The following is a 133,123-nucleotide window of genomic DNA, read 5'->3' as shown; positions in this document are numbered from 1 at the left end:
TGGGGGGTGAAAGGGGATCAGTGGAGGGTGTGGGGGGGCTGCTGGGACTCCAGGGTCCTCGGGGGCAGGAGGGTGCCCATGCCAGTCCCCCCTCCCCAAGGAGTCCCCACCTTGGGGTTCCCACCTTGGGCAATGGCACAGCACCTGCGTGTAGGGGCTGGGTGCCCAGCACTGGGGTGGCTTGTGGCCCCCATGGTCCCCCCCATGCCTTCCTGAGCCTCTTAGCCTCAGCGCCTGCCATCCCATAACCCCAGGACCCCCCAAACCCATAGCTCCAACATCTGCCATCCCATAACCCCAGCACCCGCTACCCATAGCCCCAGCACCCATAACCCTGTCATTCACTGTGCCATAGCCCCACCATCCAGCACCCTGTATCTCCAGCACCCACTATCCTACAGCTCCAGCACCCATAACTCCAGCACCCACCACCCCATAGCCCCAGCACCCATAGCCCTGCCACTCACTGCGCCACAGCCTCATCATCCAGCACCCACAACCCCAACACCCACTACCCCATAACTCCAGCACCCATCACCCCATAGCTCCAGCACCCATAACTCCAGCACCCACCACCCCATAGCCCCAGCACCCACAACCCCATAACTCCAGCACCCGTCACTCCACAACCCCGGCACCCACCACCCCATAGTCCCACCACCCCACTGCCCCCCCCCCATAGCCTCCCCACCATACCCACCCGGTGCCCACCCCCTGGCCACGCAGAACCCACCTCGCTGTAGGGCGGGGGCTCCAGGCCCACCGGGATGCCCGCTCCGGGCAGGCTGGGCAGCGCAGGCATGGGGCCAAGCGGGAGGGGCACGGGAGACTGGGGGTCCCTGTAGGCGGGGGGGTGCACGGGCTCGTCGTGGCAGAGCTTGCGGCAGATGTGGAAGATCATGATGAGGAAGATGATGGAGATGCAGATGACGATGACGATGATGAACATGGTCCTGGGGACACCGAGAGGCGCGTGCCGGCGGCAGGCAGGTCCCCCCGACTCCCTGCCACCCTGGGGTGCCGGCCGCCCCCCCCCCTCCAGCACCCTCTTTCACCCAAAGGATCCCTCCCAGCCTCCCCGTCCCATTACCACCCTCCTTCCACCCTGGTGACCCCGGCCACCGCCACCCCCCCGGGGGTTTGGGGACGAACCCCGGCGTGTTGGCATCCCCGGCACCGCCGTGCCCGCGCCGGACTCTGGACCCGTGAGTGCGGGTCACCCCGCTCCCTGCCCCGCCGCACCTCCCCGGCCAGACTTCGCCCTGGGTGGGGGCGTTGGGTGGGGATGGGTGGGGGGGTGGGGGGTGTCCGGAATGGGGTGAACTGGGGCGAGTTGGGTGATGCTGGGTTTGGTGGTTGGGGTGGGACTGAGATGAGGGGTGCTGTTGTCACCCCCCCCCCCCCCTTTCCCCCTGGGGAACGACCCCAAAAGAAGGCACCGAGGGGGCTGTGTCTGCGGGGAGCGCTCCGTGATTGGGTTCTGTTCAGGTCTGTCTGTCCGTCTGTCCATCTGTCTGTCTGTCCATCCATCCTTCCGTCCATCCATCCTTCCGTCCATCCGTCCATTCTTCCACCCTCCTCCGGTCCATCCCTCCGTCCATCCCTCCCTCCTCAGGCCCTCCCTCCCTCCCTCCATTCCCCCCTCCCCCCCCCCCCCCCCATTTCAGGGCCAGGGAGCTCAGAGACCAGGGCCGGGGGGTGCTCAGCGGGGTGTCCCCATGCCCTCCCCCCCCGGGGGGGTCCCCACCCATGGGGACACCTCGGGGTGCCCCCGCCCCCCCCCCCCCCGCTGCTCCCCTCCTGGCGCCGTCCCCACCCCATCTGGCTCCCAGCTGCGGGTGCTGGTTCCCTTCCCCGCTGCTGATGTGGCAGCCCCAGCGCCGTCCCTGTCCCTGTCCCCGTGTCCCTGTCCCTGTCCCCGTGTCCCTGTCCCCATCCCTGTCCCCGTCCCCATCCCTGTCACCCCACCCCATGGTGCTGCCCCCTCCCGCTGCCCCTCATTTCCCCCTCTGTCCCCCAAACGCCCCCAGATCTTCCCATCCAGAATCCCCCTCTCCAGTTTTTGGGCTCTCAGGGTTTGGCTTTGCATGGGGGGGGGGAAGGATTTTGGGGTGCTCCCGAGCTGGTTCCTGCTGCCCCCACCCTGGGGCTCGGAGGGGCTGGGGGGGGCAGCCTGGGGGGGGGGATGCCAGGACCAGGGGGTGCCCCGTTTGCTCCCAGTGGCCCTGTGGGATGTTTTGGTGACAGCGGGAGGGGGGGGGGGGTCCTGAGCCCTGCAGGCTGGGTCTGGGGGGGGTGTCACCCACCTCCCCGCTGGGCACGGGTAGATTTTGGGGCATTTCCAGGCTTTTTGCTCCAGTTCCCAAGGGATGGGTGGTTCCCGTTGGCAGAGGGAAAGGCCACGTGTCCCCGGCCGTGGGAGCTGGAGCGGGGCCGGGGCTGTCCGGGGGGGGGTCCTGCCCCCCCCAAGCCCCCCAGCCCCAGCAGCTCTGCTCCTCCCCGCACCAAGCCACTTCCCGGTTTGGGGTGGGGGGGGTCAGGCTGTGCCCGTGGGAGCTGCTGCAGACCACGATGGAGCAGGAGCGTGGCTGGGTGGCACGGGGGGGCCCCGGGGGTTGCCAGCACCCCCAAACCCAAAATGCAGATGGGGGGGTGTCCATGGAAGGGGGGCGTGCACAGGTGCATGATGCATGTGGTGTGTGCAACGCATGTGTGCCCACAGCAGTGTGTGTGCATGCAGGTGCGAGTGAGTGTGCGGTGCACACTCTGGGTGTGGGAAGGGGGGCACAGGGTGGCACAGGGGGTGTCTTGGGGTGCATGCAGGGTGCATGGGGTGGTGCAGGGGGTGACATGGGATGCACATGGGGTGGCACAGGGGGGTGCATGGGACGCGTGCAGGGTGCACGGGGGTGGCACAGGGGGTGCTTGGGGTGGCACAGGGGTGCACGGGATGCACATGGGGTGGCACGGGGGTGCCATGGGATGCATACGGGCTGCCAGGGTGCCACAGGGAGTGCTTGGGGTGGCACAGGGGGTGCCATGGGATGTACGTGGTGTGGCACAGGGGATGCTTGGGGTGACATAGGGTGTGCCATGGGATGCACCTGGGGTGGTACAGGGGTGCCATGTCTTGCACACTCTCTGGTCGTGCCCTGCTGGAGCCGCGTCCCCAGGTCGGGCGAGGTGACGGCGGCGAGGCCGAAGGAGCGGGATCTCCTCGCAGGCGTGAAGCTGCCGGCTCAGGACCTTAAGCTCTCCAAAGCCGATCAGCCCCACACCGGCGCTGCCGTGGGGCTGGGGGCCGGGCCATGGGGCTGCCCCACGCCGTGCCCCCCAGCAGGTGAGCTGGGGGCCAAGGGGACACAGGCAGGGGCCAAGCACCCAGGTGAGTTACCCAAGGGGTGCTGGTGGGGGGGGTGCAGCCATTTGGGGGTGCAGCGTGGGGCTGACCCATAGCACGTGGGGAGCCAGGGGACAAGGGGGAAGTGGCGATGTCCCTGCTGTGACACCAAGCAGGGAGCAGAGGTGACACCCATGGGTGCTATAGCGCCCTGCCCGCCCGGTGCTGCCTTAAGCAGGATCATCCCCTTAAGGGGTTTATTGGCACCCAGGGAGCAGGGGCTTTGCTGGGGGGGCACGGGGTGGCTCTGCTGGGCTAATTGGCTCAGGGGCTTAATGAAGGCACTGCCGCCATGCGTCCTCCTGTGCCCCCTCCCGCAGGGTTGCCGGCAGGTCCCCAAACTGGGGCTGCTGTGGTGGGGGCCCTCATTTTCAACACCCCCCCATATTATAAACCCAAAGCAGAGCCCCCCAGGCTGTCTGCGGCCCCCTCCAGCCCAGGAGTGTCCTGGCAGCACTGGCTGTGGGGGGACACCCAGACAGGGCTACGGGTGCTCGCTGCCCACCCCCCCCAGTGCCCCGGTCCCTCCCCAGGGCCGCAGCGCTGCGTGTCCATGCGCTGCCGCAGATTACACAGTGCCCGGGGAGGCTGCCGGCCTTTTTTTGGGCTCCTAATTACACGCCAGCAGCAGCCAGGGTAGAATTAAAGCCAGGCGGGAGGCAGAAATAGCCAGGTGGGTCCCGGCGGCCACGTACCTGTGCCAAACCCGCGGGGCCACGCGTGTGCCCCCTGCGTGCACCGACACACAGGGCTGCACGCACACACCGAGCGTGCATGCCACATGGCGAGGGGCACACGGGGACCTCCTCCTGGTCACGCCGAGGTGTCCCGACACCCACGGGGACCGTGTCTGTGTGCCCGCTGCCACGGTGCCACCAGCTCCCATTGGCACAGCCCCATCCGTGGGGACGAGCAGCATGCCCGGGCGCTGTCCCCAGATGACCCCGTCTCAACGCTGCTGGTTCCCAGACCTAGGGAGAGGCCGTGTGGCACCGGTGCCACCCTGGCACTGCCATGGCATCGGGGACAAGCCACTGTGCCACGGAGGAGGAGCAGCAGGGCCGAGCTCGCGGCGGTCCTTGCCCTGCTCTCCCCCTGCTTGTGTTCGGGGGACTTGGCGGCGCTCGTCGAAGCTCGCAGACACACGGTTGCGGTAAGCGGCTCGGGGCCTCCCGCCGTCCCCAAAAACGTGAGAATCGGCCCTGGTGCCGCGAGGAACCTCCCGGGGCCCTGTCCCCTCCCCGGCAATGCTCACACCACCGGGTGTGCGCGCACACGCGGGGCTCGCCGGCCCCATGCACACGAGCGCACAGAAGCACACACCAACACACACGTGTGCTCGAGCTCCCCAGCTGCTGCTCCCTGGGGAACGGGATGCCACCATGGGGACCCTGTCCCCTTCCCTGTCTCTGCACCCACACAGGCCACCGTCCCCCCAGCCCCTTCCCTGCACCCCGCCTGGCCCTGCGCCCCCTTCCCCACCGTGGCCCCTCTCCCCTCCCTCTGGCCCAGCCTTTTCCCTTCCAGCTCTGCTGTTTGAAGCTATTTTTTCCACAGCTCCTGCCAAGAGCCGCTAATGAGAAACAAACGGGCTGCTCCGACCGCTGCTGCTCCCAGCCCACACACCTCCGGGCTGCCCGGGGCCGGGGCTCCGTCGTGCTCCCGTGGGCATCACCGCTGCTGGGCTGCCATGGGCACCACTGCGGCCATGAGGGATGGTTCCTGGCATCCATCCTGCCCAAGTGCCACTGTCCTTGGCATCTGTCCTGCCCAAATGCCACCATCCCTGGCATCTCCATCCTGCCCATGTGCTACCATCTGTGGCATCCCCATCTTGTCCAAGTGCCACCATCCCTGGCATCTGTCCTGTCCAAGTGTCACCACCCCTGGGATCTCCGTCCTTCTCGTTCAGCACCATCCTCTCCATCCTGCCCATCTGGCACCGCACCCGGGCCTCTCCATCCTGCCCACAGCAGCTCCATCCTTCTCATCTGGCCCCATCCCTGGGCACCTTGGTCCTCGTCCAGGCATCATCCCTGGGATGGTGTCTTCATCCTGCCCACCCAGCACCAGCACTGAGCACCTCTAACCTGCCCATCTGGCACCATCTCTGGGTGCTTCCATCTCCATCCAAACACCATCCCTGTGCTGCATCATCCTGCCTGTGTGCCACCATCCCTGGGCATCTCCACCCTTCTCATCCAGCACCATCCCTGGGCACCCCAAGCCTGTCCATCCAGCACCACCCCGGGCATCTCAATCCTCATCCAGGCACCACCTCCGGGCATCTCCATCCTTCTCACTCAGCACCACCCATGGCAGCTCCATCCCACCCCCGCGCCACCACCCCTGGGATCCCCATCCCAAGGACATTCCCCCCAGGCCGGGGTCCCCGCAGCCTCCTCCTCGGCTGGATCTGGCCCCTGGGGAAGCTGCTGGGGCTGGAGCAGTGCCAGGCCGGCCAGCAGTGACGTGGAAACCCAGGCGAGCGGAGGGAGCAAGGCGCGAGGGAGTCCCGCGCTGTCCCCCGCCGGGCCCCCCCCCCGGCCACTGCTTGCTCCAGCCGGGGCCGCAGCCAAGCCTCTGCTGTTCCAGTTGGCCACGGCTCGGCCCCGAGTTATCTGCAGCTCCGCGGCGGTCACATTTTCCACTGCTCCGTGTTTGTGTTTGAAAGGCGGCTGGGAGGAGGGGAGGAGAAGGGAGAGCATGAGAAAAGAGAGATTCCCCGTGGGCCTGGCTGTGGGCAGGGGGTGGGTGGGAAGGTGCATTTATGGCAGGGAGATGGAGCAGGGTTTGCACCTGGGGCAGGAGCATTAATCAAGGACGGAGCAGGAACGAGGGATGAGAGAGGTACCCAGGATGGGAGCACAATTTGGGTATGGGGGCATTGCTCAGAGATGGAAGCATCACCAAGGGCTGGGAGCATGACCTGGGGATGGGAGCATGGCGTGGGGATGGGAGCACAATTTGGGGGTGGGAGCATCGCTCAGAGACAGGAGGATGACCCAGGGATGGGAGTGGTACCCAGGGATGGAGTGATGCCACAGGATGGAGCTGCACCCCAGAGTTTGGAGTGGTACCCAGGGATGGAGGGGTAGTGGGGATGGAGCAGTACCAAGGATGGAGCAGAACCAGGGATGGGAGCGGTACCCAGGGACAGGAGCACAACCCAGGGATGAGAGAGGTACCCAGGGATGGGGAAGGTACCCACGGACAGGAGCACAACCCCGGGACAGGAGCACAGCCCCGGGATGGAGCCATGCCCGGGGATGGGCCCATGACTCAGAGGCAGCGCAGGCGTCGCTGCAGCCCCAGCCCTTCTGCTCCCCTCTGCTGCAGCACGGGCTGAGGCTCCTGGGCACCAGCAGCCAAAACAGCCTGGGGCGGTGGCTCCCCTCGAAGTCCCCTCTTTACTCCCAGCCCCTCCGGACCCCAGGGGATGCGGGTGCCCCCTGTTTGGGGCTCACCCCACAGCGGGGCCGAGGCGGTTCCTCGAGTGAGTGAGCGCCGGCCAGGCGCATGCCGTGCGCGCCGGAGGGGACGTCACCGGGGCCGGATCCTCGCCCTGCTTCCTCGAAGGAGCCGGCTGCTGCGTGCCAGGGTGACGCTGGCGGCTCAGGGCTGACCTGGTTTCTCTCCTCCAGCCCTTCCTCACTCGCTCGCGTCCCTCTGGCCGGCCTGGCCCCGGTGCAGAGTGCTGAGAGCGCGCCGACGGCTTCCTGTGTGGGCGGAGGAATTTGGCACCCGGCCGCCGGGGATGGTAGCCGGCTGATGCGCAACGCCCGGCCGTGCGGCCCACCCGGCACCAGGGGAGCAGCTGCAGCACAGCAGAGAGGGGTCTTGGGGCCCTGTCCCCCCGCCAGGATGGGGATGTCGGAGCGGGGATGGAGGTGGCAGGAGGTGGCCTGCGTGGGGCATGTGGTGTGCACGGCCCTGAGTGTGCACATGTGTGGCACGGGCGTGGGGCTGGTGCTGCCTGGAACACTCGTGCATGCACGGGGGTTGCATGCGTGTGTGGGTGCTATGTGCAGGGGTTGCATGCACAGGGGCTACATGTGCAGGGTTTGCATGTGCAGGGGTTTGCATGTGCAAGGATTGCTCACACAGCAGTTGCGTGTGCAGGGTTTGCATGTGCAGGGGCTGCATGTGCAGGGTTGAATGCTCAGAAGCTGAATGTAGAACCTGCATGCACGCAGATGCAGCCTCCTCTATCCCCTTCCCTCAGCCCTGGTGTGGCTCTGAGCTAAACGTCCGGCTTCACTGGGGGTCACAAACATAGCCCCCCTGACCCCCAGACTTGTGTCCCTTTGGGATGTCTCCTTGTCACCGGAGGGGGTGCGCTGAGGGATTGGGGTGCTTGCTGTGACCCTATGGTACCGGAGCATCCTGGTCCCTGAGGGACAGGGAACAGGGACCCTTCTCCTCCCCTGCAGCTCCGGGGACTCCCAGAGAAGCCCCAGCACTTTGCCAGCACCCCAGGAGCTGCTCCTCTCCACTCAGCCCAACCGATCAGAATTTCAATGCCTCATGTGCTCTGTGGCCTGCGGGTGACTGGTTTGGGGTCCAAGGAGCTGAGGGGGGGGCAGGAGGTGCTCAAGTCCCTAGTAGCTATCAGAGAATCCACACCACACCTCCAGAACCAGCAGCGAGGGCTGAGCATCTGATCCTGGTGGGTCTGGACCATCCTCATCCCCGTCCCCATCCCCATCGCCCTCATCCTGGCCAGAGCTGGAGCAGGAACGCACGGGGAGCTCGGCGAGCACCCAGCCAGCTGCTGGCAGCTCTCCGGGGATGGGAGCCAGAACATGCTCCAGCTGGAAGCACCCCGAGGTGCTGCCACGGGCAGGGCTGGGCAATGGGGGGCCAGGGGATGTGTGGATGGGGCCTGGCTGCAGCAAGGGGGTGACGGAGGGAGGGATTCAGGGAGGGACGGAGAGACAGAAGGGATGGAGGGATGAAGGGAGGGCTGGAGGAAGGGAAGAAGGGATGGATAAATAAGGAGCAGATAAGCAGTGGGGTGCTTGGATGGTTTGTTGGATGGAGAGACGATGGGAAAAGGGATCGATGGGTGCAGGGATGCGCTGCTGGAAGGGACACGCAGATGGAGAGAGGCGTGGCTGCATCTTGGCCAAGGGGGACATTTAGCAGCACCAGCAACAAACCCTACAAGCAGTATGCTCAGGTCTCTCCACAAAACCCCTTTATTCCCTCTCTGCCCCCCAAGCCCCATCCCCTCCTGCCTCAGGGACCATGCCCGTGGGGTGCCCCCAGCAGCGGTGCCGTGCCCCCAGCCTCGGGGCGGGCACCCTGGGTGTCCCCACGTGCCCGGGCCTGTGGTCGCTGCCGTCCCCACGGAAGCATGGCCCCCCCGTGCCGTGCCCGCGGGCAGGGGTGGGAGAGGCTCCTCCGGCTCGCCCCAACCTGCCGAGGTGCAGCCACGGGGCTCCGCAGCACCTGCAGAGCCGGCACCGGCTGCGCAGCTCCTCCTGCCCCGCAGAGCCAGGGGCTCCCTCCTGGCCTGCGCCAGGGGATGGAGCATGGGGCTGGGTCTGCCCCAGCACGGCGGGGAGGGCACGGTGCTGCCTGCGGTGTGGGCACGGTGCTGCCCATGGTATGGGCTTGGTGCTGCCTGCGGGGTATGGGATCCATTCTGCCCATGATATGGGCACGGTGCTGCCCATTGTATGGGCGCTGTGCTTCCTGTGGTGTGGGCACAGTGCTGCTCGTGATATGGGCACCGTGCTGCCCATGGTATGGGTACGGTGGTGTCCATGGGGTGTGGGCATGGTGCTGCCTGTGGAATATGGACACCGTGCTGCCTGCAGTTTGGGCACGGTGCTGCCCACAGTATGGGCACAGTGCTGCCTGCGGTATGGGCATAGTGCCACTCATGGTATAGGTATGGTGCTGCCCATAGGGTACGGGCATGGTGCTGCTCATGGTATAGGCACAGTGCTGCCCGCAGTATGGTCCCAATCCTGCCCGTGGTATAGCCCTGATGCTGCCCATGGTTTAGCCCCAGTGCTGCTCATGGTATGGGCACCATGCTTCCCACAGTATGGCCATGGTGCTGCCCATGGTATGGGCTCCGTGCTGCCCATGGCACAGCCCCGGTGCTGCCCACACACAGCCTCGATGCTGCCCAATGCACAACCACAGTGCTGCTCACAGCATAGCCCCCGTGCTGCCCACACGTTAGCCCCAACACTGCCCATGACATAGCCCCGACCCTGCCCATGGTATAGCCATGGTGCTGCCCACAGTATAGTCCCCATGCTGCTTACTGTATAGCCTCTATGCTGCCCGCTGTATAGACCCCACGCTGCCCACAGTACAGCCCAATGTTGCCCATGGTATAGCCCCCATGCTACCCACAGTATAGCCCCCATACTGCTCACCCTATAGCCTCTATGCTGCCCACAGTATAGCCCTGATCCTGCCCACGGTTGTAGCCCCCATACTGCCCACTGTATAGTCCCTATACTGCCCGCAGTATAACCCAATGCTGCCCACAGTATAGCTCCCATACTGTCCACGGTCCAACCCCCATACTGCCCACATTATAGCCCGATGCTACCCACAGTATAGCCCCCATGCTGCCCCCTGTATAACTCAGTGCTGCCCACAGTATAGCCCCCATACTACCGTAGCATGGCCACCATGCTGTCCACAGTATAGCCCCTATACTGCCCACAGTCCAGCCCACATATTGCCCAATGTATAGCCCCCCATACTGCCCACAGTATAGCCCCCATACTGCACGCATTATAGCCCCCATACTGCCCACAGTATAGCCCCCATACTGCACGCATTATAGCCCCCATTGCTGCCCACAGTCCCCATGCTGCTCAATCTATAGCCCCCATGTTCCCCCTGTATAGCCCCCCATACTGCCCACCATTATAACCCCCCCCACACACACACCCGTTACAGCCCCGCTGCCGCCCCCGCGGGGCCGTGCCCACCCCTGCACTCGGTGCAGGTGGCTGCTGCCCCCCAGGCGCTGCCAGGGAGGGGGCAGCACCGGGGGGGGGGCCAAACCGGGGTGGTGGTGGTGGGGGAGATGGACCCAGCCCCTTCCCTTACCCCCTCCTTATCCCCCCCCCGGCCCCCCCGCAGCCTCCCCCTCCCCCTGCCGACGTGGAGGCCATGCTGGGGACGTGTCAGTGCGGGGGGGGGGCAAGGAGGGGGGAGGAGAAAGGAAGAGAGGGGCAAAGATGGAGGGCAAAGATGGGGGGGGCAAAGAATGGGGAGGGGCAAGGAAGGGTGGGGGCAAAGAAAGGGGGGTAAAGAAGGAGGGGAGCAAGAAGGGGGGGCAAAAAAGGGCATTGCCTGTGCCTGCCCCCATTTTTTTTTGGGAGGGGGGATGCCCAGCGTGGAGGCCCCGGAGACTGGAGGGATGCTCGAGGCCCCGTGGGATGTCCCCGGCCCTGTCCCACGTGGGGACACAGCAGCTTCCCCCGGCTTACGGTGATGGGGGGGGGGCCGGGGGGGCTGCATGGAGGGCATCCCCTGGCCCCCGCCGTGCCTCAGTTTCCCTCACCCCGCTGCAGGCATGTGGCGTGGGCAGGGAGGGGCCGGCGGCCGTGTTTTTTTTTTTGAGGGGGGAAGAGCAGGCGGCGGGGTGTGGGGGGAAGGACTTTTTATGTTTTTGCCCTGTTTTCATCCCTTTGAAATCCTTTTGTCGCATGGCCCCGCCCCCTCCAGCACAGGCCCCGCCCACCATTGAGGCCCCTCCCCTCCCCCCTTCCCCCCCTTTCCAAGGAGCCCCCCCCCGGATTTCCACGATGGCCAGATCCTGCTGCCAAAGCGGCAGGCTTGGCCCCGGCGGCTGGGGACGGGACGTGGCGGGGATGGGGGGGGCACAGGAGGGGTGTGGGGGGGCCCACCGGAAGGTGGGGGGACACCGTGGGAATAGGGGACGTGGAAGGGATGGGGGGGCTCCACGAGGGTGGGGGGATGCCGTGGGAATTGGGGACCCCATGGGAGTGGGGGGGGGGGGGGGCCAAGGGATGGGGGGGGCACTGTGCGAATAGGGGGACCCCATAGGGATAGGGGGTGCTGTGGGGTCAGGGGGACATGGAAAATAATGGGGGGACCCCATGGGGATGGGGGGGGTGCTGTGGGGACAGGGGGACCCCATAGGGCTGGGACCACGGTGTGGGATGGGGGACATGGAAAGGATGGGGATGGGGGGGCAGCAGCCCGAGAGGGAAGAGTTAACCCCCCCCTCGTCCTTGCTGGTCCCCCAGGCAGGGAACTGGGATGAACTGGAGGGAACGGGGAGGGAAGGCTGGGGCGAAGGTGCTGACGTGGGGCTGGGAGCGGGTGGGAAGCAGGCGGGGTGGGGGGGAGGAGGAGGAGGAGGAAGAGCAGAGGCTGGGCTCGGGCATTGCGGAGCTGGAGCAGAGCCCCAGCTGCACGGCTGCTGGGGTGGAGAGGCCGGGCTGGGGGGGCTGGGCGGGGGGCACCGGCCCAGCTCCCCCCACCAAGGCCCCAGGCTGAGCCCTGCTTTCCTTGGTGGTGGATGCGTCCTCCCCCTGCAGCGGGGCCTCCCTCCTGCCCCAGCCTCCCAGCCCCATGGAGATGGGGCCCCCCACTTTGGGGTCCCCTTGCCCAGGGACCCCCATACCCCAGCACCTCCCTGGAGCCCCCGGTTGGGGCTGGAGGGGGGGTGAGGGTTTGGGGGTGCCTGGGGGAAGGGGGCCCCCCCTGGTGTTGTCCTCCCCCCCGAAGGGCCACCCACTGTCACCCTCACGCACCCCGCCTGGCCTCCAGTCGTCTGTCCTCCCACCCACCCAGCCTGCATGACTGGGGGACCCCAGACCCTAAATCTGAACCGAATCACTCCGAAGTTGGGGAACCACCAAACCCCAACCCCAGCAGCCCCAGCCCAAACACCCAGCATCAACAGCCTTAACCCAACTGTCCAAACCCCCAGCCACCCCATCCACCAGTAACCCCAACCCCCAGCCACCCCAGCCACCAGTAAACCCAACCACCAGCAACCCCAACCCCCAGTAACCCCATCCACCAGTAACTCCCAGTAACCCCAACCACCAGCAAACCCAATCACCAACTCAACAGCTCCAACCCAACAACCCCAACCACCAAATACCCCAAAACTCCAACCCAACAACCCCAACCCAATAATCCCATCCCAATTACCCCAACCCAACAACCTCAACCACCAAACACCCAACAACCCCAAGCAACAACCCCAAGCCAACAACCCCAAACCAACAGCCCCGACCTGACCCCAAGCTCCAGCCCTTCTGGATGAGCCCTGACCACCCGCTGCCAGCCCCCTGGTGGGATTTCCCCTTTCTCCATTTATCCCCACCCAGTTCCACCAAGCTCCCCACTCAGCTTCCCACTCCCCCGCTGGGACTGAGCCACCCCAAAACCAGGAGGGCTCGGTGCTGGATGTGCCCAGCGTCCTTTGGAAACGGGGACTGTCACCCCCTGCTGGATGGGGGGGGGGGTGGGGAGACACCCTGCAGCTCTGTCCCCGTACAAACTCACAGCCCTGCAATATCCCCTGGGGGGATATTGGGGTTTGGGGCTTCAGCAGCCCCCGGGGTCCCCCCGCACATTGGGGCTGAGGAAGGGTGCGGGGTGGGCGCCGGCAGCCCCACGCCCCGGCCACGTGGCACCGGGGGCCACCGTCCCAGCCAGGCCCCGGGCGCCCGCCCAGCCCGTGGCGGATGAGGTCACTCGGAGAAATCCCAGCCAGGCTCCGGTGCCGGCCGGCAGCGCGAGGAGCCCTTGCCTTCGTCCCTATTCCCATCCCCATCCTCATCCCATCCCCATCCCCATCCTCATCCCATCTCCATCCCCGTCCCCGTCCCCAGGGGGATGAATCCAGCAGCCCCTCGGAATGCTCTTGCAGGAAGAATGGGGTGGGGACCCCTCCAAAGGGAGCTGGGGGGCCATGGGGAGGGAGGCAGGATGGGTGCTGGGGGTACCCCTGTGTTCCTCCTGCCCCCGTGGTCCAGCTGGGATGGGGCTGGGGAGCAGCGCCCCGGCCCCAGGGCTGCGTGGGGCCACAGCTGGGAGCAGCAAATTCTTCAATGAAATTGAAAGGAGAAAAGGGGGGGAGAAAAAAAGGAAAAAAAAAAAAAAGGCGAGAGAGAAGAAAAGAGAACTGGCAACGGAAAATGTTCGGCGTGTACCTCGGCCCTCAGACTTTCCATCTCGGGCTCTGCAAGCTGAGACGGCGGGGGCCCGGGCTGGGCTGCTGCTGCTCGCCTGGGGGCTGTGCGGCCCCGTGCTGGGGGTGCCCCCACCCCGGGGGGGCCCTCACCCTGGGGATGTCCCCACGGGCTGCTCCCCGCCTTGGGGTGTTCCCATCCTTGGGATGCTTCCACTTTTGGGATGCTTCCCCCCTTGGGATGCTTCCCTCTTGGGATTCTAACCCCTTTGGGATGCTTCCCCTCTTTGGGATGCTCCCCAATTTGGGTTGCTCCCCCCTTTGGGATGCTCCCACCATTGGGATGCTCCCACCCTTGGGATGCCCCCTTCCCAAATCCCAAATCCCAAATCCCAAATCCCAAATCCCCCCCATCACCCCATGCCACGTCCCACGGCGGGGGACACAGATTGGGGCCACCTCCCCTGATCCACCATCACCGTCCCATCCACCTGCACCCCCCCCAAGCTGGGGGTCCCTGGCAGGACACGAGCATCCTATCCCGGCCCCCCGCTCCCCTCTCCGGGGCGAGGAGCCGCGTCTCGCTGGCAGCCCGGAGCCCAATTAAGCAATTGCCCTGGCTGCTTTGAACGGGAGCTGGAAATAGCCGGCGCAGTCGCTGCCCGTGATTACGGGGTTTTGCCCTGCCTGCCACAATTGAGGGTGCCGAGGGACCAGGAATAGCCAGGGCGGTGCCAGGCTGCGGGCTGTGGCCGTGCCGGGGAAACTGAGGCACCCAGACCCCCACCCTCCCCGTGGGGGGGAGCCGTGCCACGGTGGGATCAGGGGAAAGACCCCCCCCCCCAAGCATCTCTTCAGGTGCTTTTTGGGGACTCTCGGGTCCCACAGCAAGAGGCGTGACCCCCCAAAGGGTGCCACACCTGTGTGCCACAGCCCCTGGGGGACACCCGGTGCCCTCCCCGCCTCCCCTGATGGATGCAAGGACCTGGGGGCACCCAAGGGTGCGGCCGGCTGGGGCGGGGAGGGGGCACGGGATGGGGAGCGGGGCGGCTGGGTGGGTGGGGGGCGGCGGGGGCCAGGAGCGCTGCGGGGCCGCGGAGTGAGGGGGGGAGGAAAGAAAAAAGGGAGTTAATCCGATCCATGTGTCTGCGCTGTCGAGGGGAGTTAACTCACACCAGATGCCTGCGTCTGCTCCAGCTCCTTTCGGCGCAGGCAAACAAACCCCACCGCCCTCCTCCCCGCCAGCGCCCCCGGCCCCATCAGCTGTGTTTTTCGCTAGGTCCTACCCCAAAACGCAGCGCCGACCCTCCGACCCCCCGCCCGTGCCCCCCTCTGCTGGGTGACACCGCGGCCACTGAGGTTTTGGGGGTGGAAAAGTGACTTTTGGGGGTGTCTGCCTCCCTTCTCGCAGACAGGAGCCGCAGGCCCAGTTGGCACCAGTGCAACCAGTCTGGAAAGGGTCAGGGCTGGGGCTGGCGGGAGGGGGCTGCGACCCCCCCCGCCAGGGCCAGCCCCCGCTCCCAGCTGTCCCCAAGGCGAAGGTCCCAGGCGGGTGTCACCGTCCCGTGCAGGACGTCCCGCAGCTGGGAGCCACAGCAGGCCTCCGCCTGCAACTCCCATCCTGCTTCCTAGGATCCTAATGGCTTTTCCAGGCTTTTATTATTATTATTCTAATTTTTTTTTTCAAAAAGCGGGATTTCTGCCCTTTCCCTCCCCCAGCCCCCAGCCCCTGCACCAAACCCTGCATTCCTGGGGCGGGCGGCCCGGGGCTGATGAGGTGGCACCGTCCCCCCCCTCCTCCCCTCCCGCTCTACATGCATATAAAAAACGATGACATTCTTTTCTTTTCTGTCATGCTGCAAAAATTAAAGACACATCTTCAGCCTGGAGCCCGGCCAGGGGTTTTTCGAGTCGCCGAGGCATGATTGGAGGAGCCTTCGCCTGCAACGTGTCTCGGATGCATAGATACAGGCTTGAACGCCGGCCAGCTGCTCCGCGCGCGCGCCCGGGTGTGCAGCTCGCGCAGATAACTCCTGCTGCTGGCTTTTTTTTTTTTTTTTTTTCTTTGCATTTAATTGCAGCCTGGAAAAAAAGACCTGGAGAGGTCACCGGCGCAGGGTGGTTTTTTTTTTTTTTTTTTTTGCTCGCCAGTTCGACGTGTCTCTTCCCCCCCCCCCCTCCTCCTCCCAGCCCCGCTCGCCTTCGTTGCGTTGTGGAATTGTGGAATTGCTTTCGTGCCCCCTGCAAGAAAAGTCACCGAGGGACTCGCTCGGAAGCGGGTGTCCCCAGCGGGTGGCTTGGCTTGCAACGAGCCACCCAAAACTCAACGGCCCAGCAGCTTGCAAACCCACACCCAAACAGAGAAGCTGGTGGGACAGCCTCCCCCAAAAACAAAACACCAGCCCCCAGCCCCATTTCCCCTAAAAACACCTCCAGCAAAAAAGGGGTGCCCCCCGCCCTGTGCCACATTGCTTGGGGCGCTCGCTCGGGTCTCCTTCCCCCTCTGTCCCGGAGACCCAGGCGGCTGCCCCGGCCCTGGTGAAGCCGTATATTTTTTGGCGTGTAATTATAACCTCCCCAAATTGCACGGTATATTGTGGATTATTGTCAGCGAGCATTTTCTTTTTCCAACCAACGTGGCTCTTCAAATGTGGAAACAGCCATGGAGGCGTGCCAGAGGGGAGGAAGAAAGGGGAGAGGGAAAGAAAGGAGAGAAAGAATAGGCGAAAAGAAAGTAAAAGATGGAAATAAAGCAAAAAAAACCACCAAGTTTGGGGCGCCCTGCTGAGTTTCTTGGGGGGGGGTCGGTGTTCCCCTGTGCCGCACAGGGCTCATGGCATGGGTGCTGCTGGTGCAGCCCGTGCTGCTCGGCCTGTGGGGCTTGGTGGGCGCTGGACACTGAGGATCCTCATGGGGACAGCCCTGGGGTGTGGGTGGGGGGCACGGTGTGGGGGCGCAGCCAGGAGTGGGAGCTTGCACCCCAAATTCCCCACCCCAGCATCCGGCGTCGCACCGGGACTGCGTGGCACTGGGGTTCCCAAGGCAGCCACCTCGCCGTCCCGACCCTATCCAGCCACATCCTCACCCCGTAACTTTGGGACACCCCCAAAAAAACAACCCCAAAACCCAAAAAACCCACCCCAATTCCCCCCAAACCCCCTCCCCGACACTCCCCATCCCCACATCCCAACCATGCTGGGGTCCCCATCCCAGCGCCCCGCTTTGGGGTGCCGTGTATGCGTGTGCGAGGAGGGGGGGGAAAAGGGGGGGGTGCGGGTGCCCCCGACACGCAGGGCCCCGCTGATTGGCCGAGGGGCTGTCCAAAATTCCCCGTGCGCTCCCGCGCAGGCTGCGATGGGTCCCACCTCTCCCCGCCGCCGCACCGTATATAAGGGGAGGCGAAGGAGTGAGAAAGGCAGTAGGAAGTTTCTGCTGGGGTCTGGATTGGAGCTACAGAGTGAGACCGGCCCTGAATGACCCGAACCTAAGACAAAGAGGCCCAAAGAGTCTACATGTCTAATATTTAGACATGTTCAGCTTTGTGGATTCTCGGTTACTGCTGTTGATAGCAGCGACTGTACTACTCACCCGCGGGCAAGGAGAAGAGGACAGTAAGTAGCCGCGGGGTCTCGCGCCCTCCACGCCGGCGGGGACGGGTGGGCTTTGACGCCTCGGCCTCAGGACGGGGCGAAAAGCGGTTTGCATCCTGCAAAAAAAAAATATTAAAAATAATTAAATAGTATCTGGAGATAGAAAAGAGAGGGCTGGGTCGGCAAAAGGAAAGGCGAAGGGACGCAGAGGGGAGCGGGGCGCCGTGGGGTGCCGGGGCGGCCGGCCAAGAGGGAGGGAGAGGAGGGTGGAGGGAGAAGGGGCGGAGGAGACGGGAAAGGGGGGAAAAGAGCGAGGGGGGAGAGCAAGGGGAGGGGGGGGGGCCCGGCCGCCGGCTCTGCAAAAGCCATCAGGAAAGAATTAGAAAAGTCTCAGATGATTCATAAGGAAAATGTTTCTGCAGCCCGTAAAGTCGGGGCTGTCTAGACAGCACTTTGTGGGCTGGGGGATGCCACGCTGCTGTCCCCCTCCCCAAAGCCCTGCCCCTGCTGGGGACACCTCGGCGGGGCTGGGGGTGCGGGGTGGGCCGGGGGGCATGGCTGGGGTCACCCCACCCCCCCTCCGGCGTGTTCCCCCTGCACCCCGCTGGCGTGCCTTCGCCTGCCTGCGCCTGCCACCTGCAGGCATGGGGACACGGGGGACCCTGGGACAGCGCCAGGCCTGGGGCACAGCAGCCACGGCCCTTCGCATTTTTCCCGATTTTGTCATTTTTTGGGGGGTTTGGGTAGTTTTTTTTTTCTTTTTTTTTTTCTTTTTTTTTTCTTTTCTTTTGGGTCCTTTTCTTCCTGCATTTTGCATCGCGTTTTGCAAGGCGCCTTTTGCGTTTGGCAACGTCCATTTTGCAACGCGCGTTTTGCATTTTTTGGTTTTCTTTTTTGTTTTTGGTGGAGGGGGAGCGTTTTGCATTTTTTTAAACATTTGCTGCATTTTTACCCTTTCCTCTTGGTCACCAGCGGGGTGGAGCAGGGGGGAGAATCCCTGGCACGGGGCAACCCCGCATCCCCTCCCCGGCCCCCCCCAGCCCCGCTGCGAGGCCGCCCCAAGCCCTGGCACCCCACCCTGCGCGCCGCAGCCCCCCTCTGCCTGCAGCCTCTGGACGCTGCTCATTCTGGCCTGATCCAGCCCCATCCTGGCTCTGATTTCAGCCCAGATGTGGGGGCCAGCCCGCCAGCCTCGCCTCGCCCCCCCGCTTTGCACCGAGCCTTTCTCCAGGCATCGCCTGCACGAAGCCCCCCGAGCCCCCCGGTATTTTCCTTGGCCCCCGCGGGCCAGGACGCAGCAACTGGCTGGGGGTTTTGTTTAAATTCCAGAGTAAGTGGGAAGAGTTTATTGTGGCGGTGCTTTTCCTGTGTCACCGAGACGGGCTGATGAGAACCAGATGAAGGGAGCGAAGCTGCAGAAGCAGGAGGCGGAGAGGGGGGGGATCCCGGGGAGGGGGGAGCGCGGACCCGTGCCCCTGACGCCCCCGCACCCTGCCCCGTTCTCCCAGTCCAGACTGGAAGCTGCGTACAGGATGGGCTCACGTACAACGACAAGGATGTGTGGAAACCCGAGCCCTGCCAGATCTGCGTCTGCGACAGCGGCAACATCCTCTGCGACGAGGTGATCTGCGAGGACACCTCCGACTGCCCCAACGCCGAGATCCCCTTCGGAGAGTGCTGCCCCATCTGTCCCGACACCGACGGTACCGTGCCCCCCTCAGCCCCCCCGGGGATGGGCGCTGGGTGGGTGCTCAGCCCCACTAAATGCCCTCCTTTCTCCCGCAGCCTCCCCAGTCTACCCAGAAAGCACTGGAGTAGAGGTAATCACCCCCACCCCCTTAAAAAAAAAAACATATCCTTGATGTTCCCCCATTTTTTGGACGAACCCAACCGCCCCTCTCGCCTCTCCCCCACAGGGTCCTAAGGGAGACACCGGCCCCAAAGGAGACAGGGTGGGTACCGCCGCCAGCACCCCACTCCCTGGGCACCCCCTGCCTGGGGCGCCCCGCTGGAGCTCAACCTCTTGTTCCCCCCCCCCAGGGACTCCCCGGCCCCCCTGGCAGAGATGGCATCCCTGGACAGCCTGGCCTCCCGGGACCCCCAGGCCCTCCAGGCCCTCCAGGCCTCGGCGGAGTGAGTATGGGGGGGGTCCCCCCAGCTGTGAACCCCTCCCTGTATACTCTAGGGATGCTTGTGTCCCGCTCAGCCCCTTCTCTTCCTTCCCCCCCCCCGCAGAACTTCGCTCCTCAAATGTCCTACGGCTATGACGAGAAGGCCGGTGGCATGGCTGTGCCCGGCCCCATGGTGAGCACTGGGATGGCACGCGGCACCCATGGGTGGGGAGGGGTCATGTGTGGGGGGAAAGCTGGGTGAAATGAGGGGATGGGGAGGGTGAGATGTGGTGGTGGTGCCCAGGGTGCTGCCAAGGGGTGGGGGGTGTTGGGGGTGGGACTGGGGAGATGGGGAGAGCAAAGAGTAGGGAAGGGGACAGGGATGGGGATGGGGGGTGATGGGGACTGGGATGGGGTGGGGATGGGGGCTAGGATGGGGATGGGGTGTGATGGGGATTGGGATGGGGATGGGGTGGCAATGGGGACTGGGATAGGGTGGGGATGTGGATAGCAAGAGGTGGTGAAAGGGACTGGGATGGGGTGGCAACAGGGACAGCAAGAGGTGATCATGAGGACAGAGATGGGGATGGGTGCCAATGGGGACTGGTGTGGGGTGGTGGTTGGGATAGGGATGGTTTGGCAGTGTGGACTTCAATGGGGTAGCAATGAGGGCATCAGTGGGGTAGCAATGGGGACATCAATGTTATAGTGATGGGACAGAGATTGGGTGGTGATGGGGACATCAGTGAGGTAGCAATGGGTACATAAATAGGGCGGCTATAGGGCAGGGATGGAGAAATCAGTTAGTTAGCAATGGGACAGGGATGGAGTGACAATGGGGACATCAATAGGGTAGCAATGGGGACGTCAATATGGCAGCAACAGGGACATCAGTAGGGCAGCAATGGGACAGGGATGGGGTGGTTATGGAGACATGCACTGCTGTTGGGGGACAGAGATGGGTGGCAGTGGGGACATAAATGGGGTAGCAATGGGACAGGGGTGGGGTGGTGATGGGGACATCAATGGGGTAGCAATGGGGACATAAATAGGGTAGTGACAGGGATGGGGTGGTGGTGGGGACAGGAATGGGGTGGTGATGGGGTCAGGGATAGGGTGGCAAGAGTGACATCAGTGGGACAGGGATGGGGATAGGGATGGGGACAGGGATGGGGACGGGGTGCCTGGCACCCACTCAGCACCTCTTCCCTTTCTCCCTTGCAGGGTCCAGCTGGTCCCCGCGGTCTCCCTGGCCCTCCTGGCGCTCCCGTGAGTATCTCATCCTCCTCATCCTCTTCCCCCTCCTCCTTCTCCCCCCCACCAGCTCCTTTCTGGGGACGAACAGCCCCAAGGGCCCTCCTGGCTTGGGGCCCTGCGGTGGCGGTGGGGGGACAGGGTGGGTGAGGAAGCAGCATCCACGTGGATGCGTCAGGGAACACACAACGATACGAGCCCATATGGGGGAGGGTCCAACACTGCCGGTGGGGTCTTCAGTCCCATCTTTCGCCTTTTCTAACCCATTTTTTCCTTTTTTTTTTTTTTTCCTTTTCCCCACAAAACCTTAGGGTCCTCAAGGTTTCCAAGGTCCCCCCGGTGAACCCGGAGAGCCCGGTGCATCTGTAAGTCTGGCTGATGTGCTGCAGCAGCACGTCCCGCGGGGCTGGGGGGCTGAGGCACCCCCGTGTGTCCCCCCCCCAGCATGGCCAGGAGCCACGGGAGGGGGCAACGGGGTGCCCTGCACCCACAGCACCCTCACCCCCACCTCACCTCTCTCCTAGGGTCCCATGGGCCCCCGTGGTCCAGCCGGCCCCCCTGGCAAGAACGGCGATGATGTAAGTGGCATGGGGATAGGGTCACCCCCCCACACTCCGAGTTTGGGGCCTGGTGGCACTGCCACCCCCCCAGGGCTTGATGCCTGCCCTGGGGACGTGCCACCTACCAGGCGTCCTTCTCCATAGGGTGAAGCTGGCAAGCCTGGCCGTCCCGGGGAACGCGGCCCCCCTGGCCCCCAGGTGAGCTGCTCCCACAGGGAGACCCCATGCAGGGTGGCAAAGCCGAGGCCGTGCCACTTCCCTGGGGACAAGGGCATGGGGACACCCCCATGCCCCCCCGAGCATCTCCGTCACCCCCCCTCCTTTTCCCCTAGGGTGCCCGTGGTCTGCCAGGAACCGCCGGCCTGCCGGGCATGAAGGGACACAGAGTGAGTCCTTCCCCCACCAGACACCAGATTTAGGGAGCTGCGGGTGACCCAAATTTGGGGTGAAACCCGAGGGACCCCAGCCCCGAGGCTGGGGATGAGGCTGGGGACGAGTGTCCTGGACAGCTTCGTCCCCAAGGGGCTGGGGACATGGCGAGGTCCCCTCCTGACCCCACTCTTCTCTCTCCTGCTCCCCAGGGCTTCAGCGGTCTGGATGGTGCCAAGGGTGAGCCTGGTCCTGCTGGACCCAAGGTGAGGAGGCTGGGGAGGGCCAGCCCTGCTCGGGGTCTTGCTTCTCCCCTTTTGCTGCAGAAAACCCATTTTTATGCCTTTTTCTTTTCCTAGGGTGAACCTGGCAGCCCCGGTGAGAATGGTGCTCCTGGGCAGATGGTGAGTGCTGGATGGGAAATACAGGGGGGGGGCCACACACACAGAGACTTCACCAGCAAAGGAGGCTGGGGTGGGGGGCACGGCGCATCCCCAGGGATGCAGAGCCAGGGATGCCTGGGGGGGGGGGCTTCCCCTTGCTGCGGGCATGGGGAGCTGGGGGGGGGACGCACAGAGAGGTTACAGGAGGGGAAGGCGGCTGCATTCCCGATAAAAACATCTCCTCTTGTTTTCCCCAGGGTCCTCGAGGGCTTCCCGGCGAGAGAGGCCGCCCCGGTCCCTCCGGCCCTGCTGTGAGTACGCGCTCGGGGCAGGGCTGAGCACCCCTCCTGCCCTCCTGCTGGTGGGCAACGCTCAAGGGTCCCTCTGTCCCGCAGGGTGCTCGCGGTAACGACGGTGCTCCCGGTGCTGCTGGTCCTCCTGTGAGTAACCCCAATCCCCCCCCGACCCCGAGAACCCCCGTGGAGGGGTCCTGCATGGGAGATCTCCTCCTAAATCTGCTGTTGGCGAATTCTGGCTGGGCTCCAGGGCTCTGGAAAAGCCAGATGTGAGGTGTGTGATTGCTTCTGATGCATGCCCCTTCTCCCATCTAGGGTCCAACTGGTCCCGCTGGCCCCCCCGGCTTCCCTGGTGCTGCTGGTGCTAAGGTAGGACCTATATATGATCCTATAGGTGGGGCCCCCAGCTCCTGGCTGGGAGATGCTGGGGGAAATGGGGCAGGGAAATGGAGAACTGAGCGTCAAGCGGGCTTCACGTGGCCTGAACAGTGCCCAGAGGTGGCCAGGGCCAAGGTGGATGGTGCCAAGGTGGTCGGTGCCAAGGTGGCCAGTGCCAAGGTGGCCAATGCCAAGGTGGCCCATGTCAAGGTGGCCAATGCCACGGTGGCCAATGCCAATGTGTCCAGTGCCGAGGTGGCTGCTCTTCCCATCATCGGGACAGAGGTGGCCCTTTGCCACATCTCCGACGCTTCTCCAGGCTGCGGGGTGTTGCTTTCATGAGAAACTAGGCCAAGGATGGAGAAGAAAATCGTCCGCTTCTGGGTTTTCATAGCAGTCCCCACGCTCATGGCTCTTCCTCTCTCCTCTTCCTCCCCAGGGTGAAACCGGTCCCCAAGGTGCTCGTGGCAGTGAAGGTCCTCAGGGTGCCCGTGGTGAGCCCGGTCCCCCCGGCCCCGCTGGCGCTGCTGGTCCTGCTGTAAGTGGCCCCTGACAGCACGCTGCCCTTTGGCCTCACGTCCCCCTGGCCCTGGCGTAACCCTCCTCTTCCTCTTTCTCTCTGGCAGGGCAACCCCGGTGCTGATGGTCAACCTGGTGCCAAGGGTGCAACCGTGAGTGTCCCACCCCAGCCTCACTGCCTGGCTCAGGGACCTCCCTGCAGCACCCTCACCACCTCTTCTGCCTCTCCTAGGGCGCCCCTGGCATCGCTGGCGCTCCTGGCTTCCCCGGTGCCCGCGGTCCCTCCGGACCCCAGGGTCCCAGCGGTGCCCCCGGTCCCAAGGGTAACAGCGTGAGTATCCCCCCGCTGTCTGCATCCTCTTCTGCCCCTTGCCAGGAGCTTGGCCCTTTGCTCTGGGGCTGGATCCTTGTCCCTTTGCTCCTGGGGGACGGCTCCAGGGCTGCATCCATCCTTTGACTCCATCACATCGCTGTCCCTCCTCTTCTGCATCCCTCCTTGCCAGCCCTGCTGGCAGCCCCCTGGGAGGCACTGAGCATCTCTCCCCCTGCAGAGGGTCGGGGCAGGATCAGGCTCACGGTTCCTTTTGCTCATCGAACTGGTGCTAACCATCTTTCTTTCCTTTTTCTTCCACCTCCAGGGCGAACCCGGTGCCCCAGGCAACAAGGGAGACACTGGTGCCAAAGGCGAACCCGTAAGTGCCCCCCCCAGCAGCGCCAGGACTCGGCGCCTCCGTGGCTGGCTGCACCCTGCAGGCGCTCACCCCTCTGCCTCCTTCCCCAGGGTCCTGCTGGCGTCCAGGGCCCCCCCGGCCCCGCTGGTGAGGAAGGCAAGAGAGGAGCCCGCGGTGAGCCCGGCCCCGCTGGGCTTCCCGGTCCTGCTGGCGAAAGAGTGAGTAGGAGCCATCCCCGGCATGTCCCCATCGTGTCCCCGTCCCCATCCCCGTCCTCTCCCCGTCTCTGCACACCTCATCCAGTGTCTGAGCCTGGGGGGCTCTCCACAGGGGGTCTGGTGCTGTCCCCAGCGGCGCCCAGCCCATTTTGAGACTCTCCTGAGACCCCTGGTGGAGCATCTCACGAGCCACCAGGGCTGCTCCCGCTGCAGGCTCAGCCGCAAATCGTCACCCCCTTCCCTGAGCCCCCGCACCCCCCAACGACCACCCTGACCCCTCTCCCGTCCCTCGCAGGGTGCTCCCGGCAGCCGCGGCTTCCCCGGCGCTGACGGCATCGCTGGTCCCAAGGTAGGTGCCCCCCCTCTCCTTCCTGCACAGGGACCGGCGCCGTGTCCCCAGCGGGGTGGTGGGGACATGGTGCACTTGTCACCCCCCCACACCCCAATTCGGGTCACGCGGTGGCAAAGCCGGTGCTGTGCCACCGCCTCGCCCCGTAGCACGGCTCCTGTCCCTGTCCCCGCTGATGCCCTGCAGCCAGGGTGACTGCTGTCCCCTCCCTCCAGGGTCCCCCCGGCGAGCGCGGCTCCCCCGGCCCCGTTGGCCCCAAGGGCTCTCCTGGTGAAGCTGGCCGCCCCGGTGAACCCGGTCTCCCCGGTGCCAAGGTGAGCGTGGAAGGGGCACGGCGTGGAGGGGTTGGGGACAGCCTGGTGGCCCCCTTCCAGGGTCACTGGGCTATGGAGGAGGCTGCTCTCCAGGACACTCGCTTGCTGGAGCATCTCCCACGGCCAGCAGCGACCTGGTGCCTGACATCCTAACCCCCCCTTGCTCCTTTCTAGGGTCTGACTGGGAGCCCTGGCAGCCCCGGTCCCGATGGCAAGACTGGTCCCCCTGTAAGTAGCACCCACCACCCACCCCGCTCCCCCCTTTGCTCCCCATGCCCTTTGCTAACGGGGTCTTTGCTCCCCCCACCATAGGGCCCCGCTGGTCAAGACGGCCGCCCCGGCCCCCCAGGCCCACCCGGAGCCAGAGGCCAAGCTGGCGTGATGGGTTTCCCTGGTCCCAAAGGTGCTGCGGTGAGTATGGACGGGAGCTGCATCCCTCGTGGGGCTGCTTGAGCCCGGGGTGCCTGCCCCATGGACACAGGGGTGCTCCACGAGGGCTCCCCACCCAGGACCGTGGCTGCGGGTGGGCACGAGGAGCAGGCACCCAGGGAGGGGTGGCTCAGGGGACATGTCCTCCCTGTCCCCATGGGGTTTGTGCATCCTGCGGGCTTGATCCCGTGGGTGCTGTGTTCTCAGCGTGGGTCTCATCCTGCTCTTTTGCTTTTAGGGTGAGCCCGGCAAACCCGGTGAGAGAGGTGCTCCCGGCCCCCCTGGCGCTGTTGTGAGTATCCCCAGGGGCTGGGGATGCGTGGGGCTGGGGTCGTGTGGGGCTGGGGATGGCTCCAACGGGGGAACTTGCCACAAGCCGTGGTGGCTGGGAGTCGGGGCTGGCAGCTGCCAGTGCCCCTGGAGCGGGGACAGCGGGAAGGTGACGTGGCTGTGGGCAGCTCGCTGTAGCTCCTCTGCTCCTTGGAAGGATGCTATGGCCAAATCCAGCTCCAAACATCAGCCAGGGTGCAGAGCACGACAGGTTCATCTCTCTAAAATCACCTGGAGGTGGCGGGCGAGCTCTGAGCACCCTCTTTCTTCCCTCCCCTCCGCAGGGTGCTGCTGGCAAAGACGGTGAAGCTGGTGCCCAAGGTCCCCCCGGCCCTACTGTGAGTACTGGGGTGCCCAATGCCACCCAGGGCAGGGCTTGGCTGCTGGAGCGGGAGCTCTGGAGCACCCCGCCTGGCCTCACGCTTCTCCCCTCTCCCCCAGGGTCCCGCTGGAGAAAGAGGTGAACAAGGTCCTGCTGGTGCCCCCGGCTTCCAGGTGAGGGGGTCTCCTCCCCCTAAAAGGGGACGAATGCCATGTGGCGGTGGCGGTGCCACCTCCCTCCCTTGGTGGCTCACCTCACCACGTCTCACCTCCTCCTCTTCCTCTTCCTCCACAGGGTCTGCCAGGCCCTGCTGGCCCCCCTGGTGAGGCTGGCAAGCCCGGTGAGCAGGTGAGTGCGGGCAACACCATGCCCCCTCCCCCCTCATTCCCCCTGTCCCCAAGGCCACCTTGCGTGTCCCCATCCCCGTGCTAACTCCTGCAACCTCTGCCTCCATCACAGGGTGTCCCCGGAGATGCTGGTGCCCCCGGTCCTGCTGGTGCCAGGGTGAGTTGACCCCCGCTCGTCCCCCAGATATTTTTTGGCCCCCCAGTGCCCTGCTGATGGGCTCAGCTCCTTTTCTTCCCCTCCTGCAGGGTGAGAGAGGTTTCCCTGGTGAACGCGGTGTCCAAGGCCCCCCTGGTCCCCAGGGTCCTCGTGGTGCTAATGGTGCTCCCGGTAACGATGGTGCTAAGGTAGGTGCGAGGTCTCTGCCCTGCAGGACATCTCCAAGGAGGAATTTTCTCCACCAAAGGAGTGCCGATTTCTCACTAATTCCTCTTTTCCATCTCTTTTGCCCAGGGTGATGCTGGTGCTCCCGGTGCCCCTGGAAACCAAGGGCCCCCCGGTCTGCAAGGGATGCCCGGAGAACGTGGTGCTGCCGGCCTGCCAGGCGCCAAGGGTGACAGAGTACGTGTCCCTGAGATCCCGACATGTCCCCTCCATCCTCTGCTTGCAGCCTCTTCCCCTCCTGCAGCCGCTCGCCCCCCCAGCTGCTGGGGCTCCCCCGAGCAAAGCCAGAGCCACGGGGATGGGATGCTTGGGGATGCTTGTGTCCCTTGGGGACAGCCCCTTGCTGCGAGCTGGGAGCTGAGCCCTGCTCTTCTGCATGGCCAGGGAGGAGGAGAAGGATGATCCCAGCCCCTCTGGGGATGATAAAGACCCTGGGGTGCAGAGCAGTGGGGTGCAGAGCAATGGGGTGCCCCCCCTGGGTTGGAGCTCCTCAGGTAACCCCGCTGTGTCTTCTCCTCCCAGGGCGACCCCGGTCCCAAAGGTGCTGATGGCGCTCCTGGCAAAGACGGTCTCCGAGGCTTGACTGGCCCCATTGGCCCCCCTGGCCCCGCTGGTGCTCCTGGTGACAAGGTAGGGACGTCTCTTGGCTGGACCCTGCACCGGGGAGGTGGCCCCACGCTCCCTGTGCCACCTCCTCGCCACGGCTTTAACCTCGGGGTCTTTCCTTGTGTCCCTCTGCCAGGGTGAAGCTGGTCCTCCCGGTCCTGCTGGTCCCACTGGTGCCCGTGGTGCTCCTGTAAGTGTCCCGGCACCCTGAGGGATGGCCTGCCATCAAGTGGCCACCCCTTGCCATCAAGTGGCCACCCCTTGCTGGTGGTGGCCGTCCCCTGCCCGGCGTGACAGCAGCTCTCTTGCATTCTCCCCTAGGGTGACCGCGGCGAGCCCGGCCCCCCCGGTCCTGCTGGATTTGCTGGCCCTCCCGTAAGTGCTTCTTCCTCCCCCGTGGGCCTGATCCTGCACCACCACTGCTGCCGTGAGCAGGGATGATGCTGTGCCCCAACCCCCCGGCTCACTGCGCTGCGCTCTCCCGCAGGGTGCCGATGGCCAGCCTGGTGCTAAAGGTGAAACTGGTGATGCTGGAGCCAAGGGTGACGCTGGCCCCCCCGGCCCTGCTGGCCCCACTGGTGCTCCTGGCCCTGCCGTAAGTCGTGCCCCCCCACCCCATGTCCCCCTTGGATCCGGCCCTGCATTGTGGCTCACCCTCCTCTTCCTCCTCTTCCTCAGGGTGCTGTTGGTGCTCCCGGTCCCAAAGGTGCTCGTGGTAGTGCTGGACCCCCTGTAAGTACCAGCCTGGCTCTTGTATGGGGGGGACGGGGCTGCGCGGCCCCCAGGGGATGGGATTGGGTGTGTGGACCCATGGGTGGCTCAGCCCTTCCTTCCTCTTGCTCCCCAAAACGTGCGTGAGTGCCGCTCCGCACACCAAAGCCCTTTGGGAAGATGGTGCCTGAAGAAGGGGGGGGGGTCATCTTATAGGGGATAGAATGGATGGAAAAAGGGGGGGGTTACTTTCACTCCCCCCAAACCAGCAGCCACTCCTCACCCCTGGGCATGAGGACTCTCCTCCTGGCCACCGGCCCCGGGGCTCCCCGTGGTGGCCCTCAGCCAGGGGATGGTCCCCTGGCCCCGGACCCCACGGGAGGTGCCAGGATGCAGCCCCAAGACTGACTCCAGCATCTCTCCCTTGCAGGGTGCTACTGGTTTCCCTGGTGCTGCTGGAAGAGTTGGACCCCCCGGCCCCTCCGTGAGTACTGTGTCCCTGCCCGTGTCTCCTCCCCGAAGGGGTGAGACGTGTGGTGGGAGGGGGGGGGGCAGGAGGGTGCTGGCACCGTGGGGATGCCAGGCACGGGTCCAGCCAGCTCCACGCGGCTGCCTTGGCCCACTTGGCACTGGGACGCCCCTGGCCGCCCTTCAGCCAGCGGCGGCAGTGGTGGGGGGGGGCCCGGTCTGAGGCCTGATGGTATTGCCCCCCCTCCTACCCAGGGTAACATCGGCCTCCCCGGCCCCCCCGGCCCCAGCGGCAAGGAAGGTGGCAAAGGACCCCGCGGTGAGACCGGCCCCGCTGGCCGCCCCGGTGAGCCTGGACCTGCCGGCCCCCCTGGACCCCCCGGTGAAAAAGGCTCCCCCGGCGCTGATGGCCCCATCGTAAGTCACCCCCCCAAGCGGTGTGACCCCTTCACGGATACCAGGCAGCATCACACCCGACGTCCCTTGGTTGTCCCCTCCATCGGGAGGGAGGTGACGGCCGCTGCCACCCCCCTGAGGTGCTGTTTGTCCCACCCAGGGCGCTCCTGGCACCCCCGGACCCCAAGGTATCGCTGGCCAACGTGGTGTTGTCGGCCTCCCCGGACAGAGAGGCGAGAGAGGCTTCCCTGGGCTGCCCGGCCCCTCTGTGAGTACCCCCCCGTGGGACCCCCACCCCAGTCCCCAGCTCACCGGTGTGGCCCCCCGAGGTGGGGACATGCTCGCGGTGTCCGATGCATCCCTGTGTGCTCGACCTTCCGCAGGGCGAACCCGGCAAGCAAGGTCCCTCTGGTTCTCCTGGCGAGCGCGGTCCTCCCGGCCCCATGGGCCCTCCCGGCCTGGCTGGCCCCCCTGGTGAAGCTGGACGTGAGGTGAGCATCAGTGTCGTGCTGGGGGGTGAAGGGGGGGGGCGTGGGTTTGCTGCGCTGAGTACGTGCCGGCTCATGGCACCCATGGGTGCTGAGGTCAGCGTCGGTGCCACCCAGGACCTCGTTAGCGCCTGCCTGCCCTAACGAGGGGTCTCTGCTCTTCCACAGGGTGCTCCCGGTGCTGAAGGTGCCCCCGGTCGTGATGGTGCTGCTGGTCCCAAGGTGAGTGACCACGGCTGGGGTGCTGGGACGGGGTGATGGGGCTGCGCTTGCCCATGCTGAGCTCTCATCTTCCTCCTCTTCCTTCTCCTCCTCGTAGGGTGACCGTGGTGAGACCGGCCCCGCTGGCCCCCCTGGTGCTCCTGGTGCCCCCGGCGCCCCCGGCCCTGTCGGTCCTGCTGGCAAGAACGGAGATCGCGGTGAGACCGTAAGTGATGCTCAGCCCAAAGAGACCCCCAGCCATGTTCCCCACCCCGGGCTCTGACCCCCCCGGTGCAGCAGGGTCTGGCCGCTCGGTCCCGTTACGGAGCAAGGGCTCCTCTTGCAAGTCCATGGCAGGGCAGAATCCGGCCCTGGGCTCGGCTCCCACCGCTAGAGGGAGATAGCCGGGGAAGAGATCACAGGCATCCTGCTCAGGGTGATGCTCCTCCACCAAAGGTGGGGAACGCTCTGACCTGTCCCCTTCTCTCCCATCCCAGGGCCCCGCTGGTCCCGCTGGCCCCCCTGGTCCTGCTGGTGCTCGTGGTCCTGCTGTAAGTTGATGTCCTCCTGCATCCTCCTTCGTGCTTCTGCATCCCCTTGGATGCGGGGGCAGTGGCTGGCCTGGCCCCCACTCAGCCCATCTTCTCCTCCTTCAACAGGGTCCCCAAGGTCCCCGTGGTGACAAAGGTGAAACTGGTGAGCAGGGTGACAGAGGCATGAAGGGTCACAGAGGCTTCTCCGGTCTCCAGGGCCCACCTGGTCCTCCTGTAAGTACCACGGGGTGATGGTGGCCGTGGGTGCTGCCCCACGTCCCAGAGCAGAATGAGGTGCCAACAGGCCCTTTCCTTGTCTCTCGCTTTGCACAGGGTGCTCCTGGTGAACAAGGTCCTTCTGGTGCTTCTGGTCCCGCTGGTCCACGAGTAAGTCCCCTCCTGAGCCATGACCCCCAGCCAGGGTTGGAGCATCCTCCTGGGGGCTGCACGGGGACATGGTCCCCGATGTGATGCTGGGGACACCTCCATGCTCATGGCCTCTCCGCTCCCGTAGGGTCCTCCTGGCTCCGCTGGTGCCGCCGGCAAAGATGGTCTCAATGGGCTTCCCGGCCCCATCGGTCCCCCCGGCCCCCGCGGTCGCACCGGCGACGTCGGCCCTGTTGTATGTATCCACCCTGCTGCTGCTCGCCCAGAACTGCCTGCCTTCGTCTCATGCTCACCATCCTCCTCCTCCCGCAGGGTCCCCCCGGCCCACCTGGCCCCCCTGGTCCTCCCGGTCCCCCCAGCGGCGGCTTCGACTTCAGCTTCCTGCCCCAGCCACCCCAGGAGAAGGCCCACGACGGCGGACGCTACTACCGAGCCGACGACGCCAATGTGATGCGTGACCGTGACCTGGAGGTGGACACCACCCTCAAGAGCCTGAGCCAGCAGATCGAGAACATCCGCAGCCCTGAGGGCACCCGCAAGAACCCAGCCCGGACCTGCCGCGACCTCAAGATGTGCCACGGCGACTGGAAGAGCGGTCAGTGTCCCGCGTCGCCCCGGGGTGCTCTCACCGCTGTACTTCCTACCTGCTCCTCACCTCTGTCCTCCGTCTCTCATGGCTGCTCTCACCTCCAGCTCTCATGGGTCATCCTCACCTTCCTCACCTCCATCCCCTGCACCCTCTCCCTGCTCCCCTCCATCCCCTGCACCCTCTCCCTGCTCCCCTCCATCCCCTGCACCCTCTCCCTGCTCCCCTCCATCCCCTGCAGCCTCCACCTCTCCATCCTCCACCTCTCAAGGCTGCTCCTCACCTCCATCCTCTGCCCCTCACCTCCATTCCTCGCCTCCATCCTTCCACCTACGGTGGCTGCTCCGCGCTTACCCTCCCTCGCCCCCCCTGACCCCGTCCCTTCCCCACAGGCGAGTACTGGATCGACCCCAACCAAGGCTGCAACCTGGACGCCATCAAGGTCTACTGCAACATGGAGACGGGCGAGACCTGCGTCTACCCAACCCAGGCCACCATTGCCCAGAAGAACTGGTACCTCAGCAAGAATCCCAAGGAGAAGAAGCACGTCTGGTTCGGCGAGACAATGAGCGACGGCTTCCAGGTGAGATGGGGGGCGCCAGGGGGGACACAAAGACACCCACATGGGGTGGGGATGATGAGCATTGTGATGCCTAACGCCTCTTCCCCGGCAGTTCGAGTACGGCGGCGAGGGCTCCAACCCGGCCGACGTGGCCATCCAGCTGACCTTCCTCCGCCTGATGTCCACCGAGGCTGCCCAGAACATCACCTACCACTGCAAGAACAGCGTCGCCTACATGGACCAGGACACGGGCAACCTGAAGAAGGCCCTGCTCCTCCAGGGCGCCAACGAAATCGAGATCAGGGCCGAGGGCAACAGCCGCTTCACCTACGGCGTCACCGAGGACGGCTGCACGGTGAGCAGGGATGGGGGATTTGGGGAGGATTTAGGGGGATTTGGAGGGATTTCAGGGGGATTCGGGGGGATTTGGGGGTCCTGACTGCCCCTTCCTGCAGAGTCACACTGGCGCCTGGGGCAAGACAGTCATCGAGTACAAGACGACAAAGACATCCCGCCTGCCCATCATCGACTTGGCCCCCATGGACGTTGGCGCTCCGGACCAGGAATTCGGCATCGACATCGGCCCCGTCTGCTTCTTGTAAACCGGACCCCCACCCCACGCGTAACAGGAGAGAGTAATAATAATAATAATAATAATAAAAAAAAAAAAAACAGCCAAAAAGGAGAAAATTTCACATGGACTTGAATTCGTGTCGGTTTCTATTCCAGCGTCTCTAAAATTATTTGCGTTTCCATAAAAAAAAAAAAAACTAAAAAAAAACACCAAAAAAAGCATTAAACCAAAAAAAAAATAAAAAAAATAAATGACTTTTCAAACAAAATAACCAGGAAGTGGGTTCGCTTGCTTGCCCTCCTCTCCTCCTCGGCGTCGGTCTGCCCTAAGCCCCGCGGACGGCACCGCTCGGGCTCTCCGACAGCGCCGAGCCTGTGATGCTCACACCCCGCGGGGCCGCCCGTGCCGAGCCCCGGAGCCGGGGAGCACCCGAATGCAAACTCGGGCCGACCTTTCTCCACTGGGCTCTTTGCTACTTGCATTTCATTTTTTTCTCCTTTTTTTTTTCCTGAAAGGAAGATGTTTAACTCTTGGTTATAATCTGCTTCTTGTCATTGTTGGTTTTTTCCCTCTCTCTTCCCCCCTCCTTGTTTTTTTCTTTTTTTTTCCTTTTTTTTTTTTTTTTTGTTTGTTCAGGCAGCAAAAATAACACAATCCCGAGCAACCCACGGGGACCTGGGAGCCCGGAGCCGCCACCATCCCGCTTTTTGCAGCCAAGCCCCGGTTCCGCAGGGGGGAGCTCCCCGAGTCCACCCCGACAGCCAAAGCCCTGGAGCGGAGCAAACCGGACCCATCAGTGCATATTCTCCTTTTCTGGAAGGCTACCTCACAGCTGTGGTTTTGGTTAATATTTTTTAAATTTTTTTTCAAGTAGTTTTAGTAATTTTTTTAATTTTTTTCAGCCGTGCCGGGACTTTCCTGCCAGGTTCAGATCAAAGGTGCTAAGTTTTGTCTATTTTTTTTTCCCTCTCCATTTTTGCTGTTCTCTCTTTTTTTTTTTTTTTTTTTTCCCCTCCGTTCGAGGTCCCCTTGGAGTTCTGGGGTTTCCCCCCCCAGGACTTTTGTCCTGATTTTTGCTCTTTTATTTCGGTCCCATTTCAGAGGCTCAAGTGGCACAAAGCCACCGAGCCGGGGACTGCGTGGTGCTACAGACACGGGGCTGCCCGAATGGATGCAAGTCTTGCGTTGATTTTTGAATTTCCCTCTATTTTTATTTTTTTTTTTTAATTCCCCCTCATCCTTTTGCTGCCCGGGTCGACTTGTGAATTTTCTAAAGGTGCTATTTAACCCCACACCCCCACGCATCCTGACAGCGAGGCACGGAGGCAAATGCAAGGTCGAGCCAAAAAGCCTTGGAAGGGAAAGGAAAGCACGGGGAAAGCAGCCCTGGCTCCCGGGCTTCGCAGGTGGACTCCATCTCTGCTCTCATCTTCCAGCAGCTCTTTCTCCATCCATCCATCCACACATCCATCCATCCATCCATCCATCCATCATCATCTCCCCCTGCTTCTCTGCCCCCCGCACCCCCCAGCCTCTCTCCTCCTCTCTTGCCGCACGGAGGGGCCGAACCCACCCCGACTGCCGGCCCATCTCCCGGCGAGGCGGATGCTCCAGGAGTCTGTACCTAGTTTGTATATGTATAATAATTTGAGATGTTTTTAATTATTTTGACTGCTGAAATAAAGCATGTGAAATGATCCGACAAACCTGTGCTGCTCGCGCCCTCGTCTCTCCCGCGCCGCCGGGGATGCTCTGTGATGGGGTTTGGGGATGGGGTTGGGGACGGGAGCCCCTCGCCGTGTCCTCGCCGCTCTCCTCCTGCCACGCTTCTGCGCTCCCGTCCTCATCGCCCGCCCCTGAGCAGCCCCCGCCACCCCCCCACTCTTCCTCCTCCTCCTCCCTGCTCAGCCCAACAGGCTGGGAGAGGGGTGGGGGGACAGTGGGAGCCACCCCCAGAGAGCAGGGGGCTGGGACAGGTTTGGGGTGCACCCGTGGCCAAGGGGACTTTGTGCTGTGCCCCCCCTTCAGGATGGGAGGAAGGGAGAGGCGAGGGGGAGCGCAGAGAAAGCTGGGGGCTGCTGGCACAAGGTGGGGTCCCACAGCTCAAGGTGCCCCCACCCCACACACCCAGGAGTGCTCAGCAGAGCTGGGGGGGGGGGGGGCACAAGGACACAAAGATGCTGTGAGTGGGGATGGGAAATGGGCGCAGGGGCTCTGTGCTCACTGTGGGGTGCAGGCAATGTGCCGTGGGGTGCAGGAAACGCGCCATGGGATGTGAGCACGCTGTAGGGTGCAGGCAATGTGCCGTGGGGTGCAGGAAACGCGCCATGGGGCGCAGGAAAGAGGTGACCCCATTTGCAACAGGAGCTGGGTGCACGCTCCAGCTTGCAACAGGAGCTGGCCACCCACAAGCTGTGCATGCACAGGGTGCCACGCGCCTCTGGGGGAAGAACTGGGGGGGGTGGGGGGGGGGCACCCCCAGTCCGGGTGCAAGTGAGAGCAGCACGCGCCGCAGCCTGAACACCGCCTTCCTCCCTGCCTGCCCCAGCCCATCAATGGCTCCTCTTGTTCCACCGTGGGGCCCCCGTGTTTTCCTAACCCCCACCCTGGCGCCTGCCCCGGCCGCCGTGAATGAGGCTCTGTCTTCAGACAGGGCTGCAGGGCCAGGGCACCCATCAGGGGGGTGGGCAGGGGGGGTGGGCAAAAGCGGCTGGCGGGTGCTGAGCAGGATGCGTGCCGAGAAGGATGCCTGGGGGAGAGCGGTGGAAGAAGCAAGCAGAGAGCGGCGAGGGCTCCGGGGTGCTGCAGGTGAGCTGGGGGATGTCGGGGTGCTACAACAAGGCCACGGGGCTGCAGCCACCCAGTGGGGTCCCTGTGCCCCCAAACTGGCTTTCTGTGAGCCCCCCATCCTGCTTGTGGGGTCACTGTGCGCCCTGGGGTGCAAGGCTTGGGGAGGGGGGAGCATGGATGGAGGGTGGGGAGTGGGTGCCCCCTGTGAGCACATGGGGCAAAGCAGCTGAGGAGGGGGCAGAGGGGAGCAGGGACCCCCAACCCCATGGTCAGCAACCAGGGCCCCAGCCCCACAGCACCCAGTGTGTTCCCCCTCCAGCCCTGGGGGGCAGCCAGTGCAGAGAACCAGTAAACCCAGTGCAGCAGCACCACTGGGATCTGCTCTGGCTGGGACAGGGCAAAAAGGTCACGACAAAATAGCTCTTTTAGCTAAAACTTCATTAAAATAGCTTTAAAATAGCTATTCTAGATAAAAAGTGGGGGGAGATGACAGTGGGAACAAACCAGGGGCCACCCCCAGCCCTGCAGAGCAGCTGTGCAGCGATGCACAGGGCTGCACCCCACAAATCCCACTGCCCACCCCCCAGACCAGCCAGGTTTGGCTGCTCACATGGGGAAATAAAGCAGAGAAACCACACCTCTTTGCTAAAGAACCACTTTACCAGGTAAATGCCACCCCACAGCAGAACAGAGCTCAAAGCAAGCTTGTCCCGTGGAGGTGACAGCAACACAGCCACCAGTTACCTGGAAATGGGGAGAAAAGGGGTCATTCCTCCCTAAAAAAAAGAAGGGTGCTGGTCCCATGGCCTCCATTTAAGGGTTTTAGCCGCTCCCTGAGCCAGCTGTGGCAGATCAGGTTGGATGGGATGTGGGTAGGACCTGCTCTGCCCCCCCAGCACACCTGGAAGGTGATCACCACCCCAAATAGTTGCAGATCCCCCTCAAAAATACTCCATGCATAGCCAGGTGATCCCATGTAAAGTCACCCCAAAGCCCTGCACCACCCCTAAAGTGCCACCCCTAAAGTGCCACCCTGGTGCCACCCTCGTGCCACCGCTCACCGCTGCTGCGGGATGAGGGGGGTGCGCGCCCCGTCCCCGCGTCCCGGCATGGGGTTGATGCGCTGCCCCGTGCGGACGTTGAACATGGGCAAGGTGGAGAGCGGCCGCGGGACGTCCCGGCTGCTGGCCATGCTCCTCAGCTCCTCCGTGTCGCCGTGGATGGTGCTGTGGTGCACCAGCTGGATGCTGGGGGGGGAAGGGGAGTGGGGTGCAGAGACGCCCGCGCCCCTTTGGGGAACGGGGTTTTGGGGGGGGTTCTCCTCTCCCGATGTGAGCCCCGGGGGAGGTTGGTGAAGTAAAGCGGCTCCTGGTGCTCCAGCCTCTGTCTGTGTGGGGTTATTGGGGGGGGGAGGAGTGGGGGCTCCTTTGGGGTGGGGGGACCTTGAGGATCCAGCACCCCCATCAGCTGGCAGCGGCTGCTGCTCCCCGTCACCTCCCTGTCCCTGTCCCCCCACCCCCGGTCACAACCTGAGCCCCCCCCCGAGCAAACCCACAGCTGGGGCACAGGGACTTACTCAGATGTCTCCAAGTCCCGTTTTTGCCTACAAAATGGAGCAGAAATGGGAAAAAAAGCAGATGGTGAGAAGTGTTGCCACCACCCCCGGGTTGTCCCCAGGCCACGAGAGCTGGGGAAGGGGACACCAAAACGGGGTGCCCATGCCCCGTCTGGGGGGGGACCCCTGTGCTCTCCCATTGGGTTAGGGGTGTAGGGCTGTGCCCCCCCTGCCCGACTCACACTCCCTCCCTGCGGCAGCACATGAGGTGGCCCAGGAGCAGGCAGAGCAGCGCGGCCACCGCCAGCGGCACCAGCAGCGTCAGCAGGAAGCTGGGCAGGAGGTCCTGGGCGGGCGACTCGGTGGGGGGCTGGAAATCACCCCCGTCCTCCAGCACCCCGGGACCCCACACCGGCCCCGGCGTCGTGGGGGTGGGCAGGACCTCCAGCTGGAATTTAGGGGGGGTGGTTAAGGGGCAGAGTTGGGGGACATCGCTGGGGTGGTGGGGACACAGGCATGGGGGTCTCACCAGGGTGAGGTTGCACCAGCGGATGGCGAAGTGGGGTGCGAAGGTGTCGTAGCAGGAGGCGAGGGGCTGCTGGCCCAGGTGGCAGAGGAAGCGGCTCTGCGGCGAGGCGGCGGCGGTCAGGCACGGCGAGAAGGCGGTGTGGGAGCCCACCTTCACGTACACCCTGCGATTTGGGGGGGGCTGCCTGGAGGGGATCTCCAAAACCCCTGCATGGATGCTTGGGGGGAGTAGGGGAGAGCTTCCCAAATGCAACCCCAGGCCAGGCAGCTGGGTGACGGCCCCCATACCCCTCCTTGCGTCCCTCGATGGGCAGGGGCACGCGGCCACCGCGGTCCAGGGCGGAGGTGACGTTGATGATGCTGAGGTCGCTCTGCTCCCAGACGCCAGCCGCTGCCTGCCCAAAAAGCTCCCGTGCAGGGGCTGGCAGCAGCTCCTCCACGTTCCTGTTCCCCACCAGGAACTCGCCCTGGTACGGCGGCTCCCCCCCTGTGGGACACACACGAGACACCCGTGGGGACCACCCTTTGTGGGGGCTCAGAGGCAGAGCGTTTTGGGGGGCGCACAGCCCTCACCTGGAGCGGGGACGACGGCGAGGACAAGCCGCTGTGCCACCATCTCGAAGGTGAGCCGGTTGTACGCCAGCACCTGCAGGAGGAGGAGATGCCCCAGCCTCAGGGATGCCAATTCCAGCCCCGTGGCGCACACCCCAGCACCCCGTGCTGCCCCCTTGCACGGGGCCGTGCACTTTGCACAGGGACAGGCACTTACCTTGACAATGTGCGTGCCCACCTCAGCGGCCGTGGGGCAGCCGTAGAGGAAGCCGGGCTGGTGGGCGCTGCGCTGGGCGAAGCGCAGCCACCGCGGCAGGTCGGGGTGGTCCAGGAGGTGGGCATGGAAGGTGATGGGGGTGGCTGCCGGGCGCCAGGACACACGGACAGGGGGACATGGAACACACGTGTGTCATCAGGTGGGATCCCTGCCCCGCAAGCCCTTCCCAACAGAGCGCTCCCCATGAAGAAACTGGGTCCAAGGAGTGTCCTGATCCCCTTCTGGGGCTGAACGACCCCAAATGGAGGTGCCCCCCTCCCCAACCCAGCAGTGCTTGAGGGCAAGAGGTCCCTGAATAGATGTGGGGGAATGGATGGACAGACGGATGGATGGATGCTAGGAGGGAGGGAGATTTGGGTCATGGCTGTCAGGGGCAGGAGTAAGCCACTGCCCCCCATTAGCTGGGTTTTCACACAGATAGGGGACAGTTCTACCCCCCCCCCCCCAGCCCAGCCCCCACAGGACCCCCTTGTCCTCACTCCCTTTGGCCTGACCCTCACCATCATCATCATCCTCGGCCTCGTCGAGGAAGGCATCCTGGAACAGCTCCCGCTCCAGCTCGTGGACGAAGATGGCTCCGGTCTCGAGGGAGACGTGGTGGTCGGGGAGGGTGGCCTGGGTGCCCCCCAGGACCAGGGCTGCGGCCAGGCACGGGGCTGGAGCCGGGGCAGGGGACATGGCTCCTCCCTGCCTCAGTTTCCCCATTGCCCAGCGCCCCCATGGCACCCACAGTCCCCCCCAGGACACGCGTCCCTGTGGTGCCAGGTGCTCCGGGGACAGCAGGGCCTGCTATTTCTGGGAGGTGTTGGGGACAGGGAAGGGGACAGGAATGGGGACAGGGACAGCACCTTCCTCTTGCCCTATACCCCCCCCCCCCGAGAGCCCCCCCCTCGGTCCCCAGCCCGCCTGGCACCAGGGACAGGAAGGATTTATTTAGCTCTGCCCCCCCATCCCCTCCCATTCCCTCCCATTCCCTCCCCATTCCCTGCCCCATTCTGGGGGTCCCCCCCATGCCCTCCCTGCTGGGGCCCCCCCAGCCCAGCCGTGTCCCCACGGTGGGTGACGGGGCTGCCACTCGCCTGCCAGCACCCAGACCCGCAGCAGCTCGGGCGCCTCCATCTTCGCCGGGAGCGGGGCCAGCGCCTGAGTGACAGCGGCAGCGGGGCTGGCCTGCCCAGGGGGGCCCAGCTGGGGGGCATGGGGACACGGCGGGGACCCTGCCACGGCCACCTCCTGCCAGCCTGGCCTCGTGCCACCGAGCCCCTTTTGCCCCTGGGGAGCAGCGGGGACACCAAGGGGTCCCCCGGCTGGGTGGTGGGACCCTGCTGCGCCCTCTGCTCTGGGTGGGTTCGACCTGGTGCCACCGCTCGTGGGTGTTGGGATGGCAGCTGGGGCACAATGGGACATGATGGGGCACAATGGGACATGATGGGACACAACGGGACACGATGGGGCACAACAGGACACAGTGGGGTACAGGGGGACACGATGGGGCACAGCAGGACACAATGGGGCATGATGGTGCACGGCAGGACACAGCAGGGCACCGGAGGGGACAATGGGGCACGATGGGGCTCAGTGGGACATAAAGGGGCATGGTGGGGCATAGCAGGGCACAAGAGGGCATGGTGAGGCACAGGAGGACACAATGGGACACAACTGGTCATAGCTGGGCACAACAGGGCATGATGGGCACGAAGGGACACAACAGGACATGGTGGGACACAACGGGACACAATGGGACACAACAGGACATGAAGGGACACGACAGGACACAATGGGACAAGACAGGACATGGTGGGACACCACAGGACACGATGTGACATGACAGCACACGACGGGACACAAAGGTGCACAACTGGGCACGACAGCACGGTGTGGCACATGGGGTGTGGGGACATTTGGGGACAGCTGACCCCCCTGCCAGCGTGGCACGTGGCTGGCCAGCACCGGTACCCCACACACACATGTCCGTGGGGTGCACGCGTGTGGATGCGCATGTGTGTGCACAAGTGGGGCGCAGAACCAAGGCCCCCCAGCCCTCGGCAGGATGCGGGGGGGGGGGTGCTGGGAGACCGCAGGGCTGGTGAGGGGGGGGAAGGAGCTGGGGGGGGACAGACAGGCTTCGCAGCGGAAGGGGAAGGGGGGGGCCGTGGGGGCCGTCGCGCAGTGCCGCGTCACGCCACGTCACGTCTCGTCACGCACAAAGGGCCGGCACGCTGCGTCGGGCGGCAGCGCAGCAGCTGCAGGGTCCTGGCGCCCCCACCTTCACCGGCGTGGGGCCCCCCCCACGGGCCTGTCATTGGGAGGGGGACACAAGTAGGGGTGTCCCTACCCTGTCCCACCCCCCCAGTCCACATTAGTGTGTGGCTCTTTTGGGGCGCTCGTCCCACAGGCACCCCAAAATGATGCCATGCTGTGCGCCCTGGTCCCCATGGTGCCCATACTGCCGGGAAGAGAGGAGACCCCAAATAACCCCCCCCCCGAATATTCCCCCTCCTGCCCCCCCCCAGTGGAGGTGTGGGGCAGATGGGCAGCACCCTGGGGAGGGCACGGGTTTGTGGGGGCAGAAATTAAATGGGGACCCTGTAGGGACACACTGGGACACCCTGGGGAGCTGTGGGTGTGGGGGTGTGGGGACCAAAGGGATGGGAGCAGGGGACGTGTGGACAAAAATGGGGGGGCACAGGGGAGGGAGCAGGGGTACACGGGGACAGAGCCAGGAGGGGTGCAGGGATGGAATGGGGGGACATGGGCATGAAAGTAGGGGGACATGGAGCAAGGAATCGGGGACATGGGGGACGTGGGGGACGTGGGTACAAAACCAAGGGGACATAGCTGGGGACAAGGCTACAAAACTGGGGGGATATGGGGATAGGAGGGGGGGGATGTGGGGATGGATAAAGGGGATGAGGGGACAAACGTGGGGGGCACGTGGCCAGGACTGAGGGGACACAGGGACCATCCTGGGGGCCATGGGGATGGAACTGGGGGGGCAGAGGGGCAGAAACAGCGTGGCCACGGGGTCAGGGCTGAGGGTCCCCAGGGATGAAATCAGGGGGCCCTGGGGACACATGTGGGGTGGGGACAGACCCGAGGGGGGCCGTGGGGACAGAGCTGGGGTGGGGGAACATTGCACAAGGCCGGGGGGGGAGACAATGATGGGGGGACACGGACACGACACATCCCCAGCCGCGCGGAGGGGACGTGTGGGGACAGCTGGGGGCTGCAGGGGACCACGGCGGTGCCGCCAGGCCTGGTGCCACCGGTGGGCGGGGGGGGGGGGGGGGGGGGGACACGGGGATGGGATCGGGGTGACGGCGGCGGCGAGGCCGAAGCACGGTGGTGAGGAAGAGGAAGAGCAAGAGTGCGTCGCTAAGACCCAGAGGGCTCTGCGGGCAGCGGGGCGGGCGGATCGCAGGCAGCAGCGGCTCCATCACCAGCGCAGCAGCGGAGAAAAAGGGGAAGAGGAGGAGAAGGGAGGAAGGAAGGAGGGCCGGGGCGGAGGGGGGGGGCGCGCTGGGCCCCCCCAGGCTGGCGATGGCCTGACCAGGTCCCCGGTGGCCCCCCGGCAGCGGCCCCCTCCCCGCGCCCCAGCAGCCGGTGGGCGATGCGGCGCGGCGGTGGTGGCGGCGGCAACGACGGGGCAGGATGCTGAGGACGGAGGCAGCGAGCGGGGCGGCAGCCCCGGGCAGCAGCGGGGGGGCCCCAGGCGGCGGAGCGGGCAGCGGGGGGCTGAGGAGCGCGTCCCCCCACCGCAACGCCTACGAGGCCACCATCCAGGCCCTGAAACCCACAAAGGATGCCGAGGGCGAGGACGGCAAGAAAGCCCGTGGCAAGAAGTATGGCTCCAACGTCCACCGCATCAAGAACATGTTCCTGCAGATGGGGACGGCGCCGGGCCCTGAGGGCGCCTGCGACTTGGCCAAGGGCAAGGAGAAGCCCGTCCGCCTTTCCTTGCCCCGGGCCAGCAGCCTGAATGAGAGCATGGAGCAGGGCAACCTCCTCAAGCTGGGCACCAGCGTTTCAGAGCGGGTGAGCCGCTTCGACTCCAAGCCCGACAAGCCCTTCTCCAAGCTGCAGGAGACCCGCAAGATCTTCGAGCGGAGCCCGCAGGAGAAGGAGGCCACCACCAAGCTCCTGCTGCGCAAGGAGCGGGCCGGCTTCCAGGACCGCAAGCTGGACGTGGTAGTGAAGTTCAACGGCAGCACTGAGTCCTTGGACAAGCTCGACACCGAGGCCGTGTCGCCCACCGTCAGCCAGCTCAGCGCCGTCTTCGAGAAGGCCGACCTCCGCAACAACCTCCACAAGACGCCGGGGCGTGCAGGGCCGCTCAACTCCAAGCTGGTGAGCAAACGGTCCCGCGTCTTCCTGCAGGGAACGGAGGCTGGCAAGGCCGAGAGCCGGACGGGAGATAGCCCCGCTGCCCCAGCACGGCCACGGCCGGCCGAGGAGGAGAAGGCAGCGGGCAAGGCTGGGAGGCCGGCGGAGAAGGATGGGAGCATCCCACGGGTGCAGGAGGTCTGCAAGATCAAGCCGGTGGAGGTGGAGGAGAGCGGTGAGTCGGAGGCCGAGGTGGAAGCCGGCGAGCCAGTGCCAGTGCCTGAACCGGCCAAGGGGGCCGAAGGGCCAGCGCCCCCCGAGCCACGCCTGGAAGGGGGCGAGGAGCCTCCCTACGCCGAGGAGGGCATCAAGGGTGAGCGGGCGGACGAGGGCGACCTGTACGACGAGTCCAAGAAGGAGGACTTCTCCGAGGCGGACCTGGTGGACATAAGTGCCTACAGCGGGCTCGGGGAGGACTCGGGGGGCAGCGGGCTGGATGAGGATGAGGAGGCTGATGGGCTCTACGAGCCCGAATCCAGCTGCGTGGAGATCCCCGGGCTGTCCGAGGAAGAGGAGCCTGTCCCCAACCGCAAGATCCAGTTCAGCACGGCCCCCATCCAGGTGAGCCCGGCCGCGGGGTTTTGGGGGTACCCGGGCAGAGCTGGGAGGAGAAACTGGGAGTTTTGGGGTGCCCCCTCCAGCCTCCAACGAGGCTTGAGGACATGGAGGCGGTGATGGGCAACCTCCTGCCCCACTGCTCATGGCCAAGCTTGGCCCACCACCATGCAGCGCTGGGGAGGAGCTGGTGGCCCAGCCTGGAGAAGGGCAGAGGGGCTCTGATGCGCCCTTGCACCCCAAAGGGACCCCTTTGGGGAGCACCCGGTGGCTGGGTGCAGCTGGTGGGGTTGCAGCCCCAGTATGGCCACACGGGGAGGGGATGGGGATGCGGCGTGGGGTGGGTACCCCGGCTGTGGGACCCTGGGGATGGTGCTACATTGCAGGGGAGTGACATCGGAACCTAACGCGGTGGCATGTTTGCACCATGTGCCCCAGGAAGGGCTGGGAGCCACTCAGTATTTTGGGTGGGGATGCCCAAAACATCCGGCTGGGCCCTGGGTGCTGCCGGGTGCCCCCAGGGCCATGCCACCACTCCTCTGCATAGGTCCCCAGGGTCCCTCAGTGCCGGGACCCCTCCCAGAGCCAGGGTTCTGTGGGGGAGGATGTTTGCCCCCCCCTTCCCCCCCCCTCAGGCCCAGCGCGGGACCATTTCGGGAAGTGGAGGAAGGGGAAGTGTCTCAGCAGCATGGGCAGGCGGGGGCCAGCCACGAGAGCTGCCCGCCCCCCCACACACCCCGGCAGCCTGGGGACGCAGGGACAGCTCTGGGATTTGGGGTCCCCATCTCGTGCCACGGTCTCTGGCCGGTGCTGGCGGTGGTACAGCGGGGAGAAGGGGCCGTGCCGCTATTTCGGGGCTTTCTCTCATGCTCCCATCCCCTCAGCTGGAGGAACAGAAATTGCTTTGTGCCGAGCGGGGTTATTTTTAGCGGCACGGCCTATATTCTGGCTCTGAGTCAGCGGCGGGTGGGTGGCCCCACCTGGGACGGGGGACAGGGACCATGGTGGTCCGGTGTGGGGACAGGGTCCCGTGGTGGCCGCGCACTGGCTGGGCGCACACCGGGGGTTCGGCGCCATGGGGACCGGCCGGCCCAGCTCCAGGAAGGGATTTCCCCCGTGGATGCGCAGTCGAGCTTTTTGGGGTGCTCTGCACCCCCAGGTGCTGCATTCAGGCTCCGGTGTTTGCCCCCTGCCCTGTCTCTCCGTGAGGTCCTGTGGGCATGGGTGGGCAGGGCACCCACATGTCCTACACCCTGAGCATCCTGAGTCCCCTGTGGCCAGGAGGCACTGGGGACCCCAGCACCAGCACCCACCCTGCACCCAGGGATGGGGGTACCCGATGCCAGCCCCCTCCCCAGGCCATTTGCTGACCCTGTCTGCTTCTCCCTTGGGAATTGCTCTGGGTCCCCTGTGCATCCCAAACACCCCGAGGACCTTGGCACAGAGCCGGGTAGCACAGCGGGATGTCCATGCCTGGACCCCCCTGGGGACCACATACAGGGGGACAGAGGCAGGTCCCCAGTTTGTCCCCAGCACCCCTGCATGCCACCCAGGAGGGTCCTGTCCATCTCAGTGTCACCGGGCTTTGTGCGATGGCCCTTGACACTCATCCCTAAATACCCTTTGTTGCAAGGCTTTAGCGGTGTGGTGTTAGCCCTAATCCACCGCGGCCCCTCCGGGGACATCTGCTGCGCTCAGCACCAGGACCCCCACGCCTGGGTGACCCCCCCCCGGGGAGCCCCTGGCTGGGGAAGAGGGGAGGATGAGGGGAGGAGTGGGGGAACGAGTCAGGTCTGCTTCCCTGAATCGTGCAGCTCCGAGCGGCCACTGCTGGTGCACCCCATCTGCCTGTCCGTCCATCATCTGTCCATCCATCCAGTTATCTGCCTGCCTATCCAGCCATCCCTTGGTCCATCTGTCTGTCCGTCCATCCACCTATCTATCTGCCATTTCATCCACCCATCTGTCCGTCCATATATCTGTCCATCCCTCCATCCATCCATCCATCCGTCCATCTATCCGTCCATCCCTCCCTCCCTCCATCCATCCATCCATCCATCCATCTGTCCCTCCATCCATCTATCCGTCCATCCTTCTATCTGTCCATCCATCCACACATCCATCTATCCGCCCACCCACCAACCCTCTCCTCTCTCCCTCCCTTGGTCCATCTCTCTGTCCACCAGTCCATCTGTTCATCTGCCATTTCATCCCTCCATCCATCCCTCCCTCCATCCATCTGTCTGTCCGTCCATCCCTCCATCCATTCCCTCCCTCCCCCCTTCCTCCATCTGTCCGTCCATCCGTCCATCCCTCCTTCCCCAGGACAAAAGGCATGGAGTCACCTCTACTCCCAAGGCCACCCCAAGCCCCCCTCTGTGCTTCCTCAGACTCTTCCTCATCCTGCGGCGCGACGTGGGGCTGGGGGATTTTCCAGTGCCTCGTAGGATCAGTAACCCCCCTCTGCATGCCCCTGCCCCGCCGCCCGTCTCCCTCCCACACCAGGTCTTCAGCACTTACTCCAACGAGGACTACGACCGCCGCAATGAAGACGTCGACCCCATGGCCGCATCGGCTGAGTACGAGCTGGAGAAGAGGGTGGAGCGCCTCGACCTCTTCCCTGTGGAGCTGGAGAAAGGTGGGTCCTGGCCTCATCCTGCTCCGCAGCACCTTGGGGACGGATCCGAGGTGACCCCATTGGCGTCGGGCGTTTGTAGCCGCCGCTGCCGCCCCCAGGACACGGCTCTCTGTCTCCGCAGACTCCGAAGGGCTGGGGATCAGCATCATCGGCATGGGCGCGGGGGCCGACATGGGCCTGGAGAAGCTGGGCATCTTCGTCAAGACGGTGACAGAAGGGGGGGCGGCCCACCGGGATGGCAGGTACGGAGTGCCCGGCCCCAAATCCCCCCCCCAGGACTCCTGCTGCTGCACCCCTGTGGGCTTTGGGGGGTGATGGAGGGGCCAGTCCGGGAGCTGGGAGACGCTGGGAAGGTGGGCAGGGGGTGGCAGCACAGTGACGGTCCCCTTGTCCCCAGGATCCAGGTGAATGACCTGATCGTGGAGGTGGATGGCACCAGCCTGGTGGGGGTGACGCAGAGCTTCGCCGCCTCCGTGCTCAGGAACACCAAGGGCCGCGTCCGGTAGGGCCCAGGGCTGGGGACACACAGGGGCACGCTGCCCCCACAGCAACCCCTGCCCCAAAATACCCCCTGATCCCTACTGTCCCCATGGCCACAGCCTGCCCTATGCCACTTTGCCTCCCCAAATCCCCACCATGAGCATAATGCACCCCCAAATCCACCACTCCCAGGAGCATCCTAGCAAGGATGCCCCCCACCTGAGCCTCCCCTGGCTGTGCCACTTGGGTGCCCCCCATCTGAGGCCCCCTGCCACCTGAGCCCCCCCCCCCCATCCCCAGCTGAGCCCCCCGCTGTCCCTGCAGGTTCCTCATCGGGCGGGAGAAGCCGGGCGAGCAGAGCGAGGTGGCGCAGCTGATCCAGCAGACGCTGGAGCAGGAGCGGTGGCAGCGGGAGATGATAGAGCAGCGCTACACCCAATACACCGAGGACGACGAGGAGGTGAGGGAGGGGACAGCACCCCCCAGGAGGGGACAAATGCAGCCTCTGCCCGATTCAGTGACTCGGTTTCCCCAAGTGGGAGTCCCGGGGGGGAGCTGCCGTGTGCCAACCTTGCTTCCTGCCCACCGCAGACGGGGGAATACGCCACGGACGAGGAGGAGGAGATGAGCCCCATGTTCCCCAGTGGCGAGATGGCCATCGAGGTGTTCGAGCTGGCTGAGAACGAGGACACGCTCTCGCCGGTGGAGATGGACCCCGAGAAGCTGGTGCACAAGTTCAAGGAGGTAGAGAGGGCTGGAGGGAGAGGGGGGGATGTGAGTGCACATGGGGACAGTGCGGGGATGTCCCACCATGTCCCCACACCCCACGAACGCCTGGCTCCTCTCGCAGCTCCAGATCAAGCACGCCGTCACCGAGGCTGAGATCCAGCAGCTGAAGAGGAAGGTGAGCAGGTCCCTGGTGTGCCCTCCATCTCCCCAGATCCCCTGCATCTCCTGACCCCTTCCCAGATCCCCACGTCTGCCCCCCAGCCCACCCAGAGGTTCTGTGCCATGCCATCCTGTGCCGTGTCATGCCGTGCCATACCTGCTCTTTGGCCACACCATGCCATGCCATCCCGTGCTGCGCTGAGCCATCCTGTGCGGTGCCGTGCGGTGCCGTGCCCTGACCCTGTTGTCCCCCAGCTGCAGTGCCTCGAGCAGGAGAAGGCTCGGTGGCGGGCCGAGAAGGCCCAGCTGGAGCAGAGCGTGGAGGAGAACAAGGAGCGCATGGAGAAGCTGGAGGGGTACTGGATGGAGGCGCAGAACCTGTGCCAGGCCGTGGACGAGCACCTCAAGGAGACGCAGGCCCAGTACCAGACCCTGGAGCGCAAGTACAGCAAGGCCAAGAGGCTCATCAAGGAGTACCAGCAAAAGTGAGGGCAGGGCCCTGCGCACGGAGCCTTCCCCGGGGCACCGACTCCTTCCCGGGCACCCCTGGTTCCTGGGCATGAACCATCCCCTGGGCACGGTCTCATTCTCAGGGCACCAACTCATCCCTTGTCCCTGCAGACAAATGACCCCGTCCCCTGGGCACGACCCCGTCCCTTGGGCACGGCCCCGTCCCCTGGGCACCAATTCCATCCTGGGCATCCCTTGTCCCCAGGCACAGACCATTCCCTGGGCATGGACTCATCCTGAGGGCACCAACTCATCCCTTGTCCCTGCTGACAAACCATCCCCTAAGCATGTCCCTGTCCCCTCGGCATGACCCTATCCCCCAGGCACGACCCCATCCCCTGGGTACCAATTCCATCCTGGGCACCCCTTGTCCCCAGGCATGGACCATCCTCAGGGAGACCCCTGGGCACCACCACTCCACGGGGCACGATTTCTCCTCAATGCCCAAATCCCAGGGACCCCCTCACCTGGCCCATCTCCCCCACCGACAGGGGGGCACAGCCCCCGTCCCCGGTGCCATGCACCCACACGTTTGTCCCCCCGCAGGGAGATCGAGTTCCTAAAGAAGGAGACGGCACAGCGGCGGGTGCTGGAGGAGTCGGAGCTGGCCCACAAGGAGGAGATGGAGAAGCTGCAGGAGAAGGTGGGCACCGGGCGCCGGGATGCGGGCTGCCCCTGAGCCACGGGGCCCCGCGGGCATGGCCGGATCCGGCCATGGCCCCGCCGCCGCCTGGCCCCGCTCCGCCGCCGCTCTCGCCACTGCGTCGCTCCCGGGATGGATCGCAGCAGATCTGCTCTCGCTCCGGCCGCCGGATCCCACACCGGGCGGCAGCGGAGCCGCCTGGGTGCCGGCTCCCTCCGGACTGTGCGCCCCGGCCACTGGATCCCACGCCGGGTGGGATCTGCCCCGGGATCTGCCCTGGGATCTGCTCCCGCCGGATTCTGCTCCCACCGCCGCGCCCTGCCCCGGATCGCAGGGGATCTGCTTGGGGTGCTGGTGTGCGCCCGATCCTCCTTCTGGCACTGGATCCCACGCCGGATTGCAGTAGATCTGCCTGGGTTTCGGGTCGTGCTGGATCCTGCCGCAGGGTCCGACAATTCCGTAACGGAGCAAAAGAGATCGTCTTGGGCGCTGGATCCCGGGCTGCTTGTGCGGGATCCCCCAGGGGTTCCCGGTAGATCTGCGCAAGACATTGGGTCGCGCTTGATCCTCAGTTGGGAGCCGGATCCCATGCTGGTCATGCAGGATCCCACTGCCGGTCACACTGGATTCCATGCTGGCTTACACTGGATCCCCCCCAGCGGGTCGGGCCAGAGCTGTGCTGGGTCATAGCAGATCCCCCGCGGGGTCGCCAGATCCCCCGGGAGCCCGGAGCGCCCAGGAGGCTGCCGTGGGTCGCAGCGTGGGGCCGGGACCCGCCAGGCTGGGGGGCACCAGGCCCCCCCCCCCAGGCACCGAGCAGAGCCCCCCACGTGCCCCCACCCCCCCTTACACCCCAGTCACCGCCAGATGTCCCACAGCCACCCCCCCACACCTGCCTGCAGCCCCCAGCCCCACACTGTCCCTCCATCACCCTGACCCCCCCTAGGTCCCCTGTGTCCCCCCCCCCCTCCATGTCCCCATCCTTGCCCCCCTGCCCTGTGTCTCCCCCACCTCAACACCCCCATGTCCTGTCCCGTCCCCCCCAGTGCTGTCCCCCCATCCCCGTGTCCCCAACCCTGTCCTCCCCCCTCCCACGTTCCCCCCCCACACTTTCCCCGTGTCCCCAGCCTCCTGTCCCCGTGTCCCCAGCTCTGTGCCCCTGTCCCCGTGCCCCCCGCCCCCCCGCTGAGACCTCTCCCCTTTGCTGTTTTTCAGATCTCCGAACTGGAGGCCAAGCTGCAGACTTTGAAAAATTCCAACCCGACTTAACCACCCTCAAACCGCAGCGATTTTTTTTTTTGGGGGGGGGGGCCGGGGGCTTTGCCCCTCTCCCCCCAGCCCCGTCCCCTCCCTCCCCACCCCTTCCCCACTTGGGGGGGGGAGGTGAGACCCTGCCAAGGCCTCCTGGTGCCCCCCCCATCTCCCCTTGGGGTACAGACAGTAGGGGGGGGGCCGACCAGGGGGATTTTTTTGGGGGGGGTGCGGACATCCCACGTTCGTATCTGTTTCCAGTGTGAGTCTCGTGGTAACGTGATGGACAGATGGGGGGGGCATGGTCCCCCCCCAGGCCTCCCCCTCCCCAGGCGCGCCCTTCTTTCGACGTGACCCCCCCTTGGACACAGAGCTGGCACCCTGGTTGGACATTGGTGTGTGTGTGTGTGTGTGGGGGGGCAATCAGAAATGCCCCCCCCCCCCCCAAATGTGAGCCATACTGGAGAGCAAAGAGGGGGCACTCTGGAAGGCCCCCCCCCCCCCGACCCCAGCTCCTCCTCTTGGGACTCAGCTGGAGCGCCAGCGAGGCGGGGGGGGGGCGCTTGCCTTTGGTGCACGGCGCTGTTGGGCCCCCCCACGGACTCAACCCAGCGTTCGGTGCTGGGACCCCTTGGCCCTTCGACATGGGGGGGGAGGACACCCCCACTGCCCCCCCATCACCCCCCCAGTGCCACCACCGCGGGGACGCTCCCGGCCTTTGCCAAGCTCAGCCTTTGCCAACCTCTGCAGTGGGCATGGTGGGGGGCGGGGGCACAGCTGGGGGTACCCCCCCAGCACCACCACCGACCTCCCCCAGCCCGGGGCTTTCGCCTTCCCTGGGCGGGGGGGGGCAATGCCAGGAGGCGGGGAGCCCCCCCCCCTCATTTGTAAATACACCCCCCTCCCCCCCATAAATCACAGTATTTCTCTGGGGCACCCCCCCACCGGCCAACCCCAGCCGGGCGCGCCCCCCCCCCCCCCCCCCCCCCCCCCTTTCTCAGCCCTTTTTTTTTTTTTGTTTCTATTTGCCCCCCCCTCGAAGTACTGAGTCTCCGACAGTAACTGGATGTGGGGGCAACTGGGAGCCAGAGCTGGTTATACTGGGAGGGGGAGGCGGGGGGCACGATGGGGTGATGGGGGAGGGGGGGGTCCGACTGGATTGGAGCCACTTTGGGGGGGGGGGGGGGGAGTATTTAAAGGGGGGGGGGCGGGGAGCAGAGCCCCGGGGGGGTGCTGGGGTTATTTAATCTCACACGTATACCTGTGGGTGTATATACTATATATATATGTACGTATGTATGTACTGGTCCTCGTTTTGTAACGCAACGTCCTCGCATCCCACCCCGCCGATAAACGCACCTCATTGTCCCCCCCCCCGCGCATCATTGCCCCCCGCCAGCTGGGGGCACTGGGGGGACTGGGAGTGGCGGGGGGGGGGGCACTGGGAGGGGTGGGGGGTATTGTGGGGAGCACTGGGGGCACTGGGAGAAGGCGGGGTACTGGGAGGGATGAGGGCACTGGGAGGACTGGGGGGTCACTGGGAGTGGTGGGGGGTACTGGGAGGGATGGGGGCACTGGGATTGATGGAGACACTGGGAGGACAGGGAGTGGTGGGAGGCACTGGGAGAACTGGGAGAGGTGGGGGTACTGGGAGGGATGGGGGCACTGGGATTGATGGAGACACTGGGAGGACAGGGAGTGGTGGGAGGCACTGGGAGAACTGGGAGTGGTGGGGGTACTGGGAGGACTGGGAGGGGTGGGGGGTACTGGGAATGGTGGGGGGTACTGGGAGGGATGGGAGGGGTGGGGGGTGCTGGGAATGGTGGGGGGTACTGGGAGGGATGGGGGCACTGGGAGGGACGGGGGCACTGGGAGGGGTGGAAGCACTGGGAGTGGTGGGAGGCACTGGGAGGACTGGGAAGGGTGCGGGCACTGGGATGGATGGGAACACTAGGAGGGGTAGAGGCACTGGGAGGACTGGGAACACTGGGGGCACTGGGAGGGGTGGAGGCACTGGGAGGGATGGGAGGCACTGGGAGGGGTGGGGGCACTGGGAGGACTGGGAGTGGTGGGGGGCACTGGGGGCACTGGGAGGGCTGGAGGCACTGGGAGCACTGGGAGCACTGGGAGGGGCGGGGCACTGGGGGCCTTTCGCATTCCCAGGGGTAAGGGAGGACGGGAGGGAGGGGTGGGGGGCGGGGGGGGGGGGCTGCGTGTGCGCGCGTGCCCGGGCCGTGCGCGTGCCCGCGGGCGGGCCCCCGGGCGCTGTCCGTTCAGCACCACGCGCTGCGCACCGGCTGAACCGGGCTGAACCGAGCCGGGCCGGGCCGGGCCGATCCGAGCTGAACCGAGCCGGGCCGGGCCGGGCCGAACCGATCCGAACCGAGCCGGGTCGGACCGGGCGGGGCGGGGCGGGGCGGGGCGGCGGATCCCAACCCCCCCCTCCCCTCCCCCAGCCGCTTCCGGGTTCCTGTCCCCCCCCGCTCCCCCCCCCTCCCCATCCCCCCCCCCCCCCCGGCCCCCGACCCGGCTCGGCCCGGCCCGGTTCGGTTCCCCAGCGCCCCTGGCCCGGTCCGGCTCGGCCCGGCTCGGCCGCGGGCCCGGCGGCGGGAGGCGCCCAGGATGCCCGAGGAGCGCGGGTGAGTGGGGGGGGGGGGGGGGGGCAAGGGGGGGGGGGCCAGGGCGGAACCCCCGGGAGGGAACATCCCGGGACAGCCCCCCCGGTACCACCCCATCCCCGGTGCAGCCCCCCTGGGACTGCCCCCCCGGGACAGCATCCCCGGGGCAGCATCCCGGGTACCGCCCAATCCCCGGTACAGCCCCCCCCGGGACAACCCCCCGGGATAGCATCCCCGGTACAGCCCCCCCGGTACCACCCCATCCCCGGTACAGCCCCCCTGGTGCAGCCTCCATCCCCAGTACAGCCACCCCCCCGCCCCCCCAGGTAGAGCCCCGCCCGGGACAGCTCCCCCCGGTACAGACCCCCCGGCACCACCACACCCCGGGTACAGCCCCCCCAGTATCACCCCCCCCCCCCCGACTGGCCTCCCTGGGGGCAGGGAGGGGCATCGGGGGGTGGTGGTGGGGTATCTGGGCTGGGATCTACCCCCCCCTCACCCCCCCAGTGGAGCCACCAAAGCATGAGCAGCCCCCCCACACCGAGAGACCCCCAAACATCGGGGGGGATTTAACCCCTTCCTGACCGCCCTGTAACAACTGGCCTCAGTACCTCCCCCCCCCAAAATGCTCCCCCCCCCCCCCGGTCCCTGACTGCCCCCTGCGCCCCCAGCCCTGCCCCACCATGTCGGTCTCCAAGCTGCAGGACGCGGAGGATGAGGTTTTCGGTGAGTCCCTGGGGGGGCTGGGGGGGGCAGCACCCGGGGGGGGTGCTGACCTTGCTGCCCCCCCTCTGCACCCTCTTGGTGTTCTGGTGGTGATGGGGTCACCTTTTTTGGGGGGGGGTCACCTGTGGGGTTGGACACGGGGACAGCAGGGACATGTGGGGGGCGTGCAGGGACGTGCTTGTGGGCAGGGGGGGGCACGGGGACGGGGGGACACAGGGACACAGGGACGTGTATAGGGCACACAGACACATGGGCCTGGGGACACGCACAGGACCACCTGGATGAGGACATGGGGACACGCATGGGGCACACGGCATGGGGACAACCAGGGGACACTGCCCTGAGCCACCCACCCCCGGGGTCGGGGCACAGCGGAGCGGGTGGTGGCACTTGGCCCCTCGGATGTGGGGTGGCCCCATGCAGGCTGTGTCCCCAAGCGGGGCCAGGCCTGGGTGACGGGGACGCTCTGTCCCCAGGGACACCCCGCAGCTCCGCTCCCTGCTCCGGGCACCTCTGAACACTTCTCTCTGTCCCTCTGTCCCCGTCCCACCCCGCTGGGGTGCCCCCTGTCCCCGTGTCCCCAACGCTCCCCTCTCCCCCTGCCCTCTCCTCCGGGGTCCTGCCGGTCCCGCGCTTCCCCTGCCCTGTCCCCGTGTCCCGTTGTCCCTCTGTCCCCTCTCTGTCCCCGGGCTGGCCTTCTCTTCCTGACCACCCGTCTGTCTGTCCCTGTCCGTCTGTCCCTCTGCTGCTCTGCCACCCCCCCCTTCTGTCCTTCCCCATCCCTCCCTCCTGAATCCCCCTGTCCCTCCCCACCCATCTGTTCACCCACCTGTCTTGTCCCTACCTGTCCGTCCGTCTGTCCATCCCCATATTCCCTGATCCTACACGTCCATCTGTCCCTCCCTCCCTCTCTCCCATCTTCTTGTACCCGTCTGTCTGTCTGTCCATCCATCCATCCCCTTCTTCCTTTCCCTACCTCTCCATCTGTCCCTACCTGTCTGTCTGTCCATCTCCATCTTCCTTTCCCTACCCCTCCCTCTGTCCCTATCTCCTGTCTGGCTGTTCATCCATCCCTATCTTCCTTTCCCTACCCCTACCCGTCCCTATCCCCTGTCCGTCCGTCTTTCCGTCCGTCTCCCTCCCACCTCCTCACCCCTACCCATCCCTTTGTCCACCGCTCTCCCTGTCCGTGTCCATCCCTCCATCCCCATCCCCTTTCCCCTACCTATCCCTATCCGTGCCCCCGACCCATCCCATCTCCCCATCTATCTCCCCATCCGTCTGTCCGTCCGTCTGTCCGTCCGTCTGTCTCTCTCTGCCCCGGTCTCTCTTTCACCCCCAGATTTTACCGCTGTGGTTCCAGAGACGCCGCGCCTGGACAGCAGCTTGCAGAAGGCTCGAGCCCGGCTCCTAGCCAAGGGCCGCCGGCACCGACCCTCCCGCTCCCGCCTGCGAGACAGCGCCAGCTCCACCGAGGGCGAGGAGGGGCTCGACGCGGCGGTGAGACCCCCGGGGAGAGCACCCGGGGGGGGGGGGGGGGGGCGAGGGGATGGGGGGCACACCAGACCCCCTGGGAGGAATTTGGGGAAGGGGTGGAGGGGGAGGAACAAGCAGGGGACAACCCCGGCGGGGGGATTTGGACAGCCCCCAGAGGGCGAGGACGAGGGGGGGCACAGGGATTTGACACCCCCGTGCCATGTGCCCCCCCCACCTCCGCCCCCCTCCCCAGGGAGCCGAGGGCAGCCCTGTGGCCCCCGGCTGCTCGCCCCCTGCCACGCCGCCGCTCTTGGCCCCTTCGCCCTTCTCCCGTGGCGCCGAGTTCTCCTTCGAGGCGGGGGCGGTGAGGAGGGCGCTGGGGGAGTCCCCCCCGGCCCCCTCGCCCCCCCTCAGCCGCTACCGGCCCCTCACCAACACCTCGTCCCAGGAGGGGCTGGCGGGCACCCCCTCGCCCAAATCCTGCCACAGCTCTGACAGCTCGCCCGGCTTCGCCCGCCGTGACGCACGGCCCCAGCGGCACAGCGAAGGTGAGCCCCCCCCCTTCAAATCCCCCCCCCAAAGGCAACCCCAGGCAGGGGGTGCTGGGTGACACCCCCATCCTCATCCCACAGACGACAGCAGAGACATGAGCCCCCCCGAGCCAGCCAGCCCCACCGTGGGGCTGGATAAGAAGACGCGGAGGAAGTTCTTGGATTTGGGGTGAGCCCCAGTCCTGGGGGGGCAGTGGGTGGGGAGGGGTGGACGCAGGACAGACAGGTGGACAGGGGAGTGAGGGGCAAGGGAAAGGTGGGGGGATAGATGGAGAGGGGCCTGGAGGGACAGGAAGGTGAAGGGGTCTCTGTAGAGACTGGCGGATGGACAGAGAGTTCTGTGAAGATGATGGGTGGATGAGGCTGAAGATGGGAGGGTTTTCTGGAGGTGGATGGATGATGGGATGGACAGATGGACAGACGGATGGATGGATGGATGGAAGGAGAGCTCCCTGAAGATGGATGGATGGATGGATGGATGGATGGGAGGGTTCCCTGAAGATGGATGGATGGATGCTGGGATGGATGGAAGGACGGTTTCCTGAAGACAGATGGAAGAAGGGTTTCCTGAAGATGGATGGATGGATGCTGGGATGGGATGGATGGATGGATGGGATAGATGGATGGAGGGTTCCCTGAAGAAGGATGGAAGGAGGGTTCCCTGCATATGGATGGATGGAGACAGAGGGAGTGAGGGCTGGGGGGCTGGGGGGGAGCACGGCCACCAGGGCACCCATCTCTCCACCCCACTCCCCCCGCACAGGGTGACCCTCCGCCGGGCGTCCTCCAGCAAGAGCCGCAAGGAGAAGGGCAGCAACCGCCTGTCCATGGGCAGCAGGTGGGGGTCCCCTCCCTGGCATGGGGGGCTGCTGGGCCCCCTGCAGCGGGCGGGGGCAGCCCCGGGGTCCTAACACATGGCTCTGTCCCCAGGGAGGCATCGGAGGGCCCCGGCCGCCCCTCGGGGTCCCCCTTCCTGCCCTTCTCCTGGTTCTCAGACAGTGCCAGGGGCTCGGCCTCCCCCGGCTCCGCGTCGCCCGCTGGCTCCCCCCGGCACGAGGGGCTCAGCCCCGCCAAATCCGCCTCCCAGGTCAGTGCCCGGGGGTCTCCAACCCCCCTGTTGGGGCAGATGGGCATGGGGGGGAGCACGGGAGTCCTATAGGGCCAGGATGCTGTAGGGAAGGTCAGTGCTTCTATGGGTGAGGTCACTATAGGGGAAGAGGTCAAAGCCCTTTTGGGTTTGGGTAGCTACAGGGACAAAGCCCCATAGGGTCAAGATAACTATAGGGGAGGGGGTCAAATCTATAGGGTTGTGTGGCTACAGACAAGGGGATCAAAGCCCCATAAGGGGCTTTCTATGATTTTCTATCATAATGATAGAAGAGTGGCTCAAAGCCCTACAGAATCAAGAAAGTTATGGGGGGAGTCAAAGCTTCATAAAGTCAAGCTAACTCTAGGGGAGGGGATCAAAACCCTGTAGAGTCAAAACAGTTTTGGGGGGAGGATGAGAGACCCATAGGGTTGGGTAGCTGTAGGGAGGGGGATCAAAGCCCAGTAGGGTCAAGATAGCTATTAGGGTGTCAAAGCCCTATAGGGTCTGGTAGCCACCTAGGGTGTCAGAGCCCTGTGGGGAGGACAAGAAGGGGGCCGGGGGGGCTGCAGGCTGCTCTGGGGGCACCAGCCCTCGCTCCTCCCGCTGCCACAGGACTCGACGCTGAGCGACGACTCCCCGCCGCCCAGCTCCAGCCCGCGCCTGCCCGGCCCTGCCGCCACCAAGTGCTCCTACCCCTACCACACGCTGTCGCAGTCCTCGGATGAGGTGAGACCCCCAGGGTGCAGGGTGGGGGGCATGAGGTTGGCGTCGTGCGTCCCTCGCTAACGCCTGTCTCCTGCCCCCAGTTCCTGGACGAGCCCCTCGGTGCTGCCGCGGGCTGGACGTGCCAGCAGGTTGGGCAGTGGCTGGAGAGCCTCAACCTGGAGCAGTACGTGGAAGAGTTCTCGGCCCACGGTGTCGATGGCCCCCGGCTCCTGCACCTCGATGGCGCCAAGCTCAAGGTAGGGGGGGACTGGGGGTGACAATCTCTGTCCCTGGGTGGGGGCCTGCTGGGGCGCAGGGGGTTCTAGGTGCCCCCGTGGGCTCAGGCACAGGGCAAAGAGGGTCTAGGTATCCCAACAGGGTGCTCCAAGGGGCAGGAACTTTGTGTGTTCTAGGTACCCTAACTGCCATGCCAGAGGATAACAGGCTCTAGGTAACCCAACAGGAGGCTCAATGGGGCAGGAGGTCTGGGCGGGTTCTAGATCCCCCAATGGGGAACGTTTGGTTGGGTTCCAAGTACCCCATTGGACAGCTCTGCGGGGTAGGAGGTCTAGCTGGGTTCTAGATCCCCCAATAGGGCACATTTGGTTGGGTTCCAAGTACCCCAACAGGCTGCACCGTGGGGTAGGAGGTCTGGGTGGGTTCTAGGTATTGCAATGGCTCCATCAAAGGACAACAGGCTCTAGGTAACCCAACAGGCCACTCCATGGGACAGATGTGAGTAGGTTCTACATCTACCAATGTGCTCATCAAGGGACAACAGGTTCTACTTACCCCAATACACTGCTCCACAGGGCAGGGGGAGACTCCAGGTAGCCCAACACACTGAGTTCTAGGTCCCCATGGGGCTGGTGCATAGCCTGGGGGGGGTTCAGGCACCCCAAGACCTGGGGTGTGGGCCCCCTGGCAGCAGCCGGTGTGCCGGCAGGCGCTGGGGGTGGGCAGCTCTCAGGACCGCGCCGTGCTCAAGAGGAAGCTGAAGGAGCTGAGCCTGGCCGTGGAGAAGGAGCGCAAGGCCCAGGAGAAGGCAGAGAAGCAGCGGGAGAAGCAGAAGAAGAAGGACCAGGAGCAGCGGCGGAGCTAGGGGGGGGCTGGGAGCGCCCCCACATCCCCCTCCCCTGCCCACTGCCCTCCCTGGGGGGTGCCTGGCCCCGGACACGCGGCGGTGGCGAAGGGACCGCAGTGCCAGGCTGAGACGGGCACGGAGCAGCACACGTGTCCCCCCTCTGCGTGTCCCCCCCCCACCTGCACCCCATGGGCACAGACTGGGCCCCCCCCCCCAGGCCCCTATTCCGGATGCAAACAGCACATTGGACCCCCCCTCCAAACCTCATACCCCCTCCCCAACCCTGGCTGCCCCCCACCCCAAGGGGTCCAACGTGTGTGGGGGGTCACAGCTGCCCCCCCAAATCCACCCCGGTATGGTGCAGCACCAGCTGAGGACAGTGCATGGCCTGACCCCCCCGGACACACGCACCCCCAGTCAGGGTGCAGTAAGCGAATGCTGACCCCCACCCCTCCCACCCCCAGCCCCCCCAGGTAAAAGCCTCCTAGCACGGGGGCACCCCAGGAAATAAAAGGGTATCAAGGGCCAGTGCAAACCAGTGCGAGCCTGACTGGGATGTGGGGGACCAGGCGGGGAGGGGTTGGCTGTGCTGGTGGGGGGACACGGACATGGAACATGGCTCCAGCCCCCAAACCTGTCTCTTGCTCCCTAAGTGCCACCACCGTCCCCAAGTCCCCGGGTGCCACCAGGCAGCAGCCTCTTCCCAAGCCCAAGGGGTAAACTGAGGCACGGAGCAGGAAAAGGGACTGCCATGGAGGGGGGAACATGAAGTGGGGGGGGTCCCAGGGCCCCAAAAAGCCACCACAGGCGCTCAGTCAACATCCGATTTACTGACAGCGTGGGGAGGAGGAGGGGGGACAGATTCCCGAGCAGGTCAGAGCATGCCTGGGGGGGGAAAACCCTATGGGGGGGTGGGCAACCCTATGTGGGGGGGGGGGCAACCCTATGGGGTGCACGGGGTGTGGGGGGGTACACACGGGGGTGAGGACAGCTCAGTAGTGCAATGCCAGGGACGGCACAGGGAGCTGGGGGGGGCTCTGACCCGCTCCCCCCACCCTGTAATGGCTGGGGGGGGGGGGGCAGCAAAGTGCTACTGGTCATACTGGGAGGGTGGGGGGCAGTCCCTCGCTGCCCCCATGGGGTTGTGCCCTCCCTGGGATGGGGGTGCTGGGGGTGGCCAACCCCCAGCCCCATACCTAAGTGCCACCAAGGCTGGGGGGGGTCCCAGCAGAGCCCCCCCCCCCGCCTAGGGCACTCGGTAGGTGGAGGTGTTCTTGGGCTCGGTGCTGGGCACGCACCAGTCCCCGGCCTCCTGGCTGGCCTGGTAGTGCCGCCACGCCGACTTGTTGTACACCGGCAGCCGCTCCACCGAGTCCGTGGACAGAGCCTGTGGGGACAGCCGGGGGATGGGGAACGGCCCCGAGCCACCCCCCGAAACCCTGGGACCCCCCCCCCGTTCCCTCCCGGGAGAAGGGGACGGGGAAGGACCCCACCTTTAGGTAGATGACGGCGTCGGTGCCGAAGCCCTCCATGGAGAAGAGCTGCAGGTCCCCCTGGAAGTACTTGGCGTAGAGGCGGGAGATGGGCAGCCCGTAGCCAAAGCCGGCCTGGGGTTTGGGGGGGTTATGGGGTCGGCACCCCAGGGAGCCCCCAAATCTCCCCACGCCACCCCAAGTAGCGCTACGCGCACCCACCAGTGTCCATGTGGCACCTCCGGGCACTACCATGCCACCCAAAAACATCCCCGTGCCAACCCCAAGTGTCCCCATGTCACCCCCAAGCACCTCCAAATGTCTCCATGCTATTCCAGGTACCCGAAAATGTCCCCATGTCAACCCCAAGTGTCCCCATGTCACCCCCAAGCACTTTCAAATGTCCCCGTGCCATTCTAGGCACCCCAAAATTTCCCCATGTTAACCCCAAATGTCCCCATGCCGCCTAAAGCACCCCAAAACATCCCCGTGCTCCTCCAGGTACCCAAAAATGTCCTCACACCAACCCATACCCCACCATACCACCCCCAAAATATCCCTATACCAACCCGAAATGTCCCCATGTTACAGCCGAGCACCCCAAAGTGCCCCCCTACCAACCTAAACCTGCTCATTCCACCCCAGGCACCCCCTAAATGTCCCTGTGCTAACCCTGAGCACCCCTACGTGTCCCCACACCAACCCCAAGCCCCCCACACCACCCCCAAACATCCCCACACCACCTCTAAATGTCCCCATCCCCCCAAACCCCCTCCAACACCCCCCAAGTGCCCCCAAATGCCCCCGTGCTGCCTCCAAGCACCCCCAAACATCCCCACGCCACCCCAACCCCCCCCGCGCCACCCCCAAACGTCCCGACACCACCCCAAATGTCACCATGTTACTTGCAACCCCCCCATGCTGCCCCTACACCCCCCACGCCCCCCCAGACTCCCTCCAACAACCCCCCAGGCACCCCCAAATGCCCCCGTGTCACCCCCCAAGCACCCCCAAACAACCCCACACTACCCCCAAACGTCCCCAAAACCACCCCAAACCCCCCCGCACCCCCTCCCAGCACCGCACCGGGACCCCGCGGCACGTACCAGGGGGGCACCTACCAGGGGGGCCCCCCCGGTGCCCAGCTGCGGGGTGGGAGCGGTGGAGTACATGTAGCTGAAGAGCCGCTCGATCTTGCGCAGGGGGACGCCCATGCCGCGGTCACTCATCTGCAGGGGGGGACAGGGGGGTGTCAGGGGGTGGCAGACGCCCCCCCATGTCCCCCGGGGGGGCCGGTCACCCACCTTGATGGAGAGGTCCTCCTGGCCCAGGGCCACCATCACCCTGATGGCCGGTAGCCGCGGGCTGTTCTCGTGGCTCTCCACGGTGGCTCGCATGGCGTTCTGGGGGCGAGGAGTTTTAGGGACCCCACAAAATGTCCCCCCCACCCTCCCCAGTCATTGGGGTCCGCAGCGTTACCTTGAAGAGCTCGAAGAGCATGTGGTAGAGATGCGAGGGGACGTAGACGATGCTGATGGGCTGCTGGGGGCTGCTCGCTGCGGGGCACAGCGCCGTCGGTGGCCTCCCCAGCCCCGAACGAGCCTCCCGACATCCTCCCTCCCCCTCCCCCGACCCCATAGCGGGGACCCCCCCCCGAGCCTCACCGTTCACCTCCTCGATCTCGAGGTCGGGCGAGGCCATGTAGTACTTGTCGCACAGCAGCTTGGCCATGTTGTAGGCATCTGCAAGGGGGGGGGCGAGGAGGAAGGGTCAGCGTGCCCGGCACCAAGGCTTTGGGGCCCCCCTTTTCCCCACCCCCCAAAATATTTTGCACTTTTAGGGACCCCACAATCTGCTGGGGTGACCCCAAAACACAGAGGCACCCCTTGGCTGAGGCTTGCCCAGCTCATGACGCAGATGGCTCCCGGACTGGAAGCTCCCGGAGCAAGGAGAAGATCAGGAGGACTTTAAAGGACTGAACCCTCCCCCCCCCCCCCAAATCCCCTCCCTGATGCCGTGCCCCCCCTGTCGGGGTGGGAGCCGACCCCCCCGGCCCCACAGACCTCTCACCACGTTGGCCACGCTGCAGTGAGGGTCGATGCTCCCGATGTGCTTGGGGTGCGCCGGGTTGGTGCTGCCGTCAAAGAGCAGCGCTGGGGAGGTGCGGAGGGGGGGGTGTTAGCACTGGGGACCCCCATACAACCCCACCAAGACCCCCAGATCGGTGCCCCCCCACCCCCAGCTGTGCCCAAGGCCGGGTTTTGGGTCCCTCACGACCCCTTGTGGTGGGTGACATGGGGACAGGGATGGGCGCAGGGGCAGGGCGGGCACACAGGGGACAGGGACGTGTGCAGGGGGGGGATGTGGGGCAGCCGAGGTGTGCAGGCACTGGGGATGATGGGGACACCTTGGGCTGGTGGGGACACCCGGGGACAATAGGGACACCCAGAGCAGGAGCAGGATGCTCGGGACTGCTGGGGACACCAGGGACAAGGTGATGCTGAGGACACAAGCAGGATGCCCAGGGTTGGTGGGGACGCTCGGGGCAGGGGTCGCACCGGGGGTGACAGGGGACACCCAGCGCTGGCAGCGTGCCCAGGACAGGACAGGGACACCCAGAGCTGATGGGGACAATGGGGGCAGGAGCAGGACACTTGGGACTGATGGTGGGATGATTGGGACTGATTATGGGATGCTCGGGACCGCCGATGGGATGCTCAACGCAGGGTGAGACCGGCGGCGCTCGGGGCACCGAGGGGACCCCGGGGGTGGCGGTGGGGACCCGGGGGTGGCAGTGGGGACCCGGAGGGTGGCGGTGGGGACCCGGCAGGACCCTCACTGTGCTGGTTGATGAGCATGCGGATGGAGATGCGGCTCAGGTAGAAGCGGTCGAGGAAGTACTGGATGTTCTGGTTGGACACGGGGTCGTCCCCGTAGGCGTCCTTGTACTCGATGACGCCCTGCGCCATGGTGGGCACCACGTCGTTGTGCCGGTTGCGGATGGTGACCAGGGCGTCGGTGAACCTGCCGGGGACAGGGAGGGGGGGACAGGGCTGGGGCACCCGGTCCGGGCACAGCCATGATCCAGGCCGGGTTTTCCCAGGGATGGGAGGCACCAGGGAAAACCCGACGTGGAATCCGGTGGCGGCCCCGGAGGCAGCTGTGCCAGAGGTGACAAGGGGAGGGGACACCGGGGCTGTCACCCCACACTTACTGCCCCAGGGTGGCCTGGTCCTCGGGGTCCCTGTCGTGGAACTCCATGATGTCCAGCAGGCTCTGCACGTACCTGGGGAAGGAACCGGTCACCCCCCAGCACCCCCCCAAATTGAGGGCACCGGGGTTCCCCACTGCAGGGTGAGGGGCTCAGCACCCCCCCGGAGCGCACGCTGCCCCACGAAGCCACCCTGGGTGGTGGGGGGGGGCATGCTTGTCCCATAGCATGGTGGCCCTGGGGATGGTGGGGACACAGCCCTGGGGTGGTTGTGAGGGTCGTAGCGATGTGTCCCCCCCACTACGCATGTGCTTTGGGAGAGGGGCCGGGCCTGATCCTGCCACCCCCCCACCCCAAAGCTCGCAGGGCTGGCACGGGGACGCCGGGGACGCAAACAGCTCGTCACGTGGCCGCGCTGGGAGAAGGTTCAAGCTGCCACCAGCTGGCAGGGGGACGTGGTCCTTAAAGGGACACCCAGAGCCTGCCCCGCACCCCCAGGGACATGCCACCCCCCCCCCCCGCCACGGCCACCAGGGCTGGCTTGGCCCTTTCAGGGGGCAGGAGGCTGCGGCGGGACTGGGGACCCCCCCGCCCCGTGCTGGCAGCAGGTGGCGTGTCCCCAAGCTGGCCAGCAGCCCTTGTCACCAAAGGGCGAGAGCTGAGTGCTGCCCCGTGGGACGCCCGTGTCCTGTCCTCGTCCCCGTGCCACCCCCCTGCCCCCCCCCAGCAGCGCCCTCTGAATCTGCTGGGGACGAGAGCTGGTGGCACCGGGACCAGTGTTGGCACTCAGGCAGGTGGTGGCACCGGGATCCCTCCGGGTGACAGCAGTGGGAGCTTGGGGACAGTGGTGGGACCTGGGGTGACAATGGTGGGAGCCTGGGGACAATGGTGGGACCTGTGGTGGGACCCATGGTGACAATGGTGGGACCCACGGTGGCACTCAGGCAGGTGGTGGCAGTGGGATCCCTCTGGGTGACAGCGGTGGGACCTCGGTGACATTGGTGGGACCTGGGGTGACAATGGTGGGAGCTCAGGGACAACAGTGGGACCCACGGTGACAACAGTAGGACCCGTGGTGACAATGGCAGGAGCTAGGGGATAATGGTGGGACCTTTGGCGGTAGCAGTGGTGGGACCCATGGTGACAACGGTGGGACCCACAGTGGCAGTGCTGGGACCTGTGGTGGCACCCAGGCAGGTGATGGCAGTGGGACCCCTCTGGGTGACGATGGTGGGACCTTGGTGACAATGCTTGGAGCTTGGTGACAATGATTGGAGCTTGGTGACAATAGTAGGACCCATGGTGGCACCCACGCTAGCAGCAGTAGGACCCGTGGTGGCACCCCCGGTGACGGCGGTGGGACGCCCACCAGCACGGTGACAGCGGGGGGACCTCCCCGCGATGCCAGCAGGCTGGGTGGTGGCAGGGGGTGGCAGGGGGGGTGGCGTCCCCCCCCCCCCGGGGGTGTCCCCGCTCACCAGCTCTGCACCAGCTGCACGGAGGGGGTGCGCAGGACGCGGTCGGGCAGCAGGTTGATCTCCTTCATGATGTTGGAGAGGCGGACGGGCAGCTCCTGCCGCAGGAAGGCGAAGGAGGTCTTCTCGCAGGCATTGCTGGAGCCTGGGGGGGGCGGGCAGGGGGGTGAGCCCCAGTGGACCCCCCCCAACAAGCCCCACGGTGGGCTTCACCCCCTCCGTCAGCAGGAACTGGGGGGACTGGAGCAGGGCCCTGATTTTATTTCAAGGAAGACCCTAAAGGGGTTGAGGGCACCGGGACGGGGCAGGGCTCAGCAGGCTGGGCGACCAGTACGGACCAGTATGACCAGTATAGAGCAGGCTGGGGCTGGAAGCGCCTTGTCCCGTGTCTGGGAGGGTTCGCCCAGTGGTGGCACTAGTGTCCCCAGGTGGCTGTGTCCCCAGCCAGGAGGTGGCACAAAGCCTGGTGGGGACACAGAGGGGTCCATGAAGGGGGGGGGAAAACATCCTGGGGAAAGGGGGGGGGACCATGGGATGGGGCTGAAGCCCAGGGGGACCTGGGGGGGGGCCAAAGCAGAACCAGAGGACCCCAGGGTGCAGCCACCAGCTACAGGAGGGACGAGGCGGGGGGGACGCAAATAAATATAGCCCTGACATTAACCGTGCGGGGGGGGGCAGAGGGTGACAGAGACAGAGAGACAGGTGGGGCCACCCTGCTTCCCTGGGGAGCATCACGGGGGGGGGGACACCATGGCATCCCCTGGGGAGCTGGGGATGGCGGGAGGGGATCCCCCAGGGCCTGGTGTGTACCCGGGGGGGGGGTGGGGGGGGCAGGACAAGGAAGGGCTGGAATAGTGGGGGGGGGCTTTAACTAAGGGGGGTTGGGGGGGGTCACAGGGGGCAGGACCCCCCCCCAGGTGGGGGCACATCAGGACAGCATTTTCCCAGCCCAGCTTTTTACCCGGGGGGGTATTTCCCAGGAGGGGGGGGGGGTAATTCTTACTATCCTAGATGAGGGTGCACGCAGGGACACCCCCCAAAAATAACAACCGGACACCCTAGCACCGGGAGGAGAGGGGGAGAGGGCACGTTTTCCCGTACCCTAACACTACGGGGGTCCCTCTCCAGGGGCAGCCCCCCCGGCCCGGCTATCTCCTACCCTAGGGGGGTGCTCCCCGGGGGGGGGGGGCGGTAACTAAGGGGTGGGCGGTTACTACGGGAGGTGGGGGGAGGCGGGAGGCGGGACACCGGGTGTTTACCGGGGAGGGGAGAACAGAGCCGGCTATTTTCGGGGGGGGGGGGTTCCGGTACTGCCCGGTCCGGGGGTACACGGGGGGGGGGGGGGGGCAACAACGGAGAGAGGGGGACAAAAGGGGGGAAGGGGGGGGCACCCGCCGGGGGGGTATTTACCGAAGTCCAGGAACTGCTTCATGGAGAGCGGCGAGGGCGAGAACTTGCTGAAGTGCTCGATGTAGGTGGGCACCCCGGCCAGGGCCGCCCGCTTCCGCAGGCACCGCAGCAGCCGCATGGCGCCCCCCCCGCCGCCCCCGGCCCCGGCCCCGCCGCGCCCCCACCCTGCGGCCCCGCGCCCGCGCCCCCCCTTTCCCGCGCCACGCCCCCGCGCCACGCCCCCCTGCCCCGCCCACCGGTCACGGCCCGCCCGCCGCCAATCAGCGCCCGCCGTCCCGCCGGACCCGCCCCCTCCGCGGGGTTAGGCGCGCCACGCCCGCTGGCCACGCCCCCCCCATGGTCGTTAACCCCTTCGCGGCCGCAGCCGTACCGGGTTTAACCCCTTGGGTGCCGGCGTGCATCATGCTACCCTGTGCAGCGCTCTGAGCCCCCTGCCCACGCATAACCCCAACCGGGGGGAGCCCCCCCCTCCATAACCCCAACCGGGAGGAGCCCCCCTTCCCCCAGTAACCCCAGCTGGGGGGACTTCTGTCGCGTTAAGGGGTGCAGGCCGATCAACCGTTACGGGTCCGGTCGGATCCAGGGCACTGAACTACCACGGGCACGGATTCAGCAGCAACGTATAACCGCCCTCCCTCCAGTCGCGGTCAGTGAGAACTCTCACGGCTGGGAACGCTGCGGTTAAGTGCAATTTATTACAGCAACAGGTACACGGGTGCTCTGCGCTGCCGGCGATAAGTTGCTGTTTGCAGAAGCAAGCTAGCACGCATGAAATACCCGGGTGCACGGCCTGGAAACTAACGCGTTAAAAGGCTCAAAGACTCTATTGTAGAGGTTTCTAAGTATCCGTGCAGACCCCCAGTATAACCAAGCGTTCAACTCGCACCCAAAGGCGTCCCAATGGGGGTGGAAGACAGGCTCAGTCCGTTGACCGATCCCAGGAGTCAGGAGGTCCTTGTGATTGTATATTCCCTCGTGGTGGTATTGCCCCTGACAATGGTATCTTCCCTAACCTCCCATCTCTCTTAGGCCAATTTATATTCTGTCTTTTAGGTGGAGCTCGAGTGACTCTAGCCAAGCACATCTTAGTTATGATTGGTGAGAAGTTGCCCCGTCTCTGTTTCAAGGAATAGGCTCTGAGAAACTCAGAGCGTGTGCTCAGGGAGGGAGGGTTCCACCATGGGAGGTGGGCAGCATTTGGGATGGAAGTGCGTTTTGGTCCTAGTTGCGACAGGCAATTACACCACAAGGTGTACCCAAAGGCTCCCTTTGGGAGGACTTTTCGATGGGAGAAAGCGGCACCGTACGTGTTTGTCTAGGGTCCTACTTCGGGTTCGGCTCAGTGTTGGGTTCAGGGTTACGTTTAGGGTTGTTTGGAAAGAGAGAAGGCGCAGAGCCCTGTCGGGTGTGGGGTTGCGTAAAGGCTCCCCAGGGCAGTTCAGGTGTGCGGCGTTATTGCTTACTGTAATTAGGACCAAAGCACACTTCCATCCCAAATGCTGCTCATCTCCAAGGTGCGACCACCGCTCCCTTATTTCCAGGCTGTGCACCCGGGTATTTCATGCGTGCTAGCTTGCTTCTGCAGACAGCAACTTATCGCCGGCAGCGCAAAGCACCCGTGTACCTGTTGCTGTAATAAATTGCACTTAACCGCAGCGTTCCCAGCCGTGAGAGTTCTCACTGACCGCGACTGGAGGGAGGGCGGTTATACGTTGCTGCTGAATCCGTGCCCGTGGTAGTTCAGTGCCCTGGATCCGACCGGACCCGTAACGGTTGATCGGCTGCACCCCTTAACGCGACAGAAGTCCCCCCAGCAACCTCCAACCAGCTCAAGCCCCCCCATAACCCCAACCGGGGGGAGCCCCCCCATAACCCCAACCGGGGGGAGCCCCCCCAATAACCCTGACCCAGCAGCATCCACCCCATAACCCCAAGGGGGGGGGATTTCCCCCCCCCCCCCCAATAACTGCAACCAGGGAAGAACCCCCCTCCCCCTAACCCCAAAGCAGGGGAATCCCCTCCAATAACCCCAAAGGGGGGGGGGGGGGAAATGCCCCAAATAACCCAAACAGGGGGAAAGCCCCCCCCCAAATAATCCCAACCTGGGAGGAGCCTCACCCCCCTATAACACCCATCTGGGGCAGTGCCACCCCTCCCCCCCCCCACTTCACTGGGGCCATTTTCCCCCTGGGCCTACTTTTTCCCCATCCCCTACACTTTTTCCCCAGAAGACCCCTGCCCCAATGGGTGCACTCTTCCCGCCCCCAATTCCCCTGAAGAGCATCTTCCCCCCCCCCCCCCCCCCCAACCCTTTTCCCACCACCCCAGCCTTCTGTCTGTCCCCCCCCCAATAGGACCCATGGGACAGACACGAGGTTACAAATCCCAGAGCGAGGCTTTATTGGGCCCCAGCAAGGGGGGGGCATTTATGGGCTGGGAGGGGGTCACAGAGCCCCCCCAGACCCCAGTACCGACCCCGCTCTGGGGCTCAACACAAATGCACACAAGAGACACGGAATAACTTAACCCCAGCTGCGTCTGTCGGGGGGGGGGGGGGGGGGGGGGGGGGGGGGGCACAGGACAGAGAAGCCCCCCTGGAGGCTACAGCTGGGGGGGGGGGGACACCACCTCCCCAGCAGGAAAATGCAGGGGGGGAAGGTGCAGAATGAGCCCCCCCTGTACTGCTTGAAGCAGAGGAAGAAGGCACGAGCCCCCAGCCCCGCATAGCACAAAGCTGGAGGGGGCCCCACGCCCAGAGCAAAGGGAGGGGGGAGAACTGGGCGGGGGGGGGGGGGGGCGTGGGCAAGTGTGTCCCGGCGTGCAAGGACATACCCCCACCTGGGGGACCCACGGGGGGAGGAGGAGGAGTGTCTGCACAGGACCCCAGGGGCAGAAGGCACTCAGTGGGGTGAGGACGCAGTGGGGAGGGGGGGGGGGTTCGCCAAGGGGGGGCACTGCCCCCCCCCCTCCCCCAAGCGTGCAAGGTGAGCGTGCGAAGCCAGCGCCGGGAGGCGGGCAGGGAGCGAGGTGCTTGTGCAAAGTAAACCCAAGAAGTCCTGGTGCTCCCTGGGGACTTGGGGGGGGGGGAAGGGGGTGCACTGTGGGGTGGGGGGGGCACGGGGAGGGGGGGGGTCAGTAGTACTTGTCTGGCTCCTGCCAGTTCGTCACCCAGTGTTTCTTGCGGCGGTGGTGGGGGGGGGCCAGGAGGCCGGGGGGGCGGCAGCGCTGCTCCTGCCGGATCCTCACCGCGTGGTACTTGGGCATCACCCGGTAGTAGCGAGTCCGCTGGAAGAAGTCGCACTGGGGGGGGGGGGGCAGGGGGGGGGAATAAAAAAAAAAAATTAAATAAATTAGGGGGGGAAAGGGGGTCAGCGCGGGGCTGGAAGAGGGAGCGGAGACGGTGGAGAGAGGCTGCGGAGGCAGCGCAGAGCAGAGCCCCCAGCCTCTGGGGCAGGAAGGGGGGGGGGGCAGGTCCGGAGGGGCTGCGGGGAGCCCCCCCCCACGCCCTGTAGGGAGGAGCGGAGAGACTGGAGAAGAGGAAGAAGAGGAAGAAGAGGAGGACGGCCGCAGCCACCCCGGGGGCGCGGGGGCATTACCGGGCGGGTGGCGCGGGTGCTGGGGGGGGGGGGCAGCGGGGTGGCTCCCCCCCCCCCGCTAGTAGTCATCCGTCAGCCGCTCCGTTTCAGACGGCTGGATCCGCATCTCCGCCTTCTGGCCCTTGGCTTCGTACATGGCCCGCGTGCTGGCCCGACGGAAGAAACCGCACTGCGGGGAGGAGGCGACACGGCTCAGGGGACCCGGGGGACCTGCAGACCCGGGGGGGAGGCACACCCAGGTAGCCCCCCCCCCACAAAGGACGAGGAGGTGCCGTGGCACCGGGCGATTTCGGCTCCCCAAGTATTCGGCACCAGGAGAAGCTCGCACGGGTCCGTCCCGCGAGCGTCCCGTGGTGGAGAACCACGAGACGAAGCCACGGGGTCAATGCACGGCTCTTGCACACCCCCCACCCCCTCCTCCTCATGGAGGGGGGGGAGGGGGGGAGTCCCGGGTGCCCCCCCCTCACCTTCCACAGCAGCACGATGATCAGCCCCAGCAGCAGCAGCCCGGCCGCCACGGCCACCAGCACCAGCCACAGCGCGATCTCGGCCGGCTGCTCCTCCGTCAGCTCCGAGTCGACGTCCACGGAGAACTGGGAGAGCCCCCGAGAGCCTCGGTTGGGGTGGGGGGAAGCTCCCAGTGCTCCCAGTTCCCCCCCCCCCCCCCCCTTCCCCAGCCCATCCCCGGCGAGGACTCACCCGCACCGTGTGGTTCTTCATGCTGATGGTGGGGACGTGGGTGCGGAGGAAGAGCGTGGCCGTGCCGTCCACTTTCACCCGGTCAAAGTTGCTGTAATCCTGGGGGCGCACGGACCGGAGGTGGGGGGGGGGGCGGGGATTGGGGCAGGGGACGGTGCCAGGGGCTGAGACCCCGAGGACCCGGTGCTGGGGGGGGTGAGGGGGGGGGGGGGGGCAGCCCGGCCCCGCTGCCCGCACTGACCTCAATGAAGGTGCTGTTCCACACCCGGGCACGGACACGGAAGGTGGTGGGGCGCTGGGTGTCGAGGAGGGGGCACTCGAACCAGACGCAGCGAGCGGTGCCCTGGGAGCAGCTCTGGGAGGGGGAGAGGGGCGCTCAGCGGGGTGCGCAGCGCCAGAGACCCCAGTCCGGTACGTGTGAGGTGTGCGTGACTACGGCGGGGTGCATGCTGTGCACGCGCAGTTTGGGGTCACCGCATGCACACACGCGCCGTTTGGGGTCACCACACGTGCGCAGTTCGGGGTCACCGCAGGCACATGTGCTCAGTTCGGGGTCACTGTGTGCAGAGTTTGGGGTCACCGCGTGCACATGCACGCACTTTGGGGTCACCACACGCACGCACGCAGTTTAGGGTCACCGCATGTGCACACCGGGCTGCATCCAGAGCACGCCCCCCCCCCCCCCCCCCTTCCTCTGCGCCCACAGCCCCCGCTCACCAGCAGCACCTCCGACTTGGCCTTCTTGGCGGTGGCCAGCGTGAGGGGGGGCTCCGCGGGCTCGGCCGCCCCCAGCTCCCGTCTCTGCCGCGTCGGGGTCCTGTCCTCCAGCAGCTGGAGAGGAACCAAAAAACCCCACGACCCCCCCCCACATCAGAGCCCCCCCCCAGGCGTCTCCAGCCGGGCGAGGGGCCGAGCGGCAGCACCAGGCCACTCACCGTGAGGTTGAGGGGGTTGACGACCCCCCCGGGGGGCCGGCAGGTGCCGTTGCCGTCGATGAGGATCTCGGTGGGGTACAGGAGCCACTTCCCGTTGGGGACCTCGTAGGGCCACTCGAAACCCAGCAGGATGGTGCCCAGGGCGCCCAGCGCCTCGCCCTTGGTGGACACCTGCGGGGAGCGTGGGTGGCACCGGGCGACGGAGCTGTCCCAGCCAACCCCCCCCCCCCCCCCAAAATGTGTCCTCCCCCCCCCCTCCAAATCTCACCTGGAAGTCGAAGGCGAGGGCGCTGCCCACGTCCTGCTCGCTGCGCATGGCCGACTCGCCCACCACCACCCCGCTGAAGTGCGACTGGGCGTGCGAGGGGGCTCTGGAGACACGGTGGGGGGGGGGGACATGGGGGTGTGAGGGAGTGCCCCGGGGCACGGCTGGGATGGGGGGGGTGGGGAGAACAAGGGGGGGGCTGCGCTCACACGGTCAGCGAGGACTGGATGCTGTAATCCACCAGCAGCTTGGCCAGCACGGGCTGCAGGTCCTCCTGGGTGCTCTGCCTGCCGACACCACGCCGGGGTCAGCGGCGGTGTGGGGAGCCCCCCCCCCAGGTGCCCAGCTTTGGGGCTCCCCATCCTGCCCAAGGAGCCCCCCCCCCTGCTGCATCAAGGAGCTCCCCCCCAAACCCTTCCCAGAGCAGCAATGCTGATGGATGCGATGCCACGACACCGGTGCCACGGGTGCGTTTCCACCGAGCGCAGGAGAAGCCCCCCCCCATCCCTCCCAGCACCTTTTTCCCCCCACCCCAGGGACGCTCACGTGGACAGGTCGAGCCAGATCAGCACCTCCCGCGTGTCCAGCGCCATGCTGTTGACCTCGAAGGTGATGAGCAGCTCCAACTGCAACACCCGGGGCCGTGGAGCAGCTGGGAAGGACCCTCCCGAGACCCCAGCCCAGGCTCGGAGGGGTTTTGGGGGGGGGCATTGACACACACACACACACACACACACACACACACTCACCCTCTGGTTCTTCTTGAAGGGGTTGCCCAGCTCGCACAGCACCGTCTCCTCCACGGAGGTGCAGGCACCACTCTGCAGAAGAAGAGAACACGAGAAAAGGCTTGGGACCCCCCCGCCCCCCCCCAGACCCTTGAGCCTCCCTCCCGGGGATGGGAGGACGCCCCCGTACCGGGCGGACGGAGGAGAAGAGCAGGTTGGGGGGCACGGTGATGTTGAGCTGGGCTTCGTGGGCGTCCTCGCCGTTGGAGTCGGTGCTGGGCGCGTTGGTGATGTTCACGCCCAGGTGGAGCTTGCGCAGGTCCCGGCTGTACTGCAGCACCTGCGTGCCGTTCAGCCTGCGCAGAGACCGGACCCGCTCGGCACGGGGGGGGGCCACCAACCCCCCCCCCCCCCCCCCAAAAACGCCCCAGGTGGGACGGGGAACCCAGCACGGTCCAGGATAGGGACGCCGCGGCCAAGAGGTGGCTCAGCGTGGGCAGGAGAGGTGCTGGGGACCCCGGTGTTCACCTGGGCAGGAACTGATTCTGCTCGTTGATGAAGCCGCTCCGCATCTGGAGGTTGCTGTAGCACTTGTTGTCGGAGCCGCACTCCTTCTGGAACTCGATCTGAGGGGCAGGGGTGTCCCCACACGTCACGCCCCGTGCCCCCTCCCGTCCCCGCAGCCCGGTGGGCGCGGGCAGCCCACCTTGGTCTCATTCTCGTGGGACTGGTCCTGGTTGAGGACGGGGAAGGCGTCGAGGGAGTGGGGACCCAGCTGGAAGCTCCTGGGCTTCTCCACCAGCGAGTAGTTCATGGAGAGCACGATGGGGTGCAGCTTGTCCCGGATGTTCTCCTGTGAGGGGGGGGGGGGCAGCAATCGCAGCGAAGCCCCGCCATGCGCAGGCACAGCCTGCTCGCGAGACCCTACAACCCCACAGCCACCAACATTTCCACCTCTCCTCCCCTCCGCACCCCGGCGTCCCCTCATCCCGTCTGCTCCTCGTCCCCTGGCTCCAGTGATGCACGCAGAGCAGCTTGCGGCGCACTGCCATGCACACGCGTGTGTACGTGCACACTCACCAGCAGCAGGAGTTCCTTGGATTCGCAGTGGGTCTCGGGCATGGGGAAGACACCGCGGTAGGTGGCCGAGTGCGTCCCCAAAAACCTCACCCTGGGGGGGTGCCGCTCCTTGTCCGCCTCCAGGACGTACTCCAGGGCTGCGAGGGGAGCAGAGCCGTGGGTGCCGCACGCTCGCGTGCCCCATTGCACACACACAATGCCTCCAGCACAACCCCTGGGCGCATGCACAGCACATGCACACCCCCCCCACGTATCAGCACACGTGTTTTAGTGCGTGCAAAACACACCCAAAACACCTCCCCAAAACACACGTGCACACCCCCCTGCATGCACGTTCCCCTCCGGGCACCCTTTCTGCACGCACCCTCGCACAAACGCACGTGCACGTGCCCCCAGCGCACCCCCCCCGTGCACTCACTGATCTTCTCGTTGTACTTGGGGTTGCCAGCGCTCTGGTTGTAGGCGAAGCAGACGGTCACTGTGATGCTGGGGGGGGGGGGATAAGGGGTGGGTGAGCGGAGCCCCCGGCACCGTGCCGCGACCCCGGTGCCCGCCGTGCCGGGTCTCACCAGGAGCTGGGCGTGCAGCGGGCGGGATCCACCTTGCTGGGGGTGACGGTGAAGGTTTTGTCCAGGATGTTGAGCACGGGGCGAGCCCTGGGGTGGAGGCAGGGGGCTGCCTGAGCATCCCAACCCGGTCGCTCCCGTACCCGTCCCGCTGTCCCCGGAGATGCACTGTCCCCGGTCCCCGCGCCCCTACCTGAGCAGGGCCACCCTCTCCGCCAAGCTGCCCACCAGGAGGTCGGGGTAGGAGTTGCCGTCCACATCCAGGCCCCCGCTGAGCGAGTACCCAAAGGTCTGCATGCTGGCGGGGCCCAGGTCCGAGCCGCTGACCACCTGGGGAAGGGGGGGGGCACCGGCACCCCATCAACCCCACGGATTTGGGGTTCGAGCCCCTGCGTCCCAGGCTGGAGGACAGGATGCTCAGAGGCAGCCCTGAGCCCCCTTCCATTTTTGGGGGGGGTGGGGTGGGGGGGTCCGCACCTGGCTGGGTTTGGCCAGCAGCCCTCCTGCACTGCTGTGGTAGATGTAGACCTTGCCCGCCCCCCTCGAACGGAGCCCCCACGGCGATGTCTGTGGGTGGCAGAGAGGGGTCAGCCCCACCGACGTGGGGTAGGGGCTGCCACAAAGCGCCTTGACACGTCCGAGCTCCCCTCTTTAATTCCCCCCCCATGCCCAATTCCCACCCAGCCCCTCCAGAAGCTCCCCTCTCCCCCCCCAAAACAAGGTGCCCCCCATCCCCTTCTGCTCACCCCCAACCTCCCTGACCACCCCCCGAAGTGGGATCTCCCCTTACCAGAGGACCCCCGCACGCCCCCAGAAGCAGCCCCACTGCCCCCCCAGCCCGGTGGCCCCCCGTCCCCTCACCCTGGAAGCCGTCCTGGTTGATGTCCCCGATGCTGGCGATGGCGAAGCCGAAGGCGGAGTAGCTGGGGCCGGTGAGCACCAGGCTGGGGTCGGGCTGGAAGCCCCCCACCTCGTTCATGTACACGTAGACGGCTCCCCCCACCTCCTGCTTCCGCTGGAAGTAGTAGGGGGCTCCCACCACCAGGTCCTGCCACCTGTGGGGACAAGGGGACTGTGACACGGGCCGGTGCCCCCCCCCATACCCCAACACCCCCCCCAAGGGAAGGGGAGCCCCCCCTAAAATTGTTCAGAAGCCCCAGAAAGATGACTCTCCCCAAAAAGACCCCAAAGCAGGCGGGAAGAACCCCAGAGCCCAAAGCAGCATCCCCCCCATGCTGTGAGCCACAGAAATGCCTCTGAGCCTTGGGGGGGCTGCCCCAAGACAGACCCCAAACCCCCCCCCAGGTCTCACCCATCGTTATTGAGGTCTGCCAGGGCCACGGCGCTGCCGAAGTAGGAGCCGACCTGGTGGCCGCGGAGCACGCTGCTCTTCTCCAGGGTGTTCTGGGGGCTGGTGCTCAGCAGGTACACGGCGCCCGTGTGCTGGTACCGGGGGGCACCCGCCACCACCGTCACCGCGTCCTCCTGCAGCACGCCGCTGCCCACCTCCGCCGTGTACCCTGCGGCCAAGCCCCGCCGTGAGCCCGCGGCGCATCCCCAAAATCCCAGACCCCATGCCCCCCCCACCCCGTGATGCCCTCCAGCCCCCTCACGCCATCCCTGGGGTCTCCAAGCCCCCCTAAACCCCACAGTGCTTTAGGAACCTCCACAATTCCCCCCTCCTCCAGGCCCCAAACCCTCTCCAGCCCCAGGAGGAACTGGGGGGGGCCCCGCACCGCGCTGCCCCCCACCTATGTAGGTGTTGCCGTTCTTCTCGTTGGGGTAGGAGAAGTCGTGCAGGTCCCACGTCTCCCGCTTCAGCATGTAGTTGGTACCTGCAACGGGGGGGGGGGGGGGGGGGGGGGGAAGGTATCAGGGGGCACCCACTCCCCTTGCGCACCCACAAGCAAGCACGTGCATGGCCATACGCGTGCAAATGCACGCAGAGATGCTTCCGTGCAGCATTGCAGAGGCATGCACACGCGATGCACGGGGCACGTTGCACAAGCATGCAAACACACGCGGCTTAGTGCACACGTGCACTTTTGTACAACGAGCGTGTGCACGCTCAGACACACGTGTCCATGCTCCCCCGTGCAGGGATGCCACGTGGGAATACGGTCCCGGGGAAGCAGGAGGTCCTTGCACACCCCCAGCCCCAGACGCACCTTGCCAGTTGTAGGCGCCGGGTGCCCCGAAATAAATGATGTTGGAGGTGAAGCCGGCACTGGTGCCCATCTGGCACATGCCGGTCTCCTCCGCGTCCACGTTGGAGTTGCACATCTCGTTGTGGTACGTCTGCCACTCGTCGGTCAGGTCGAGGCGCAGGTCGTTGCCCCGCACGTAGCACCGGCCCACCATGCGCCGCTGGTCCTCGCTGCCCGACCACAGCACCCTGGTGTAGCGGTGGGCGCAAGCCTGCCGGGACACCCCTAAAAATGAGGTGGGGGGGGGGCGGGGGGATTCCTCCCCAGGGCGTAACCGCAGGGCTGGGGGGTCCTCCCCAGGGTGTGACTGCGGGGCTGGGGGGCCCTGCCTTGATATAGGGCCGTATATATGGACAGCGCCCTGCTTCTGGTGCGCCATTGCAGCAGGATGGGGGGGGGGGGGGGCACGCACCCAGCTGCTGCCCCCCACCCGGGGGGAGAGCATCAGCCTGGCGCACCCCAGGGGGACAGTGGTCTGCGTGCTGTCACCCAAGCCAGGGGGACAGCGGGGAGGTGACAGCGGGGAGGTGATGAGGAGCCCCTGCAGTGGGGCTCTGCAGCCTCTCCTGTGCCAGCAGGGGGGGGTGAACACGGTTTGGGATGCAGGAATCACCCCCCCACACATATGTACTACAACTCCCAGCATGCACTGCCACAGCAATCAGCCTGCCCCCAAGCCCCCCCCTGCACTGCATGCTGGGAGCTGTAGTCCCAGCCCCACGCGAGCCACCCCCCAGCATCCCGATGCACCCCGATATACCCACCCAGGCACAGGGCGCCCCAGCACCCCACCAGCTCCCGGGGGCTCCCAGCTCTTGCTCTCCCCCCACGCTCACCCTAAAACCATCCCATGGCTGTACTCCCATTTCCCACTGCCGGGTGGGGGGTGGCAACTGGGTTCACGTGTGCAGGAAAATGGGGTGCACATGCCGGGGCGGGGGGGGGGGGGAAATGGGGTGGGCGTGCACTCACCAGCACCCTCCCAGCTGGCTGCCGCTGGCTGGCCACCGTCACCCCCAGCCACATGTCCTCGATGATGTACTTGTCCGGCTCACCTGGCCGAGGAAGACGCAGCGTGAGAAGGGGGGGAGGGAACCCCCCGCCCCGAGGCAGGGGAGGCTGGCGGGGGTGTCACGGGGTGGTTTTGGGGTGCTCGGGGTGCTCACGCACTCTTCAGCTCGATGTCGAGCCTCTGGCAGTCGCTGGTGGAGGCGGAGAGGGGGCAGGCGTAGACGGCGCCTGTCCTCGTGCCGTTCTGCGGGTCCTCATCTCGGGGCGCCCCGACCAGCAACCTGGGGGGCAGAGCAGGGGCTGGGGGGGCTGGCAGTGGTAACGGGGGGGGGGAACACCCAGCACACCCCAAATTGAGCAGGGCGCACCGAAGACCCCAAAGGGCATGGGAAACAAAGGGACGCAGGAACGCAGGACGCCCTCCTTGCACCCCCATACTCCAATCCGAGCCCCCCCAGCATATGGGGGAACAGCCTGCGCCCCCCCCCCCCCAGCCTGGCAGGCAGCCCCCTGCCCGTGCCGGGGAAGCCAAGCGGGGGCCCCACGTGGGTAAACAGCCGCAGCCCTCCCCAGCCAACCTTTGAGCCGCCAGGGCTGCGGCACCGCAGCTGTGTCCCATCCGACAGCCTCGCCGCCCCCCCGAGCCGTGCCAGCCCAGGAATGCTGCGATAAACATGGCCCGGCCGGGGAGGGGGGATAGAGCTGGTGGGGGGGGGGGGACACCAGCACACACGACCCCCCCACCCCCCAAGCCCAGCCCTGCTTGCATGAGCCTGGGCTCGTCCCACCCCATGTGGGGGTCCCGGGGCACGCTTTTGGGGTGACTCAGGCCCCCGCGGGTCACTGAGTCACTGCGGTGCCACACCGGGGGGGGGGGGCACACTGGCATGCCAGGGTGAATGCGTGTTTAATAAAAATGCAGAATAAAATGGCCCCCAGCACCCACCTGAAGCACCCCTCCATGCTGCGCCCCCCAGCCCAAGCAGCCCCCAAAACCCACCCAAACCCCACGGTGCCCAGGTAGGGGGGCGCGGGGGTACCGGGGGGCTTCGGGGACAACGGGAGGATGCGGGGGCTGCGGAAAGGCCAGGCCTTTCCGCCGGGAAGTCCCGAGGACAATGGCGAGGAGGAGGCACGGCCACGGGTGCCAGGGCAGGAAACGGCGTCCCCGAGCCCGGGGGGGGGGGGGGGGGGGGACACGCATGGGGGGACAGCGGTGCCCAGGTAGCCGGCGCATCCCGGCTGTCCCACAGAGGCATTCATGCACCGAGCCGGCCCGTTCTCAGCAACCCCACCATCCCATGGCCATCCCGAGCAGCTGCTGTGGGGATTTTTTTTTTTTTGGGGGGGGACAAACACAGAAAGAGAGAGGAGCACGGCCCCAAGCTGGCACCGCGGCACCGTGCCGGCAGCGCGGGCGCGTCCGGGCAGCGCTCGCTGACTCAAAGCCCAGGCGCAGGAGGAATGCGGGGCCCCAGGCAGCCCCAGCCCCGGCACGCCGGGACGGGCACCGAGCCAGCGGGATGCTGCGAGGGGAGGGGGATAAAGGCGGGGGGGGGGTGAAAAGCTGCTCAGCCGCAGGAGAACCCCCCAAAAAGGGATGGAAATGGGGCCGGGGGTCAGCGCCCCCCGGGACGCCCGCGTCCCCTGGGGACCCGGCGGGTGCAGTGGTGTTTTGTCCCGGGTGGCACAAAGGAGCTCGGCGCCCCAATTCCTGCCCACCCCCTTATTTTGGGAAGGGGGGGGGGGGGGGAAACACTACAAGAGGGCACCGCTGCTCTCCGCTCACCTCCAAGGAAGTGACTCAGGGCTGTGACTCAGGGAGCCCAGGAGGCTCCTGCCAGCACCATGCCCCTCCTGGGGGTGCTGCTGACACCCCCCCGGGGGGGGGGGCATGGGGGGGCAAAGCACCAGCCCCCTGCCTCCAGCCCAGGCTCGCCTGCAGCCACCCACCCGCCAGGGAAATGCTCAGAGCTGGGGGGGGGCTCTTAGGATGCTGAGGGCTTCGGAGCCCCCCCGGGGGGGGGGGGGGGGGGGGGGGGGCACAGGGCTGGTTGTGGCAGCAGTCCAAGCAAAAAGGGGGGGGTCCCAGCCCAGGCGGGGGCCGGGATGGGGCTCAGCCAAGGCCTCGTGCTTGTCCTTTCCAGCCGATGGAGCAAGCTCGGGGATGGCCAAAGAGCAGCAAGGGGGGAGGCTGGGAAGGGAGGCAGGAATGCGGGAGGCCGTGCCCCCTCCTAATCCGCCCTGGTAAATGAAGGGGGGGCCCTCTGGACCCCACACAACAGCACCAACACCCTGGAGGGGGGATAGGAGCAGTGTGGGGGCTGCAGCGCGGGGAGATGGGGCAAGCTGCGAGCTCGGCTCAGCCCCAAAGAGCTCAGCTCCCCCTTGACCCCCCCTCAAAGCCGGATCGATGCTATATACCCCGCTATAGCCCCCCCCCCAAAGACTAGCTACTCCGGGCCAGCCCCAACCCCCCCCCCTTCACCACCCCATACCCACCTCCGGTGCTGTTACATTAGCATCAGGAAGGTGGGGGGGGGGGGCTTTTACAATCCCCCTGTGCCCCCCCAGACAGCCCTGGTCAGCCAAATCCGCTGATGCAGGCGGCGCAGAGGAGGCGGGCGAGGGGGGGGGGGGGCAGCGGCTCCAGCAGCATCCCCAGGAGCCAGGATGGCTCCAGCCCCTGCCAAGGCGCCGCAGCCCCCAGCGCCCCGGCAGCTCCCGACAGGCCCCGGCTGGTGGTGGTGGTGGGGGGGGGTGATGGGGAGTGTGGGGGGGTTGAGCTTGGTTCTGGCAAGGAGCGGAAAGACACGCGAGCACATTTCCTGAATTAGCAGAAGTCCCCGGAGGGAGGTTTTGGGGTTGGGGGGGCGGGAAGGAGGAAAAGTGAAGAATTCACCCTGCTGCCAGCCGGGAGCTTCTGCTCGCGGCTCTGCCCCAATCCCTGCTCCCCCGGGAGGGAAACTGAGGCAGAGGGGTGGGCAGATGTAGGTGCTGCTGCATCCCCCCCCCCCCGTGCCTCGATTTCCCTGCATTGCTCAGGAACCCCTGAGCCTGGCACCGCCGTGAGCAGGATCCCAGCGCCCGCGGGAGCGGCCGGGCTCAGCCCTCGGGGCCCGAAGGAGCTGTGTGCTCTCTGATAACGCCGCCGCTTCCAGCCAGCCTTCACCTGGCCCCAGGAGGAGCGAGCAAACAAACCTCGGCCGGGCTACGGGGCCGGGAAAGAAAAAAAAAAAACACGTCCCAGCCACCTCCGTGGGCACGGGGACACCGGGTCCTGCCGGCCACCACCCCGCAGGGAAGGGTCCCCGAAGGACACCCAGCTCCGCAGGGGGGTCTGCTGAAGGTGACGATGGCAGCGGGGTGAGGACGGGCAGCGGAGCACCCCGAAACCTCTCCGGGAGCCCCGTGGCAGGGAGGAGCGGGGCAGGAAGCGTCCCCTTCCTGTCCCCACCCTGCACGCACCTGCACTTTGGAGCCGGCGGCAAGCAAAGGGCACGGCCGAGGCACCAACGCCCCGGTGATACCCGGCACCGGGGGGCTGGGGATGGGGTGTCCCCCCCCCCCCGGCAGGGCTGCAGCCCCGACCGCAGACACCCCGGGAGGAAGCTGGTGGCTGTCACCGGGCTGCAGGAGGGCAGGGAGCGGTGGCAACGCCTGCCTCGGTCCCACCACATCCGCACCAAGCAAAGGTTGGATCCTGCTGGGTGCAAGCCGGGGGGGGGGGGGGGGGGGCAGGCGGCACCCCCCTGAGCAGGAGCAGGGCTGGGGGCGGCTCTCAGGATTCGGGTATTTCGCTCAAGACTCAGGTTCCTCCCCAAAACCTGCCCGCACTCGCCCCAGCCGCCCGCAGGTGAACACCGCGGGGAAGCGGAGTCGCGCTCGGCATCCCGCAGCCCCCTCCTCGCTCCCAAGGGGGTGGCAAAGCCCCCCCAGGGCTGCAAAGCCCCCCAGGATTTCACACCCCAAACCTCGGGGGGGACCACAAAACCGGGCTCCAGACCCCATACGAGGGACCCCGTCGGGGACAAAGTGACAGTCACCATCACCGCACGGGCCCCTCTGCCCCCACGTCCCCTCCACCTCACCATTGGGGACCCCCCAAGGACCACCAGCTCCTGCACCCCTGTCCCGCTCCCCAGGGACAGCGACGGAGCCATCCCACGGCGGGTGAGTGGCCGAAATGCATCCGTGGTATGCAGAGCACGCACCCCAGCTGGTCTGCCACTGGTGTCCCCCCCCCCGTCCCCCCCCAAAAAAAAAAAAACAGGCACAGGGAGCCCCTGGGTGTTACCCCATGGGTGCCCCCAGGCGAGGAAAACCCAGCCCGTGCTGGCTGCCTGCCCCGAGTGCCTGCAGCAAGGTAGCCGCCAGCAGGAGGGATTTGGGGACAGGGTCTGGGGGTTTGGGGATGGATTTAGGGTTTGTTTGGGGACAGATGTAGGGTTTGTTTGGGGAGCATTGGAAAAAGGGGGGGTGCTGAGGGCTGAGCTGAGGGAATTGCAGCCCGCGGGTTCCTGCAGTGCGATGGGACCTGGCATTGCTCCGTATGGGATGGGGGGTGGAGGGGGGTCAGGGAGGGGGCCGCAGGTAGGGCTGAGGAGGGGACAGTCCCTGCCCCGTGGCACCGGGCTGCTGGGACGCGGCCACACCAGGTGCTCAGCACCAGGGTGCTGCTGCTCCAGGTGGGACCGGGACATCCCCACCCTAACAAAGGGGCACGGAGCCACAGGGGAGGTTTGTGCCCCCCCCCCCCTTGCCCTGATCTCAAGGCTCTGCCCCCCCCAACACACCTGAACCCTCCTCCAGACACCCTAAATCCCCCCTCCAAACCACCCCAGGACCCCAAAATCTCTGCACATCCCTCACCCTCCCCACCCCCCCTTAGCACCTAGGACACCCCCCCTCCCAGGGGGCCCCCCAGGACCCCCTCAGGGCCTCCCCCAGGTGCACCCCAGGACCCCTCCACCCTCCCACACCCCCCAGTACCGTGCTGCCCCCCCCCCCCACGCACAGGTACCGCTCCTGCCGCTCGCTCTGCCGGTGCAGCGCCACGGAGAAGCCGAAGAAGCCGCTGCGGGCGGCGCCCTCCTTGAGCACCGGGAAGGCGGTGTCGAGGTTGAAGGCGGCGGCGCGGAGCAGGGCGCCCAGCACCAGCACCCCCAGCACCCCGGGGTGCCGCGCCATGGCGGCCGCCCCCCCCCCCCCAGGAACCGGCCCCGGGACTCGAACCCGGAGCCCCCGGACCCCGACCCCCCGCTCCCGGTCGCGCCGGTGCCGGTGCGCTGCGGGCGCGCGGGGCGGGGCAGGGCGAGGGCGTAGCCAGGAGGGGCGCGCGCGCGCGCCCTTCCGGGCACTCCCCTTAAAGGGGCCGCACGCCCCCGCACGCCCCCCACCCCTCCTCCTCCCGGCACCTGCGGAGGGAGGGGGCGGGCGGCGCATGCGCGAGGGTGGGGCGCGCGGGCACGGGGCGGGGAGCGGGGGGGGTGGGAGGGGGAGGAGGGCGCACACCTGGGTGTGCACCCGGGAGTGCAAGGGGCAGCTTTACCGGCATGCACCTGGGCGCGCACATGCTGGCGCAAGCAGTCCCCCATACCAGAATGCACCTGGGCGTGCACCCGCGTGTGCAAGTGACCACCTATACCAGCATGCGCCTGGGTATGCACACGTGTGCAAGCAGCCAGCCATACCGGAATGCAAATGGGTGTGCACACACATGCGCAAGCGCTCAGCCATAGCAGAATGCACCTGGGCATGCACACACGTGTGCAAGCACACAGCTGTACCAGCATGCACTTGGGTGTGCAAGCAGCCAGCCATACAAGCACACACCTGGGTGTGTGCGCATGCCTGTGCAAGCACCCACTTGCGTGTGCACAGCCCATGTAATGACACACCGACGTGCACACACGCCCGTTCAAGCACACAGCTCGATGCGTGCACACACCCCTGCAATCACACACCTGTGCATGCACACACTTGTGCAATCACACGCCTCTGCACGGCACAGGCCTGTGCATGCACACACACACTCCTGCACATGCACACGCCTCGGCGCACCCCCCCTGGTGCAATCACACAACTGCATGCGCACACTGCAGCCCCGTGCACACCTGTGCCCTGCGTGCACACGCAGGGACTTGCACACAGGGGCACGCGCAGCACAAAGAGGCAGGGCTGGGTGCACCCCCCCCCCCCCGTGCCCACCCATGCGGGGTGCCCCCCCCCCCCCCCCCCCCCCCCCCCGGGACAAGGCTCCCCAGGCTGAGCCCTCCAAGTCGGGACCTGCCTGGGATGGGACCCGCGCCCCCCCCCCCCAGGATAAGCCCCCTCCAGGCAGGGCCAGGACCACCAACGCTGGGACCCCCCTTGGCGTGGGGACCCCCCCCCTCCCCCCAAATCCCCAGCCTGGCCACAGGGCAGGAGCAGCAGTAAATTATGGGGTGGCGATGCCTCCCCCCCCCCCCCCCACCCCCGCAGGGTCCTACTGCTGCTGCATCCTGGGGGCTCCGCCGCGGCTGCAGGGGTGGGGGGAAACTGAGGCAGGAGGGGTTGGGGCTCAGCGTCCGCTGGGAGGTCCGAGGGGCTTTGGGGGGGGGTGGAGGGGGTCGAGAAAATCCCCGGCCTCCCACGGCGGCTCCCGGCTGCCCAGGAACGCCGGGAATGTGCCGGCTCCGTGCCCGGTGCCGGCTCCCCTCCCGCGGGCTCCCTGCCCGGTACCGGCTCCTGGGAGCCTCCCACCCATGGGGGCTGCGGCACCGGCTGGGGGGGAGGGGGGGGGGGGGCACCCGAGGGACCTTCCCTGCTCCCGCAGCCTCAATGCGGGGGTCTTGGGGGTGGGGGGGGGGGGGGAGGGGGCGCGGCCCAGTCTTGTCCCCCCAGCCCCGAGGAGGACAGAAGCGGAGGCCGCCTTGGGCCCCGAGGCTTGTTTGTGCCGACGGAGGCCAAATTCCTGCCTGGGAATTGCTCAACAACCCCCCCATCCCCCCCCCCCCCCCCTTACCCCGAGCCCTTCCCGGGGGCGTCGTGTGCTCGGGATGGATGGACGGGCCGGACAGACGGACAGACCAGACAGGACACACGGACAACAACCCCCCCCCCCCCACCACCCCAGCCGAGGGCAGGAGGTCAAGCCTGAGCCTCCACGGTGCGCCCGTGGCGTCACCCCGGCGAGGCGAGGTGCCGGCGGTGGCCGTGTCCCCTCCCGGTGTCCCCGAGCAGGCCGAGGTCACCGGGGGGGGGGGGGAGGGGGGGCCTGGCACCGCTCCCACCCGTGCCAGGAAACCCGTCCCTTCGGCCGGCAACGGGGTGCAGGATGTCCTGTCCCCCCCCCCCCCCCCCCACGCCCCGTGCCCCTCTTGTCACCCGCTCCCCGGTGTCACCGGAAAGTGTGACGGCACCGGGGACCGGCTGGCACCGTGGCACTGCCCTGCCAGCACCGGGACCTGGCACCGTGTCCCCCACCCCGTCCCCCCTCCCCTGTCCCCTGTCCCCCACCCCCTGCCCCTTGTCCCCGATCCCTGCCTTTGGGTCATTTTGGGGTGAGGCGGACCCAAAGGAGGGATGTTTGCACCCAAAGGGAGGTGTGAGCACCCAGGGAAGGGTGCTGGCACCCAAAGGGGGGATGCTTACACCTGGGGGGGGGGGGGGTATTATCCCCCAGGGAAGGTATTATGGCCACTGAGGAGGGCGTTGAGTCTCGGGGGGGTGTCAGCACCCAAAGGGGGGAGTGAGCACCCAAAGGGGGGTGTCAGAACGCAAAGGGGGGTGTCAGCACCCAAGGGGGAGGTGTCAGCACCCAAGGGGGGTGTCAGCACCCAAAGGCGGGGTGTGAGCACCCAAAATGCCGCTAGATGGAGCCGTCCGACCAAGGATGCTGCTGGGGCGGGGGCAGCGCGGGTCGGCCCGCTCTGGAGCCCCCCCCCCCCCCCCCCGCCGCTCCCCGTCCCCGCCGCTGGGACAGGAGGGGGGGACACCAGGGGACCCCCGGCGGCACCGCTGGGCTCGGGGGGGGGGGGGGGCGGGGGGGTCGTTTCAATCGGGGCACCTTGGGGACCCTCCCTAGCTTGTGGGGGGTACAGGGGACAATATGGGGGGGGGTTGGCTTCGAGGCCAGCCCTGCCTGGTGTGTGCCCCCCCCTCCCCCCCGTGCACCCACTTTTGCAGAGACCCCCGGTACCCCAATTAAGCCACTTCTAAGCCGCTTCCAATTAAGCCACCCACTTCTGCCAGGTTTGGGCACCCAAACTGGACCTCCCCCCTCCACCCCCGCCCCCCCCCCCCCCCCCCCCCGTGCTATCCACGAGCTCCCCAGTTTGGGGCTTCGACAGGAGCCAGCCTGGCCGAGCAGCCTTCGGCAGCCGCAGGCACCAGTGTCTCCCAGTCCCAAACTGGTTCGGGACTGAACAGACCTGCTCCCTGTTTGCACCGTGCTCCCGAGCTGCCTTCGCCGCTCGGCGTGCAGCTCTCCGAGCAGGTCTCCGACCGGCTTTTCCTGCCTCAGGACCCATTTCGGGGCAGAAACCAGCCCCGGTGACCGGCCGGCTGGTGGGACAGCCGGGCTGGGGACCTGGGGATGTCCCAGCGGCTCCCCCGGGACCTTGGGAACCTCCCCAGGGAGGCCCTCGCGCAGCTCCGAGCAGGACGGACGGCAGGGCCGGGCTTGTCCCAGACATTTCTGTCCCCTCGGAATTAATTCCTCAATCTCAAATTACAGTTCCCATGCGGGGAGGTGAGCCCGTGCCTCCAGACACAGCTTTGGGGTCACGCTTGTGCTTCCCATCACGGCCGGCTGCTTCCCCCTGGAGCTGATCTCTGCTCCTGTTGTACTCTAGTTTGTGCTATTTCTAGTCTATTCTTCTCCGCTTTACTTCTATTCTACTGTTTTACTTCTATTCTACATCACTTCTACATCACTTCTATTCTATTCTATTCTATTCTATTCTATCCTATCCTATCCTATCCTGTTCTATCCTGTTCTATCCTATCCTATTCTAAATTCTAATTATTTTCAAATCCTATTCTATTCTTCTTCTTTTCAAATCTTATTCTATTCTTCTTTTCAAATTCTATTTTATTCTATGAATTCTACTTCTATTCTTAACCCATCCCATCCCAATTATTCCGTCCCGTCCCATTCCCAATTTCTATAATTTCACCAATTTTCTCATTCTCCCCCCCACCCCGCTCCCCATCCCGGTGCCCGACTCGGTGGCGGCGGGGCCGGGACTCGAACCCGCGGCCCCCGGACCGCGCAGTGCCCGCGGGGGCCGCCTGGTGGCGCCATTGGACCGCGCTGCGCGGCGGCGGGGGGGGCACCCGGGGGCTGGGGGGGGGCAGTGCCTGTGGGGGGGGGCCCCCGGTGGGGGTTGGGGTGGCAAATTTTTCATTTAACAACACAAAAGCCCCAGTCAGGCTTAAGAATCTGCTCCCCCCCCCCCCCCCCCCCCCCCAAGCCCCCCAGCCACTTTTCTTAGGGTCAGGAACCTGCCAGGAGAGGTAGAGACCCCCCACCAAAATAAAAGACCCCCAATCCCATCCCCCCTCTATTCCCCTTCCTGCTGGGGGGCTGGGGGGGCTGGGGGTAGCCCTGTGGGTGGACAAGGGTGGCAGGGCCTCGCCTGGGGGGCCTGGGCTGGGTGACGCTGCGGGGGGGCTTTTAGGGCAGCAGGGGGGTCAGGACCCTGAGTGGGACTGGGAGGGGGGCGCGGAGCCTGCGGGTGGGCAGCCCTGGGATGGGGACTTGGCACCGAGGTCCCCCTGGTGCAGGAGAGGCAGGGGGTGGAGAGCAAGTTTTGGGGTCCGGGGGGCTGTGCCCTGGGGAGGGGGCTGTACTGGGAGACACTGGGAGCTGCTGGGGGAAGGTGGGAGCTGGGGAGGAGGTCTTGCCCTCCTGGCACCTAACCCTGCAGCCCCCCAGCCCCAAACATGAATCCATCATACTCCCTAACCCCAAGCCTTCCTACACCATGTGCCCCAGCAAGATGCCCCGCACTCTCTGTCCAACCCCCCCTTAGCTCCAAGCACCCCCAGGACCACGACCCCCTTGCAACCCCCCCCCCCTGCACCGCCCGGTGCCCTGGGGGCCCTGCCCGCCTCCCTCCTTCCTCCCCTGCTCCTGCAGCTGGGAGCCTGCGATCTTTATTTATTCCTTCTCCCTCTTTCACCCACTCTTTGTTGTTTCTTGAGAGAGGGAAAAAAAAAAAAAAAAGAGAAGGGAAAAAAAAAAAAAAAAACAGGAGGCAGGAGCCTGTTTTGCCTCCCAGGCAATATTTCTGGAGCCAATAGGAATGCGCACCCACCCTGCCCTGCTCCATAATTAAAGGCTTTAAGCAGGCGGCCGGGGCTGGAGGTTTGGGCACAGTCGCTCGCTTGCTCCTCGCCAGAAGCCGTGCGGAGGGAGCCGGCTCTGGGCACGCCAGGCCTGACGCGCGGGCAGCCGGGGGTCCCCAGCCGGGCGGGCAGCCCCCCCGCTCCAGCGATGAGCGGCTCCTTTGACAAGAAGCTCTCCAGCATCCTCACCGACCTGTCGGGCTCGCTGAGCTGCCATGCCGCCTCCAAGGACTCCCCCACTTTGCCCGAGTCCTCCGTCACCGACCTGGGCTACTACACCGGCCAGCACGACTACTACCCGGGCCAGTCCTACAGCCAGCCCGTCGGCCACTACCCCTACCACCAGTTCAACCTCAACGGCATCGGGGCTGCCGGCACCTACTCGCCCAAATCCGACTACTCCTACAGCCCTTCCTACCGCCAGTACGGCCACTTCAGGGACCAGCAGCTCCCAGCCCAGGATGCAGGTAGGATGCCTGGGAAATGGGGGTCGTATCCTTCCCCTCTGCTTGGGAGTTTGGCGAGGTTGTGCCCTCCCCCCCCCCGCTACTAAAAAAATAAAAATAAAGTGTTCATAAGCTGGGGACGGGGCGGCCGCGGGGCTGCGCCAGGGGTTCCCGGTGCGTTGTTCCCACCGGAGGACGGGGAGGTTTTGGGGATGGTGCTCAGCCCCCTCCGGTGCTGCAGAGCGGGGCGACCCCGGGTTGGGGAGGGGATGGGGGGGCTGCACTGGGACCCTTTCTCCAGCCCCGTCCTCACCTCTGCGCTCTGTGCCCAGTGTCGGTGAAGGAGGAGCCGGAGCCCGAGGTGCGGATGGTCAACGGGAAACCCAAGAAGATCCGCAAGCCCCGCACCATCTACTCCAGCTACCAGCTGGCGGCTCTGCAACGCCGCTTCCAGAAAGCCCAGTACCTGGCGCTGCCCGAGCGCGCCGAGCTGGCCGCCCAGCTGGGGCTCACCCAGACCCAGGTAAGGGCTGAGCCCCCCCCCCCCAAAAAAAAAAATCCCAGCCACAGCCAGAGGGGAGAGGCGGGAGGGGGAGACGGAGTTGCACCCCCCCCCCCTTTTTGCAACCCCCAAGTCGGTGTGGGTTCGGTGCGGCTCTGGATGAAGCTGTCCCTTTGGGATGTGGTGAGAGATGGGGGGGTCTGGGGGATGCCAGGGATGGGTGCTCCCCCTTTGCAGGGTGCAGGGATCCTCGCTGCTGGGTTTCGCCGCAGGGAGCAGATCTGTGGTGCCGAGGGGACGGGGGAGAGGAGGGAAGGAGCGGGGAGAAGGAACGGATCCCGGCCATGCCCCTATCCGCAGTTTCAGGGTTTATCCCCTGGCTCCGCAGCCAGCCCCAGCTCAGACCCTGCTCTGCCCAGTCACCCAGGAGGGGCCGAATCCTGCCCCAGTCCTTGGAAGTGTCCTGGGTCAGCACCCGGCTTCCCAGAATGTGAAATCCCAGGCAGGACGGGGTGCTCGGGATGGGACACTCAGGACAGGGCGCTTGAGTTGGGTGCTTGAGTTGGGTGCTGCGGATGGGGTGCTCAGGACCCCACATCCTGGCTCATTCGCTCCAAATCCAGCCGGGTCCAGCCCCTGCCAGCCCCTGCTCCTCCTGCCCGGGCTTTCCACAGCTCCGCTTTTGTCTGTCCTCCTGGCACCCCAGCTCCCAGCTCCTGTGGGAGACTGGAATTGGGGACAGGAGCACCCAAAGGCGCTGTCCGGGGGCTGCCAGTTTTGTTTACACCCAACAAGAAGGGACGGGCAAGATGTGCTTCTTCCCCACGCTGCCTCCCAGCTTTGGGGCCAAACCCTCGCTTTTGAGGCTTGTCAGGCGCAGGCACAACCCCTACCCGCTGTCCTTGCTGGTGTGACAGGCTGCCACCGCCGCCACCGCAGCACGGCCACCCCTTCCCGTGTCCCGTCCCGTCCCTGTCCCGGTGCCCTCCCTGCCTGCGGGCTGGCGCCGGCGCCCTTGTGCCGCCCTTGGCGCGGCGCTCCCCAGCGCGGCCTTCCTCCTCCTCCCTTGGGCGATGAAGCAATCGGGGACACTCGGCAAAGGGCTGACGGAGCGCGTCACCCGCTCCCAGAGGGACATCCTGTTTGGGTGACAACCACCGCCCCCCCCACCCCTTCCCCGGGGCCCAAGGGCGCCCAGCGCCGCGGCCTCACCCAGCGCCGGGGACGCTCCCGACGCGCGACGTGCCGGGCCGGTGTCCCGTGATGCATGGCGTGACGGGCGGCCCGCGACGCCCACGTCCCGGGTGGCTTGCCACCATGCACCGAGTGTCCAGGGTCCCCACGACACCTGCATCATAGGTGGCTTCCCATGGGGTGTCCGGGGTCCCCATGACACCCGCACCAAAGGTGGCTTTGTCTATGGTGCCTGGTGTGTGGGCTCTACGTAATATCCTTGTCATCGGTGACTTCCTGTGGTGCACGGTGTGTCTGGGGTCCCTGAGACACCCACAGCATAGGTGGCTTCCCATGGGGTGTCTGGGGTCCCCACGACACCCATATCACAGGTGGCTTCCCGTAGTATGTCTGGGGTCCCTATAGCACCCATATCACGGGTGGCTTCCCACGGCGTGTCCGGTGTCCCTGTAGCACCCATATCACAGGTGGCTCCCCACGGCACCTGCTGCGTGCTGGCTCCCCACGGCCCCCCTACCACAGGTGGCTTCCCACGATGTGCCGCGTGTCCGGGTTCCCCACAACCCCCCCAAGCCCCGGGGTGCCTTCCCGCAACCCCACTGCAAGCCGACGCAGGGCACTCACCCCTGTCCCTCCCTGCCAGGTGAAGATCTGGTTCCAGAACCGCCGCTCCAAGTTCAAGAAGCTCTACAAGAACGGCGAGGTGCCGCTGGAGCACAGCCCCAACAACAGCGACTCCATGGCCTGCAACTCTCCCCCTTCCCCGGCCGTCTGGGACAGTAACTCGCACGGCAGCGCGCCGGGCCGGACCCCGCTCCCACAGCCGCTCCCCTACAGCTCTTCGCCCGGCTTCCTGGAGGAGCACAACCCCTGGTACCACCCGCAGACCCTCAGCGGACCCCACTTACCCCACCAGCCGCCGCCGGCCGCCACGATGCATCACACCTCCCCGGGGCCGCCCCCCAACCCTGGCGCAGTCTACTAAGAGTGCGGCGTGGGAAAGGGAACAAGAGACAGTGGCAGGACTCCTTTTCCTTCCTTTTTTTTCCCCCCACTTTTTTTTTCTTCCTTTTTTTTTTTTTAAAAAAAAAAAAAGTGTTTTCAGGACACACATGTACACACACCCCTATATATACACTTATATATCCTATACTCTCATCTCAGGAACAACAGGACCGCAAAGGGTTAAACTCGTTAGCTCCACGCCAAGGGAAAGCAAGGAAAAGGGGGCGAATCCTTCTCATGCATTTTTCTTTTTCCATCACCCCCTGACAGCAACGGCCCCCCGGAAGCCGCGTTTTTCCCCACCGGCCATGGTGCCCCCCCTGGGGCGAGCTGTTTTGGGGGCGACTGCTCCGTGCCGGGGTCCCCGAGGAACACCCGGAGCCCTGCTTGGGATGGAAACACGGGGACCAAAGCCATGGTGAGGAGGAGGAAGAGGCGAGACGGCTGCGGGGTGCCCGTCGGAGTCGAGGGCATGGGACGCGTTTCGCCTTCGCAGCACCCAAAATCCAGTGCCGAGCGGGGACCGGCACCGGTCTGCGGGACCGTGGGTGTCCCATGGGTGCCAGCCGGCACCCCCAGCCCGGCCAGGGCTGCGGAGCCACGGCAGCTTCACGGGGATCACCCAGGACAATGCTCAGACAACGAGGTGGTTATTTAAAAATTTAAAAAAATAAAAATAAAAATGGGGGGGGGGAATATTTTAATATTTAAACTGTTCAGGAATGGCTTAAGTTATTTTTTAAAGAGAAAAATGTGCTAGTGTCTGTTTTCTAACAGTGCCTCCATCTGTCATTTAAGCTAACGGCAAAGCAGAATGCCTATTTTTTAAATAAGTCGACAACACATTTAAAAAAAAACAAAAAAACTCTTTACTATTTTTTAAGAGAGTGATGCTATTTTTTTAAAAGCAGAAAGTGCAGTTTTAAGAAGTGTTCATATGTGTTGTACAGTCCCGAGGATCTTATTTATGTTGCCTTATATAAATAGGGGTGTATGGGGGAAAAAAGAGAGTGTACATAAGGTTCGTTTGTATAAAGTTGATCAAAACCAAGCTGTTTCGTTCTGTTTTTTTTTTTGTTTGTTTGTTTGCGTTTTTTTTTTTAAGACCAACCTGGCTGGTGATTGCTCCCTCCAAGGACAGGGGCTTCCTCCGAGCCCCCTTTGCTGCTTTCTTAGCAAACAGAAGCTGATCTGCGAATGTTAATAAAAGTACTTTGAATTTTAAGGCTGTCCCAACGCTATTTTTGGGGTAGGTTTGCCAGCGAGCGGGGAGGACCCCAGCCACAGAGGAGTTTTCTGGGACAGGGAATTTCACGTTCAGCCCCACGTCCCGTGTTCTGGGGACAGCTGGGGGCGGCTGGGGACCTGGCGTGACAGTGGCAAGGTGACGGGAATGTCCACTTCTGGCTCCCCTGACCACCTCTTTGTGGGAAGGGAACTTTTTTTGGGGAAAAAAAAATTGTATTCCTGCTCTGCAGAGCTGCCTCCAAAATGCCGTGGAGCCACGCCGCTTCCCTTCCACTGCGCTTACTGGGAACCGGTAGGCTCTGAGCCGTGCAAACTGGGAGGGCAGCTGGGCTGTCCCGGTGTCCCCTTTGGGGTCACTGCGTGAGCAGGGGCTGGCGGGGACCCCTGCCTGCTGCCGTGCCGCTGTGGGACAGCCGTGCCCGGTGCCGTGCCGGCACCACCAGCCCCTTGAGCCCCCGTGCACCTGCCCTGGTCCCCGGTGGCCATGGATGGGGTCCCCCAAAGCCCCCACCCAGCCCCCTTGGTCTGGTCCCTCTGCACTGCGGGCATGGCCGGGACGCAGCCAGCTTCCAGCGCACCCACAGCAGTCCCCACGTCCCCCTTGAAATGATCGAGGACACGCAGGGGCTGTCCCCGCACCTTGCACCAGCGGGGACTTCCCCGAGCGGGCTGCACCCGCGAGGTCCCCAACTCATCCCCATCACCTCGTCCCCGCCTTGTCCACCCCAGCCGTGGCTGCAGAGGGACCTCGGGTGTCCCCAAACGGGCGTCTGCGTGTCCAGGCTGGCTGCGAAGGGTTAAGGGGAGCTGCCAGCCCCTGGTCCCCGAGCGCTTGGGGTTGGGGTTGGGGTTGGAGGCTGCGTGCAAACCCGACCCACAGCCGGCAGGCGGGCAGACACGCTGGAGACACTGCGTTTTATTAGGGGTAGGCTGCCAGCAAGAGCAAGGAGGCGGCGGGCGGGTTGGGAGAGGAGGAAACCGAGCGGCGTTGCCTGGAGTGAGAAGCATGTCATGAGCTGGCCCTTTTTTTTTTTTTTTTTTTAATTTAGGGAAAAAGAAAAAAAAAAGAAAAGAAAGAAGATTACATATTCGTGGATTATATAAAGGCTGGGCGCATCTCTGCCCGCGGACAGGCGCTAATCCTGCTCCCCTCCGGCGGCACTGCCTGCAAACCGGGCTCCTCTAGCCAGCCCCGACACCCTGGGGATGGGCGCCTGGCAGGAATTTGGCTCACAGAGGCTGTGCTCATGCAGCCCCTCGTCCCTCCTGCCCTGCCCCGACACCCCAGCTGCGCAGCAGGTCCTGCATGGGGCCGGGGGTGCCCGTGCCGTGGGTGCCAGGAGCTGGAGCCCCCTTTGCACCTGCCCGATGGAGCCAGGCACGGCGCCTCCTGGCTGCTTTCCCCCCTTTTCCTCCCCACAGACAAGGGGGGGGCACCACCAGCATCAACTGCAGCTCCACCAGCCCTGAGCCCAGAGGTGGACAAGACTCCCAGATCCTCCCAAAAGCAGCCACAGGACCTGGATGTCCCTCTCCAGGGACAAGCCCTCTCCTCCTGCCCCTGCATCCTCCCAAAAGCAGAAGAGCGTAGGCAGGTCATTGCCCCCTGCCCCCCCCCCCCCCCCCCCACTCCTCCCAGCATTTATCACCCAGTTTGGGAATAAAGTGACCCTCCTTTACCCCAGAAACCCCCAAACTGCTTATCCCAGTTATCCTCCACCACCACCACAGGGGATGGAGAGCAGCACCGGAGGGTACCGGGATGGGGATGCTGGACAGCCCCAACCCCACAGAGGGCATTTTGCCACTGGCCACGGGCACAATGAAGGCTCAGAGCTGGTTCCCAGCCCCCGTGGGTCCAAGCTGTCGGGAGCAGGGCTGGGTGCCCGCCGGTGTCCCCACACAGCTCTGCCCCATGACCGCGCGCACAAGCCCCGGCGCGCAGCCCTCCCAGCGCGGCGCGCGTTTCCTGCCCCGTTGCAACACGCCGCTTCCAGCCGCTTGCGTCACGCCGCTGCCAGCACAAAGAGCGGGGGCAGCCACCCGCCCACGGCCCGGCCTGGCATCCGCGATGTCTTCATCGCCTCCCTGGCTCTTGGCTAACCCGGCACGCGGCAGCTGGAGCGCCGAGGAGGGACACGAGGCAACCGCGGCATCGCCGCTGGCTGGGGCTTGGCCACCGTCGTTGGACCTGGAAAATAGGAGAGAAATGGTCCCGGGTGGCTTCAAGGACATCTCGGTTGCCTTTGTACCCTGGGTGAAGCACCAGCAGAGCCAGCATCACCCTGCGCAGGTGGGGTTGGGGACAGAAAGGGGACACGAAGCTGCCCGAACATCCCCTGGGAATCTGAAGGGGGCAGGTTGGACACCCAGCCTGGGCTGGTGGAGGGAAGAGGGACCCAAACAAGCCCAGAGACATCCCCATTCCCCAGGGAAGGGAATCTGGAGGGGATTTCTCCCGGTCAGTGGCTTGATTCCTTCCAGAGCGGGATGTTCTCGGGCTCTTGGCCTTTTCAGAGCCTTCCCAAGCCAAGGATGCTCCTGGCTGATGAGAGGAGCGAAGACCAGCTTTAGTGATGCTGTGCCGGAAACGCTGCCCCTCTCCTGGTGCACAGCAGACAGCAGGATCGTGGTCCTGTCCGAGTGCAGAGGAAAGGGCAGAAAAGCCCCCAAGCCCCCCCTCCTTGGGTTGCAGACCCCATCCCTTTCTCTGCAGGAGCATCCCGAGCAGAACCAGGGCACAAACACCTTTTTTTGCACTGAAGGGGACAAACCGCCACTGTTTCACACATAACAAAAGCCGCCTGCACCCATGGGTGCCCTGAGCGGGCTGCGACCCCCCCCAGGTGCCAGCGCAGCGGGGGGGGTGGCGGCGCTGCTATGATCGAGGCTCGGTGCAAGGCAGCCGCGAGCACCGGGCGGGCAGGATCCCGGGAGCCAGCGCCTGCTGCAAGACAGGACCTGCGAGCGGCTCTGGCTGCAGGTCCTTGGCAGCACATCCGTCAGGAAAGCTGAGCGGGAGCCGTGGCCGCTGCCGCCCGCGTTCCCCCAGCCCGGGAACGGATATCAAAGAGGGGAAGCGGCAGCGCACGTCGTGGCACGGGTGCAGACCTCTCGGCCGGCCCGTACACGTCCCTGCAGGCCAGATCCTTCCCTTCCTGGGCACAGAAAGGTGCTGAGTTTCCTCCAACCCCACTGCCATCAGGGGGTTCCCCCCAAGTGCAAACGGCTGGTGCTCGGCGCCCAGCACCCCGAGCTGCCAGTGCAGCCAGTGCCATGTTTCAGCCCCTTCCCATAGCCAGAAAATAGCACTCAAAGCAAAGTCACAGAGCTCCTGCCCGGGGACAATCCCACCCTGTGAGGGGCTGGGTCTTCCCCAGTCTCTGTACGAGAAATTGTAACCCCCCTGGGGACACTGTCCCCCCATGCACGAGGCACCGTGCATCGGGGCTTGGTCCCAGCCATGGGGCTGGTTGCACCGCAGGCTCCACGTCCCCCCAGTGCCACCCTTGCAGGGTGCTGGTGGCCATCCCAGGGCACAGCTTGGGGACAACTGCACCCACGCTGGGGTTTGGAGCCCTGCGTCCCCGCGGGATCACCAGCACGTGGCTGCCAGCAGCCCAAATCCCCAGCACAGGAATCGATCTCGGTACCTGGTGCTGCCCCAGGAGCCTCGGGGCACGCTGTCCCCGCGCTCAGGTCCCATCCCGACCTGCCCATCTCCCAGCTATCGGCCGATCACTCACAAACCCAGCTCCTCAGGTGGGAGCCAAGCGTTTTGGAAAAAATCTGGCCCCAAGCACTGCTGAATGCATGGAGCAAACACAGCCATGCACAGAATTTTGCCGTCCCCAACCTTGCCACCCCTGAACTGAAATGCTGCAGTGAAGGGAGCGGGACGAAGGGTCGGGAAGCACAGGTCCTCGAGGCAGGTAGCAATGCTTTCAGCGGGGAAATAAAATGTGGGGGTATCGGGCACCCAGCCCATTTGTGCCATGCAGCAAACCCAGGTACGGACGGGCTGCAGCCCCAGATCTCTGCTGGGCAGAGCCCCGCTGCGGGTCCTGTCCCATCCACAGCCGACACAGGTGGGGATGCAGCAGGTGGTCCTGCAGCACAAGCACCAAGCAGGACTGGGGAAAGCGGAAAATAACCATAAAATGTTTTCTAGCCAGGTCCTGGCCTCTGAAAAGGATAAAGGGAGAGGTGAGTCTCCGGAAAACCTGCAGCTGAAAAAGATCCCCCGCTCCCAAAGTGTCGGGGCCAGGAGGAGCAGGGCAGTAACCCCAGGGTCCCCAACCTGCCCTGCGCCCCCCACCCTCCTTCTCCCACCCCTATTAAGGGAGACATCTTCAACAGCTGCAAATTGCCCGTAATTACCCCAAGGAGGCAGCGAGAAGCCCCTCACTTAGGGGCCCCCAATTACTATAATTGCGCCTCCATTTCGGAGGAGCAGGGCTGAAAATAGCGGCAGGTCCCACGCAGATGTGGAGCTGGGCAGGAGGAGCCCCAGACCCCTGCTTGGGTGCCCCCACCCCGTGGGGCTACTTCACCTGCAGACGGGAGCCTCTGAGGACAGGGATCGAAGTGTCCCGCCCCCCTAAAGCAGGGAACCCCCCCAAATGTAGCAGCAGGTACTGAGGAGCAGTCTTTACTTTACAATTGTACAGCCCATTTATAACGGGGGGCACATACAGTAACGGACAGTGTTTATAAATAAAGCCAGGCTTTGTTTTTTTTGGGGGGGTCTGGGGACTCCCCACCTTTCCAGCCCCTCTCAGGGCCCCCCCCCGGTGTCCATGAACAGAGGGACCCGGGGCTGTGGCCAAGTCCTGTCCCGCCAGGACGGGCGCACCGGGGCTTTGTGCCGGAGCCGTCTCGCTTCAGACCGCGATGGGGCGGGTGGTCCTCAGTTCCCTGCAGACAGCGGTCACCTTCCTCCTCCTCGTCTTCTTCATCCTCCATTCGCTGGGGTCCCCCAGGGCATTGCTGGGCTCCCCGGCCCCTCGGGGGAGGGTGGCGGCACGTCCCCCCCCAATGCTGGCCCTCCCGGAGCCGGTGGGTGCTGGAGCCATGGCGGCATCACATCATGGGACCCCGGGGCATCGTGTCCTGCGGGTGCGGCTGGTACCAGGCGCCGAAGCTGCTGATGTAGTTGCTGGGGGCCAGGGGGGGCCCCTTGCCCGGCACGGGGATGTCCCAGAGCGGGGGCATGTTGGGGGAGCAGGGGGAGAGCGAGGAGGTGTGGAGATGCTCCCCATCGGGCACGCTCGAGCCCTGCTTCATGATCTTCTTGTACTTGGAGCGCTTGTTCTGGAACCAGATCTTCACCTGCGGGCGAGAGCGGGGTGAGCAAGGGATGCAGGGAGCACAGCGTCGTCCCCCCATAGGCCCCTAGCACCGATATTTTGCAGACCCCTCTGCAGTCCTTGTCTCCCCCACCTAGGACACCACCTGCCCTTTCCCAGGGGCACAGCTGGCCCAGCACGGGGGTCTTATGGGATGAGCCCAACCCTTTAAAAGCCACTAGAGAATCCACTATGGGGAGCCGGAGGAGAACGTGGCTATAAAACCAGGGTAACGTGTGATAAACGGAGAGCAACCCACGAGTCTCCAGCTGTGCACGTCCGCCTGTGTCCCCACGTGTCCCCCCGGCTCGGGCTGTGCCCCCACCAACCCAGCGCGGGTGCTGGGGCTGGGCCGGGGTGCGGCGCGGTGGGGCCCTGCCGCGCGGCGGCTGGGGTGGTGGCCCCGCTCATTCCTCCCCGCGGTCCCCCCCGCGCTGCCGGCAGGTTCCCACTTGCCTCCTCTTCCCCGGCTTTATGAGCTCGCTTTGCCCCTGGCTCCGGGCTGCACCGCTGCCGCCTGCCTGTCTCTCCCCATCGCCTTCAAAAACCCACTCGCCCCGTCCCGCGGCGCGGGGCCGCCCAGCGCCGGGCACGGCTGGGCCGGCAGCCAGGCTCCGGGGCTGGGAAAGTCCCGGTGCCTCTGGGAGGTGCGAGCAGGGGCGCCCCGGACCCGAGCCGCGGGGCCTGCCGGCGCCGGCTGCCCGCCGCGGCACGGCTCGGCTCGGCACGGCTCCAAGCGCGCAGCCTTAATCCGGAGTCGCTCCCGGAGTGGAGACGGGGGACGAGCCACGTGCGTGGCGCATCCCCCCCCGCCGTGCCGTGACAGTGCTGGCAGCAAGGTTTTAGGGACGCCGTGGCTGTACCTGGGTCTGGGTGAGCCCCAGCTGGGCGGCCAGCTCGGCGCGCTCGGGCAGCGCCAGGTACTGGGTCTGCTGGAAGCGCTGGTTGAGGGCCTGCAGCTGCAGGCTGGAGTAGATGGTGCGGGGCTTGCGGAGCTTCTTCCCCTTGCCGTTGATGCGCAGCTCCCCGTTGGCGACGGCTGGGGGCTTGTCGTGCTCTTGGGGGAGGAGAGGAGCAGAGGGTTACACCACCACGGGAGGACAACAGAGCACCCCTCCCGCCCTGACCCCGGGGGCTGCACCGGGTCTTGCTTTTTTGGATATATTTTTGGGGAGGGGATGAGCAGCGGGAACTGCTTCTGCCCTGCTGCTTCATTTAAGCCCCCACGTAAAGCAAAGGGGAACCAGGAGGCACAGCGGTGTCCGGTCATGGCCCCAAAAGCGGGCAGGCCGCAGGGCCATGCAACCACCGGGGGGGCCGGCAGGGCCCTGCAAGGTGATGGGGAGCAGAGGTGATGGGGGGCAGAAGCTGTGCTGTGGGTGTGCTGCTCCCCCCCCAGGCAGCCCCTGGCCACAAGGTCTGTCCTGCCCACCCCTGCTGTGGCTTTGAGCATCCTTGGGGCTTTTGGGGATGTGGGGCTTGGTGGGGACCAAAACATGCCAGGCATGGAGACGGGGGACACTTAGGTGACACCGGGGACACCGTGGTCCCTGGGCTCAGTGGGACACCGGGCAAGCACAGGGCAACAGGTGTGTCTGCACAGCCCCGTACGCCCCATACACAGCCCCACTCCCACAGGGGAGGGGCGGGGGGGTGGACAGGGCCAGGGTCCCGGGGGCTGAGCCATGCTCACGACCCCCCCACGGTGAACCCGGGGGCCACTTCTTTCTGGGGTGGCTCAGCGGGCAGCGTCCTGCAGCAGCTTTGGGGGAAACCAGACCAGAGCGGGGCTGCGATGTGGCAGGGGGCTGCAGAGGGGAGAAGCTGGAAGGGGGGGGTTGCAGAATCGGTGCAGTGGGGGGGGGGGGGGCTGAGACAGGACAGCACAGGACTCGAGCAGCGGGGACTCAGCGCCCACCCCCCGGGGGGGGTCCTGCAACCACCCAGGCGGGGCTAGCAGCGGGGGGGGGGCATCACCCCCAGCCCCCTTTGGGTCTCCCCCTGGGGGGGGGGGGGGGGGGGGATCCCCTCCCACCTCTCCGAGCCCCCACATCCACGCTGCCCACTGGTGGCTGCGCGCTCCCGGTGCGCTTCCGACGGCGGCGGCTGCGCTCCCGGCGGCTCCGCGCTGGCTCGGCGGGGCCAGGACCGGGACGGGGACAGCGACCGGGACCGGGAAGGGGGTCGGGACAGGGAGGGGGATGCCAGGATCGGGTGCGCAGCGCCGAGCACCCCGCGGCCGCCTTACCTGCGTCCTGCAGCCTGGCGCCGTGGGCCAGCCCGGCCGGGGGATGCTGGGCGCCGGCGGGCGGGTAGGGCAGGTAGGGGCCGCCGTGGGGCGGCGGGGGGGCCCCGCCGGTGTAAGGGTAGGACCCGGGCCGACCGTAGGAAGCGAAGGGCGGCGGGTCGTGCTGGGGGTGGCCGGCGGGGTGGAGGCCGTGCAGCGGGTAGTGCGGCGGCGAGGGGTGGCCGAGCTCCAGGAAAGAAGCTTTGGAAGGGTCGGAGCCCAGCAAACTCTCGGCTACGGAGCTCATGGTCATGGTGAACCGAGCCGAGCCGAGCCGGGCTCAGCCGGGCCGGGCCGGGGCGGGCAGCCCCCGGAGCCCGCAGCACCGCTCCGAGCCCCGCGGCCCCCCCCGACGGGCTCCGCGCTGCCGCACCGCGGCCCCGCGCCCGGGGGATCCCCTGCCCGCCCCGCCCCGCCGAGCCCCGCCCCGTGACGTCACGGCCCCCCCCGGGGGGGGGGGCAGCCCCCTGGATGCCCCCTACCCCATCCCCTCGGGGGTACCCCCTCGGAGCCCCCCCTGAACCCGGGGTCCCCCCAACCCGGCTGCGCGGCACCCAGTGAGGAGAGGGGAGCTCGGGGGGGGGGGCGGAGGCACCGTGGTCCCCCCCCCATTGTCCTGGCTGAGACCCCCGGGAGGGTCTTGTCATCAGCGTGCAGCAGTCTGCAGCGGGGGGCACTGATTTTTTGGGGAGCCCCCTCCTTTGAGGGCACAGGAGGTGGATGGCAGCCCCCCAGGGGGGGTGCACAGCCCCTTGGTGGGGCAGCAGGGCAGCCCTGGGCCCACAGGGGACTAAGTGGAAAAGGAGCAGCTGGGGACATGGGGACACAGCAGGGCACAAGAGAAGGACGGATGGACACGGGACAGCTGGAAGGACAGACACCGGGCCGAGGGACGGACACAAGGCCCTGCATCTCCGTGTCTGCCAGCTGCTGGGGTGGGCACCCAGGGTGGGAGCCCCCAGCCCTGGCAGATGGGGGCCCCTTCCCATGGCGCCGCAGCGCCTGGACCCCGCGGGGCTCCGCTCCCGGCTGCAGGCACCGACCTGCCTGGCCGCTCCCTGCCGCTGCCCCGGGGAGCCCTGACCCCAGCAGGGTGCACGGAGTCTCCACGGGGCCACCAGCCGAGGGGGGGCACAACCCCCAGCACCGTCACCTCCACCACTGGGGACACCCCCGGTGCTTGGCGGCGAGGGTTTGCACCTCCCGAAATCCCAGGTCTCACATCAAGCCCTGGATGGGGGTCTGGGTCCCTCCCCGCCACCCCCGGCTGCACCGTGGTGATGGGTTTGGGGACACTGCGGGTGATGCAGCGGGGAGCCAGGTGGCCCACGCTGGCCACCAGTGTGCCAAATCTCAGCAGCTGCCCCGTGCGGGGTTTGCCTGGGAGGGGCGGCCCCGGGGGAGCGGGGTGACAGCGGCCGGGGATGCTGGCAGGGAGGGTCCCCCATCCCCACCCTCCCATTAGACCATCTTCAAAACATGTTTCCATCTCGCCATCGTGCCGAGGCTGAGTCACTCAGTGCATGGGCCGGCAGCTCTGATATAAATAGCCGAGCTCCTCACTAGCCCTCGGACACACTGGGACTGCTCTCCCATCCCAGACTCCAAATAAAACAACTCTGACCTGCGGCCGATCCTCTGATGGCCTCCTGCCATCTCTCCCCATCCCAAACATCTCCTTAAAGGCTCACAACCCCACAGGGATCAGGGCCAGTACGGACAGACCCACAGAGCAGCCCCTCAGTGCCGGGCAGGCTCTGGGGTCCCTGCACCTCTCCATCCCAGCGCGGAGCTGGACCAAGTGCCCAAGGGAGATCCTGGCTCAAAATCCCCCCAAAATCTCAATTTTGGCTCGGAGAGAGGCTGCTCTGACGTCTCTGCCCAGGCCACCAAACTCCGGGGGCAAACGTGGAAAATCCTCCAACCCCACCCAAGCAAAAGCGGGGGGAAAGCAGCATTAAAAAAATAAAATAAAATAAAAAGGAGAAATCCAGATGTTCGCCAGCCCTGCCCGGCCGAGTCATCCCTGGGAGCCTGGCGTGGCCGGCACCGGGGGCAAAGTGTGGCGGCCGCGAGTATCAAAGCGAGCCTCCGCCGATCTGCGTCTGTCCCGGCTCCGCACTTTCCCTGCTGGGGTGACTCAGCTCTCCCGGGGACGGGTGCCGGCTTGCCGGGGTGTGCTACCGGCAGCTCCGCTCCCCGAGCATTCACTCCCCCCCGGTGCTCCGCACCCCGGTGCCGAGGACGGGAGGGAGATGGAAGTGGAGGATGCGTCCTCCCCGCTGCGGAGGCTGTGCGTGGTGGCCGGGTGGCTCCCAAGGCTGGATGGGGGCACCAGGGGGGTCTGAAGGCTCAGGGCACCTGGACCCCTTCCCACCCTTCTGCTTTGGTGTTTCCTAAGATGTTTTAGGGACAGGTTTGGTCCCCTGGCATTTCTAGGTGGCACAAGGGGACCACAAGAGCCTCGCACCCCAGTGTGGCTGCACCCTGGCAGGTCCCAGGGAATTCTCTGCACTGGGTGCTGGTGTCCCCCTGTGTGTTTTGGGGCAATATATGGCTTCTGGTGGAAGGAGAGCCAAATCCCCACCTTGGGCAAATGCAAGTTTCACCAGTGATGCCACGAGGGATGCTGCGCTGGGGTCCCAAACCACTGTGCCTGGTGGAGGGTGGATGGGTCCCCTCAGCCAGGGGGGACCATGGGGCAGCACCAAGGCTGAGGTGACCCCGGTGCAGCCCATCTCCTCCTCCCTGGCAGCACCCAGCCTCCGCACCAGCCTCGCACAGGAAGTTTCGGGTTGGGCATCTGAAGGTGTCGATTGGAGCACCCCTGAGCCCCAGCTGCCAGCCCCATGGTCTCCACCCGGGGTGGGCGCGCAGGCAGCGCTTTCTGCACCACGATCCCCTGGGAGATGGGGTAAGCAACCAGCCCCAACCCTCCAGGCTGTGACAAACGTCCCCGCCACCCCGCAGCCGGGTCTGGCTCCCAGCAGCTCCCGCAGCTTGAGGGCAGGAGCTGGTGGCACCCAGGCACCTGCCCACGGGGCAGCGCCGGGCGCACGTCCCCGGGTTAGACCCAGCCCCGGCGCTGGGCTCCACACGGGCTGGAAGGCGCAGCACATGCTGTTTTAGCAGGGTTTGGGGTTTGAGGGTAACCCGCTGCCAAAACAAATACATCGAGTCAACTTGTATTAAATTAAAAAAATAAATCAAGGCCGTGCTCGGAGACAATTAAAAGTCTTGGTCTCGGGGCTGGAAGGTGCTGACACACGCCGAGCCCCACGCGATGGGGGGGGGGGGGGGTTTGCGGCCACGTCCCCCTGCAGGTCCCTCTGCTGTTTCCCTGCCCGGTGAGGGGGCTTTGCTGTCCCCGCGGGACACGGGACGAGCCCAGCTTCGTCGTGGCTGCTGCTGCGAAGCTGAAACGTCGGAGGCTCCGGGATTTTACCTGCCGGCTCGCCGCCACTGGCTGATGAAAGCAGGAAGGATTAAAGGGGTGCAGGGAGGGAGAAGGGTGCGCGGGGAGGGGGGTGGGGGTGGGGGGGCAGGAAAGCATGTGCCAGGTAACAAACCTCCAAGATCGCCCGAGATAAAGGGAGATCCCAACAGCTGTAATTACGCGCTGGAGAGATAGAGCGGCGCGGGGAAAGCCTGAAGCCAAGTACAGGAATTGTGGGTTAATGGCAGCCCAAGGAGAAGTTAATAACAAGCCGAACAAAGTGGGAGCAGACAGCCTGGCGTCTGCCCTCCCACACGCCACCGCTGCCGCGCTAACGAACAAGCGCGCTATCTCCAGCCCCGCGCCGAGCCCTCCATAACCGAGGGGGAGCGCGGGGAGACAGGGGATGGGCTGCTCGCGCTGCCTTTCCTGGGGGTTTTCATCTTTTTTTTTTTAGGGGGAGATGCAACGGGCACCTTATGAGGGGGTGAGGGGGGTGAAGGGTGTTTGTGATGCAAGGTGCAGATGATGAGGGGGGAAGGATGATTCCCCAGGGCCTGATCCTGCCCCACAGGGCAGCACTGACACGAGTGGGAGCAGGATTTGGACCTGGGCAGCGTGAGACATCCCCAAAGCAGCCGTGAGCTGCTCCACGTGCAGGGAATCGTGGAGTGAGCGATGTGAGATGGGAACGCCTGGCAGGAGACGATCCGAACACGTCCCCCTGGCCCCCGGAGGTGACAGTGACGTGGCTGTCACACCGGGGCTGGGACCTGCTTTGACCGGGCAGCTTCAGAGGGACACGAGGGAAGAGAAAGTTCACATTCAACACTTTTGTTTCCCCTTTTTACCTTTGCAGGGAAATCTCCAAAGGGCGGAGGCTTTGAAGCAGCTTTTCTGCAGAGAAAGAAAGAAACGAAAAGATGCTGAGAAATTGCTTGTCCCAAATTTTGCAGCCCTCAGCCACTGGTCATGAAAACTTCCATTGCTCCTCCTAACCAGAACAGATCACACGCAGAAATGCTACAGAAATGCCCAGGATGCTGAAAACAAGTCTTTTTTTTTTTTTTTTTTTTCCTAAAATCTTTGTAAAGCCCTCCCCAGCCTCTCTCCAGGAACAGGAGAGGATGGAAGCGCCCCAGCCCCAGCCTGGCTTTTCAGTGCTGGTTGAAATAACATTGCCCAGCATCGTGGCTGTGCTCGGTGTGAATAAGAACAGCCGAGACCTCCGCTGCAGCCAGGATTTGTGCCCTGCTCCGTCACTGCTTAGAGCTGGGATGAAATCATATATATGTTAAAAACTCTGAAAACGAGTAATCCTCCCCTCCCTCCCACCCTTAATAAAGTAAAGGCAATGTTTTGGGTTTGAACCGAAAACGTTTTCCAGGACCTGGCTCCGGTCTGGGTTTGATTTTCGTAGGGATCGCTGGCTGGAAATCAAAATTCAAAAAGGACCAGGCGATGTAAATCAGCAGCAATGCTCCAAGGGGCATGCTGTGCCACTGATTTACATCGCCTCAGCCCTTGGGCCCTCCCGAGACAGACAAACGAGGGAGCAAACACCCGGGGAAGTTTCCCTCCATGGCACCCGGTCGGAGCAAGCAAAGCTGGCGCCGGCTTTGCTCCCCCATCAATGCACAAAGGGCTGAAAATCTCCACCGGCGTCGCGCCACGGGGTCACGGGAGCTGTTCCTGCCTGGCACCAAACCCAAAAGGGTCTCTCCCTGTTCCCGCTGTTCCTCGGTGAGTTTATGAAGTGCCTGGGATTAATTGTGGGAGCAATTTTCTGCTGTTGAAATTCCCCATGTCACTGTTACCCCTCTTGCGCCCTGGCGTGTGAAGCCAGTTTGGGGGATAATTATGCCCCATCTGGAAACCTTTGGGGAAGGTGTGAACCTGCTATGCAGAAATATGACATATTTAATCAATTATTCCATTCATTAGCCCCAGCCTCAGTGCCTTGCCCTGCTAATTTGACAAGAGCACCAGTTAAAGAGGCTTTTTAACCCTCATTCATTTCACATCACCCTACAAGCAGCGAGCTGCAGAGCGCTGGAGTCAGTGCATGGCTGGAAAGGGGATGGTGAAAACGATATTTTCATTGCAATGTGTTTCTTTTTTTCCCCTTTTTTCCCCCAAACAGAAGAGTTAAAGATTTGCTCACACCACGCTCCTAAAATCGCACTGCTTGATGCTCTTCCCCATCCCTGCCTTTGCTGGAGTGGTGCAGGATGCCTCTTTCTGGGTGGAGCAGATAAAAAAGGATAACTGGAATTTATTGTGTTGCAAGCAGTGCATTTAAATGAGAAATATTGATTTAGATATTTTTTAGATGGCTGTTTGGAGAGGTGATTTCCCTCTAAGGGTGAGCCTAAAAGCAAGCCCAATTAAGATCTGGCCCAGCCTTTCTACAATATTTCCAGGGGACTCTTCCTTGCAGAAATGGACTTTTCCTTCCCCATCTCTGGCTCCTCGTTTGGGACAGTATCATTTTCCCCTTTGTGAGACCCATTAAGGGTTTGTACCTTTAACAGCCTAACGAGGCAACTAGTAATGGCTCGATGCAGCCCTTAAACAAAGAGATAATCAAGTGCTGGCCTCTCCATGGAGAACTTGATCCAATAAACCCTGATTAATTTGTTTTAAAATAATCTCTTGCAGGCACAGGTCTCTAAAGCAGACACTTTATGAACGTTGCATTTAGTGCTGCAAGGGGCAGCACCTCCTCTACCACCTCACCAGCATCTGGACTGGCACACTGGGATGCGGAGGGGGATTTAATGCGATGCTTTTGGAGACATGGGGATGCCCTGACATGTACTGCTTCTGCTCCTAGCCATGCCCATGGGCACCCGACCATCCCCTCGTCCTCCTCTTGCGGAGGCCAGAGGTCCCGGTGTGGATGCGGATCCCATGGGGTGACACCATCCTGTTCCCCTTGGGAAATGCCCCGCACTGGGGCAAAGGAGCCCAAACCCTCGTGTCCCCCCCGAGTATCCCGCTCCAGCCCGCTGGCTGCAGCCTATGTTGACATGTTTCTCTGGAAAGGGACTTAGCCAAGGATGGAATTTAAAACCACAGATGTTGTTGTTGTTATTCATTTTCTTTCTCTCTTTCTTTCTTTCTTTCTTTCTTTCTTTCTTTCTTTCTTTCTTTCTTTTTCTTTTTTTTTTTTTTTTTTTGGTTTGTTTTTCTAATGTCCTTGCTGGAGATTTGAAAGCAGTGGCTGAGACGTCCTCTGGCAGCGCGGGGCTGGATCCCTGCGGGTGCCCCACAGCAGAGCCACCGCTGGTGTCACACGCACCAGCGCCACACAGACACCTAAAGGTGGCTCTGGGTGCCAGGTGCAGACCTGCTGATGCTGGGACAGTCGCAGGAGGATGCTCCGAGGATAAGTGGGAGGAAAAATCCTAGAGGTGAAGTGGGAGGAAGAGCTGAGCTTCTGGGAAGAAGAACCACTGTGGACACTTATTTGCACTGAAAAGATGTGAGTTTTCACTTTGAAAGCAAGCTACAAGCAAAAAAAATCAATAAGTGGAATAAAAGCCTTCCATTTTCTCAAAGCGAAGCATTTTGTTGGGGCAGAAGGGCTGGGGGCGGCACCCCACCTGTGGGGTGGTTTTGTCCTGGATTTAAAAGCATCAGGCAGGAGCGGCTGCGCTTCCCCTGAAACCTGGCCCCTGCCCGGGATGCTTGGGAGCAATGCAGGAACCTGGGGGGGGGATCAGGTGCTGTGATGGAACCAAGACCCACTGCGTTTGCAGGCAGACACATGCATGGGATGGGAAGAGCGTGGACGACCTTGCATCCTCTACATCTGTTGCGCGGTGCTGGCTGTGCCATGGGACATGCCAAGGGCTTTGTGTTTTGGGGAAGAATTTGCTGAACATTTAAAGAGCCGACAGGAAGGGCTCAAGCTTGCGGCTGAGCATGCTCGGTCCTCATCGGGGAGCACTTTGCAGGGCTGATGACAGAAAATTGCTTTGTTGCCCAGGTTGTGGGGACCGAGCAGCAGGAACCCTGTGGTGCTCCCTCCAACTGCCAAAGAGGACACCTGGGCAGGTGGGGGAGCCGAGCCCTCCCCCTGCACCTTCCCCCTCTGCCAAAAATAAACGAGTGATTTCCCCGTTCCCCTTCCCAGGATCTGGATTTATCAGAAAGTGCTTTTGGAGCAGCCGCGTGCCGGACCCGGATCCAGGCGCGGTTTGTGGCCACGGGGGATGCTCGCTGCTCGGCCAAGCCAGGAACCACGCCAGAGCCCCGCGGCTAAAAGGTCCACGAGCAGGTGAACAGAAGAAGGGGGAAGACTGCTGTGACGTTCTACTGATGGAACAGAAACTTTTCAGCAAACACTTGGAGAGAAAAATATATATTCTGCTGACATTTCCCATATTTGGCGAAAACCCAAGCCTTCCACCAAAACCCCAAGCACACGCACGCACCAAGTCCCTTGGTGCTTTAACTAAAAGCAGTGCTCCAAAGTGTCCTTTTCTTTTTGGTGGTTAAGGCTCTGAAAAAAAATTATTTCAGGAATTTTTAAGAGGGAAAAGAGCAATAAATCGGCAAAGCTTCAACATCTCCGGAGCAATGGGTGTTTTCCAAGCCATCCCAGAGACTTGATCCTGTGGGTTTGTTGCTGGAAGGTGCCAGAGACAGTGGCCGTGTGAGTCCTCGGGGGAATGAATGTCTCCAGCCCATCCCTCAGTATGGAGCACAGTGTTAGGGAGAAGCTCCCAGGGTCAGACCCATTGCATCCTCCATATTCCAGCTCTATGTTTTAGCACTGATGAGAAACACCGCGTTAACAGCCTTCTCCTCCTTTGCTGCCCACAAGGAGCTTCATCGGGAGCAGACTTGGGCCAAGCCTCAGACAAAACCATCAGCAGCATCCTCCGCTTACCCCCAAAAGAGGCAGCAGCACAGCGGATCCCTGAGCCCAGAACCCAGGCAGGGTTCGGAGCCCATCCTTCCCTCTCTGCCCCGTGACACTGTGGCTCCGAAGGGGACCCATGGAGGCTCCGCATTGTGTGGTCGCTCCTTGGCCCCAGCTGGGACGCGTGGGTTTGGAGAGGCATTGAGAGCATTATAATCAGTGACCCCCACATTCTTGCTAATTAACAGAGAGAAAATTAGTGGTAAAAGAAATTGTTCCTCTCATATTGCTGTTTGCAGTTTGTTTGGGTTTTGGCTTGTTTTGGTGTGTTGTTTTTTTTTCGTTGTTGTTGTTGCTGTTCTCTGAGTGTACCATCTAGAAAGAATTATTTAAGCCTCCGGGGCCAAATTCCCAGGCTCGACTTCAGCAAAACCATCAGTGTGAGTTTTTGCCTGAAGAGGGGAGTTGGGGTCTTGCCCAGCAGCAGGGAAGGGCCCAATCCTCCCCTCTGGTTCACAGCAGGCTGAGCCCGCGGCGCTCGCTGGTGGAGCGGTGCCAAGAGATGCTCAGCTGAGCTGGGAAGCTCCAGCCTGCAGCAGAGGGCTTGGTTCCTGCAAAGGGCTGCAAGGGAAGGACATGTGGCTTTGGAAGGTGACCTGACAGTGCCACGAACATCAGACATCTTATGGGGCATGCAGAGTGGCTCTGGTAGGGACGGCTAGCTCACGCTTAGGGCTAGCAGCCACCTGGTAGCATCATCCTGCTGCACAGGACCAACCCTGCTTCTCAGTCGCCATGCAGCACCTGGGCTCTCCTCATCTGTCCCCCGACAGCCGTGTCCCCAGGGCCTGGAGGCACAGCCACTCGTCCCAGGCTCATGGACACTGCTGCTGAGCCAGCTGGGGTGGTGTCACCTAGAGTGTCCCCACGCCACCGTCCTCCTCCCCAGCACACTTGCAGGTGGTCATTAGAGGAGCTGACAGTCCCCGCAGCACGCGCGGGGTATTTACATCGCTGGGGAAGCTGAACTCAGGGGAGAGAGAGAGGGAGAAAAAAATGGTGATGGTAAATGTATAATTAAAGTCCTATTAAGAGGCGCCTAGGAGTCGCAGAGGGAGCAGGGTGGATGGGATCGCTGCCTCCCCAACGGCTCTCGGGTGCAAAAGTCCCCCTGGGCACAGCCAGGAGGGGCTGTGGGGAGCTGCCCCGGGGGGACGTGGCATTGCTGGGGTCTCTGTGGTGCTGAGTCAGGCTCCAGCGTGGGAAGACCATCCTGTCTCATGCCATGCCATGCCATGCCATGCCATGCCATCCTGTCCCATCCCATCCCCTGCAGCCCAGCTCTAGGTCCTGCAGGGACACCCTCTGGCACCCCAGCATCCAAAACCCTCTGGGACTGGGCTGGAGCAAGGGGCCACCGAGCTCGGATGAGCAGAGGAGCCAGGCTTTGGGGCAGTGCCTGGCTGGAGCTGGGCAGCTAGGAAGAGCTGTTGGAGCAGACGTGTGCTTTAACGGGCAAGAAGAGGGAGCTGCTGCTGCCTGATCTTTTAGCACTATCACGGGCTCCGGGTTTCACCATCTGCAATGCCCCGGCTACTCCCTTGCCATCTCACAGCTCTTTCTGTCTCACACCCCCACCCTTGCTTCATCATCCTTGTCTTCCTCAGAGACCTGCCCACATCCCTGCACCAAATCTTCAGGTTCCCTCATTCCCTGTCCCCTCGCAGGCTCCATGCCCAGGACACAGCCTGGTTTTGTGACCCCGCTCAGCAATTCACCTGCACCGCAGGTGAATTCCCCTCCTCTTCAAAGCATCCCCACCACAGAGGTGACACAACCCCCCCCCAGCCCCGCCATAAACTCTCCCGACGCTGCCCAAAACTGCCACCATCACCCAGGGCTCTCCCTGGGTGCTCCTATTCAAAGGCGAGAGCGAGCAGGTTTGTGGCCAGCACTTGGTCGAAAAACCTCCTTGCACAGGTGGCTTTCCCATCCCAAGCCGCCCACCTCGCCTGCCCTTGCTCTTTGCAGCTCCCCTATTAGTCGTGCTTCACCGGGCACTGAATGGGGACTGGAATTCCTTAATCCACCTGCGACCTGCCGAGGAGCTTTCCCACCCCAGCCCTGTAACCTAATCCCCCCCAGCACAAAGCCGGGGCGGCAGCGCCCAATGAACCAGCAGCTGAAGTCTCACCAGCTGCCACATCACCTTGAGCTCAGCACTGAGCAGTAAAAGGCACAGAAAGAGGGTTTGGAAGTGTTTTTTTTTCTTTTTTTTTTTTTTTTGGTTCATCCCACCGCATCTGGGAGATGATGGAGCAGGGACCACACTCTGCATTCAGTCTTTGGCCGGTGCTGGATGTGGTCTCGTGGCCGGGTGGCCTCCATCCCACAGCTGATGGAGCTGACTTCACCTACACGTTGGGACAAGGGATGCGAGGAAGGGATGCGGGGCTGCCCTGCTGCCCGTGGGGACCCTGCCGTGAGGCACAGAGACCAAGAACCAGCCCCGCAGGTGGTGCTGGGCAGCCTGCGGGACAGAGAAGGATCAGCCGTGTGGAGGGCGATGCAGCTGGATTTACCCCCATGTGCAGAAAATGAGTCTGGAAATCCTTGATGACTCCAGTCTTGCACCCCCTGAGCCAGCCCAAATCCTTTGTGTCAGAAGATTTTACATGAAATATGTATTTTCTGTAAAAATATACCAATGTATACAAAAAATAAAAATAAAAACATGCCAAAATATACCAAAAAATATACAATTAACCTGCAAACAACAGCTAGCTTTCCTAGTTTTGCTCTGGTCCTTCCTGCCTGATCTGTAGCCATCCTCCTGGAACCTCTGGGAATAGGTAGGAAAAATCTAGATTTGCTAAAGGAGAAATTGTGAATCTTAACACGAGTATTGGGTGCTCCAAGTAGCATTTCAGGTGGGAAGCACCTCTTCCTCCAGCCCACAGGAGCTCCATTGTGAAATCACGTGAAATAGTGGCACCATGACCTGAGTGTTCACTCGTCCAGCCCAGCCATCGCATTGCCATGGGGAAATCGGGATAATAGTCCCAAATTTTGGTAATTTGGGGCAGGAAAGCATCACCCCCTCCACAGCAGAGGATGAGGATGCTGCATCCTGGGCAGGGGGTGCTTTGTAGGTGTGTGCACGCATGCACAGACGTGGGGATTTCTCCGGGGTGTGTGTGTCTGTGCACACAGGAGCCTGGTGGTGGCTTTGTGCTTCCCGTCCCCTCGATGTCCCTGTCCCGGCTGCGGACGGAGCTGCACGCCGGGGTGGCCAGGGCGGCCGGCTGAGCTCAGCTCCAGCTGCGGCGATGGGAAGACAAGGCCAGCAGCAAGCGCCCACTTTCCATTTACTCCGACTTTCCGCCCCTGCATCCCCCCGCATCATCCCCATGAGTAATAGGGAGCGGCCGTTCCCGTCTGGGCCAGCGGGGACGGGGCCACTCGGGGCCACCCTAGGCCTGGGAAGGCAGCTGGCAGGCAGTGAGAAGGAGGAGGAGGATGATGAGGAAGGAGACTCTGGGCTTTCCTGTTCCTCTTGGCTGCCCAGCGTTGTTTGGGGTCCCGTCCTGACATCCCTGGGAGCCAGCCAGCTCTGTTAGTCACGCAGGGAGGCGTGGAGGCTGGAAAGACCTGCAGCCCCGCTGCCAGAGAGGGCAGAGCGGGCAGGGCTGCTTGGCCAAGCGCAGTCACACTCTTCCCTGCAGAGGAGACGCGAGGAGGCACCCAGGACTCGAGACCTCCGGACCTCCAGGCACAAATTGGAGGCTCCATCCCTCAGCTCCCATCTCCTGGAAGGGTCCTTGGTAGCCTCTGCTCCATCCTCTCGGGCCACATCCTACCCTTCCTGTGGTGTGGCAGTGGCAACTCTCCCGGCACCGATCGGTGCGTGGCATCCCACCCTCAGGGCTCCTCTCGGTGGCTGCAACCTTCAGGGCACACTGGGTGAAGTTTTGTGGCCGGCAGAGCGTGGGCACTTTTGTGACAAAGGCTGCTTTCCAAACACACAGTTCTGAGAGTTCAAAAGGCTGTGGGTGGGGAGGAACAAAAGCCCTAAAACCAGGAAGAAAAATAATACCAAGCACCTGGAGGCAGCGGGGACCGGGGGACTTCAGGAGGGTGGGCAGAGCCATCGGCAGGCTCTGCTCCTGCCTCCCTCCCCAGCCCGGACCACCACGGTCCCCCCTCTCTAGGCTCTTGCCCCCTCTCACCGACCATCCTCCGGGGTTTATTTCACCTGCTGCATTTCTACAAGCTCCAGCTTAAGACTCCCATAAATCTTTCCCCAGGTGCACAGCAAATCCCCTTGCTGCTCAGGGCCGCTCTTTCAAACCATGCCGTAGTTTCACTTCCTTGTGCACTGTGTCCTCAGTGCAATGGCTGATTAATTAATTAGCACTCCCATTCAGGCCGGCTGGCTGCCTTGGGGAGCCGTGCCATGATGTTCTTGCATCCTCCTCCTCTTCCTTATTTTAGGGGAGACAGAGAAGCCTCATCACATGGGGAAATGGAGGCACAGAGGCGCAGGCTCGAGGTCAGTAACTTCTGTGCATGCAGGGCACCGTGACGCGAAGCCCGGTGGGCTCTCAGCACCCTTTCTCCTGCCCTTCCAGGGGAACAAGCCCAAGCCTCAGATGGGTTTCACACCTGGCATTCTCACCTGAGCACTTCTAAAGCCCTTCGTGTAACAGGGCTCAGCTAGGCGGGCAGCTGATATAACGTGGGCAGCGCTGGTAACGAAGGGAGCAAGGAATGGCACGGGTGTTCCCCGGCAGGTTACGCGCTGTCACGCATTCCTGCGCCGGCTGGGTCAAAGCCAGCTTGACTTGATCATGCCTACAGTTCCTCACCGCAGTGAGATCAGGGCTCCCAGACTCTGGGAGCAGCCCTGGTAGAGATTCACAGAAACTGGGATGGGCACTGGAGGGTCTCAGCTTCCCTCTGCACCTGCTGCATGGACCAGAGCATCCTCTTGAGATGCATCCCTTAAAATGCAACCCCACCAGGCTTACAAGAGACAGTTTGGCCATTACCTGAGCAATTCTGTGGGTAAGCAGAGTCTTCAGGGACGGAAACACATGTAAGTGCAAGCGCTGTGCATAAAGTACGTGTACCTTGGTGCTGTCACCTCTCTGCCGGTGGTGGGATGCTTCGTGGCGCTGCAGCCAGCGTGCTGCTGGAGGCAAAAGCAATGCCCTGGAATCGAGGCGATTTGCAGTATCTCGCTAGGGTCCCCCAGCAGCTCCCCCCACCCGGGCAGCACCCCCAGCCCCGCTCGCATCCCCAGGAGAGGCGGCCAGACTGCAGGTAACGTTGCCATCTAGTGGCTTCCCCTCCCCGAGCCGAGGGAAGGCACTTTGGGGAAGATTTGGGAAGAGGATGACGGGGTGAAGCAGCAGCACGGATGCTCCGGTCCCAGCTGGTACCCGGTAAAACCGACACGGTGCCCACACCTGGGGGCACATGCTGTACCCACACATGCGACGGGCGAGCTTCAGCCTCTCCGCTCCAGGCAGCAGCATCCTGCCCTGCTCCCCTGCGGCTCCCACCCACAGCCGGGTCCGTGCCCGTGCAGCCTGTCCCAGGGCGAGCAGCGGCAGCTCCGCCGGGCCGTGACAATGCTAAGGCCTAGGAATTAGGCAGGCGGAGGAGCAGGGAGCCCTGAGCCTCTGCACGCCACGGAAAGTAGCCTGCCTCCAGCCCCGGGGGCAGAAGGTGGAGGCTTGGCTCCAGCTTGGCAACACCTCAGCTCCTGGAGCTGTCAGGGCTTGGTCACGGCTGTGACATCGCAGCCGCCTATGGATGGTACTTGATGGGCGAGATTCCTGCCAAAGCATCTTTCTTGACAGAGCTGAAGATCAAAGGCGGACAGGCCAAGGACTTGTGCGGCTCGTCTCCTGCGTTTGAACCGAACGCAGGATGGTCCCGGGAGCTCCCCGGCCAGGAGTCGAGCAGGACAGCATGCACGGGGGCGTAAATCCTCACATAACACAGGGCTCGACAGAGTGCTCACTTCTGGTAAATACAGTGAAGTTTTCCAGTGTCCTCAGCTCCACTTGGAGGCCAGAAGCAGGGCACAAGGAGCCTTCGCTGCTTTGCCAGCACCGGAGGCACGGGGTCCTGCCGAGCTGCCACCGCTGCTCTGCTCCCGAAAGTGTTGGAGGGGAGAAGCAGGGTTGGGTTGGCACCCAGAGGGGAAAGCCCCCAGGTGGGAACAGGGCCATCTCCTGGAAGTGTCAGGCCCCCAGCCAGCATCACACACGGGCTCTGCAGGCTGGGGGCACCTGGGCTTTTTGCCCGGTTTCCAGCGAAAACAAAGCTCGTGTGCTGCCTCCGCAGTTGCTGGCCTGTTTCCTCGCAGGGCTTGCAGGCTCGTTGGCCAACCTCATCCCCAGCTGACATCCCGACAACAAACTCCATTTTGCACAAAAGCCTTTCCACCCTGCCCCAGAGAACCACGCTCTGCCACGCTGATACCAAGACCCCTTTCATCCCAGAGAAGCAGACAGATCCTTGCCTAGGCCGGGACAGTAATTCAATATTATCTCAGAAGAGTCTTACAGAGGAGGAAAACTACTCCAGGATTAGAATCAGGATTCCTCCAGGTCCTTCTCTGGAAACCCTAAAGGAAGTGGTTTGGGGATTACCTGTCCCTACAGTAAGCTCCTGCCTGTCCCTTCATCCTCTTGTGCTCCCAAGCATTAAGATTTTATCTGTACCCAACCCCTTTATCGTTCTACAACTTACTATTTTTAAACTCTTCCCATCCCAATACCTCTCTAAAAGCTTTCTTAGTCCTGCTAAGCTGTCAGCAGCAGCAGTGTCTGGTGGCAATGAGTTTTGCAGATTAACCGGCACCACTTCCATGTTATTTCATGCTGGTTGGAGATGCTGAGACTGACCCTTCCTCTTGCCCTCTAGCTGCCAGTGTGGTGGCTGTGCTAGCAAAAGCTCGGAAGCAAAGGCATTTTGCAGCTGCCCTTCTATCTGCTCTCTGCATCTCACATGCACAGAGCCTGTGCCTGCATTCCTCACAACCTAGTCACCTTGTTTGGCTGGTGTCTGATCCCTCTTGGTTTCTCCCCTGCTCTGGAAAACACACCCACAGGAAGGCAGCCACCTCCCCTTTCCCCCTGTCATCTCCCTGTTCCCCATGGTGTACGCAGCGGGTGGCAACACTCGATGCCTTGTTTGATTGGGGAAGAGGACGCAATGGCAGGGTGTTCACCCCTGAGTGCCCAGGATCTTTATCTTTTCTAGGGAGAGGGGGAGGCGAGCGCAGAGGATTTCAATTGGGAGCTTAAAATTAGCTGAGGAACACGATTATCTCTGTGCAGCCTTGGGTATCAGTCGCTACATCTGCCCTAATCCTCCCTGCCTGCATCCTGCAGGGCTCTCCTGGTGGTATCCAGGCATCCTCCTGGGGATGCTGCGGGCTGTTCCCATCAGAGGTCCAGGCATCTCCTCTCCCCAAGCCCTGGGGCCCAAGGAGCTTTTCATGTGAAGGTACCACACATCCCTTGGGCTTTGCAAACCACCTGCTCCAGCTCCCTGTGACCAAAGGCACATAGAAAATAACCAACTCTCCCCCGTCCCTGCTAACTTCTGCTTCTCCCCGCTCAGTCAGCCTTGAGCCGATGGAAATCACCACGTCTGCTCAGGCCCACGTCCATGGCACCTCCTTTTCCCACTGCATGCCATATCCTTTGCAGTCTGGGGTGCTTTCAGCGCTCCTGCATGCAGAAGCAGCGTGGGGGAGCGCCGGGTGTGACATCCAGGAGGGCTCAGGGCCTCGTGTGTAGGCTGCTGGACGGGGCACGGGCAGGGTGCTGCAATCCCTGCCCTGCTCTGCTGTGTTTACTTCCCCTCCCAGCTTTTTTGCAAGCTCCTTGGGGCAGCGCCTGTTTCTCAACACAGAGCCTTGCTCTCTCCTGGGGCTTCTTTCTGCAACTGCCAGCTAATGCTTTTGCCAGAGATGATGCCCAAAATTAAAAAGTCTGGGCTCTAACCCCACTCGAGCCAGGATCCTGCTGATCTCTGAGAGCGCTTCTGCACGTGGAGACTCCGGGAAACCCCTGACCGAATGGCATGCTCTGTGTGAAATCAAGCTTTCCCAACCCTGGAGCATCGCCGCTTCTGTCGCAGAAGGCTACAGAAAAGACCTCTCAGTACACGCAGGAAGGCGGCGCAAGCCGAGCAGCCCAGCCCAGCCTCCCCGTTCCCTCCCCGGGCTCAGCTCAGCGCCAGCCCATACCCCAGCAGCAGCTGAAGCTCATGAAAGGAGACTCGCTTCCATCCAGCCTGGGTTTTGGCTCCCGATCCTCATTCTCTGAGGGTACAAGCACAGCCCATGCGGATCTGTCACCAGCATACAAGCAATTCCCAAGTGTCATCTTCGGGTGCCAGCCCCCTCTGCAGAGCCTTCATCCTGCTGCCTAAAACCTTCCCAGGGTGGCCGGCGAGCCTCTGGAGCTGACAGCTCCTAATCTGGGGGTGGATGGGGACAGGCACCGATCACGCAACCACCATCATTGTCCCATGGTTTCTTCAGACTCCCTAGGAGGTACCCACTCGTTTTTCTCATTTTCTACCAGGCTGCAAAACTCTAGGAGCAGAACTCGTTTCTTGCTGCTTGCACAGCACCTATAGCAGGATGCTGGCTCATACCAGGGACTCCCAGCCGCTGCAGCAACTCGAATAAATCCAGGATGTTTATTAGCTATACGTAATGGCACCTTCCGCTATGCCTCTATGGCACCTATAGCCAGCCTCAGTTGTGGCTGGGAACCCAAAGAAATAAAAATGGAAATGGCACGTCCATAAAGGCCGAGAGTTAAGGCAGTTTTGCTGTAAGATAACCAGAAGAGTCCGAGACAAACAACTGTGACACGGTCACGCTTTCCACGCAGGCCCGGCTGTGATTAATCCCCGAAGCCTGCCAGGGAAGCACGCAGCTAAGCAAACGCGGCCTTTGATGTGCAGCTTGGGGATTGATGAAACCGGAGCACGTTTACGGCAGCGTAGCTCTAGGGTGGCCAGAGGAGAGCAGGGGGAGGAGTGGGCAGATAGTCAACCTGTCTATTCAGCGTGTTATACAACTTGCCCCGATGGACTCAGAGCAATGCCTAAGGTATAGAATAATAATAATAATAATAATAATAATAAAAAAGATGCTACCTAAATTTAATTTAATTTAATTAAAAAAAAAAAAATCGGCCGATGAGAAGAAAGGGAAAAAAGGGCTGTCCCAGGAAACTTCCCCTTGCCCAAGGGAGGTAGCGTGGCCCTACAGGTGGCAAGCTTGCCCGGAGATTTGGGATTTACTCCAAGCAAGGTTGCTAGCCCCTGTGTGGTCTTGGTCAAGTTCCCTTCTGCTGTCCCTCTGCCTCGGTGGACGTCAGCCTGCAGCAAAGGCTAGGCAGCTCGGAGCCTGCTGCACTGGGGGGGTGCTGGTCCCCACGAACCTGAGGCTTGCAGCAGGTAGAACGAGCAGCTGTCACAGGCTTAAGGTTTACAGGAGCACTGTCTGCCCCATGGGGCAGAGGGAAGACGGTGGAGGGATGGAGCTGGACAGGGAATGCAAGAGGTCGTCTTGCCCATCACGAGCCCTGAGGCAGGGACGACTCCGCCTGCATCATCCCTGACATTTTTTCTAAAGCCTCATAGACTGTCAATGATGGAGTCTTTATGGTCTCGCTACAAAATGGACCCTTCTCCATCCAAAGTCAAATGGCTCCGACTTCTAAACACAGTTCCTCAAGGGAGAAAGGTGGGACATGGAAACTCTTTCTGAAGCAGTGCAAATCCGGACATTTTTCCACCCTGTCTTGCAATGCTCGAGGGGCAGGACTCAGCAGACAGAGTCAGCCCCCTGTGCTCTCATCCAAGCCTCCGGATTGGATCCTGCTGCTGGGCCCAATTCACTTGTTTCTGGATTTATCCAAGCTCAGACGGGGGATCACAGGCTGGTTAAAGGTGGGAAGGGACCTCTGGAGGGTCAGAACCTGAGCACAAAGGATGACCTGAGCTGGGGATTTCCTCTGACTTAACCTCACGCAAGGAATTGCAGCAACTCCGTGATTAAGGCTTAGCAAAGATAAAACAGGGAAAGTAAACTATACCTGCACTTTGCAGGGAGCTGACGTTAAATCCAGGTGCAGCTCTGTGGTTTTGATCTTTCTCCTGATGTGCCCCAGCACTCTTCACCTGGCTGCCTCAGTTCTCCCGGTGTGATGCTCTTGAATCTTCAAAATAAAAAGAAAACCTAGACTGTGAGGACTCAAATCCCAAACAAAACACACAGACAATGGCTACTGGACCTTCACTGTCCCAAAACTAGAGGTTCAGCATGCACTAGATGGAATAAAATGTACGTTGTTGAATGTCTACAAGTGCAACAGTTCACCTCTCAGGGTGGCGGCAAGGCACCAGCATATTCTTAGTCTGTCTCTTCCCAGCCCAAAACTGATTTCTCCTGCTCGAGGCCTCAGCAGGGACAATGGCAGAGAAGGATCCTTCATGGGCTTTGGAGACCGAGGTGACCCGATCTGAAGGGTTTTCCCCTTGGCTGTTTTTCTGTGGTTTGCTTTTATTTGACTAAGAATGTCTGTTGCAACAAAAGTGATCCCCAGAAGGTGCAGGCAAACTTCAACTTGCATTGGAAAAAAACACGTTTCCTGATGTAAATGGTCCGATCAAACCATTTTCAAGCCTCTTCCTCTTCCCGAAGTGAAATGCTTCCATGCAATCCCCTCCCCACAACCACACGATTTTCCAGCTGGTCTGCCCATGGCCCTTAGCCTCACACAGCCCCGTACCCTCTAGTAAAAGGGACCGACAAAACCTCCCTGGAAGCGCCAGTCTGCGTGAGAGCGCAAAGGAGGACGTGCCCTCTGCAGCGATGTTATTCCATCCTCCCACCCACCTCTGACCCTCTGGGGGCTCCAGAATAATCCAATGCACAAAGCGACTCCATCCGAGCCTCCTGAAGCATCCCAAGACCGCTCTCATGGCAGGAGAGCACTTCAGAGCTATGACTCATCTCTCCATAAGACAAAAACCAACTCTTCTCTTTTGGGGGGCATACTTACGAGCTGGGATGCTGCAAACTGGTTCAAGAAAAGACATTTGCTCACCCGATCAACACTCAAAGCCTATGCCTGTTTCCAAAACAGAGCCTTTGTGGTTCTACAAAGGCTAGATGTCCTCTTAATTTCAAACGTTCTTCCAGTTTTCTTCCAGGACCAACAGGAAATGTGCTGAAACACCGTGAGAAAGCTTGTTCTTGTGGTTATGTCTGGCCCTAACCAGAAACAGAAGCGCCAGGAGGTGGGATGAGAGTGCTTGAAATCCCTCCAACTTCCCGTTACAAACGCTAAAGGTCTGCATGCTTCAGATGAACTCTTGGATGCTCCCATCAAGCTTTTGATGTCTGCCCTTCCCTCACAAGTCGCTGAGAACAGCAAAGCATCGGCAAGTGAAACAGTCTTGAGCAGCGTTCCCCAAGGAGACCGCGAGGGACCCTTGTCCATGCGTGTGCTGCAGAGCTCGTCGATCCCCAGCAACATCTGCGGCTGCTCAGCTCAGCCTCCGACAGCCCCAGCTCACTTCCCTGCACGCTGGCCCAAGAGGCAATCTGCTGGAAGAGCTCCTAGGATTGCTACATCATGCCTCAACCTGAGCATTTGCAGCAGCTGCACGTCTGATGGGAATCTCACCGTGCTCCAGCAGGGATGATGTTCAGATATCACTCATCTTTCCACCCCTAGGATCTAGAGTACCTCCCCTCCTTAGATCCAGTTCTCCAAGAGATTCAGGCAAGAGATTCATCTTTAATCTGATGAGGAAGAAGGGGAAGGAAACCCAAGCAGAGAAGGGAACTGCAGATGTTGGAGACCATCTCTTTAACACCTTCCCTGGTTCCCTTAACCAGCCCCCTGCATCACAAGATGCTGCAAGAGCCACATGGCAAGGAGAGGCCAAGGGCCACATGGGTGGCTCCAGAAGCCCAAGCCATGCAGGTATTTCGGCATCTCGCTCTTATGTAAGCACCAGGGCAAGATTTCATGCCAGATAGTTCAAAGCACCATCAGCTCCCTCTATGGGCTGCAGAAAGAAAGAGAGGTGGCCTCGGCCAAGGAGGGTGGTTGAGAGCCTAAGTGCAATGAGTCATGTTTTGGAATGACTGCTCTCTCCATCTGCTCAAGAGGAAGGCTCTGGTGACCATCCTTCCCTTGGCACCTCCACCACTCAAGCATGTAGGCTGAGTCCTGGCCCCAAATCCCATAGGGCTCCTGAGAGCAAGGAAGGTCAGCACCTTTGTGGATTTAACCCCAAAAACCTCAAGTAATGACGCTGTCCCTAGAGCAAAAGGACTATCAACACTCTTGGAATTTCTCGTTCAAAACAATGCGTCACTGCCGGAGCGGGAGAAGGACCAGCTCTAAGTGACTCGTCACCTGCCCAACACCCCTGGGCAAAGGTGGAGTGGCTACCAGTGGTCCATCCCTCGGCTTCCTGTTTGCTCTGCCCACAGCACGCTCCCGGAGCACCCGGAATGGCCGGCAGTGCCCTTTCCTGCGCACCCAGCTGTCTTGTTTGATTAGGAATGGGTTACCTGGATACGATGCTTCATCAAAGGGAATCCTGCGTTGATGGCATCCCATAGATGCTTGGGTAATTGCAGGTTCCTGCCTGGTTGGAGCCAGTTCAACCCCTGCCTCGGCTCTGCTGGGAGTTGTTATGCCGGAGAGGAGCGCTGCATGCAAAGAACAGGGGGAAGAGCAGCGAGCTTCCCTGAGCTTCCACCGAAGAGATGCTATCATTAAAATATTGTAAATAGGTGGCCCCAAAACCCACTTTTCCTCTTGAATCCACACAGTTGCCTAGCCAAGAGAATAGGGAACAGGGCAGAAAAGGCAGCATTATCCAGCTGATGGAGCCAGGAGACCTGAGGTCTCCTTCTGGCTTTTCCACTGCTCTGCTGCACAGCCCTGGCCAAACCACCCCCCCTTGCTGCTTGCACTGCTTCTGGCCCCCAAAGCGAGCAGGTCTCCGGCTTGTATGGCACCTTGCAGAACGGGGCTGCCAAGCATTTCGATAACCTGCCGGGTGGTTTGGCTTACTGGCTCTAATTCACCAGTCAGAGGCTTTCCCAGGTGACCCCTCCTCCTTCTGAATATTACTGGACACATTACAAGAAAAGAAAGTGAAATTAATCAGACTTCACAATTTGGAACAGCTCATACAGCCTCGTCTAATTTTACTTTTTCCCAGGCCAAACCTACCCTGCCGAAGTACTTATTTAATTACTGTATTTTCTATAATCATCCACTAGCAGCCCATAAATGCAAGTAAGACACCAGGCTCCAGTTAGCAGTCACCAGGGAATTATGATGTGCTTGAAATAAAGAATCACTTAAGACCAGGATGGCTGGCACCCTTGAGACATCAGCTATTATCTAATTTTCACCTCTTTGGTAATAACCTCAACCTTTTCTATGAATGCAGAGAAAGCCCTAATGCTTGAGGTGTGAGACACTAATAGCCTGATTCGCCTTCTATTTACACCAGTATTAACGAGAAGCAGCTCCGTGGAAGTCCACGGGGACAAAAAACACGGGGTCAGAAGCAGCTCTGGTATCTGGCTCTAACATGCTGCCCTGTGCGGTGCTGGGAACTGCAGATTTTTGCAGATGAGCCAGGGGAATGGGATGTTCTTTTCAGCAGGGACAAGTTTACCAGCTGACAGCGGGAGCGAGCCCTACTTAGGAAGAAGCTGCTGGAAGTGGCCCTTTCCAGCACCTGGGGATCAGCGCGATCCTGGCATGTCACACCCTCCGTGTAACTCATCAGGAGGGCGGAGGTAGGAACAGAAAGAGTTGAGCAATACCCAGCTGTTTCATTTTGGGAAGAGTTTCAGGATTTTGAAATTTCTAACTCTTTCAGAAAGGAAAGAAAACAAAAAATGATGTTGATGTTTCCCACAATCCAAGGCTGAATAAACAGCAAAAAAGAAATCTCTCTCCTAACCCCACATAGGAACCCAGATGCTCAAAGGCTGTCAGAATATTCCTTTTCTGCAGAGTCTGTCCAAATTCAATGCCTGCCTCCTTCTACCTTGTTATGTTTTCTTTTCTAGAACGATTTCTTCTCAAAGGTCATCTGGTTTTGAAAAAACATTTTATTTTCAGCTTCTCAGCACTTTTTGCATCGTGAGGTTCTTAAAGACCTAGAATTGGCTGAATCCTATTGATTTTCCTCAAGTTGTTGGGTAACTCTTGAGATAAGGCTTTCCACCCGAAGAGAGAAGCTGTCCGGGCATACGGCTTAGGTCAGAAAGACTGAATGTTTCAGGCTGGGCTGGATAGCAATTGCCACCAGCAGAGAGAAACATCTGAGTGCATTATTCAGCCCTAGGATGACCATGAGTTGCCAATGCGGTGCAGCAGCGTGCACGCGCGTGCGTAATATAACCCTAGGATCATCACGCTCAACATTTCCACCAGGAGCATTCCCTTGTATTGGGTTTACGTGGCAAGGGTTTGGGGGGGGGTGGGAGGGGGACTGCAGGGGTGGTCTGTGGGAGAAGAACCAGCTGCAGCCCGTGGGGTATTGTGGCAGAGCAGATCTCCACACTGCAGCCCGTGGAGAAGAGCCCACACAGGAGCAGGGGGTCTGGGGGGACCCGCTGCCCGTGGGGACCCGTGCTGGAGCAGTTTGCTCCTGATGGATGGACCCCATGGTATAGACCCATGTTGGAGCAGTTCACGAAGGGCTGCTGCCTGTGGGAAGCCCACATAGGATGGCTTTGGGAAGGATGGCATCCCGTGGGAGGGACCCCACGTGGAACAACGACCATGGAGCTGCAGCTGACTATGTGTTGTGGGCTGACCGCAGCCCCCATTCCCCTCCGCCAGTCGGGGAGAGGAGGTGGATGGAGGGGAAGATGTTTTAAGCTTGCTTTTAGTTTCTCGCTGCTCTAGTCTGACAGTAACAGGCAATAAATTATATTTATCTCCCTTCATTAAGTCTGTTTTTCCCATGATGGTAACTGGTGAGCGACATCCGTGTCCTCATATCAACCTTCAAGCCCTTTTGCCTCGTATTTTCTCCCTCTCTTCCTCTGAAGGGGGGATTGAGAGCTCATTGTGGTGGAATAAAGCCGGCCAGCAGGGTGAAACCATCCCATCCCTCAATAAGGCTTTGAGGGATCTCATTGGGAATACAGTATATTACTTTAATCGGCCCTGAAAGAAGAAACCAGGGGTGGAGAAGCAGCACTAGGCCAACCAGAGAAATGGAGAGCCCTTCTCACAAGGAAGAGGCCAGAAGACCTCGGCTTTCACAGAGATAAAAGGACATGGTCTTGTTCTGTCTGGAGGCACTGCCTAAATAGCCAGGGGGTGGAAAAGCGACGTGGAATTGAAGGACACTCTTGCTACAAGGACACATTTGTATAAATTGGACATTAATAAATTTAGGCTAGAAACTAGCAGGTTCCTTATCAGCCACTTTGCCTTTAATGTATGTGAGAAATGTGAAGGGTGGTGGTTGTTTCACCCAGCTTTAGATGTTCAGAGGAAGGACGTCTGCATCTGGGAGCGGAGCACCTGGGGCTCTGTCTACAGTCCAGAGAGAGAAATGGGCTCCGGTAATTCCTCCAGCCTAATGCAGGCGCCCTGCCTAGGGAGAGCTGAAACCCTGCAAATGCTGATCCCTCGCAGCTGCCTCCAAAGGCAGGCAGGCAGTGCAACTCTCTGGGACGCAGAGACGCGCAAAAGAAGGGAGGTGAATCCAGGCCTGGTATCTCACAGCAGGTGATGGAGGAAAAGCCCAGTCCATTAATTTGCCCCATGCTTTTTTCTGCTAAGCCCAGCTGTCTTTAGCCATATGCCAAGCAGGCAAACCTGCTGTGGATGTAACAAATATAAAATAACAGCTGCCAAATGACTGAAAATTAAGTTGCTGGGGAAAGATGGAAGTTGTAGCACCCTCCTGCCAGCAGAGCTTCTTCACATCATATCTCCCTTTTTCAGGGCACATTCCCACTGCCAGCCCTCTGGATCTTGATCCCTCTGGATCTCCAAGCAATGGTACACAGGCACAAGCAAACAGCAGCACAAGCTCCTCTGTGCCCAACGCCCACTGCTGAGGTGTCCCTGGGAGACACCCCTGGTCCAGGACAAACATCACTTTAGAGGGAAAAGGCCAGAAGGACAAACCAAGTCCAAACATGGCCTGGTGATGCTGAGCAGAAAGAGGCCTTCTGTTGGCTTTTTGAGGAGAAAAAGGAAGGGCTTAGAGTAAGGACATAAAACCCTGAAGCGTGCAGGATGTTAGCTCAGCAGGCCTGTCTTCTTCCTAGCCAGAGAACTGGAAAAATTGCAGATTATCTGAGACGGGAAGCTTTCTTCCAAACTCTTGCAGGTGAATGGAAAAAGCCCCCAAAGCTTTGCAGAGACTGTCGGGAACCCCACTGAGTGCTGCCTGGTGCCAGGATGTGGCATGAACCCTCGCCTCCCTTTTCCTGAGCCCACGGTGACCAGTCGTCCCCAGAGAAGTGCCACATTGCACACAAGCAGGTGTCACCGAGCCACTTCATCCTGTGCAGAACGAGTTTACGGGCTTGATGCAATCTCCAGCGGGCGATCCATCTGTGGCAGCATTCCTGGGCACGGAGTCACTTGGTGCTCACACGAGGCCATTGGAAGAGGGCACTTGGCGTGGGTGAGCGCGCGTGTGCTGGGGATTGGAGCCTCGCGTACCTGTACACGGGCAGAAGGCTGCCAGGGAGGGTGTGCATGTGCCTGTGCTTCACTCACACCTGTGAGCGGATGCATAACATCCTCCCTCTTTAGAGAAAGGCACTGGTTAAGAAGTCTCTGGGTGACTTAGGGAAAGGGTGTCTGGTCCAGCTCCATCCCCAGATACTTCGGTGACCCCAGAAGCATCACTCGTGCTACCTAACACAAGCACCGCATATAGAGAATGAGACAGGAACACACTTTCTTGCACGCTTCCCCCAAAACCCTTCTGCAGTCAACCATAGGAAATCAGAGGAAACTCCCATTTCATGAACTGAACAGCAGCCAAGAGGATTTTAAAGAGGTGGAAGACATTAACATGGTCCCAATTTCAGAGACAGTCATATTGCCCCATTCCTAATAACCTGAATTTGGTCCCTAATTCACACAGCTCAGGCAGGATTCCCGAGGATGTTACTGAAGCTGTACCCCCAGATACCACCACAGAGCTGAATCCAATCCATAAACTGTTTTCCTAGTTAAGTATAACAATCTCACTAACTGGCTTTGTTAATAACAGCCCACTTAGTGACCCCTCTGCAGATGGGCAAAGCTGCCTGCAGAAGTTGGTTTACTGAGAGCAACGCAAAACATCGGGCTAGGACAGCAAATTTAACACCATCTTGTGAGGCCAGCACATTAATTTTATGCCCATGCACTTGCCACCGTTTCATTCTGCACGATCATCAGGTCCCCAGATTTTTAGGAAGCTTGGTTCCCTTGGTTCCCACTAAGGTTTTGAAGAAGTCGCTGCAATTCATCAGGTGCATTTTGAAAAACATGATGGGAGTTGCCAGGACCCAAGCTCTTTGGAAAACCTGGTCCCACCTTGAAAAACCAGCTCCGATCTCCTGAAAATCTGGTCCACACAAAGCAGCGATGGCTCTTCCCCTTGCAAGGCGCTCCATGGTGAAGCAGACTGTCTGGCCCCCTGCGTCTCCCTGCCAGAATTAAGCCTTCAAAGTTGATCTAAAAAAGTAATTTCTAGGCTGACAGATAAGGAGTGTGAAAATGCCACAGGGAATGATTGGCATATGCCTGGTGTCTCCACTGGAGCAAGGTGAGCTTTAATTACAGGCTGGCCTGGTGGCAGTACCTGTCAGATGACTCACTTCCATCACATCCCGCGAGGTTTCTCCTTTTCTCTCTCCCCTTGCACCTCTCTCCACTGGGCTCTTTCATCAGATGCTGGCTTGCTGGCTTCCTTACAAGCCTTGAGGCATTGAGTCACCTGTCATCAGGCAGGAACCTGGCAAAAAGCAGCTCCTGGTCCACCTGACACCGGTGGCATGCACCCATTGGGCTCCACCGGTGGGAGAGTCCCTGCTGGGGACCACTGAGGAAACAACAGAGACTCAGGGAGGAAAATGAAAAAAAGGGGAAGGAGGAAAATGAAAAAAGGGGAAGGAGTCTGAAATCTTTACCAAAGCAAGTAGAGGGGCTCCTTGCTTCAAATAATTCAATACACAGGTCAAAGGGGAAAAAACATACTTGGGGTTGGTGGGAAATCTCCAGGAAGCATCCTCATGTTGCCAGTTCATGACTTCCTCCTTCTCTTTCTGCCTAAGAAGCACTGAAAATCACTGAGGCTTTGTGCAAGACTTAGTAGAGAACTTAATACTACTGCTTTTTAAAAAAATATTAATATATATATTATTTTTTTTGCTCAAATTCTTCCTATTACAGCCCCTGGCTATGGCAATACGAGTTGGTATTTTAGGAAGGAAGAGAAGTTCCTGGCTTGAAAACAATCACTACTTGTGCTATAAAGGGATGAAGCTCTTATTTCCTCATGGGGAGTTGCATGAAAGTGTGTAGGGAAAAGGCTTAGATCTGCTTGGATAATCCTGCCCAGCCACCTCAAAGAAGTGGTTTAGGAATAAGCAGGGACTTCTATACATGCACAAAGACAACAGCTGGGAGGAAATTCTGCTTAGGAGGTTGGGAAGAACAGGGATTTTGAGAACTGCCAAGGAGGAAGCAGAGTTAGGCCTTGCAGAGAAAAAATAGCAAGGAGATTCTGCAGGTATATCATGGATTTAAAAAAAAAAAAAGGAAGAAAAAAAAACACTCCAAGAAAAGTGGAATCACAGCACAAAGAAGAACAGAAGAGAATTCAGGTCTTACACCTAGTAGAAGTCATTAAGTTACATCAGGAAAACATTAAACAAATTAATACTGTGAAGAAAAAATGTGAATGGATATATGGATATAGAAGCAATATTCAGTTTGCAACTCTTATTTCAGGAGGAGTAAAATCCATTAATGGAGGCAAACACTAGCCTACTATCAGAAGAATAATCCAAGACAGCATAAGAAATGGAAATTGGAACAAAACGCGACAGGGGAAGATGGTGCCAGATTTACCAGAAAGCTCTGATAAAAATCACAAACTCTAGGCAAAGGAAATGCAGACAAGCTCTCATAGACCACAGTGAGTAGGGCAATAATTGCCACATGGCTTCACACCAGCTGAGTCAAAGACGGGGATTAGCACAGGAATCCTGCCATGGACCTGGAAGTGGCCAGAAGTGAGACAACAGGGAGTGGTGGGGAAGGAGTCTCAGGCTGAGGACTGGGCAGTGAGCTCCTCAGGAAGACATCTTGGGAGAAATCCTCTCTAATCTATCGTTATTAATAGCAAGGTTAAAAAAAAAAGTTGATGGCACCATGGCACGTATGGGAAGAGACAACTTGCCATCAGAGATGGGAGTTCAGACCAGGACACGTAAAGAGAAGGAGCATGGAGACTTGGTCATACAGGACAAAGCAAAACCAGCTTGGTTTTCTGACCTGAGCAAAGCAAAAGTCAAAGGAGGACATGCTACAAGGCAGGTCAAAGTTTCAAAGAGTGAAGATGCTCAGAGAGAGAATTATTTGATTTTGACAAGCTATAAGGTTAGACCAAAGAAGGGTGCAAGTCAAGGGAGCTTCTCTTGGCACGGAAGTTTCTGAAAAGAAATGGGGAAAGTCTCCATTACCCAGGATATTTTCGAGGGAGACTGAAAACGATGCAAAGGATCACGCAGTAAAGAACGGCCCGGGTGTAGGAGAGAACGTTTTTTTTCCTTTCAACAGTTTCTCATTTTGCTAGTTATTCCATTTCATACATCAAAAAGATCAGCCTCAGTTAAACACTTCAAATTTGTTGAATGAACGTCGCTTTCACTGAGCCAAAATTTTCTTTTCTGCAATTTTGTTTTTACAACAAGAGATTTTAGGCTTTTTTTCAAATTATTTTTCTAGGAGTATTATTCAGACAACAAATTCAATTCCCGTGGAGATCCTCTCCAGGACCCCGTTTGTTGTGCTAACAGACAACCCAGGAGAATTTTCCACTTTCAGAAAGGGAGAGGATTTTATCCTATTATCCTATTATCATCCTATTTTCCAGTTATAGGTGGGACTAATCCAGCATCTCAATAAGCTGGGAATGCCATGGTTTCCAGTCCTACCAGTGCCCCAGACAGAGTCAGACTTTCTTTTCCCTGTTCCAGCTGAGAGGTCTTCTTTTCTAGGTTGAACCATGGTTCTGTTGAAGCTCATGGAATGTTTGCCATGGACCTCAGCAGTACTAGTTTGGCCAGCTATTTCTTTTGTTTTTCTCCTTCTTCTGAAGGGTCAGGAGTCAATGGGAAACAGATCCCCTTGGCGCACAGCGAGGAACAAAAATTAGAAGCACATGTTTCCCGCTCCCAAAGAGGTACACATGGCACTGCTCCCTTCGAAGAGTTCGCCTCCTCTGTTCCTCCCAACAAAGGAATGGCAAATTCCTTTGAGACTGACCCTCCTTCGCACACTCCCATTGCTGTCCCCAATCTCCCTTTCCATCTGTCTTCCCTCTTGTCCCCAGACTGGAGCTTAAGGGCAGCTCGGCTTCAATTTATGTCCCCTAAGTGGCTAGCTCTTCTAGAAAGCTCACTCGGAGTCCAAGCACTTTGGAAGAAGCTGGCATTCCTCCTCGACAGCTGGGTTTGCAGGCTCCTAAGTGGGAACTGAGCCCTGGAAAACTTGGTTGCGACTGCTAACTACTGGCACTGCTACTCACCCCCTAACTCATCTCCTACACTGCCAAATTGCAGACCAGTTTGTGGGATTCTCCTACATCCATTGCCATGGAATTAAACAACCGTGCAAGCCTATGCACTGCAAAGTCATCCAGTCCCTGCACAGTTTCATTAAACATATAACAATCTCCTTCCCACTACAGTTGACAGCAAAACATCTACTGTCATGGAAGAAGCAGAGCCAAGGCCAAAGCATCAGATCTAAATTGATATTAACATCTCTCCGGTGGCTGCTTTGTCCAAGACTAGGGAGACCCTGTGTGGAGACATGGAGCAGCACAAGCTCTGCAGGTCCATGTGGGTGGAGAGGAGAACAAGACTCACCTGCAAGCAACTGCCTGCTGAAGGATGCACTAGGGTTTTGCACAGCTGAAAGGAGCTGGCTGGAATTTTTGGTTTAAAACCTCTGGTTAAAAAAAAAAAAAAAAAGGAGAAAAAAAATCTAAAAGCAGTTTCGGTTGAAATTTCTGTTTAAAATGTGACAAAACCAGAATTCGAACTCCTTAACTTTGACTTTTTCTTCCTGTTTCAACTTTATCACTAAAATTGTAGCAGACATGGGAAATGGAGCAAAGGGGGAACAGTAAAGAGACACTAGCTGCTGGTATTAAAATATTTGGCTTCATTTTAAAAAAATGGGTAAATTGCATTTTGCTTATATATTTCAAACATTCTACACTTCTTGTGGAGAAGTATCATTTTCAATAGACACTCAAAGCTAGTTTTGAGTGCAAGAAACATATCAAAGACAGGCAAAGTAAAACAAATTTTTTTCTCCATTCCACCAAAACTAAAATTTATGAAGGGGAAAAAAAAAAAGAGGAGATTCTCAGGTAATGTTATGATTTTTATTATACCAGGAATCGGAGGACTTTCAGCAAAGCCACCAAACATTGCCAGGATCTCTGGCAGCCCAACAAGAGGCAAAACCACGGAGAATTGGAGCAAACTTTGGTGCCATTTTATCACTGCAGCCCTGGAGCAACTGCTACAGGATCCCCCGGGAGGCAAATGCTTTACAGGCAATACTTTTCAAAGGCGTTATGCTTTCATGCTGCCTCCTGCCTGTCCCTTCAGAAGCTGCCTAAATGATTAAACCAGATTCCTGAAAAGGTGAGTCAGGCTCACAGGACCGCAGATGAATGTTATGGGGGAAGCACCATCATTTTTCTCCTTTTGTGCCTCCACGCTGAAGAGCTTCAATGCTGCTTTGGAGGTGAAGAGCACAACCCATCCAAAGGGGAAGCCTGCAGAAGCAGCAGGTGATGGGTCAGCACTCTGGCATCTCCTCACAGACTGCATTTAGGAATGCTTTAAGCCAACACAGTGACACAGATCACAAAGTACCTGACCTATTTCCCCTTAGGGCCATTGTCAGAATCGCCTAAGGAACCAATGGAGATGTTTAACCTGAATAGCTTTGGCAATACCCACCAAACACCTGATCTTAAGTGGGTCGCATCCTCAGCAGAAGTGGGAATAGGTCTGTATTAGGACCTTCAACCCCATTGCCCGGATGCCAGCACAAAATTCAAATTCCCATCGCAATAAATAAATCCCACCTGATAAACCAGGACACAACCAAGGAGAGCATCTCACTCAAAGCACTGACCCTGCATGAACCAAGAGGGGCAGGCAGCAGTTCCCCCAGCCAGTCCAGCCCTTATCTATGTTCCCAGGAGCACGATTCAGCTCTTGAACCAGATTCAGTAAGATAGTGAGGAGGGGATGGGAAGTAGACAAGTGAAAGAAGGGAAGAGGTAATGTTTTTCATTTCCACTCATGTTGCTGAAGTGATAATCCTCTTTTGCAACAAGCAAAGCAGCCCAGGCACCATTCAAGTCTGCCAGTCCTATGCAGGCAAAAGTGGAAACTTTGATCTTCTTCCCCCTCACGATGATTTGTTTGAATATTGAGAGATTCAAAAGTGAGCTAAGAGCACGCAGTGCTTGTGCCGGAACACCACTTCTGGTGCCTTCAGAAGTGGTGATTTTCCTCTGCAGCTGTCAGGAGTAGGAGCCTTTAACAAAAGCTGAGATTTTGATGTGTTCACCCAATTCCAAGAACTAGGACCTTTTTTTAAAAAAGGAAACAAGTACAACACAGTACAAATGTGATGAAAGAGCTAAAATCATGAAAGTTCGCAACGCTTGTGTTGAAAGAGGAGCCCTTTGTATGTTAATGATCTTTCCCCTTCTGTGCCCAACTGCTAAAGGGCGATTCAAGTGCTCCCAGTGCCGAGAAGATGGGAAATTAAACATGTCCAAGGACAGCCACATATTCTGGCACGTTGTTAAAACCTGCCCCACCCTGGGAGGCCACCATGAGGGAGCTGCATTGCTCCAAGCCTCCTTCCTCTCCTCTGTCTCAGAAGGAGAGGAAACAGCTACTTCGCAGCAGTTTCTAGACAGCTGTGGCACCAGAAAGGTTCCCAGATGCTTACGAAAGAAAGGGTTTGGATTTCACATGGGCTGGGTACAAGAAGGACCCCAAAGCAGCATCATACATGGAGACAACTTGCATGGAGACAACCATCACTTGCCCTGGATCTCTCCTGTTCACCAGTTAGGAACAGGCTACACACACCCACACCCTACCCTAGTTAGTCCTTGGGATTCGGAATTAGTCATTTATGCTCTGTTTTGCTGCTCCAAAGCACCACAGCAGCAAAGCCCAGAGCATTTTGCTCAGGGTCAGAGCAGGCTGACATTTGGTCCCCACTACCAGCCCTGCTGACGATCTCACATCCTTGGAAACAGGGATATATTCAGCCACAAGGTCTTCCTTCAAATCCAGGCAGCTTCCAAGACAAGGATTGTCCCTGCGGAGCTTCTCACTGACAGATCACCTACTTTTTCTCCTCCTCCTGTGGATTTTGATGTCAAGCAAGACCAGACTCCCTCCACAACACATGAGCAACCTGCCTCAAGGACAGCCGGGAAGCCAGCGACCTGCATGTTATTGCCAGCTCCTCCACATTGCGCAATCTTGTGCAAGACGCTTCTTATTCCTCAGTGTCCTTTTCTGCACGAATACAGACACGTGGGGCTCCTCCACCTGCTCAGCACAGCCCAAGGAGAGGCTTGGCATGGTGGTGGCACCTTGAGATGCCTGGAGTCAAGAGCTTACAACTGCAAGCCTGGCTGCAGTGCCATCATCTCCAGTGAGCTGCTCCTCCTTACTCCGGTGTCATAAAAATTGCAGTCAGGCCCCATGATAAAATAACTAGGACTCCACACCCATGGGAGTTACAGCAAGGCAGCACCATGGAAGCCCGGGCTTTGGGGACACCAGTGGTGCATTCCTTCGCTTTTCCCACCGCAGTCGTCGCAGGAGTGAGCACAAACGGTAGCTCCAAGCCTGCTTTTAATTTGTGCAGCAAGCCCAGGAACGAACCCCTTTCCTCTGGGCTTGTTTGGCAGAGCCCGTGCAGATCGCTGGGTGGTTTCTCCCCACCTCTGTAATTTCAGTGGGGACCAAACAGTCAAAACGAGACTCCAGGCTTTTCAAACCACAAGCCCTACAGTAAATAAGGGTTAAAGGCATTTCCAGGCATGTCTATCAATTTTCTGGTGACTGTTCTATCCTTGATGTGTTTTTCTTTTTTTTTTTTTTTCTGTCAGACAAGCTCTCTGCCCAGCTTCATATGCACAAATAGGTCCCTGTGCAAATTCTTCCCCAGGCTTTCAGCATGAAGCTTTGCACACTTGAAGCATTCTGTTCAACTGGGAATAGGAAAAAGAAGAGGTGCTACCAGGTTGATTTTGAAGCAATAAGTGAATTTTGGTTGTGTTTTACTATGTTAGATTATTATAAAGAAACACCAGAGAACTGATCCCTTTCAGGGAATTTTCACATGCATTATTAGAGCAGTGGAGCCTTGTCCAAGCATTATTGCTTGTTACAATACTGCCAGTATAATTTTGGCTTATTTGATGGTAGAGAGCAAGACTCCTTCCCCCTAACATCAAGCTATGTGCAGAAGCCACATCTGTTAAGTGCCTCAGCCATACAGAAAATCAGTGGCAAATCTGGAAATAAAACCCAGCAGTCCTGAGCCCTTGGGCTGTATCTTATCCATAGCACTTAGCTTTCTAAATGTTTATGTTAAATAAACTCTTTCTGGAATTATTCAACATAATAATTATTGGTAGATAATTGCCTGTAATATTATACAAGTAATAATCATCATAGATACAAAATCAGTTTTAAATAATGTCAGGTCATGACACCACCCAAGGAAAAAGCTTTCCTAGTTTACAAAGCACACGTTCTTGTGTCGAAGGCAGTCAGAGCCAGACCTTAATACCTGCAGAACACCGGTTTCTCTGCAAAATACCCCAATGACATTGCAATGCTACACGCCACTGAGGACCCATTTTGCACCCCAATTGCATTCCCTGTGGCCCCTCTTCACATACAAAGGGTCACCCTGCGATGACAGCAGGAAAAAAGAGACCCCATGTTCAGCTCCCGGGGAACACCAGGACAACAGAGACACTGCAACGAGCTCCCTGATGCAAGTCCATCTGCATTTGAGTTTCCCAAACTCCTAAGAGGGATATCCTCATTTGGCTCTTTGGTGTGAGCTCTAACACCGAGCCCAACTCTTGAGCTGGGTGTTGGAAAGCTTTGCTTGGTCCTCTGTAAACCCTGGCCTGATTTAGCCTACAGGTAAACTCATCACCACAGGACCCAAAATGACCAAGAAAACGTGCACCAGAGCCAGTTCTTGCTACACTGCCTGCGTAGATTGCCATTTCTGAAGGCAGAAGGGGAAGAGAGGGATGAGTGACAGGCAAGAAGGGAAGAAACGAGCCTCTAATTAGATGCAAGACAAGTCTACACCACACAATGAGCCCCAAGCTAGCTCCAAGCAGGCTGGTACATCCACACAGCCCACACATGGAGGCATAAATTCCTCGTATTCAAGGTCAAACACCCCTTTCCCCAAAAATATGCAAAAACGAAGGGCCACGAGTGAATGCAGTCACCAGGGCCCTGACAGCACCAGAGGACCAGGGCTGGCTGAGCAGCTAGGCATGCTGCATGGCACAGGACCATGCCAAGGCAGACAAGGGCTTCCAGCCCTGGGGGGCTTGAGATTCCTGCAGAAGGTCTTGGTTCACGGGATGCCAGCACAAGGCAAGGCAGCATAAATAAAGAACCAGCTGAACCCTCTTCAGTGCACCACCATGAATAAAATCTGATAAAGCTTACTGGAAAAGAAGCACTGATGCCCGACTTAGTGCTCCTGACAACCCAGAGGTCTCCCAAGGCTGCAGCTGGCAGTCAGAGGAGAGGATGCCCAAGGTGCCATCACAGTGCCCTCGCCACCAGGGGAAGCAGGCTGATGAGACACGGTCATGCCTGCAGATGCTGGGTTTGTGGGTGGTCCAACATGACCTCCCCTGGGATGAATAGCCCACTTGTTCTCCAGATAAAGAAAAGAAACAAAGCCAAAGAGTGCAGAGAGGAGAAAGGGCTCCTTGTGACTGCCCGAGCAGTTCAAGGACACCTCATGCCATGCAGTGGGAGTCATAGGCACCAGTTAGCAGGGAGAGGAGCCCCCCCCTCCAACAGCTCCTGACAAGGATGCTGTACCAAGCCAAGGGACATAGCAGAAAGCCTGGCTGGGAACTGAGGAGAGGCTCTTTGTCATGAGGAGTCGCCAAGTCCTATCACCAGAGACACGCAGGGCTCTCTGGGGAATGCTT

General features: G+C 62.4%; 9 protein-coding genes across 12 annotated transcripts in view; 4 read left to right on the top strand and 5 right to left on the bottom strand.

The window, feature by feature from the left end:
* The window catches only part of LOC118259149 (proline-rich protein HaeIII subfamily 1-like), a 1,671-nt gene extending 106 nt beyond the window's left edge, over nt 1-1,565 (bottom strand). Inside the window, exons 1-2 of the mRNA XM_035568472.1 lie at nt 1,440-1,565; nt 734-953 (exon numbers count right to left, since the gene is read on the bottom strand). Coding sequence (XP_035424365.1) covers nt 734-953; nt 1,440-1,558 — 339 coding nt within the window. The 5' untranslated portion in view covers nt 1,559-1,565. The remainder of the gene's footprint in view (nt 1-733; nt 954-1,439) is intronic.
* A 15,336-nt stretch (nt 1,566-16,901) lies between these two features.
* COL1A1 (collagen type I alpha 1 chain) lies at nt 16,902-33,593 on the top strand. 3 transcript variants are annotated; one of them, XM_035568511.1, is made up of 51 exons: nt 16,902-17,164; nt 18,652-18,846; nt 18,929-18,963; nt 19,060-19,095; nt 19,184-19,276; nt 19,379-19,447; nt 20,479-20,523; nt 20,820-20,873; nt 21,033-21,086; nt 21,213-21,266; nt 21,401-21,454; nt 21,650-21,703; nt 21,797-21,841; nt 22,078-22,131; nt 22,216-22,260; nt 22,432-22,485; nt 22,934-23,032; nt 23,121-23,165; nt 23,246-23,344; nt 23,652-23,705; nt 23,795-23,902; nt 24,198-24,251; nt 24,467-24,565; nt 24,740-24,793; nt 24,878-24,976; nt 25,233-25,286; nt 25,609-25,662; nt 25,766-25,819; nt 25,941-25,994; nt 26,106-26,150; nt 26,240-26,338; nt 26,445-26,552; nt 26,898-27,005; nt 27,118-27,171; nt 27,303-27,356; nt 27,469-27,576; nt 27,660-27,713; nt 28,123-28,176; nt 28,416-28,577; nt 28,717-28,824; nt 28,940-29,047; nt 29,213-29,266; nt 29,364-29,471; nt 29,743-29,796; nt 29,905-30,012; nt 30,112-30,165; nt 30,293-30,400; nt 30,478-30,760; nt 31,144-31,334; nt 31,426-31,668; nt 31,769-33,593. In XM_035568511.1, exons 1-51 carry the CDS (start codon nt 17,083-17,085, stop codon nt 31,913-31,915), a joined length of 4,362 nt encoding a protein of 1,453 aa, XP_035424404.1. In that variant the 5' UTR covers nt 16,902-17,082; the 3' UTR covers nt 31,916-33,593. The 3 variants fall into 3 exon arrangements, with proteins under 3 accessions (XP_035424404.1, XP_035424402.1, XP_035424403.1); XM_035568509.2 differs by having other exon boundaries at nt 16,905-17,164; nt 31,144-31,668; XM_035568510.2 differs by having other exon boundaries at nt 16,946-17,164; nt 19,184-19,447.
* A 2,141-nt stretch (nt 33,594-35,734) lies between these two features.
* Nucleotides 35,735-38,708, bottom strand: SGCA (sarcoglycan alpha). Its single transcript, XM_035568507.1, has 9 exons — nt 38,669-38,708; nt 38,090-38,227; nt 37,530-37,672; nt 37,334-37,406; nt 37,049-37,247; nt 36,762-36,924; nt 36,475-36,680; nt 36,254-36,280; nt 35,735-35,924 (listed from the first exon to the last, which is right to left on the bottom strand). Exons 1-9 carry the CDS (start codon nt 38,706-38,708, stop codon nt 35,735-35,737), a joined length of 1,179 nt encoding a protein of 392 aa, XP_035424400.1.
* Nucleotides 38,709-41,145: 2,437 nt separating this feature from the next.
* PPP1R9B (protein phosphatase 1 regulatory subunit 9B) lies at nt 41,146-48,966 on the top strand. The gene is made up of 10 exons (XM_050715526.1): nt 41,146-42,533; nt 45,033-45,165; nt 45,287-45,407; nt 45,563-45,667; nt 45,970-46,105; nt 46,237-46,389; nt 46,496-46,549; nt 46,789-47,018; nt 47,590-47,686; nt 48,902-48,966. Exons 1-10 carry the CDS (start codon nt 41,241-41,243, stop codon nt 48,953-48,955), a joined length of 2,376 nt encoding a protein of 791 aa, XP_050571483.1. The 5' UTR covers nt 41,146-41,240; the 3' UTR covers nt 48,956-48,966.
* Nucleotides 48,967-52,238: 3,272 nt separating this feature from the next.
* Nucleotides 52,239-57,205, top strand: SAMD14 (sterile alpha motif domain containing 14). Its single transcript, XM_050715547.1, has 9 exons — nt 52,239-52,281; nt 53,645-53,781; nt 54,011-54,305; nt 54,390-54,477; nt 55,072-55,146; nt 55,239-55,395; nt 56,011-56,124; nt 56,205-56,360; nt 57,050-57,205. The coding sequence occupies exons 1-9, from the start codon at nt 52,239-52,241 to the stop codon at nt 57,203-57,205; spliced, it is 1,221 nt and encodes a 406-aa protein (XP_050571504.1).
* Nucleotides 57,206-58,233: 1,028 nt separating this feature from the next.
* Nucleotides 58,234-64,873, bottom strand: PDK2 (pyruvate dehydrogenase kinase 2). Of its 2 annotated transcripts, none has more exons than XM_035568496.1 (11): nt 64,756-64,873; nt 63,349-63,490; nt 61,874-61,945; nt 61,499-61,683; nt 60,723-60,812; nt 60,324-60,401; nt 60,139-60,215; nt 59,964-60,062; nt 59,766-59,888; nt 58,681-58,794; nt 58,234-58,574 (listed from the first exon to the last, which is right to left on the bottom strand). In XM_035568496.1, exons 1-11 carry the CDS (start codon nt 64,871-64,873, stop codon nt 58,434-58,436), a joined length of 1,239 nt encoding a protein of 412 aa, XP_035424389.1. In that variant the 3' UTR covers nt 58,234-58,433. The 2 variants fall into 2 exon arrangements, with proteins under 2 accessions (XP_035424389.1, XP_035424390.1); XM_035568497.1 differs by having other exon boundaries at nt 59,781-59,888.
* Nucleotides 64,874-68,380: 3,507 nt separating this feature from the next.
* On the bottom strand, nt 68,381-81,082 carry ITGA3 (integrin subunit alpha 3). The gene is given in 26 exon segments (XM_035568460.2): nt 68,381-68,520; nt 68,819-68,944; nt 69,051-69,149; nt 69,292-69,405; nt 69,768-69,881; nt 69,986-70,156; nt 70,254-70,356; nt 70,460-70,537; nt 70,797-70,876; nt 71,000-71,071; nt 71,169-71,334; nt 71,507-71,604; nt 71,685-71,831; nt 72,059-72,195; nt 72,477-72,544; nt 72,628-72,714; nt 72,818-72,954; nt 73,102-73,164; nt 73,166-73,191; nt 73,486-73,679; nt 73,937-74,144; nt 74,376-74,459; nt 74,793-75,042; nt 75,804-75,886; nt 76,002-76,123; nt 80,860-81,082. Coding segments are annotated over 26 exon segments (3,111 nt in total). The 5' UTR covers nt 81,033-81,082; the 3' UTR covers nt 68,381-68,409.
* Nucleotides 81,083-86,206: 5,124 nt separating this feature from the next.
* On the top strand, nt 86,207-90,367 carry DLX3 (distal-less homeobox 3). Its single transcript, XM_035568501.2, has 3 exons — nt 86,207-86,644; nt 86,956-87,146; nt 88,963-90,367. The coding sequence occupies exons 1-3, from the start codon at nt 86,326-86,328 to the stop codon at nt 89,302-89,304; spliced, it is 852 nt and encodes a 283-aa protein (XP_035424394.1). The 5' UTR covers nt 86,207-86,325; the 3' UTR covers nt 89,305-90,367.
* A 5,287-nt stretch (nt 90,368-95,654) lies between these two features.
* DLX4 (distal-less homeobox 4) lies at nt 95,655-98,460 on the bottom strand. The gene is made up of 3 exons (XM_035568538.1): nt 98,169-98,460; nt 96,784-96,977; nt 95,655-95,903 (listed from the first exon to the last, which is right to left on the bottom strand). The coding sequence occupies exons 1-3, from the start codon at nt 98,458-98,460 to the stop codon at nt 95,655-95,657; spliced, it is 735 nt and encodes a 244-aa protein (XP_035424431.1).
* Between the last annotated feature and the right edge of the window lie 34,663 nt (nt 98,461-133,123).

This window comes from Cygnus atratus, chromosome 25 (assembly GCF_013377495.2).
Source record: "Cygnus atratus isolate AKBS03 ecotype Queensland, Australia chromosome 25, CAtr_DNAZoo_HiC_assembly, whole genome shotgun sequence".
NCBI lineage: Eukaryota > Metazoa > Chordata > Aves > Anseriformes > Anatidae > Cygnus > Cygnus atratus.
The sequence above is the reverse complement of the archived record's forward strand: the minus strand, read 5'-3'. Positions and strand labels throughout refer to the sequence as shown.

Excerpts from the sequence above, each read along its gene's own strand:
- COL1A1 (XM_035568509.2), top strand. The coding sequence starts at position 17,083 with ATGTTCAGCTTTGTGGATTCTCGGTTACTGCTGTTGATAGCAGCGACT. Across the intron at positions 28,578-28,716 it reads CCGGCGCTGATGGCCCCATC|GGCGCTCCTGGCACCCCCGG; the intron begins GTAAGTCACCCC and ends TGTCCCACCCAG. Across the intron at positions 30,166-30,292 it reads CTGGTCCCGCTGGTCCACGA|GGTCCTCCTGGCTCCGCTGG; the intron begins GTAAGTCCCCTC and ends CCGCTCCCGTAG.
- SGCA (XM_035568507.1), bottom strand. The coding sequence starts at position 38,708 with ATGGAGGCGCCCGAGCTGCTGCGGGTCTGGGTGCTGGCAG. Across the intron at positions 37,673-38,089 it reads GGCCGAGGATGATGATGATG|CCACCCCCATCACCTTCCAT; the intron begins GTGAGGGTCAGG and ends GGCGCCCGGCAG. Across the intron at positions 37,248-37,333 it reads CGCCGTCGTCCCCGCTCCAG|GGGGGGAGCCGCCGTACCAG; the intron begins GTGAGGGCTGTG and ends TGTGTCCCACAG.
- PPP1R9B (XM_050715526.1), top strand. The coding sequence starts at position 41,241 with ATGCTGAGGACGGAGGCAGCGAGCGGGGCGGCAGCCCCGGGCAGCAGC. Across the intron at positions 42,534-45,032 it reads TCAGCACGGCCCCCATCCAG|GTCTTCAGCACTTACTCCAA; the intron begins GTGAGCCCGGCC and ends CTCCCACACCAG. Across the intron at positions 47,019-47,589 it reads ATCAAGGAGTACCAGCAAAA|GGAGATCGAGTTCCTAAAGA; the intron begins GTGAGGGCAGGG and ends GTCCCCCCGCAG.
- SAMD14 (XM_050715547.1), top strand. The coding sequence starts at position 52,239 with ATGTCGGTCTCCAAGCTGCAGGACGCGGAGGATGAGGTTTTCG. Across the intron at positions 54,306-54,389 it reads GCCCCAGCGGCACAGCGAAG|ACGACAGCAGAGACATGAGC; the intron begins GTGAGCCCCCCC and ends CTCATCCCACAG. Across the intron at positions 54,478-55,071 it reads AGGAAGTTCTTGGATTTGGG|GGTGACCCTCCGCCGGGCGT; the intron begins GTGAGCCCCAGT and ends CCCCCCGCACAG.
- PDK2 (XM_035568496.1), bottom strand. The coding sequence starts at position 64,873 with ATGCGGCTGCTGCGGTGCCTGCGGAAGCGGGCGGCCCTGGCCGGGGTG. Across the intron at positions 61,684-61,873 it reads GACCAGGCCACCCTGGGGCA|GTTCACCGACGCCCTGGTCA; the intron begins GTAAGTGTGGGG and ends TGTCCCCGGCAG. Across the intron at positions 58,575-58,680 it reads ACGCCGTCATCTACCTAAAG|GCTCTGTCCACGGACTCGGT; the intron begins GTGGGGTCCTTC and ends CTGTCCCCACAG.
- DLX3 (XM_035568501.2), top strand. The coding sequence starts at position 86,326 with ATGAGCGGCTCCTTTGACAAGAAGCTCTCCAGCATCCTCACCGACCTG. Across the intron at positions 86,645-86,955 it reads GCTCCCAGCCCAGGATGCAG|TGTCGGTGAAGGAGGAGCCG; the intron begins GTAGGATGCCTG and ends CTCTGTGCCCAG. Across the intron at positions 87,147-88,962 it reads TGGGGCTCACCCAGACCCAG|GTGAAGATCTGGTTCCAGAA; the intron begins GTAAGGGCTGAG and ends CCTCCCTGCCAG.
- DLX4 (XM_035568538.1), bottom strand. The coding sequence starts at position 98,460 with ATGACCATGAGCTCCGTAGCCGAGAGTTTGCTGGGCTCCGACCCTTCC. Across the intron at positions 96,978-98,168 it reads CGCCAGGCTGCAGGACGCAG|AGCACGACAAGCCCCCAGCC; the intron begins GTAAGGCGGCCG and ends TCCTCCCCCAAG. Across the intron at positions 95,904-96,783 it reads TGGGGCTCACCCAGACCCAG|GTGAAGATCTGGTTCCAGAA; the intron begins GTACAGCCACGG and ends TCTCGCCCGCAG.